Here is a 124636-nt window from a genome sequence, read left to right on the forward strand (position 1 = left end):
ATGTCACATACAAGGGAGCCTCAATAAGATTAAGTGCTGATTTCTCATCAGAAGATCTGGTGGCAAGAAGGCAGTGAAATGATATATTTAAAGTGCTAAAAGCAAAAATGTACTAACCAAGAATTTTATATCTGGCAACACTGTCTTTCAAAAATGAAGGCAAGATTAGGACATTCCCAGATAAACAAAAGCTGAGAAAGTTTGCCACCACTAGACGAGCTCTACAAGAAATGTAAAAGAGAGTTCTGCAGGTTGAAAGGAAAAGACAATAGACAATAAATCAAAGTCACATGAAGAAAAGATCTCTAGTAAGGGTAGTGACAGGGATAACTATAAATGCAGTAATATTGTATTTTTGGTTTATAACTCCACTTTTTACTTCCTACAGGATGTAAAAGGCAAATGCATCAAATGTAATGAGAGGGAAGTGGACATGGATGTGGATGTGGCTCAAGCAGTTGGGCACCCACCTAGTACATGGGAGATCCCAAGTTTGGTTCCCAGTGCCTCCTAAGAAGATGAGCAAGATAGCAAGCAGACATGATGAGCTGATGCAACAAGATGATGCAACAAGGAAACGCAATGAGAGACACAATAAACAGGGAGTAGAGGTGGCTCAAGCAATTGGGTGCTTCCCTCCCACATGGAAGATCCCAGGTTCAGTTTCTGGTGCCTTAATAAGAAGATGAGCAGACAATGAACAGAGAGCAGACAGTGAGCACAAACAACAAGGGGACAGGGAGAAATAAAAAAAATAAAATCTTTTTTAAAAAATGTAATGAGAAATCAGTGGTTTGGACTTATAATGTATAAATATGTAATTTGTGATAAGAACTACATAAAGGTAAGGAGGGGTATAGGAACATAGTCTATGTATACAGTTAAAGTTAAGTTATCAAAGCAAATAAGATTGTTATAGATTTAGGATATTAAATTTAAGCCCCATGGTAACAACAAAGAAAATACCAGAGAATATGCAAACCAATAGAGACAGAAATTAGAGTACAGGTTGCCAGAGCACAGGACAGGGTGAATGGGAAGTTAAATGGGTGTAAGTTTTCTGTTTGAGGAGATGTAAAAGTTTTAGTAATGTAAGGTAGTGAGGGTAGCACAATATTGTGGGTGTAATTAATGCTTGGGAGTGGTTGAGATGGATAGCTTGTGTTTTATATATATATATTCCCACACACAAAATAACAAACAACCCTGGAAGAGCAACTAAAAAGACAATGATGAGAAGTAGATGTGGCCCAAGTGATTGGTCCTCTCTCTACTATATGGGAGGACCTGGGTTCAATCCCTTGGGTCTCCTGGCAAAAAAGAAGAAGAGAAAGCATGCCTGTGTGGCAAGTCGAATGCCTATGTGGTGAGCCGAGTGCCTATGTGAGCGCCAATGTGGTGAGCAGTGCCCGCACAGCAAGCCAAGTGCCCGTGCAGTGAGCTAGTGCCCGTGCAAACGAGTCACACAGCAAGATGATGATGCAACAAAAGAGAGACAACAGGAAGAGTCAAAGTGAAGCGCAGCAGAGACCAGGAACTGAGGTGGCACATCAGAGGTCCCCAGGATCAAAGATCACACAGCGAATGGACACAGACAGCAAGGGGAGGCGTAGGGGGAGGAGTAGGGGGAGGGGAAGGAAAAAAATAAAAGGGGAAATGACAATGTCAATACATGATCCTGGACAGGATCTAACAAGGAAGAAGGGAAAGCTCAAAAGGACATTATTGGAACATACCAAAAAAATGGACTATAAACTGTAAGCTTTATATCAATGTTAAATTTCTTCAACTTGCTAAGTGCACTTAAGGTGGATACTTAAGTGAAAATCCATGTGTTTAGTTAATGTACATGGCAGTATTAAGTGTTCAAGAATCACAATATATAAACATACACTGACATGTTCAGAAAATGGATTCATAAATAGATAGATGACAGAAAAATGGATAAATAGATGGATTGATGGACAGAAGAATGCATGGTTAGATTGATAGGGCAAATGTGACAAAACGTTAAAATTGGTGGGTTTTGGTATCAGGGAGTACAGGTGTTTTGATCTTTGTATTTTTGTAAGTGTCCTCTAAGTGTGATAGTATTTAAAAATAAAAAGTTTTTTAAAAAAAGCTTAAAATAATAGAAGTCAAAGTTATAAAAGACGTGCAAGATCTTTGCACTAAGAACCATTGATGAGAAATTAGAGGCTAACAAAATGGATAGATTTGGTATGTCTGTGGACTAGAAAGTTCAATATTCTTATTTTATTTATTTATTTTATTTATTTCTCTCCCCTTCCCCCCCCTCACCCCCCCCCCCCCCCCCCCCGTTGTCTGCTCTGTGTCCATTCGCTGTGTGTTCTTCTGCATCCGTTTGTATTATCAGGCGGCACTGGGAAACTGTGTCTCTTTTCGTTGTGTCATCTTACTGTGTCAGCTCTCCTGGGCGGGCTGTGCTTTTTTCACATGGGGCGACTCTCCTTGAGGGGTGTACTCCTTGTGCATGGGGCTCCCCTAGGCGGGGAACACGCCTGCATGGCATGGCACTCCTTGCGTGTGGCAGCACTGCACGTGGGCCAGTTCATCACACAGGTCAGGAGGCCCGGGGTATAGAACCCTGGACCCTCCATGTGGTAGATGGACGCTCTATCAGTTGAGTCACATCCACTTTCCAAGAAAGTTCAATATTTTTAGATGTCAATTTTCCCCAAATTTTTCTATAGATTTAATGTAATCTCAGTCAACATTCCAACAGGCCATTCTTTCAGAAATTGTCAAGTTAATTTTAAAGTTCATATGCAAAACAAAGGACCTAGAATAGCCAAGACAACTTTGAGAAAAAGAAAAAAAAAACAAAGTTGGAGGACCACACTATCATATTATAAGACTTATTGTTAAGACAATGTGGTACTGGTCTTAAGATAGACAAATTGATCAGTAAAACAAAATAGAGGGTCAAGAATAAGACACATACATAAATGGTCATTTATTTTTCTAATAGGCATGAAGGCAAATCAATGGCGGAAAGCAAAATCTTTAAATGAAATAGGGGTGAAACAACTGAATACAAGTATGGAAATAATTGATTCATTTTATACTGCACACAAAAATTAATTTGATCAACAACAAAATCATAAACAACCCAATTTTAAAATGGGCAAAAGTCTTGAATTGACATTACCACCAAATAAGAAATACAAATGGCTAACAAGCACATGAAAAGATGTTCAACATTGAATTATGCCCTTAGATCTACACATTTCACTGTGTGTAAAATTTTACCTCACTAAAAAAAAGTAGGACATATTTCATATTTTCTTAGATTGCAATAGAGATAAACAGTCACAGATGAGATAGTGATATCTTTAAAGTAGGAACATATTGCTTCTGGAATGAAAGGAATAATATAAACACTAATTAGCCATTAGGGAAATACAAATTAAAACCACGATGAGATACCAATTCACAACCCCTCTAATGACTATTATTTAAAAAAATAAAAAATTGTAATAAATGTTGGAGAGGGTGTGGAGAAGTAGGAACGCTCATTCATTTTTAGTGGGAATGTAAATTGGTGCAGCCACTGTGGAAAACAGTTTGGTAGTTCCTCAGTAAGGTAACTATAGAGTTACCATATGGCTGGTAACCCCATTTCTAGATATATACCGAAAAGAATTGAAAGATATTTGTACACTGATGTGCATTGCATCATTATCACAATTGTCAAAAGACGGACAAACAAAATGTGGTATATACATAAATTGGAATACTATTCAATCAAAAAAGGAATGAAATTCTGATACATGTGACAACATGGATGAACCTTGAAAACATTCTATTGAGTGAAATAAGCCAGACATAAAAGGACAAATATTTTATGATCTCACTGATCTGAAATAATTAGATTAAGCAAACTCATAGAGTCAGAAAGTAGAATATAGGTTACCAGGGACTGGAGTGGGGGAAGGGAATGAGGAGTTAGTGCTTAATCCATACAGTTTCTGTTTGGGGTGATGGAAAAGTTTTGTAATGGATGGTGGTGATGGTAGCAAAACATTTTGAATGTAATTAACACCACCAAATTAAATATTTAAATGTGGTTAAAGGAGAAGTTTTAGGTTGTATATAAATATTACTAAATGAATTTTTAAAAACCTATAGGACTTTATATCATAAACAGCAGACCCTAGTGTAACCTATGGACTCTGGTTAATAGTATAATTACAGTAATATTGTAACATCAATTGTAACACGGTACCACACTAATGCACATTATTAATAATAGGAAAAATTATGAGTGTGAGGGGAGGTATATGGGAGCTGCATATTTTCTTCATGATTTTTCTGTAAACATAGAACTTCCTTAATAAAAAATTAAATAAAAATAATTGATTTGAGATTGATTATGGATTTCAACATAAAGCTAAAATTTAAGACTTCTAGAAGAAAATATAGGAGAATATCTGTGCAACCTTGAGGTTGTCAGACATTTCTTCAAGGAGATTTACAGATCACTAACCATAAAAGGGAAATTGCTTTCATCAAAAGTCAGAATTACTGGTCCTCAAAAGACATTGTTGAAAATGAAAAGGCAAACCACAGATTAGGAGAAAATATTTGCAATAATCATATCTGACACAGGACTTGTAACCAGAATATAAAAGTGACATGTAATACATAAATAGATATGCAATCTCATAAAAAATGGGTAAAACCTTTAACAGACATCTCATAAAAGAGGGTATATGAATGGCCCATAGGCACATGAAAAAGTACTTAAAATCATTAGTCATATGGGAAATGTAAATTAAAACCACAGTGAGATATTTTATACCCAACAGAATGGCTAAAATTAAAAAGATGGACAACATCAGATGTTGACAAGAATGTGGAACTAACAACTGTACTACATTGCTGCTGGGAATTTCAAATGCTACGTCCATTTTGGAAAACGCTCTGGCAATTTCTTATTGTGTTACGCATACTCCATCCTATGACCCAGTAATTCTAATTGTAAGGTTTTTATGCTAGAGAAATGTTAGCATATATCCACAAACAGAGGTGTATAAGAATATGCATAGCAGATTTATTTATAATAAACCCAAACTAAAAACAACACAATTGTTCATCAACCAAGAAGGGGTTAAACACACACACACAGCTTTGTATATGTTCATACTGCTGAATTCTACTGAGCAATGAAAAAGAATGAAATACTGATACATGTAACAAAATTAGGTAGAACTCTAAAACGTTATATTAACTGAAAGAAGTCAAACAAAAAAAGAGTATGCATTGCATTTTTCCATTTATATGACTTTCAAGAACAGGCAAAACTAATCTATGGTGATAAAAATCGGAACAGTGTTTCACTATAGGGATGCGGATGGGGAGCAGAGAAATTTTCTGTGGTGAATGGAAGCATTCTAAATCTTGATTGTGGCAGTTGTTATGCAGATATATTTATATGTCAAAACTCATTGAATTATACACTTAGACCTGTGCATTTCACTGTGTGTAAAATTTTACCTCATTAAAAAAAGTAAGACATATTTCATATTTTCTTAGAATTCAATAGATATAAACAGTCATGGACAAGATAGGTGATATCTTAAAGTAGGAACATACTGCTTCTGAAATGAAAGGCATAATATAAACACCAATCAGTCAACCTCAACAAATAGGTAGAGAAGGATCTCATAGAGCAGGTAACATTTGAGTTGGCTCTGGAAGGATGTGTAGGAGTTTGTCAGATGAATCGTGGGAGGTCATTTTATAAAAAGAGAATTCAATGTGCAAAGGCACATAAATTGTGTGGAACTGAAGATGGAAAGGAGGAGTTTGGGGGCCAGACTGTGATGGGCCTTTTGTGTTAAACTGAGGCTTTGGGCTTCCATGATACAAATCAGTAAATGTTGTTTTTTTTTTTTTTTTTTGGCAATGAAGTGATGTGATCAGTGTATATTTTAGCAGTATGGAGGATGGTAGCCTGGGGTAGGGAGAAATTGATACCAGGTGTTCTGAGCCCTTGGTACCTTTTGAATGAAACTGCCCTGACCATCCATAGCCCCTACTTGAGTATGTATGTTTATTTTCTATGGAGAGATGATCAGGGTTGTCCAATGAATCATCCTAGAAATTTTTTCTGGGTTGCCTGTCAATGAGCTACTTACAACTAGTGTTTCTCCATCGTGGTAGCAGCTGGACAGCTGGACACGCCCTCTTTTCCCACATGATATCTAAATGCTAACAGCACAGGAATGCAACTCCCCAAAGCAGCCAATACCCAAACCCAGACTGTCTCCCACTTACAAGTACACTCTCATGCTTGTTCTATAAAAGTAAAGAGCAATGTGGCGGAAGGGTTCCTCTTTCTGGACACAAAAATGGTGGTGTATCAGCTAACCCAGAGACAGCACGTGACAACAAGACCTTCTTAGTGTTTTCCAGAGCTTCCAAACTTCCCACAGCTAATTGGACCATGGGTGACTACCTAATCCCCAAATTCATAGTTTTCTACTAGCCTACAACTAAGCCTGGAGTAAAAGATGAGTTGCATTTAATTACATTCTTTCTTTTGGGGATTTAAACTTGGGAATACTAAAAGGCTTGGTCATTTAGCAGAAGGGGCAGTTGCTGGAAGAGTGTCACAAAGTGGAGTAAGGGCTTTGGCAAGCCAAAGCCATGTGTAACAGAAACTGAGGGGTAGCTGGAAAGAGGAGGGTGATGCTAATGTTCAGAAAAAAGTGAGACTGTATGAAAAGGAAAATAAGAGAGTAGCCAGGCCCTAGACCTATCTTAATTTGGATGGGGTGGGGAGAAGCCTTGGGGGGCGGGGGGGAGTTGGGGAGAGGGGCAGATGGGGTGTGGGGGGGTAAGGTGGGGTTCAAGTTAAGTTTCAGGTACCATTAATTCTATCATTCTTCCACTACCCCATTCCCTGGGCTTTTCCTTTTTTACTTTAAAGTTACTTGAGTTGATTTCTCTTCTTTGTTCTTTAGAAGGCTATGGTAGCTATTGTTTTGGATTTGTGGGAAGGTTTCCCCTGCCCTTACCCTCTAGTAACAGACTCAGACTCCTGGTCACAATGAAGGAAGGTGGACATGTCCACTCAGCGTTTGGAAATACAAGACTTAAATTAGTGTGAGAGGTTGGGCTGGGAAGTAAGATTTTACAGTCATTACCATATAGATAAAAACAAAAAAGCAAATAACATTTATAGGACACTTTGAATATTTTAAGACACTGTGTTGGGCACATTATATAATTTAAGATCAGTTAATTCTTTTTTTTTTTTTAATTCCCCTCCCCAGCCCTTGCCCTGCTGTTTTTGTTGTGTCCACTTATACTTGCTACGTGATCTTCTGTATCTATTTCTCCTTTTTTTTTTTTTCTTTCTTTCTTGTCTTTCTCCTCTAGGATTCACCAGGGTTTGATTCTGGGAACCCCTGATGTAGAGAGAGGTTTCCTATCACTTGTGCCACCTCAGTTCCTTGTCTCTACTGCACTTTGCCCTGACTTTCCCCTTCATCTATTTTTTGTTGTGTCACTGCGTTGGCACTGGATCCCGGTGCATGCCCACTTTCTCTTCCCCTCCTTCACCAGTAGGCCCCAGGGATCCAACCAGGTCCACCCATATGGTAGGCGAAGACCTTCTCACTTCAGTCACATCTGCTTTCCATTAATTATTAACTATCACAAATCTAAAGACTGTGATCTATACTGACCCTGAAGGCTTAAAGAACTTACGTGGCTTGGCCAACATCACACAGCAGGTAGGTGTCAGAGCTGGGATTCCATCCCAGGATAGTGGTCCATCTACAAAGCACACGTTCCTCCCACCACCCTGGATTGCCTCCTAGTACATGAGATCTATCTTCTAGGAAGATAATATTTAATGTGTGAGAGGGTCAAGGTTTGGAACTCTGGGGTACTCCAACACTTAGGAAGAAAAGGAGCTAATGATATGTTTTTAAAAAAGGAAGTCAGAGGAGTAGAAAGAAAACCCAACCATCACGGGGCTATAGAAGGCAGAGGGGGTGAGCAAAAGGGTGGCCAGCAATCAAATGATTCAAAACATCAGGAAGACAAGGAATGAACTGAATTTGGTAATTAGAAGCTCAAGCGTGACCTTGGTGAAAAACCGATTCCACTTCTGCTGAAAACAGAAGTCCGGTTTTATTGGGTAGACAAGTTAATAGGAGTTGACGGGGTGGAGAGTGTGGGTAGACTACTAAACAGGCACTGTAACCCGAAGAGAAGGCGCAAATGGGGAGGGTTTGAAAGGGTGATTTACGGAGGAGCTGGGAAAGGGTAGACAGGCGGAATGAATTTTGGACAGAGGAGGCCTCTTTTCCCTCAGAAACAGGCGCTAAGGAAGGACGGAGCCTGTGCATGTGTGGAGGTCGAGAAATTGAGGTGATTCATATATTTGAGAAGAGACAGTGACACCTGTAAAGGTAAAATTAAGATCAGTTGTAGCACAGGGTGGATAAGGAATGGTTAACTCTATGAAGATTTGAAATTCTGTTTAATGCTTTACGAGTTAAATTGTTCTCCCCATTTTACAGGTGGCGAACCCCAGTTTAAGTGTCTTGCTTAGAGTCAAACCTGGAGACCAACTCCAGACCCGGCAGTTCTAATCCCGGCCGCCCAGCGTGTGCGGCTGAGGTCACCAGGGCGAGCAGCCCCACGGCGCCCGGGGGCGGGCGGCCGCTGCCGGGTGGACTCGCGGCCAGGGAGAGGACGCCGGACTACACTTCCCAGTGTGCCAGACGGGGCGGGGCGCGGGCGCGGAGGGCGCAGCCTCCTTCCCAGAAGCAAAAGCGGAAACAAAAGAGTCTCGCCGGCGTCCCCGCCCGCACACTCGCGCACACTCGCGCTCGGGCGCACACCGCACAGGCACCGGCGCCCGGTGCGAGCCAGCGAACGGCGAGCCGGGGACTCACCGGCTGAACCAGGCGAGCAGCCGGCGAGCCGAGCCCGCGACGACCACACCTCCCGAGCCCCGCAGCCGCCGCGCGTCCGCCGCTGTCCCCGCCGCCCTCCCTGACCCATGGCGCTGAAGCGGATTCAGAAAGTGAGTGCCGGGGCCCGGCCGGGCCTGGGGCGGCGGAGCGGGCGTCGGCCCCCTGACGCGTCCACCCAGCCGAGGGTCCCGAGACGCGCGCCGGGAGGGCACTGCATGGGAGGATGGATGGTCGGGGGCCGGAGCGCGCAGGCCGGGCCAGCGGGCACCGGACAGGTGAGGTGGGAGCAGGGCAGGTCCCGGGTGGCCCGAGGTGTCCGGAGGCGGGGGGCCCGCTGCGCGCTCGCGGCGGAGCTGCATCTGGAACCCCCCAGCGCAGATCCTTCTTGGTCTCCAGACCTTCCCGAAATGTGCCTCAAGATCACAGCTAGGTTTTGCCGTACACGGACTAGTTTTGACTCCTGTCATGCTGTGTTTTCTCCACGCCGTTTCGTAAACCCGTCCTCATCTCTGTTTTTTCTTCTCCGGGCTCCCGGAGAGGGCAAGGACGGTGTGGTGGGCCTACAGTCTTTCTCTTCTGAGCTGTTGGATTTGTTCTCTCTCTCCTCTGAGGTTGGCTCTTCTCAGTTGCCCGAATGAGCTAGAAAAGCCCATTTGGGGGCCGAGAAGCCGGTCTCTTCCTTCTGCCCCTTCTATTTTGGTGCTTCTGCTGCTGCCACTTCAGGTCACATAGCTGTAGTGAAAACATAGTTGCTGATACACAACAAGATGACCTCCTGGCTGTGATTCATGGTGACTCAAGCCAAACAGGTTTTTTTTCCCCCATGATAAATTTATATGTAAAGTTGGAGACACAACCGAAACTGCCACAAATTAAATTGCTTGATGCTTTGACACATGGTAATAGAATGAGGAAGAAATGTGTATATTCATTCAACAAATATTTAGCCATCTTAAGTCGGCAAGAAATTGTTCTCTCTTGTATTTTATTTACTGTTCCCCATTTCAAGTGTGGACATCTTACTCAGTTGGGATTTGGGTCTTTTCTTTTCTGTTCACTTTTATTTCTCATTGGATTATTAGTTTGTTCACTGACCCAAGTTTTGGTTTAAAGTTGCAGTCCCTCTTGGGAATATAGAGAATTTATTTCTTAAATGGGGAGTGCATTCAGCAAGTTAAGCTAACAGTGGTCAGCATGTTTTGTAAAGTAATTTCAGAAGAAATTGCTGCCTACTCAAATTTTTTATCAACTGTTTCAACCATGGATCAATACAGCAGCTGTACACAAGCAGTGACAGGGATACATTGTATTCTGAGTCACCATTGGTGACACTTTCAGGTACAGAGGACAGCAACTTTTTAGACCCAGCCTTTTTTTTTCTTTTGGTCCAAGTACTAAATCTGTGTATTATTATTTGTTGTGCAATTTAAGGGTCATCTCACTATAAACATATCGCTTACAACCAGCATTTATTAACATCTTTTCTGATTTGAAGATGATAACAATTACAGATTTTTTTCATACTACATAACACTGATTTTAATGTTCCTGTCTTCATTTTTGCCATAGTTTGCATATTAATGATGATGTAATATTGGTTCATATTTGCCTAGAAACATAATTTTCAGGGAAGTTTTCGAACTCTATTCTTTCCTAGTTGTAGAAATTCCTCACATGACTTTGCATGTACAGTAACTTTTTTTTTTATGGTACCGGGTTAGGGGTTGAGCCCTGGATGTTGTACGTGGAAAAGTCGGTGCTCAACCACCAAGCCACATGGGAAACCCTGAGGTTTTTGTTTTTTTTTTTTTTTCATTTATTTGCTCATTGCTTATTTGTCCCTAGGAAGCACTGGGGACTGAACCCAGGACCTCCCATGTGGGGAGCAGGCACTCAACCTCTTGAGTCTCATTTGCTCCCTACAATAGCTTTTTAAATATGTGGTATTTGTCTGTAAGAAGTGAACAGAGAACTATGTATGCTATTTGTAAAGTACACTGGTGATCTTGTTAGTCACCATGCTGAACTAATGTACTTAGCTTATACTTGTATTTATAATATGACATATGCCCACATATTTATAGTAACTATTAGTTATTATTAGTTTGTTAGAATTGTCTAATACAAAAACATCATTTACATAAAGTTGGTATCAGTCTTGTGACAAATGGATGTTTTAGAGGAGAAACTGGGGATTATATAACATCACACCTCCCTGTGTCGGTCTTTGGGTTCCCTTTGCTTTTATCAGGCAAGTAGAATCACAGATATCTCCCATCCATTAATCATGTGTTCATACCTTACCCTCAAAGTCTGGCAGGGATTATTTTGGTTGATTCCCCTTCTCTGCCCACTCTTCCTCCCTCTTTGCCCATCTCCTTGATTGAAAGTTGACCGCAAGTTAAAGTCCGCTGTTTGCCATATGGATGGGTACAAAGCCCTTTTTGATACATCAGTATATAAATTGCTATTTGAATCTTTCATGTTCCAACAAATAAAGATATGCATTAATTCCAGACTTTTTAAACCTTTTCAAATAAAACCGTACGATAGCATTCGTGCCATTGGGCTGTAATTTTACTGTACCTAAAGTGACAGACTTTAGAGCTGAGCAGAACCTCAGAGAACCCTCCAGCAAAGTGATTCTCAGGAGGGTGGGGGAAAGGGGACAGCTTTTAGGGCAGTTCATCAGAATAACCCGTGGAACATTTTCATCCTGTCCCTCCTCTGTAAATGGAGAGATGTTGAATCCTTCAGATGTTCTGGGTTGGAAAAACTTTTGGGAACCCCTAATATTCTAGTCTACTTATTTTTCAAAGAAAGAATCTGAGGCCTGGAGTGGAAGAGTGCTTTGCTCAAGGTTAATCACTTCAGAAATAATTTGGCAAATTTGAGAACATTAAAAAAAAAATTCATTATTTCACATTTCTTCACTATGAAAAGGTTAAAGATGGTTGAATTAAAATGTTTGAATTAAAAGCATATGGATAGCATTGTCTAAAAATATTTTTATGGCACAATATGCTAAATGATACAGTTTTCTAGTGTAGAGTGCCAGTTTTGCATTTCAGCTCATAAATTTACACACTCATGCCCTAATTTTAGATGCAGTGAAAGATGTTATCACAGTCACCTCAATCACTAAAGAGAAAAAGTTTGACCAGAAACTTTTTGAAGAAAGACACCAAAACGCCTGAAGAAAGAGGGTAGTTTTTTAGCTAGGCATCTATTCTTTTCTAGAATTAGTTTGTAAGTGTTTTTTCTATCAATACTGTTTTCAATCTTTGATAAACTTTCTTTGGAAATCATTTTTAAAATTAAGAATTGTACATCGTACTACTGAATGTTTTGAAAACAGAAAAAAGAGGAACTCCTAATATAGTCATCGTGTTAATATAGTTTCTACTAGATTTTTTTTTAATTTGATAAAGAATTTGAGGAAATGATCATCATACTAGCATAATATGATAGGCTTATTGTCTTTTTTTGTCTGTCTTTTGAAAAGTGAAGTAAAAGTTTTGTTTTGCAAATATAGCAATTCAGATAACTGTTCCTTGGTTTTCAGTTCTGTTCCTAAAAGTGAACATTTGATTTTTTAAAATCAATTTAACTAAAATATATAAACAGATTAAAATACAACTTTATAGATATTTTGAGCTACTGAATGTTTTGATATATATGATTCCACTCTAAAATCTTTTTGTTAGTCTAGGAAATCTTAGAATACTTAAAAAAAAAATTAAAACCTCTGTAGATGGGGCCTCAAATGGGAGAAGAAAGTCTGGTTTCTATTCCTAGTTTCTTATCCATACAATGATGTTGATGCTGATACCAGCCAGTGTGTATGTAATGGATACTCTGTGCCAGATACTGTTCTCAGTGCTTAACATATATTAACTGATGTAATCCTTAGTAGGCCCAAGATATAAAAAATTATTATTGTCTTCATTTTACAGATGAGGAAACTGAGGTTTGGAGATATTGAGTAACTTATGATCATACGTCCAGTAAGTGGCAGAGCTAGGATTCCAAACCAGACAGTTGGCCCCAGATTCCTCATTCTTTACCACTTCACTAAATAGCTTTTCCTATCCAGACTGACTCATATCTCATAACTATTGCATTGAAGTGAAAGACATAGTCAAATGTGATCATGAATCTAAGTTGCTTTACAAAGTAGGATATTCTATACAGATGTAGTGACATTATAATTAAGACCTTGGCATATTTGGTTATTTTTACTGACTCATCCCTAAGTGTTGACAATGCATTGTTAAATCTCTTCTATGAAGTAATGTACACTGGGTCATTTAACATTATAAATGAGTAACATACAACTTTGTTCATCTTTGTTATATAACTTAAAATTTTTCTCCTCCAAAAGGATTTAGAAAAATTGGTTGTAGTTCATAAATGTTTTATCAAAAGTATCATTTCATTTTGGAGTTTTCATTTTAGAAGTCTTGTGAATTGATATAGTTGTTTAGTTCTTAGAGTGGCTTTGATGGTAGTCAGAGATTGTAAAGATATGTTAGAATGACTTTCAGATATGTTGGAATGACTTTCACAGATTCATTGGAATGATTTTCAGATTACAAGATTAAATCCCAGATTCTAGGTCTTTTAAGAAAGTATGTAACATTAAACAAATTTTTAAAAGAGAAGCACAATATTTAAGCTATTTGAAGATAAATGGTTTACCTTGAGATGAGAGGAAGAAAGTGTTCTTTCTCTAAAAAGTCAACGTGGATTTTTCTGCTTTTGAATCTTTGTAATTAAGCTGTTTTTCTTTTGCCCCTGATACCATGGATTTTTCTTTCTTCCTCACAAGAAAGGTGTAAAAGATGAGGTAAACTATTACAATTTAAAAGTTCTGAGGTTTCTTCTCTTTGAAAATAAATAGCATAGAACTATTTTAGGAAGCCAGGCTCATGTAAAAACCAAATCTATCAGGATGTGGGATTGCCTCCAGTAAAGCAGAGTAGCATCCTTACTTGCTGAAGTTCCCTGTAATACAAGCAGAAAACTTAAAGACTTTCATTTTCTTGTAATGTGTGCTACTAATCCAAATGATAAGCCTAGTATTAGTCATCAAACTGAATTAATGGTTGTCTATTAATGTGTTCCCCTCTCTCACCCCATTTAAGTGGATGAGCTGGTATTACATTTAATTAAAAACAAGTATTGTGATCCTTGTTCTCCCTCCTCCCACCTCTGTGAAATGCTGAAATAAAAGATACTGGAATATATCTTATGACCCAGATTCTCAGGGTTTGTGGACTGGAGAAGTACTCAGCCACCTCAGAACATCTGTCTGAAGGTCTATTTCTGGCCTGTCTTGGTTTTGATGACTTTGGAGAAGCCGGGGTATTTTCTGCATTTAATTTATTTCTGAGATGAACCTCTGAAGGTTCATTGCCCACATTAGATAGTAAGTAGAGGCTACTGTGATCCAGGAATTGTGCTTAGTATGGGAAAGAAGCTACCGCCTAGCTAGAAGCATACAAGCTGCCCATCCTGTTACTACCGTGCTCTGCAGCCTCCTATTTTGCCTCTTCATGTTTACCTCACTGTTCTCTATTCATATTACCCCAGTTGTATAGCTTATCTCCTTCAGTGATACCTCACTGCTTACCCTAGTCTGCTTGTGGACTTAAGTCTCTTCAACAGAGGTGAAGACCGGGGTGGGGGGTGCGGTGTGTGTGGGGGGGTGCGGTGTTGGTTCCTTCACCTTAAACTTCCTCTGTAGTAAAAATAATCTGATTGCTCTCTGATTGTTCTGGCCACCCTCTTATGCAGGCAGTTTGTGTGCATTGGTTGGCTTGCTCTGTAGGGAACCAAGCCCACCTGTTGACCTGAGCTCGTTGTTCTCCTCTAAGCCAGTAAAACTCTAGCCTATGTTTTAGCTGCCCCCAAATTTTCATATGTTGTGTTTTCATTTTCATTTAGCTAAAAAATACCTTCTAATTTCCCTTTTTATTTCTTTTTTGACCCACAGATTATTTAGAAGTGTTTTATTTATTTTCCAGATATTGGGGGATTTTACAGATTATCTTTCTGATGTTGATTTCTAAATTCATTCCGTTGTGAACAGAGAATGTGTGCCGTATTATTTGACATTTACACTCTTTAGACTTGGTTTGAGGCCCAAAATATATAGTCTTTGTTGTTGTTGTTGTTTTTTTGTATTGTTTTGTTATTTGTGTTTTTTTTACACAATTTAAAAACCCTTCAGGTGCTCAACACAGTTTTTCACATTTTCTTATTTTTATGTGTTTTAAGTAACTGGCCCCAGGGATTAAACCGAATGCCTCACATGTGGGAAGCAGGTGCTCAGCCACTCGAGCTCCTCATCACAGTTTTTGAGTGAAAAATGTCTGAAAATGACTTCAATTTGTCATTTTTCTAGTTGGTGTTTACTTAGCCTGGGTTATTTCTAAGGAATAAAAGCCAAAGTAAAGATTCATCCTGCCAATATGTTTATGATCTTTTATAATTTCCAGAACAGGGTTGACAAAATTCATCTATTGGATAACAATCAACACTTTTTAAAAATATTGGAATGAAAAAGAAAATGCTATTGCTTTGCATATAGTAAGGGTGTTTTATGAAACTTTTGTTTTAGTTATTTACGTGTGTCCCTGCATGTGTGCACACATGTGTATATATGCATATTCCCTAGGTCATTGATATAAAATGCTTTTATTATGAATTAATGAAAGGAAAGTTTAAAAATCTCTGTTCCATAGCATATGATCCTTAGGTAAAATCAATGTTGTGAAAAACACTTGGAAGTGGGGAGAGAGAGAGTATATATACACAAACACACACACACATACATACACATACAAAATATAAGTGTTCTAGCCATCAAAACGTTTCTATTTGATACAAATTTTCTTGAACTACTTTGTACAACTACAATATCAAGAATAGTGTTAGGTAATGTTAAGAGAGATTTATTTATTACACAGACATTTATTAAGTGCCTGCTCTGTGCCAGCCACCGGAGTTACAGCTGTAAGAAATAAGATTGAGGAACAAATATTTGATAGGTATGCTTGTGTTTTAAGTAGGTTTTAAGAAACAGGCAGCCAGGTGGGTTTTTTTTTTGTTTCTTTTGTTTTGTTTTTTGTTTTGTTTTGTTTCCCCTAAAGCACCATCTTTCTTGGTTACTCTGAAGTAACCTCTGGTAAAATAGCATTTAGAGTGTTCCATGTACCTTGCTTCATTATCTGTTAAAATTCTATTATTTATTTTTTTAAAAATTATTTCTCTTTAATTTCACACATGCTTTCTTTTTTCAATTTTTTAAATTTTAAAGAAGCTTTCGATTAAATAAATGTTACATAAAAAATATAGGGGATTCAGATGCCCCACTCCCTCCCCCTCCCACATTTTCCCCACATTAACAACATCCTTCATTAGTGTGGTACATTTGTTACAATTGATGAACATATATTGAAGCATTGCTACTAACTGTGGACTATAGTTTACATTGTATTTTATACTCTGTCCTGCACAATTTTGTAGGTTATGACAAAATGTATAATGGCCTGTATCCACCATTGCAGTGTCATGCAGGACAATTCCAGTGTCCCAAAAATGCCCCCATATTATACCTATTCTTCCCTCTTCCTCCCCCTAGAACCTCTGGTGCTATCATTTATTTTTGAAAGCTGTGTATATTTCCCTGTCATGTTTTTCTTGTCTCTCAGAGTATCTTTGAACACAAAGACTGTCATCAAAGCTTGTGAAGGATTGTTCATTTCTAACCTTTTATAAAATATAATGCTTCTGGGAAAAGATAAAAAGAATTCCTTTTCATTCCTTCACTCTTCACACTTTGATTTCTCTTGAGTATATGGCTGAGAATGTTCAAATGGCCTGAATTCAGTACTGGCACCTTGGTACCAGTTGTAAACAATATGCTCTAGTTGTTACAGTGAGGAGATGAGTTTTGAACTGTGGTGGGAAGTGTGCTGGAGTGTGGAAATCAGAAGCCCTTGTCCAAGCTTTGGCTTTGTGATCTTGGGCAAGAAACTCATTTTAGGAAACTTCATTGGTTGAGCTGGATAATTTCTAAGGCCCTTTCAGGTACATAATTTTAAATCAATAATAATATTTAGTATTTTGTTTTTCTTCAGTAAATAGCAAAAATGAGCATACAAGTAAATGTTGAGTTGTGGCACTGTGCTCTGCAGCTATTTGAACCTCAAGTTAAAATTTTATTTACTTTGACATGTCAAAATTGAAATAAATGTTGGCATCTTAATGTATAATATAAGGTTTGTGAGTCTCTAAAGTATATTGACTGATTAAAGAGCAATTATTTGTGGTGCAAATAAGACATGTTTCTATTAGATGCACTGATAACACTCTTTTCTAATTCCATTTAACCTCCATCTATTTAAAAAATTGTTTTAACCATAGTTATACAACTGCTTTACATATAGATTTTTTTAGATTCAAGTTAATTGCATATATGGAGCACATTCTGTCTTTAAGGTACATTCTAAGTGCAATAAGGAGATATGTAGAAAAGTAAGGTATAACCATCATTATCTAAGGAACTTTAATTGTTAAGGATTTAAAAAGTACCCAAATGACTAAGTAGACTTGTATCATAAGGAAAATACAAGATATTTGAGCAGGAAGGGAGTCAAAGTCAGGAGAGACCAAATTTTTCTGTGGTGGGGGAAGGGAGCAGACATCAGGAAAGATTCTGTGAGGAAGATGGAACTTGTTATAGGTTTGGAAGAATGGGTAGCTTTTTTTTGTGTTTTTTTTTTTTAAGGAGGTATTGGGGATTGAACCCAGGACCTCGTATGTGGGAAACAGGCACTCAACCACTTGAGCTACATCCATTCCCCTAGGTAGGATTTTGAAAAACTCAGGATCGCTGAGTTGGTAGGGGAAGCTTTAGAAGTGAGGCACAGAAATAGAATGTGTGTGCCTTGTTTTGGAAAGAACAGGTAATCTTGCTTTGGAGAAGCATTCAAGGAACAGTAGAAGTCTATGGAGGACTGGAAGGTCCATCCCGAGGAATGTGTACTTAATGCAGAAACTTGGTGAAGCTTATTCATGGTTTTTGAGTAAGGAAGTAACTTTATGTAATCATCTGCTAGGTATGTACCCTTGTCCTTAGAGAATTCAAGATTGTTTACTATTTGTAATTATAAATTTGATGACTGTCACGAAAAGGAAAGCACAGAGTACTTGGGGACTATAGCGGGAATTATCAACCCATTGACGGATTTAGGAAAAGCACCCTAGGGAAATGTTTAAGCTGAGACGTGAAGATAAAATAAAATAGGTAGAGTGAGTGTGTGGTAGGGTGGGGATGGTGGGAGGTGATAAACTTATAGCTAAAAGGAAGATAAGTTTGAAACTAGAGGCAAGACAGCACTTTGGGGAGCTGACAGTCATTATGGTTGTGCAGAGGGTACTGGGGGCAAGTGGCAGCAGATAGGAGGCTAAAGAGCAGGAGACAGATCCTGTTGCGTCTGGTAAGTCATTTTAAGGCTAATGGAAGACATTGAAAGGGTATGACATGATACTTTAAGATGATTTTGGCAGCATTGTGTAGGTAGAGAAATAGATGGTCCACAGGTCAATTAAGACACTGTTGGACTTGTTCAAGTGAGATCCAAGGAGGGTTTGAGCTAGGGTGAGGGCAGAGAAGACCGAAAGGTAAATGTGAGCAGAATTATCCGGCATCTATACCAGTAGGGCCCTTTTGAATTGGTCTAACCTGCCTATGCCTACCCCTGCTTGGCCCTTCAAGCCTCGAAGGTTCGACACTCTCTTCAGGTGCCTCCTTATATTGGCCAGTCTCTTCCCAGATAGTTTAATAATTTCTGCCTAGTTTGACCCCTTGGCTTCTTATCCTGAAGAGCTTCTCCTCTGGTCCTTCTCAGACTCTTCTCCCATCCTTTGGACCACAGCTGCCCTCTGTGGTGTCTTGCTTGACCTACTCCTGGAACCTTTTCATTAGGACAGATTTGGACAGAAGTAGAACTTGGAAAACTTGGTACTAATTCATACGAGGGGCTGGAGTGAAAAGTGAAGGTGAAGGGAAAAGGAATCATAATGATTCCAAGGTTCAGAGTTTGGGTTTCTGGAATGAAGAAATGCATTTTTACCGTAAGACATTTATAAAGTAGACTCAAGTAAAGCTTTTACAGGACTACCATGGATTTGTCTAAGATATATATTTTTTAGTATAATTCCCATGATGGCAATATTATGTGTAAAGCACTCAGGTGGATGAGGTCTTTAATCCTGACCTTAAAATTTTCTTCTAAATAGTATTTTTTGTAGTTTGTATTCAATAAATATTCTGATGTAGCAAAGTCAATAGCATCATTGCTTCCATCAGCTTCTTTTGTGTGGAATTTGGCTGCATTATTATTTTTTTTTTCTGATAAACAGCTTTTGCCAGAGATACCTGATCCAAGAGACAGCAAAGCAGCCAGGACCAGTTTGTTGAAGTGAGTTTGGTTCCCATCACTTAATTAATTGGACATTGTCAGCATTTCGGAGTCTTCCAGGAAGAAGCCGCATGGTTTAAAATGAAAATGTTTTTTAATTCAAAGGCTTAAAGAGGTTCCGTGTTTGGAGACATTTCTGACAATTGTTTGACATCTCTCTATTGAAATAGCCTTAGTCAACTGAATAAGTAGATCAGCTTCTGAACTGAAAGTCTATGAAATGTTTATTTACAGGCAAACCAAATATAGCTCATATGTCCCTTTAGAGACGTCAAAAATGCAATTCAGTAAAAACCACTGTCTTGTTTTAGAAGTTTTCAGCTAAAGATGGTTGTGCCACATTAATTAAATTGCCTGTTAAGCTAGGATTTTTGAAATAATTCTTTCATATGTTTTAGATTTAATAATTTAGGGTTTGAACTGTAAATCAGTAAATGCATTTACTGTAAAACAGTAAATGCACGGGCTATTTTATGTCCTTTACATATACACGGTAGACTATATCTATCTATAGCTATCTATCTACCTACCTAGCTATCTATCTATCTAGATAGATAGATAGATTATTGAGATTTAAATCTTCTGAATGCTGATCTAAAAAACAGCAAAGCCCTTTCTGTCTGATCAGCATAATTTTTTAAGGGAATATTTACTGCACAGCATCGTATTGAAATCAGATGGTAAATAAGGCTGTTCTGAGTTGTTAGCTTCCATTCCCCACTATTCAGATTAGGCTGCTGTCCTTCTGGGAGCTGTGAGATTAACTCAGGCCTCTTCTCTTATATTTCCTTCTTTGTTTCCTTTAATTTATTTACTTTTTTTGAATTAGGCTGCCTCATCTACTTTTAGATTTTAAGTCCCCTAGAGGCAGGGACTCTGTCTAGGTTGGTTTTTTTGGAGAACACTCAGCATATTGTGGAGATGTTATAAATATACCATCTGTGCCCATTTAAAATTCAGTTTCAAACCTTTAAGTACTTTTCTTTGTGTCTAGACAGTTATAGAAATTTGAGCTAAAATAGAGGTACTTAGCCATGTAAGGCTATATAAATTCCTAAGTATACAGTTTTGTGGCTTCTTAGTTAATTTTTTTTTTTTTTTTTTAGGAGGCACTGGGAACCAAACCTGGGACCTCTCATGTGGGAGGCAGGTGCCAAACTGCTTGAACCACATCCATTCCCCTTTTAGTGAATTTTTGTTCCAGTCATGATACTAAGGACAATATCTTATACTCTACTTTTTTTAATAATATAGCTTATATTTTTACTTTGAAACTTAGATACCCTTAGCAAGTTTCTTGATTTGAATGTTGATCACATTGGAATAGAAAATTGCCTCATTGACACAAACTACCTTTGTCTAGGGCATACTTTTATCAGTTTGATGATGTTAATTGCTTAGGTTTAGGTATATGGTCAGTTTGTTTTAAGCTTACCTTGTTTCAAAGGAGAGGAAGTAAGTCAGATCAACTGTTTATTTCAATTTTAGATTAAAAAGTCACTGGAAAGGAAATTGAAAGGTATATATACATATATATGTATACACACATGCAGAATGTGCTTACTGTAATGAGTTATTTTAATGCATGGTTATATAACTAGTCTCATTATTTGATAACTGTCTTTTTATATGAATTCTGTACATCTTTGCCTACTTTTTTTTGGTGCTATCTAAGATGGTATTATCTTTCTCTTTATTCCCACTGTAAAGCTTATCAGGTTGGTTACTTTTGTCCAGAGAAGAGTAAGAAGACTACATGCAGAAAAAAAGATTTGCAGAAATGCCCAACCTCTGTAAGGAAGCAAAACCCTTATTGCTTTAGTCGTTTGGCAAAATACATTTTAAAAGTTGTAATGTAAACTTTTTGTTGACATGTAATACATCTACAAAAAGACCTTAAGAATACAGCTTAAAGAATTTGCACAAAAGGAACACACCTGAGAAACCAGCAACAAACTAAAAAAATAGAACATTACCAGGACTTCAGATGCCTTCTCTTTCTCCCTTCCCATCTTTACCCCTTCCTCCAAAGTCAATTACTATTCTGAACTCTTATCACCATATGTTACTTTCACCTTTTTTTTTTTTTTTTTAACTTTAAAGAGACTCATACAGTACGTATCTTTTTGTCTCTGGCTTTTTTTGCTCAACATATTTGTGATATCAATATTTTTACATGGAGTTGTAGTTCATTCTCATTGCATGAATATGCTATACATTGACTCATTCTGCCGTTGATGAACTTCTGGGTTGTTTCTGATGTTACAAGTAGGCCTGCTATGATGAGCATATATTCACATTTCTTTTAAGTATGTACCCAGCAACAGAATTGCTGGATCTTAGTGTTTTCCTTTGTTCACCTTTAGTAGTTGCTATCAGTTTTCCTCTTCCACCAGCTGCATATGAGAATTCTTATTTGCTTCCCATCCTTGCCAAATTTTTGTCTTTTTCATTTTAGCCATTCTGTTGGATGTATAATGGCCTAGTATTGTGGGAGTTTTTTCTTTCATTTTTAAAAATTTCTCCCCACCTCCTTGTTGTTTTTTTCATTGCTGAGTCTGTTCATCTTCCTTGTTTCTTTAGGAGGCACCGGGAGCTGAATCTGGGACCTCTAATGTGGGAGGGAGATGACTAATTGCTTGAGCCACCTCCACTTGCTGATTTGTTGTGTCTCTGATTCTGTTTTTCTTCCCCGTGTCTCTTGTTGTATCATCTTGCTGTATCAGCTTGCCGTGCCACTGCCATTGTTTTCTTTGTGTTTTCAACACATTTATGAAATAACTAAAGTTAAGATAAGTACTCATCATCCCACTCATATGTCAAACACCATCTTTCTTGTTTCCATATCAAAAGTGCAATTTCTTTTTCCAAAACAGTGATGACATTCTAATTTGGATTTAAAGAATATATTGATTGTCTCGTATGTTCAACTTTCCATAATGAGACTATGCACAGCTCTAGGGGTTCCACACACATTGTAGTCTGTGAATGGGTCCCCTTGGAATTAGTGGTACGCAGCCTGTACAGCAAAATGCAGTACTCAGAGTACTACTTGTAAAAACTGACATTTAAATTTCTGTGCCTCCAACAATCTATCTTTAAGAAAATAAGGCTTATTTATATTTAAGTAGACTACCCAAGTGTCCCACAGGTTTAAAGGGGTGGAATAGAGGTGAATTCTGGGACAATCCATGTGACTTTTCAGCATTTACCAGATCTTATAAACTTTAAAAAAAAAAAAAACAAATCAATTTTACTAATACATAGTAATAAAAATGTAATTTATCCAGTGTGTACAATCAGTGGTATTTGCATAATCATATAGTTGTGCATTCATCACTTCAATCATTATTTTCATTATTTCCATAATAGTAATAAACAAAACAGAAAAACAAACAAGAAAATTCTTCACCTCTCAATCCCTTTATGCTTCCTCCACTGTCTGTAGCTGCTGTTTCTGGTATTATATCCAAATTGTATAATCAGTGGTTTCTAGTATAATCACAATGTTCTACATGCATCATCTCAAAAATTTTAGAACAATTTCATTACTCCAAAAAGAAAGCCTGCACACCCCTTAGCATTGCTTCCTAAGACCTATATAACCACTGATATCCTTTCATCTTTATAATTGGTTTATATTTACATTTTATATAAATGGAATCATGCAATATGTAGTACTGTGTGCCTTCATTTAGTATAATTTTTTTTGTCTGATATTAACATTTTGTACCATTGGCTTACATTTGTTCAGCTTCAAAGAAAAATGGTCTTATATATGCAATTCTACCCATATTCATATTTCATATAATATACTTATATTTCATATAATATGCTTAGTTCATAATAGTGCAATGAAACAGTATTTGTCCTTTTGTGCCTGGCTTGCTTTGCTCAGCATAATGTCCTCCAGGTTCATCCATATCGTCATGTTTCATGAGTTCATTTCTTCTTACTGCTGCATAATATTCCATCGTGTGTGTGCTCCACAATTGATGGATATCTGGGCTGTTTCCAATTTTTGGCTATTGTGTAAACGCCGCTATGAACATTGGTGTGCCGATACGTGTTTGTGTCACTGCTCTCAGTTCTTCTGGGTATGTACCTAGCAATGGTATTGCTGGGTCCCGTGGCAAGTCTATATTCAACTTCCTTAGGAAATGCCAAACAGTCCTCCACAGTGGTCATACCATTCTACCAACAGTGAATAAATAAGCTTTCCTTTCTCTCCACATCCTCACCAACATTTATGGTTTTCTGACTTTTTCATAGCAGCCAGTCTAATAGGTGTGAAATGGTATCTCATTGTAATTTTGATTTGCATTTCCCTAATCCCTAGTAATGCTGAACATTTTTTCATGTGTTTCTTTGCCATTTGTATTTCTTCCTTGTTGTTTTTTCAAGTCTTTTGCCCATTTTTTAATCAGGTACTTTGTCATTTTATTGTTGAGTTGTATGATCTTATATTTCATGGATATTAAACCCTTATTAGATATGTGATTACAAAATATTTTCTCCTGTTGAGTCGGCTGTCTTTTTACTCTTCTGACAAAGCCCTTGGAGGTGCAAAAGTGTTGACTTTTGAGGACATCCCATTTATCTATTTTTTTCTTTCGTTGCTCGGGCTTTGGGTATAAGATTTAAGAAACTACCCCCTACCATGAGAACTTGAAGATGTTTGCTACATTTTCTTCTAGGAGTTTTATGGTTGTTTTTAATATTTAAGCCCTTGATCCATTTTGAGTTAAATTTTGTTGTCTTTTTAATGTTTCATATATCAGTGTGTATTACTGATTTAGAGGTTAGTGTCAATGCAGTTATTTTATGCCACTTCCTTATTAGAGCATGTTTCTGTCCTTGAAGAATCTTTTATTTCTACAAAAATATATTTATCTAGGAAAGTGGCTGTGGCTCAAGCAATTGAGCTCCCTTTACCATATGGAGGTCCTGGGTTCAAACCCTGGGACCTCCTGGTAAAAAAAGAAAAGAAAGAAAAAAGCTGTCCCAGAGCTGCGCAGTGTGGAGGGGTGCAGGTCCCCCCTCCTGGCGCAGAGAGGTGCAGGCTCCCTGCCTTGCGAAGAGACAGTACCAAAAATACGATGACACAACCAGATAGGAAAAAAAACTATCTATCTAAAACTCCTCAGAGTGTTCTAAATTTTAATTAACATGTTCAGAAGGTAACTCTTGGAGATAGAACTACTGTAGCTGCTTTTAATCTAAAAATCCAGAGGACCTCTTTTCTATACCTTTTAAACTACATCTTGTGAAAATTTTTTTCCACAAATGAATAAGTTCTTGATTTTCAGTCCCCAGTTTAATCATCAACAAATGTGCCTGACAGTGACTTGTGAGAATTTTAATTAATATCATAATCTGATAGCATTACATGAAATCTTTAAACTTTAAAACTCTGAGAGAATGGAGTTGGGATGTATAAAAGCAGAATCATGCTGCCTTTTAGAAAGGGTAAAGAAGTACTTAAGAAATGTCTGCTGTAATTAGTCCAGCTGGTTAAATTGAACATGGGACAGATTAAAAACAAACTTTGTCCATGTCACAAACTGCAGTCCCGTCTAGGGTCAGCTCTGTCACCAGGCATTGCCACTGATTAGAATTCCTTTTTTTTTTTTTAAAGATTTATTTATTTATTTTATTTCTCTTCCCTCCCCTCCCCCCCCCAGTTATCTGTTCTCTGTGTCCATTTTGCTGCGTGTTCTTCTTTGTCCGCTTCTGTTGTCAGCGGCATGGAAATCTGTGTTTCTTTTTGTTGCATCATCTTGTTGTGTCAGCTCTCTGTGTGTGCGGTGCCATTCCTGGGCAGGCTGAACTTTCTTTCGCGCTGGGTGGCTCGTCTTACCGGACGCACTCCTTGCGTGTGGGGCTCCCCTACGTGGGGGACACCCCTGCGTGGCACAGCACTCCTTGTGTGCATCAGCACTGCATGTGGGCCAGCTCCACACGCCCAAATAAACAATAAGGACTGAATATTTAAGAGTTTTGAGGTCTTCTAAAGCAGGAAAAAAAAACTTCTAACAGAACTTTTATGTAGCTGTGGGCACTCTACTAGAATATTATACATTCTATAAATTGAAAATAGTTGTTACCCCCTCCCTCAAAATAGTTGTGATAGTGGCATGCGTTTTTAATATTTTAATATTTAATATTATTTTGAGATTCATTTTAGCTGTCATTATGTTATTTAAAAGGCTGTCACACATATATATTTATATATATATATATATATATATATATATATATATAATAAATATATAAAATTATTTTTTTTAGGCGGTACCAGAGATAGAACCCAGGACCTCATATATGAGAAGCAGGTGCTCAACCACCGAGCTACATCCACTACCCAAATGAGAGTTGTTTTTCTCATTTGTTTGTTTGTTTGTTTTATTAGGAGGTCCCAGGAATTGAACCCAGGACCTTGTACATGGGAAGATTTATTTTTTATTTCTCTCTCCTTCCCCCCCCCACTCTCTCTGTCCATTCACTGTATTTGTTTTTTCTTTTAAGATTTATTTTATTTCTCTCCCCTTCTCCTCTGTTGTCTGCCCTCTTGTGACCATTCGCTGTTTGTTCTTCTGCATCCACTTGCATTGTCAGGTGGTGCTGGGAAACTGCATCTCTTTTTTGCTTGTTACATCAGCTCTCCATGTATGTGGTGCCACTCCTGAGCAGCTGTGCTTTTTTCATGCAGGGCGGCTCTCCTTGTGGGGTGCACTTCTTGCACGTGGGGTACCCCTACACAGAGGCGCCTCTGCGTGGCATGGCACTCCTTGTGCACAGCAGCACTGCGCGTGGGCCAGTTTACCACATGGTTCAGGAGGCCCTGGGTTTGAACCCTGGACCCTCCATATGGTAGGCGGACGCTCTACCAGTTGAGCCACGTCCGCTTCCCATTCATTGAGTGTTGTTCTGTATCTGTTTGTATTCCTTGTCAGCAGCACTGGGAACCTGTGTCTCTTTTTGTTGCATCATCTTGCTGCGTCAGCTCTCCGTGTGTGCAGTGCCACTCCTGGACAGGCTGCACTTTTTTTGTGCAGGGTGGCTCTCCGTTCGCAGCACATTCCTTGCATATGGGGGACATCCCTGAATGGCCGGGCACTACTTGTGTGCATCAGCACTGTGCGTGGGCCAGCTTCACTGCACAGGTCAGGATGCCCTGGCTTTGAACCCTGGACCTCCCATGGGGTAGGCAAACGCTCTATCTGTTGAGCCAAATCTGCTTCCCACAGCCAAAGTATTTTTAAGTGGCCTGAACTATTCTCTCTTAATGTATGTTATTATATGTAATCTGCGTATCTACATAAGGAAATAGTTGATTTTTATTCCATCAACAAATCTAATCATATGCATTTCTAAAAGATTGAGTTGAGATAATTCTTATGATTATATTTAGCTTCTGCTGATCACATTCTTTCTTAAATTTTATTGCATGACTCAAAATAATACCAAATAGCTTATGAGAAAGGCATTGTTCTAACATTTTAGAGGAATACATGAATAAATGCTTAAAAGTCCTGGTTTCCAAAAACATATTTCTAATAAAAAAAGAAAAGGAGGAACAAATTAGTGTTTATTAAGCATCTTTTATACATGCCAGAGATTAAGCTAGGTGTTGTCATTTCATTCTCAAGACAATTCTTCAAGGTATCCAGTGATATCTCCATTTTACAAATGGAGTTCTTTGAGACCCAGAGAGGTTAGATAAATTGCCCGAGATCACACAACTAGCAAGGGTTAGTAGCAAGTCCAGAATTTGATCCAGGTCTGACTTTTAAACTTGTGTCATTGAGAAGGCCACTTTTTAAATTATTTTTATTTTATTAGAGAAGTTGTGAGCTTACAAAAACAATCATGTATAACATGCAGAACTTCTATACATCACCCCTTCACCAACACCTTGCATTGTTGTGGAACATTTGTTACAGATTATGAAAGAACATTATCAAAATATTACTACTAGCTATGGTCCATAGCAAGAAGGCCACTTTTAAGAAGGATGGTTAAAATTTGGGCAGGAAGAGATAGAGGGAAGCTTATTTCAGGAGAAGGGGACTTAGGAAATTCAGAACTTATATCCATGTACAGGGAGCATCAAGAAGTCAGGCTAGACTAATAGTTCTCAACCTTTTTCATTTCAAGATCCTTTATACTCTTAAAAATTGAAAACACCCAAAGAGCTTTTGTTTGTATGGGTTATATCTACTAATAGTTACCATATTAGAAAATAGAACAGAAAATTTAAAATATTTAATACAAATTTAAAATAATAAACCCATTACATATTAACATATTTTTATGAAAAATAACTATTTTCTAAAACACACAAAAAGTAGTGCACCATTGTTTTACATTTTTTCAAATGCCTTTTTTTGTGTGGTTTATAGATGACAGCTGGAGCCCCCTATGTGCTTATGCATTCAATCTGTTACAGTATCATGTGCTATTAAAGCTTCTGGAAAATACTACTGTATACTCACAAGATATGGAGAATGAAAAGGGCAAATAATATCTTAGTTTTACTATGAAATTAATTTTGACCTCATAAACAACCTGATAGTGTTTTTAGAAAACCCAAAGAGTTCTTTGAGAATCTCTAGGCAAGTTTGTGCAGGGGAACTCAATTGAGTGGTTAGTGTTGGGACTAGATCATGAAAAGACCTTTATTAGTTGAGTATGGCCTTTAATAAGCACTGGGGAGCCATTGAAAAATTTTAAGCAGAGGATTGAAATACAGAGCTGTGCTTTTAGAAATTATTATAGAAGTAATACATAGGGTTTAGGAAACAATTATAGTTGAACTGTAGTTGCTTGGGTTTTAGTAACTAATAGGCAATGTAAAGGTTATTGAGGTAGAATATATTGTATGTTTGACTATATAGATGAAAGTCAAGAAGAGAGATGTCAAAACAGTCCTGAGATATTTACCCAAGTGATTGGGAGGCTAATGTTCCATTAACAAATGTGAGGAATGGAATGGAGGAAGCATGGGAAAGAAGACAGTGAATTATTTTGGAACATTGATAAAGAGTATTAAAATGTTTTATTTTGAGATAATTTTAGTCCTTTAGAAAAGTTTCAAAAATAATGAGAGTTCACATATACCCTTCACCCAGCTTCCCCTAATAATTACAATGTACATTACCATAGCAGAGTTATTAAAAATGAGCAAAATAACATTAGGACAATGCTATTAACTGAACTACATACCTAATTCAGAGTTTACTAGATTCCACTGATGTTCTTTTCCTCTTGCAGCATCCAGTCTAGGACCCATGTTGCATTTAGCTGTGTCACCTTAGTATCCAATCTGTGACAGTTCCTCAATCTTCCCTTGTCTTACAAATATTTTTATAAAAAAAGAAGATGCTTATATATGGAGAGGGGGAAAATGCCATTTCATCTCTTTAAAAATGTATAAGATCCTGTATAAATATCTTTACTTTTTCTTTTAAAAAGTTACAAAAGTATTGTTAAAAGTTGAAACTATATAGAAGACACAAATAAAAGGTAATAGCACACTTCCAGAGGTAACTACTCAACAGTTTGTTGTATATTCTTTCATGATTTTTTTTCTGTGCATGTATGGTGAGTACATTTTTATATTATGGGATCATAATAATGTCTTGTTCTTCAACTTGTACTTTTCATTCAAACACCCTGTTATAGTCACTGAACATCCTGCCATGTCAGCATATACAGATCGTTCTCATTCTTTTTAATGGCTTCACAGTATTTCATAATATGGTTATATCATTTTATGAAACCTTTTCCTTATTGATAGACATTTAGGTTATTCTCAGTCTTTCATACCTATAAAAAATGCTACACTAAACATCTTTATATATGTATCTCTGACTATGTGGGCAATTATTTCTATAAGGTGAAAGTACCAGGTCAGATGCTATATGTGTTTTCTGCTCTTACATTTATTGCCAAATTGCCCTCCAAAAGGTCGTGCCAGCTTATACTTAATGAATGACATGCTTACTTCCTACCAAAGCGGTAGGTGGAAGTATTCGTTCAATAGGTTAACAACGGGTTGGTCTGGGTAATGGTCTTGTAGGGGTTTGACTATACATTGCTTTCTCTCATTATGTATGTGTTATTTTCCCACAAAGCACTGATTTGCCTTGTTTCATTTTTATAACACATATACACACATACACTACTAAAATGAATGCTTTTAAATGCTCCATCTTAGAAACCTTTTATTTTTATTTTTTTTTAATTCCCTACCCCCACTTCAGATGGCTTCAGTGTCTGTCTGTACATTGTCTGCTGTCTTCTTTAGGAGGCAACAGGAATTGAACCCAAAACCTCCCATATGGGAGGTGAGTGCCCAGTTGCTTGAGCCACTTCCACTCCCTGCTGTTAGCAGTGTCTGCTTGGTGGCAGTGTCTGCTTGGTTTCAGCGTCTGCTTGTCTTCTTTAGGAGGCACTTGGAACCAAGCCCAGGACCTCCCATGTGGGAGGCAGACACCCAGTTGTTTGAGCCACATCCACTCCCCAACCTTTTACTTTTAATTCAGCATGGGATAAAAACATGACCATGAAGAAGTCTAGGCAAAAGTCATGAAACAGTTATTGAGAGGTTACTTATAGGGTGCATCCTAGATTTCAGGGTAGTGGTAGAATAGGAAGAAGTGCTCAAGAAGTGGGAGTATGGGATCATTAATTAACAGTAAGCAATGTTGAGTTAAAATTTGAAGATCCTTTGGTATTGAGCAAGTTGTATAATCAGTAATCACTTATTATGGGGGAGGGAAGAGCAAGGAAGAGATTACTAATCCTAGCATATTCTTTTGAAATAATATGAGAATCACTAAATTATTTTTTAAACCCTCTATGTGGCTATGAGGCTAAAGGTTGATAAATAAGAATGCCAGTGATAACAGAGAAAGCATAAATCAGGGGTAAATAAGCAGTTTCAGTAAAACTTGGAGTAAACAAAATCAGAGGAAGAATTTAATGAATATAAGTGATCCTTGATTTCTTGTGTCTTATCTAAAAGTACACTGGGTGCTGACTAGACTTAAGAGCAAAAAGGGTGGGGTGTTGCTTGGTTTTAATTTTTGTTTTATATTTTCACCTCATTAGTATATCACAGAATTTTCTTAAATGTCTTAATTTTACTTTTTCTTTTCAAATCTAACATCTGTGTTTTGAGGGTGAGGGAGGGTATATATTGTTTCTTTTGTTTTCTGATAGCCATATGTGCTGTAGCATTAGTTACATACTTCCAAGCAATGTAAATGGACCATATTTCTACACACATGATTTGATAAAGAAGTTGAACATTAGAAATCAAAGTCCTCCTAAAAATCCTAGGGCAAGTGTTCTCACCAAAGCATTACCACAGTTTTTATTAGCAAGTAATTACCAGTGTGCACATTAAGGATGTTTGATGCACTGTGAGCTGCCTCTTTTCTACAGTGGGTAAGTTTTAAGTAGACAATTTCATAAATTTGCAGTTTGGTTGTTGGATTTCATCTCTCTTACTTAACTCTGCCTTCTCCTAGTAAAGGAGATAAAATCAGGATACACAGCAATAATAAACACAAGATAGCCTCTATTTTTATATAATATATATTTTTTAACTTTTAATTTTGAAATATTTTGGAACTTACAGGACAGCTGCAAAAATAATATAAAACCCATATAGAGAGCTCCAACGTACACCTCACCCATACATATATATATGTTTTTTTTTTTTAAAGGTACCAGGAATTGAACCCACGGCCTCAGACATGGGAAGTAGGCATTCAACCACTTGAGCTACATCTACTCCCTGTATTTTTTAAGTATTTGAAGAACACCCTGGCATTTGAAATTTGTCCATGGTTCAAGGATAGTCTAAGTAAAATATGTTTTTGTTGTGATTGTTAATAAAATAATTAATTTACAAGTATTTTGATATATGTGTAATTTATTTGCAAACACATTATCTCTATGTAAAATATACACATGATAAATTTTTTACTGCAATTAGAAACTGCCATTTTCTGATTAACTAGCTTTGTGGTTAAAATAAGGGCAGAGAAGTCCTATTTATCCTAATATTTAGAAAACGCAACATGAATATTTTCAGGCGCTATCTCATAAAAGCCTAAATTTGGCAACTATAAAATAAGCCACAATGTGGGAAACGGACTTGGCCCAGTGGTTAGGGCGTCCGTCTACCACATGGGAGGTCCGCGGTTCAAACCCCATGCCTCCTTGACCCAAGCGTGGAGCTGACCCAAGCGTGGAGCTGGCCCATGCGCAGTGCTGATGTGCGCAAGGAGTGCCCTGCCACGCAGGGGTGTACCCCGCGTACGGGAGCCCCACGCGCAAGGAGTGCACCCCGTAAGGAGAGCCGCCCAGCGCGAAAGAAAGAAAGTGCAGCCTGCCCAGAAATGGCGCCGCCCACACTTCCCCCACACTTCCCGTGCCACTGCGGACAACAGAAGCGGACAATGAAACAAGATGTAGCAAAGAGAAACAGAGAACAGACAACGGCGGGGGGGAGGGGGGGATTAAATAAATAAATAAATCTTTTTAAAAAATAAAAATAAGGCACAATCATTCTAAAATGGGGTGTGTTTGGTAACTGTGCCTTCCCCAATCTGTTAAACTATTTAAATAAATGTGTTTTGCTGTTAGAGATTTGGATGGTTGTCATGAATTCTATATTATCTTAATGTATTTATTTTTATGCCTAGTTTATGCCAAAGACTCCTGTGCACTGTACATGTATCATTTCACTTGATTAGCATAGAAACTGTGGATGAATGTAGTAATGCCATTTTATGTTAAAATAGAGGTTTGGAGCGAGAGAGAGAAGAGAGAGAGAGAGATCATGTGGCAAGTAAGTGGTAGCACCCAGACTTAAACTTCAGAACCTTGCTTTTACCCACTATAACAAAGTCAAAGACTAAAGTCCTCCTCTTTATCTCTTAACTATACATGAACCAAAAAAGCAGCTCACCCTGATAAGTGTTGTTAAATAGAGAAGCACAGCACCAGCTTCTAAAAACAGCAACAAAAACAAAACTGAAAGTACCAAGGTGCACTGGAAAAGAAGTTTGGACTTGGAAGGAGACCCAAGTATGCACTTTGCTCAATTACTTAGCTCACATATCACTTTCTTAGGAAAGCCTTTTCCTCCCTACTGCTGCTCTGCCTTGTTTGTCTCTGTCGCTGTAGGTATCATATTACAGTGATCCTAAAGTGCACATCTTTTTACATTCTTAACATTTCTAGACTCTGGATGCATCTTATAGTTGATGGTGTCTTAAAATTAATTGGCAACAGTTTTCCTTAATTAGTGGTACATAAAATAACAACGTGATTTATAGGTGATGACAGCTTAGATCTGATGAAAGGCAGTATTTGTTTACATGCGTTCCCATGAAAATGTTTTAAATACCAGGTATATAGAATGGTTTTTAGATTTCTAGTCTTTTTTTAGAACTAGTTTTTTTTCTTGGTTTCGCAGGGATCCAAATTAACCTGTCTTCTAAAGTTACCATCTCCGTAAATGGCATCTATATTTGTATATTTGTTGAAGCTAAAAAGTGAGAACTTCAACTACCCAGATTTGCATCCCAGTTCCCTTTACCTACTAGCATACAAGGAAGCATTTCCTGCTAGTTACATGAGCATGCAATGAAGTGCGTTATCTTCACTCTTCATTTGTAAAATGGGGAGCGTAACCCGTACTCATGAAGATTGTTAAATTAATTAAAACAATAAAACATGGAGTAAATCTTAGCTTTCACTAATTTTCATCATATGTATCCACAGCCTCTCTTTTTCACTCTGCACATGTAATTCTTCATCAAATCCTATGATAGGTCCTTCAAAATATCTCAGATTTATCCTCTTTTATCTCTTTGCCATTTTACCAATCCATGCCCCCATTTATTTTGCCTATAGCTTTTCGTTTTTCCCATCTCTAACCTACTCAGTACATATACCCGTTCAATACATATCTTTAAAATCAGATCATGCCATTTCTTAAAGCCCTTCCCCAACCCACTTGGTATAAAACTTCCAAATCCATAACATGGTATATATTATCCTAAAAGCCTCACTTCTGCCTACCTTTCCAACCTCATCTTATGCTACTGTCACTCATTTCCCCAAAACTAACTCCCACTCATACTGCAGATTTCAGCTTAAATATCACTTCCTCAGAGACATTCTCTGATATTTCAGACTAAATTAGGTTTCTCAGTTATAGTTCTTTATAATGAATATGTACCTTTAATATTGCCAGCTGAGATTAAGGAAGTTAAGTCATTTCCCCAAGGTTACAGAGCTAGTTATGGTAGAACTGCCATTCCAACCCAGGACTGCCCAAACTTTAAAGCTTTGTTCTTTTTCTCCCTTCCCCTCTTCCTCCCCCCGTCCCCCCTACACACTGCTGTTTTTGCTGTCTGTGACCATTTGCTGGGTGGTCTTCTGTATCTATTTCTCTTTTTTGTCTTCTTGTCTTTCTCCACTAGGATCCACCAAGATTTGATCCTGGGGACCTCGGTTGTAGAGAGAGGTTCCATGTCAATTGCACCACCTCAGTTCCTGGTCTCAGCTGTGCTTCACCTTGACTCTCCTTTTCATCTCTCTTTTGTTGCATCATCGTTTTGCTGTGTGACTCAACTTGCGCAGGTCCTGGCTCACCGCACGGGTACTTGGCTTGCTGCGTGGGCACTTGGCTCATCACACAGGCACTCGTGTGAGCACTTGGCTCACCCGCACAGGCGCCCACACAGGCACTTGGCTCACTGCGCAGGTACCCACACGGGCACGTGGCTTGCTATGCGGGCGCTCGCCTCACCATGCAGGCACTCAGCTCGCTGTGCAGGTACTTGGCTTGCCACACAGGCACTGGCTTGCCGCAGAGGCACGCGTTCTCTTCTTTTTCACTAGGAGGCCCCAGGAATCAATTCCTCCCACTTGGCCAGCAGAGGCCCCATCACTTGAGCTACATCCGTTTCCCTTTTGTCCTTTCCATGAGCCTTCCTTCATTGCCTTCAAAGCAAAAAAAAAAAAAAAAAATAGCATTTGAATCAATGTTGTAAGTTTCAAAACAGGATCCAACTGTTCTTTCTTTCCACTGAACCTTCAAGTTATTCCTTAAATAGCCATCTCTCTGTGAGCCTTCTTTCTTCCTCATTAGATTGTAAACTTGTTGGAAGTAGGACCTGTGTCTTATATATTGTTTTCCTAGTACTTATATAAGTTACTTTGCATAGAGTAGATACTCAGTAAATATTTTTGTCTAAGGGATGTTAAAAACAATATAGGGGAGTAGATGTGGCTCAAGCAGTTGAACCCTGGCTCCCCACATGGGAGGTCCCCGGTTCAGTTCCCGGTGCCTCCTAAAACAATAACAACAGCAACACCAACAAATGACAACAACAGCAACAAGAAGCAAAACAAATGAAAAAACCAACTCGGGAGACAATATGGCTCAGTGGTTGAGCACCGGCTTCCCATATGAGGTCCTGGGTTCAATCCCCAGCCCCCAGTACCTCAAAAGAAAAGAAAGAGAGAGAGAGAGAGAGAGAGACAGAGAGACAGAGAGACAGAGAGACAGAGAGAGACAGAGACACAATGTTTTAAACTATTTAATTTTTCCAAAGGTTGGCACTTTCTCATGAAGGAATTTAACACCTTATTTTCATATGCTTCCAGTAGTCAGTGACAGGGTAAATTTTGTGTTTTTTATATTTTGAATAGAACTGCCTAAAATGGGTTTTGAAGTGAAACTCCATTAGTATGTGGATTCTTACCGTTGTTTTACTGGAAAAAGAATTCACATTAAATATTTTTGCTTTGCTTCAGGAATTGAGTGATCTGCAACGTGATCCACCTGCTCACTGTTCAGCTGGACCTGTGGGAGATGACTGTAAGCTTTGCTCTATTGCTCGGATTTTGCTACCATTAATAATATAGGTTTGTACATTTGTAAATGACTCTGAAACTCCTTTGTTTGTTTCAGTGTTCCACTGGCAAGCAACTATTATGGGCCCTGTAAGTATGATTCATATATATGAAGTTAATATCCTTAGCTATACCTCATTCTTGCCATTTCACCTTTGATCAGATGTTTGTGGCTAAAGTTGAGTTTTCTTGTACTATAAATCACCTAGTAAGCATAATGTGATTAAGGATGTATGATGATTTTCTAGAGCTTTGGTGGCAACTACATGCTAGGAGTACTGTGATGTTTTCCATTGCCAAATCCTTGATTTCACATAACATTGAATCATCCCCAATTTTCAACCAGGCTGCCAGTTTATTTTGTTAATACAAAAAAGTCATTGTTCAGAACTAAGCATAATCATTCTCACATCAGTAGTTTTAATAAGTTAGAAATAAATCTCATTAATCCAATAATAAAATTCCTTTAAGAAATAAGTACTAATTTGCAAAGATAAGTTTCATCACTGTTCTTATTTGTGAGAGAGAACAGATAAAATTTTGCAATGGATATATTTTTGCAAAGTTATGAGTCTGTTGCTTTTAATTTTGTTACATTTTCCTGAATTCAAAATTACCAGTTGTTTTATGACTGGCTTCTCTTAATACTTATTATTCTTTGTTAAGATTATTTCTTTCTGCACCCAATAGACAATTATGACTTGAAACAGGCTTTTCTTTCTCCGAGCAAAAATGATCACCTAAGAATGGGCACTGACAGCTCAAATCTACTTTCTGGGTGAGAATACATTAGTAACATATTTCCGTGAACATCACTGTCTCTTCCCTGCCCTGAAAGAGCTTTATCTAATAAGCCATAGAATTTTTAATTTTATTGCCTCATGTTTAACTGTTAGAAAAAAACAAGTAATAATTTTCAGAGTAGGATTCCTAGACAAGTGTCTCAAATTACTAAATTATTATATTGTTATTTAAAATGCAATATATAATTTAAATAACAATCTTCAATAAGAATCTAGTTATTTCTGTTTGGGTTTCATTGCTTACTCAAAATTTGAAGGCTCACACTTACCATTTGAATTGTAGTCCTTTACAAGTATTGTTTAGGTGAATCACATGTAGCAAATTGGTTACAATTATATTGTTCATACCTCTCTTCAGTTTTATAAGCATGCCACTCTATAGTATTCTGTAGTATCATTTGAATTTCAAAGCAGATCATATCTGTCATTGTAATTTGTTTACATTTTCTATATTCTTTACAATCTTTGATGAACTAGAATTAAGCAAAACATAGAGTAAGAATAATTATACATTACAGTCCTTTAATGTATTTGCCTAAACTTAAGAAAGAAGTAATGATATTCTTGCCTTTATTACCAAACGTTAATATAATAGGGGTATTTTGCTACTTTTTTGCTTTTCTTTTTAATTATTTTTTCTTGTAATTTATAAGTATTTTCTAATTGCCATATTTAAACCTCCGCTTGTAAAGTTGTTTCCAAGTTTTATAATTCCATGAATACTGAAATTTATTTAACTCTAATTTGAAGTTTTTTTGCTTTTCATTGAATCTGGATGTAATTTAGTTTAAGATTTTAAATCATTCACCAAGATAAATGTAATTTGGAAAGAGTAGAGATGTTGACTCAATCATTAATAAAATTATAAGATATTTTCCACATTATTTTACTTGTAATAAATGAAGATTTGAGGTCCAAACAGTGTCATTTAGCCTTTTCTTTTCATAACTTTATCTCTTCATTTTGTCTTCATTTTGCCCCTTAAAACAAACTTAGTTTTATGAATAAGAACATAAATCCTAGCCCCAATCCTTTTTTTTCATACTAATTACTGCTGCAGAAAATTATTCTTTTCTCATAGCAGCCGTGTGTGTGTACTGATCTTTAATAAAATAGCAATCATAAACAGATTTGTTTGGGCAAGCCATACCACTGCGTGTATCCTATTTTTGTTTTGTTTTAAACTCTGTGATGTCAACGTGATTGGTTGGAAAATCTTTCTTCATATCTACAAAGGGAAACCTGTTTCAAGGTAAATGATATGAACTTATGGCAAAATGATGGCATCTTTGTCAACGTGATAATCTGTGGAGAAAATAATTATAAGTACTAAATAAATATAGTAAACACTGATGTAAATATTTGTAATTTCAGCCTGATAGTGCATATCAAGGTGGAGTCTTCTTTCTCACCGTACATTTTCCGACAGACTATCCTTTTAAACCACCAAAGGTATTTTTATTTTTATAATTAATGTGACTCTCATATCAGGGATTTTACTCTCTTCCCAGAGATATTTTCATGATATAAAAGATGTGGATATTTGTGTGTGTGTGTGTGTACGTGCATATCATAAAACTACTGAATCTAAAATATGCTTTCTTACTCAAATTTTGTATTATGTCTGTATAGCAAAAGGCAGGGCCTAATATATTATAAATATGGTTCATTTTCTTTTCCCTCCTTATTATATGTTCTTTGGGAAGTTTTTGTATTCAAGAATCAGACTTTTCCATTCAAGGGATTATCTTTCTGAAGTTGGCCCTTCTTACTCAGATTTTAAATATTCATCAAACATTTAGCACTTATTGTGTTATTAATATATTACATTTGGAAATATAAAAGTAAAAGGACACAGTCCATTTAGTATGGTGGGGGAGATGAAAACATGTTCTTATTAAATTTAAATTAGATTTAAAAAGAAAATAATGAGTATATCAAGGTTAAAATACCTGATTATCATTGTTTACATGAAATGATATGACAACAGCTCTTGTGAAAGATTAATATTCTTGGTAGATTTCTTAGGACATTAACTAAACAGAGACCCTTCAACTTACCACTGAAATGGGATCAGCACCCTATACTTAGATACAAGTATTACTTTGCAGATATCATTGATAATCAAATTAAGAAAAAGATCACTTTGAGGCATGATGAAAACCATGGTTAATTACTTCAGGTACCACTCAACTAACCATACCAGCTACTTTATAAAGCACTTATTATATTCTGAAATACTTCTAAATTTCTTGGGGAAGGGGGGGTGAAATTGACTTATTTGCTTCTCAGCTAGAACTACATGTAGCATGTAGCACAAAGTAGATGCTTATTCGGTTTGTGTTAAATACGTATCTCCTGTAAGATCACATAAAATTGAAGACAGTTTGCTGTAGAGCAGATCGGTTTTGTTTGTGCATGATTCATAGATCATCACATTTTTGTTTTATGTATAGATTGCTTTCACAACAAAAATTTACCATCCAAATATAAACAGTAATGGAAGTATTTGTCTTGATATCCTGAGGTCACAGTGGTCACCAGCTCTGACTGTATCAAAAGGTAATTTCATTTATCAGATTTATAACAGTTGATAACAGTATGACAAGAATAGTACAGCAGAAATAACTGGGGCGAAAATTTAAAAGAATCATTCTACTGTTTTCTCCTGTTTTGATTTGCTTGCTTTCATAGCTCCTATATTACTCTTTGGCTAGTAGCAGTTAGCTTGAGGGGGGAGGAGGCTTCATGCACAAATCTAAACATGATGAAATGAGAAGAAATTTGAAATGTGAGAGAGAGAAATTTGGAGCTAAGCCTGTTGACATTTTACACCTTTAGTTTGGGCTTCGTGTTTTTAAAATGTAGGAATAAAAGGAAATAAAAATAAAATTTTAAGACCAGTTGTCCCATTCATTAAATGGATTTATTGAGTAAAACTTTACATCTGATTTACATCACCAAGAAGGAAAATTATATGTGTCTGATAAAATAAATTATTTATGAAAGATATATTTTATACTTTGGAATAATGCCAATCAGTACATGTAGCATGTTAGTCTAAACTTTGAATAATCAATGACATCATTATAAATGACTGACGCATAATCTATGCTGATTCTTAACTTTCACAGATTTATAGCATTTTTTTTGCTCAGTTATTAGAGGCATATATAGGGCATTTGAAGTCATTTCATTAGCCGATTTTTTTTCTTATTCCTGCACTTTTAATTTGCATCTTGTTTTCCTAACAGAAGAGAACTTGACAGTTGGAAATATTGTTTGGGTTGGGAGCTTTTGCCCCTGAAGTAACTTGATAGTTTTCCCTTTCTGTAGAATTCAAGAAAATTGTTTCTATTGAAGGATTCATGGGAAGAATCCATGATCATTTAATTTTTTATAAATGCTACCTAAAGATGTAACTTTTTTTCATGGATAGGAAGCTGTATAGGAAGCAGAGTACACAGCTATAATTATTTCAAGTATTAGATAAATAATAGCCCTTCAGGTCTATTTATTTTGAATGACAGTTTTACTGCCCTAAAATGTTTATCTAAAATGGTCATGTAGATTCTAATGTACTTTTTAAAATTTTTCACACAGTGCAACTGCTATGTGCTAGGTATGAGAGAGATTTTGTGTCAAAGGGTTATTCAAATTAATACATTCATTCCTGGAATGGTGTCATAAAATGCTTGTCATTTGGCTTACAGCTCTGTACTTACAAAGACAAAAGAAATGGCAGATTGCCAGATGTCAAGCAGCACTTGTGTTCAGACATTGGTAGCTTTTATAAAAATAATTAGTATAGTTGGCTTCTGGAAGCTTTGTCCTTTAAGAATTCAAGCAACCTTAGTTTCCTCATGTAAAATGGGATTGTAATATTACTACCACATAAGATCATTATGTACCTGGCACATAGTAAATGCTCACATGAATATTTATTATTATTAATTTTTTTCTTATCTTTGGTCTGTTCATAGTAGTGAGATCAAGGCAAATGGCTCCAGGTGGCAGAAGTAGGGTGATGAGGAACCTCACTCTTGCTTATTTTATAATGGTAGCTTATACTTGGCTCATTTGTTTACATGTATCTTATTTTTCTCTATTTCCAAATTCTTAGTTTGCTTTTTTTTAAAAAAGATTTGTTTTTATTTTTTATTTCTCTCCCCTCCCCTCCCGCCCCAGTTCTCTGTGTCTGTTCGCTGTGTGTTCTTCTGTGTCCGCTTCTATTCTTGTTAGTGGCACCAGGAATCTGTGTCTCTCTTTGTTGTGTCATCTTGCTGTGTCAGCTCCCCGTGTGTGCAGCCGCTGCTCCTGGGCAAGCTGAACTTTCTTTTGCGCTGGGTGGCTCTCCTTAGGGGGTGCGCTCCTTGCGCATGGGGCTCCCCTATGTGGGGGACACCCCTGCGTGGCACGGCACTCCTTGTGCGCATCAGCGCTGTGCATGGGCCAGCTCCACAAGAGTCAAGAAGGCCCGGGGTTTGAACCGTGGACCTCCCATGTGGTAGGCGGACACTCTATCCGTTGAGACAAGTTCGCTTCCCTTAGTTTGCTTTTTAATCGTGAATGTAGTCAGGAAGTTTTTCAGAGGTGTATTCAATAGGATATCCCAGAAAACATATCCAGTTGGTTTAATATATAAGGCTTAAAATCTCAGTGGACTGAAGGGAAGAAAAGAATGTGAATAAAACAGGTTTTTCATAAGTTCTTAGCACACCCTTTCATTTAAGAGTCATTTAAGAGTCAACTCTACTTTATATATCTGACTTCAGATTTGAAGGGGCTGGAAAAGATAAAGGAGCATTAAAGAACAGAGTAGAGAAGGGAGGTAGTTCCTAAGATTCCATAAGTACCCCTTCAATACATATATATATGATGGCATGCAATTGAAACAAATGAGGAACCAGTGTCCTTGCTGCCTCTGATTTCTGATACTCAGGTCTCCCTTTTTTAAGTGTAGTTATGCATTAGTATTTTTAGGTAGTAAACAAGAAACGACTTTCAAATTTCATTATATTTTAAAATATACAAGTTAGGTCAAGATATCAGTTTACATGCTTTTTGAATGTATGTGATATAAATAAGTTATATGGGAAAAAAGGCTAATTGAACAGATCTTACACATTTTCCTTCTTGGCAGACAATCTGTAGCACTAAGTCAGAGTATGCACATGAGTCAAAAATGAATTGGACTGTTAACTGTAATTTGATTGCCCTACTTGAATTAATTAGAATACAGATTTTTTTGCATTAAATTAGGATTTTTAAAGTGGACAGTTTTGCATTCATTAGGATGCCATTCTGAAAGTTTTTTGATTATGTGCTGTTTTCGAGTATTGTTAATTATCTAAAAATATTTTTGTAGAGAACACTTGAGTTAAAGGTTGTTGTTAATAGCTACTTTAGAAGTTTACATGTTTTTAAGAAATAGAAATTCAAATAGAATGTAAAACTTCAAAAGGTATAATAACTTTGCATTTGTATACATTACATAGATGCTTTTATAATTTTAAAAATTAAGGATATTTGCTTCCAACCAAAATTAGTATAAAATTTAATGCTCTCATTTTATTTTGCTTTATTTATAAGTTCAATATGTATATTCAGTAAAATTATTTTTACATCTTTGTATAAAGTAGAAAGATCATTATCTAATATGATATTCTCTTTTAAATCTAGTTTTATTATCCATATGCTCTCTACTTTGTGATCCTAATCCAGATGACCCTTTAGTACCAGATATTGCACAAATCTATAAATCAGACAAAGAAAAGTAAGTGTTTACTTATATTAATTTCTGTTGGGGTGATTTCTATGGTGGTCTGCCAAAACCCGAGTATTATTAATATACTTAAATACATTTAATTATGCTTATTATGTTTGTGTTAAGTTTATCTTATGAAGTAAGCCTTTCTTTTAAAACTCAAGTCTTTTTGTAAAAAATCTTGTTCCTTCCCATTTTCTGTTTAATCCTTTATTAGTTGATAGTACATGTTCTGTGTTTGTACAGTAGCTCATGTTCTTTGATGGGAAAGAACCATATGTAATTCTACACAGTATATTAAAAATGAAAATATTTGATGATTGGAAAATATTGTATATTGTGTTCTTTATCTTCTCCCAGAAAGAGAAGTTATCTTTAGTAGCCTCCCACCACCACTACTACTGGCACTAAACTGTGACCTAATTTTCAAGCTACTTCATCTTGCTGGTATCATAGTTAATTTGCAATTTGTAGATAATGTCCATTTAGAGTTGTTTTTCATAGATTTCTATTAGAAATTGGGTTTTCCATTTTGTTGTTTATATTGTAGGTAGATTTTCATAGAGGTTTTAGAAGAATCCATGAGTTAAGAAGTGATTTATGTTTTCTGTTTTATTTCTGCATTAAGTCTCATTGATCTAATAATTGTTATATATATTATTGCAATTAAACATAAGGTAGAATAATTAGTTTTATGTAGATAGATGCTTCTAAAAGATTACATTTGTGGGTTTTTTTACTATATGCTTTTTGTATGCCTACAGATACAACAGACATGCAAGAGAATGGACTCAGAAATACGCAATGTAAATTTTTAAAAAATTCATATATACCAGAGTACTGTAAAATCTAGGGTTTTTTTTTTTTTTTGGTCAACATTAGCAGTAAATTGAGCACTGTTTACTGTTTCAGTGTACCATGAAATCCCTTGATTTTTACCCATTTTAAATGTGTTTCTAAAGCAAGACAAAACAAACTTCCAAAAATACCCTTAAGACTGTGATGAGAGCATCTATCATTTTGTATGCATTAAGAAAGACATTTATTATGGTTTTTAAGACACTTGGACATCTGCATCTTCAGCTTACAAGATCTACAGTGCAGCTGAAAGGCAACCAAATTATTTTTTTGCTGAAACTAGGTGTTTTTACATGAGAAATCCTGTGTGTGCTGTCTTAAGATGTCAGTTTTATAAATCTGTATTGAGATTTCATTCTTTGTTAGCTCACTTTATAATTTGTATTTTTTTACTGTATAGACTAAATATATTCTATTTACCATGTACATCAATTCATTATTTTTTTCCTGTGAACAGTATTGAAAAAAACCAACAACTGATTAAATGAATTAATTGTCTGTCTCCCTTGTCTTAGGATATTCTGTAGATAGATTGCAGATTTCTTAAACCTGAAATGATCTTTACACTGTAATTCTCAGTATACTGATTATGGAGAAACACTTGTTTTGATTTTGTTATACTTGACTTAACTATTGCAATGTGAATTAATTGCACTGCTAAGTAGGAAGATGTGTAACTTTTATTTGTTGCTATTCACATTTGAATTTTTTTCTGTATAGGCAATATTATATTGACACCTTTTACAGATCTTACTGTAGCCTTTTCCATATAAATAAAATGCTTTTTCTACTATTTGTCTTAATTACTTAAGATAAAAAATTTAAAAGTTATTTTATCTATAAGGATCAAAACTTGTATAAAGTTTTGCATGAAGATTAATTATGTAAATTTTTTTGTTTTAGGTTGGTATCTCTTCACTAAATTGTCAGTCTATAAGATGATATACAATGGACCCTTGTTATAGAGAAGAATTTATTATAGGGTGAAATAAATAATCACATCTAAAATGGATTATTTATGATTACTGAAATGAGCATAAGGCAGAGTCACCCACACTGAAGAAAGTCTTTATAAACCTAAAGAGTAGCTCAGTTAATTGATTAAAATGCCCCTCCAGATGTAACTGACATTGTATTTCTTTAACATTTTAAAATATGGAATTTCTAAAATAGAATTTTAATGTCATTGCAGCTTGAAAGACAGTGTTCATTTTTTACTGTAGAAATTACAAAGGAAATTCTAAGATGATGTATCCCTCCATTTTTATGAATTATCAGCTAAAAATGCTTTAAATAAGCAGGTCATCATGACAGCTTTTAAAGAAAGCAAGCAAGTTCTAATAACTTGGGAAAAATTAAATGTCTTTAATCTTTAGCATGCTTATCAAACTAGAATGAATGTCATTTTAAGGATAGTTGTAGCTCTTCTAATTTTGGAATGGCTATATAAATGTACAAAATTATGGATGAGTATAGTCATTAACATAGTATTTAAATCATGCGAGTGTTTTACCATGGTTCATTATTAAAGCACAAATAAATCTGTTGCTAGAAAATATGCCATGTGTTTTAATAGATGAATACAAAATAAGTAATGAATAGTGAAATGGAGGTTTAAGATAATGTGGGCTTAAAAATGTAACTGTTACAAGTGATGTCTTGGAACAGCCATATCGTGATAAACACTACTTTTTACTAACTATATTATTATAAACTACATTTTCCCTGCATTTGAACATTCAGCATCAATAGATTTAATACTTAGTCTATTTTGATAGTAAAGGATTTTGTTCCTGGAATATCTTATACTTTAAAAAACTTTTTCATTTGTGTGACATTTATTTTTGGAAGTGTCTTTTTTCTTTTATTAAAGTTTATGAAACTTGCTTAACTATTGTTTGCCTTTCTTTATATCTGAATTAGACAACCAGTCTACTAAGGAGTGAGTACGAGTTTTCATTAAAAATATTAAGAGCTCAATGATGGCATAATAGTCAAATCAGCATTTGGGTGCATTGTTTTTGCTTAATTTTAACAAAGAGATCATCAGTTACTATTTAAAACTAAATTCAAAGACCAAGGGTCTTCCTCATAGATAAAGTATTAATTTAAGAACATTCTTGGAGTAAGGAAACTGGCTAACCTTTTGTGGTGTTAGGATCTCATCTGTTGAAATCCTGGAGTCGTGGATGCTTCAAGGCATTGTTGAAAACCATATTCAAGATGGATTCTGAATACTCATTACCACCACATATTACTGAATACAGGTTGTGAGGGCAACTTCACCCCCATACCCCACCCCTCTATACTATCTCCAAAGCATATAATTCCTGAAGATCAGACTTTACACATATACCTATGTAAACTATATATAATAATTCGTTTTTGCTTTAAGTTATTTCTCCCCATGAACTATGGTAGTAAAAATTTAAATTTACTTTGTAAATCAACTACTTATCAATTATAAAGGATCCAAAAGTATTAGGTAATCTGTGTGCACACAAACACAGACTTGAGGGCATCCCAAAGGAGTTTTGTTTATAATGAATGAATGATAAAAATAATATTGCAGTTATATTTCTTTTGTTTTATCACAATGATCTATTAGCTTTAATCCATGGTTCAGTCACTGATGTTTAGTGTATATTTTTAAAATAGAAAGATTGGGAAAATTAATTTTTCTCTCAGATTAAAGGAAATTCTTGGTCATGTAGCGGTTTAGTTGTGTCTATTTTTTGGTAGTTAATCTGAACTGGACTCAAAGTCTAGTCCAACTGATTGTATTTTAAAATTTCAGCTCTGTGGTAGAATCATCAGTTCTAGTCTTCATTCTTGTTTGGACCAGCCATGGAAAATGTAGGTGATGATCAAATAAATAGAGCTTCAGTTGTATTCAAATTGTTGGATTTGGTCTATTAAGATACAACACAGCACTATTTGTCTCTTTGTTACTAATATAATAAAATAACATCTGAATTTGTAAAAAATCTCATTTCTATCTCTCAACTGTAAACTAGGACTTTTAAAACAGGTAATCTTGAAAGCAGAGGTTTAGTCACAATTTAATAACCCTAAAGTGTAATGCAGGTTATTTGTGAAAGTTTTCCTTTTTCTTTTACTATTTTGATAGTTATATTGCAAAAATTAGGCATCAGGTTAAAGGTTAATCTAATTTCCCTTTTAAAAGTTGCTATGTATAGATAACTGGTCATTTCTACATGTGTGTGTGTGTACTGAGTGATGTCTGCAAACTCTTCTTAGACTGATATGCTTTCACCAAGAGGTTATTCAGTAGTGGTGATAATGGAGAATTTATGTTTTGGGTTGTAGAAATAATTTGTGATGCAGTAGTGTCTTGGTGATGGTCTAATAGATGTTACATCACTTGTATTATGTCACATTTAAAGTTCACCCATATTTTAAGTATATAATTCAGTGGCAAAACTACATTCCCAATGTTATACAATCATCATTACCATCTATTACCAAAACTTTCTCATCACCCCAGAAACTCTGGGAATTTCTTTTATTATACTGGCACATATGGAAAGCATAGCTCACACTTTCTACATGTGCCAGTAAATAAAAGAAAATTTAACTGAAGATGTTTTTGTACCCTAAAACACTGTGAGTTGTATATAACAGATTTTTTTTTTCTGATCAACACAACAGTTTATTTGTAAGCATATTATATGTACAAATCATGACTTTTTTTATATTTCATTGTAAATATTAACATTGTACCAGAAAACAATCCACTGTAATCAGTTGCAGTTTGAGCACTTTAAAATCTTTATATACAAATATTTGAAGCACTGAACATAAAACATGAAACATGAATGGCAGAGGAAACAAAACAGTAAGTAAGAGAAATCAATGCTCCCCCTCCCCCCAACACAAATATAAAATCATGTGGTTATACATTTTTAAAGAATATATCCAGGAAATCAGATGAGTGTACTTTTTTAAAAAGTGGTACAATGTAGCATTTCTTTAGATAATATAAAAGGAAAACCATGCCGTACTAACATCCATGTCCTTCTTGATTTTTGTTCTTTCTTCTCTTGGTTTCTAAAGAATACATGCCATGGTTTAAGCTTTATTAAGAGGGAGATTTGGAGGGAAAGGGAGGACAACATAAAGCCAATGTAATTGCTTCAAACATTTGCAAAAATTTGTATACAAATTCCTTAATAAATCTTCTTTGGCAAATAATCAAGTCTATATTTTAGTTTTACATTTTTAAAATTAGTTCAACACTTTTAAAATGTAAGAGATGCATCTTTACGCTAGTTACTGGATAAATGAAACAAAGCCAATTCATAAAGGAAAGCATGGACAGCATCATCACACATTTTGCTAATAGCTTGTAAATTCAGTTTCTCTCTCAAGTATATGAGTGCTCTTTAGCTGGAAACCTGATGTTTGATCTTTCCACATTCACAAAAGAAAACAGAGTTTACCACTACATTATTAGTACTTTCCCTAAAATTCATCATCATTTTTATTTTGTGCTTTTTTCCTCTATTATCTATCAAAGGAAAAATAATAGCAATGCTCTCCCATATTTTAAGCTTTAAATTCACCTGCAATGGTGTTCACTGCCAACAGTCACAAGTATACAATTCTTTATTTGTGTAATTGTCTTTCCAGTAACCTTAGATTAATGCATGAATAAATAAAATATGTAAGTCAAAAAAGTGCATGAAAATGAAATTAAATAGTCTTGATAAAATGAAGTACTTTACAACTTTCATATGAAATACTTTAAAAGTGAACAGATTTTAATATAAACCCTGAATATACATATTGTGGAGAACATTTGTGACACCACTTGTGTCAGCACTTCTGATACCACTTGTTTTGGCAGTCCCACAACCACCCACACATACAGTGTGTCAATAGAAGGACTCATAGGACGCAGCATATGGTGGTACCCATGGCTAAGACTTATTACAGTGACATAGCAAGGATACACAGCCAGATCAGTGAGGAGGAAGGACACTCAGGCAAAGTCTGAAGGAATCCTTGAGCAGGCTTCTAGCTCTCCCCAGTAGGGCTGCACATAGTGTACTCTCCATCCAGCATCCTGCGTCATGTTTCTACCCAGGGAATCTCTATTTGAGATTCCTAAAGTTCAGTGTTTTTACTAGAGACTGGTGACAAAGGCATTCTTTTTCCACCAAAATTCCAGATTCCCAGAAAGAAAGCAGGTGTTGACCAAAAATCACACTTTTTAAAATGTTGACTCAGGCTGGGTAGTGTTCTTAACCTTAATACTTGTTACCACTTACCTCAAGACCCAAGTCCCCAGATGTCTGCCAAGGGCCAGCCTTGGAAGTAGGCCCTTCTAAAGATCTGGCCTGCGATGTGAACTCTTGCCTGAACACATATTGACTAATTTGTTTGTGATACATATCTATGTTACACTTGTGTAGTATTTAATGTCTTTTTTTTAAAAGATTTATTTTCTCTCCCTTCCCGCCCCCTCTCCCCCCGGTGTCTGCTCTCTGGGACCATTCGCTGTGTGTTCTTCTGTGTCCACTTGTATTATCATGTGGCACTGGGAAACTGCATCTCTTTTGTTGCTTTATCTTGCTGCGTCAGCTCTCCGTGTATGCGGCACCACTCCTGGGCAGGCTGCGCTTTCTTCATGCGGGGTGGCTCGTCTTGTGGGGTGCACTCCTTGTGCATGGGGCTCCCCTTGTGGGGGCACTCCTGCATGGCACTCCTTGCGCACAATAGCATTGCATGTGGGCCAACTCACCACACGGGTTAGGAGGCTCTGGGTATCAAACCCTGGGCCCTCCATATGGTGGGTAAATGCTTTGTCAGTTGAGCCACGTCCGCTTCCTATATTTGATGTCTTCTAATGCTAGTGCAAGATCTAAAGTATAACGAGCATTTTACTATCTGTTGAACATTTTAATCTATAGTGTTATCAAAAGCAAAAACCATTACACCACGCAAAGTACATGAAACTCTTCTGGTCACTAAATTACTGCACTAAGTGGGGCCATATACATGTTTAATTTGCTGAATGGAATTCTAGTGGCCCAGAAGAGTAGATAGCACCATTTTTTTTTTTTGGAAGTACCAGGGGTTGAATCCAGTACCTCATACATGGGAGGCAGGTGCTTAACCACTGAGCTACAGACACTCCCCCATAGAGCTTTTTGAGAAGTACTTAGAGTGCACCAGGGGAGTTAGCACCTTAAATACTGAAAAACATTACTGACCCAAATGATAATATGTCAAAAATAGTACTAAGGTTGAAAGAAAAAGTAAGAAATAGTTGAATTTGTTGGCAAACTTCTTTAAATAAAGTATTTTGGTTTTTTTTCAGCAGAATTCTTTAAAAATACAAAACTGCTTTTAAAAATAGTGACACATGTATTTAATGAGAAAATTCGAATAGTTCATTCTTTATTCCACTACATTCTGGCTTTTACCTTTCTACTGAAACTGCTCATATTAAAAATAAGCCCAGGGAAGCGGACTTGGCCCAGGGGTTAGGGCGTCCGCCTACCACATGGGAGGTCCATGGTTCAAACCCTGGGCCTCCTTGACCCGTGTGGAGCTGGCCCATGTGCAGTGCTGATGCGTGCAAGGAGTGCCGTGCCACTTAGGGGTGTCCCCTGCATAGGAAAGCCGCCCAGTGCAAAAGAAAGTGCAGCCTGCCCAAGAATGACACCGCACACATGGAGAGCTGACACAAGATGACACAACAAAAAGAAACACAGGTTCCCAGTGCTGCTGATAAGGATAGAAGTGGTCACAGAAGAACACACAGTGAATGGACACAGAGAGTAGACAACTGGGGGGGAGGGGAGAGAAAAAATTTTTTAAAAATAAAAATAAACCCAGGGAAAGCAGATATGGTTCAAGTGGTTGAGCACCTGCCTCCCACATACAAGGTCCTGGGTTCACTCCCAGTCCCCAGAACCTAAAACAAAGAGTAAACCCAGGGAGTGGATGGAGTAGGTGAAGCCTATGGAGCTCAGTGGTTGAGTGCCTACTTCCCATATATGCAGTGCTGGGTTCAATCTTTAGTACCTCCAAAAAAAAAAGTAAACCCCCATCAAAAGCATTGAGGATAACCTATTTTTTTAAATGTAATTTTTCTGTAATCTAAAACTTCTCTAAAAATAAAGTTTATTATTTTTTAAAAAGTAAATCACTAATTGGCAAATCCAGTAGACATTGCCAGCCTTATCCTTAATGCAATCTCCAAACATTTCCTCAAAATTATTTCCTTGGATATGGTAGCATCTAGGTTTCTTGGTTCCTATACTTTTTTGTACTTTTGTATTGATTGAGCTGTACTTCAATCAATCCTTAAGTATTACTCTTGGTTTTATCTTAGTCCACTGCTGCTTAGCATGTGCCTGGGACATAGTAAATTCTCAATAAACAGAATTAACCCTAATTGTGACCCCCTAATCTACAGCTACAACCCAGAATTCTTTCCCATGCTGTTCAACTGTGTCGCATATTGAGGTGACATCTCAAACTCAACCTGTCTGAAATGGAACTTATGGTTCATGTCTAAACTTGCTTCTCTTCTCGCATTATTTCCTGTGAAGCACCAACCAAGTTTTTCATATTTTCTAAGTTAGAAATCTTAAAGTTTTCTTTGACTTCCTTCTCTCCTTCACTCCTAAGTTCAATTAATCATGAGGTACAGTTAGGTATACCTCCTAAATATTTCTCAGCTGTTTATTACTGCCTTTTGACAATTTTTCATCTCCTTTGCTGTTAATTTATTTTTGACTAGACAATGCATGTCATGCAGTTTAAGTTTAAAAATATAAAAAAGATGCACAAAGTGAAAAGTTCTCCTTTCTACCTCTGTCTGTCAGCAACCCACATACCTCCCTGGAGACAAACAAGTTTGCCTGCTTTTTATGTATTCTGCCAGAAATTACTGTGTTATTGTACCATATCTTTTTTTTGTACATTTTTTTATTTTTAATTTTTAAAAAACGCTTTCAACTTTACAGGCCAATTACAAAAATAGTACAAACCCCATATAGAGAACTCCAACATACCCCTATCCCCCCAGATACCTAGATTAACCAATTTTAACATTTGCCATATTTACCCTTTCTTTCCTTCCTTCCTCCCTCCCTCACTTCCTTTCTTTTTCTTTTTCTCTCCACCCCGTCTCTCTCCCCCTGTCTCTCCTTCCTCATATGTTCCAATAATGTTTCTTTGAGCCTTTTCTCCTGTCTTGCTAGATCCCATCCAGGATCACGTATTACATTTAGTTGTCATTATCTCTTTAGTTGCTCTTTCTTTTCAATTTTTATTGTGGGGATATATATATAACGTAAATTTTCCCAACTCAACCACTCCCAAGTATACCCTGCAGTGAGATTAATCGCCTTCACAATATGGCAAAACCTTCATTACCTTCCATTACTAATAGTTTCCCTTCTCTAAACACAAACCCTACACCCATTAAGCATTAGCTCCCCATTACCGCTTCCTCCTGCCCCCTGCCCCAGGCAACCTATGCTCTAGTTTCTGATTCTATGAGCTTTCGTATTCTCTGATATTTTTCAGTTACCATAGGCTTAAAATTAGCATCCTAAATCTGTTAACAATCTCATTTGCTTTGATACCAACTTAAATTCAATGGTGTACACAAACTATGTTCCTATATCCCTCAGTTCCCCCAACTTTATGTAGTTCTCATCACAGATTACATGTTTATACATTGAGTCCAAAACCACTGGTTTGACATCACGTTTTATCCATCTGCTGTTTAGATCCTGAGGGAGCAAAGAGTGGAGTTACAAACCAAGCATACAATAGTATTGGCATTTATATTTGCCCATGTTATTACCCTCAGTGGAGCTCTTTATTTCTTCATGCCGCTTTGAACCATTGTCTATTGTCCTTCCCTACCAACACTTTCTTCAGTCTTTTACCTCCTATTGTGTTCTTTTCCTCTTGGTGGGTCTTTGTCTTCTCAGCTCTGTGAGACTGCAGGAAATTGCACTGTTTTTCATAATCTTAGTTTTTTAGCTTCCTGCCCAACATAGCTTAAGACATTAGAATATATCCTGAGTTGGAAACTAATTACATGTTAAGGCCATTTAAGTCTCTAGTTTTGTCACTCCAGCACTGTGCAATGACCAAAAGCTCTGCTAGGTATTCTGTCCCCTAGCAATGGTCCTCTGCCTGCACCAAGCTGAAATTCTGTGCCTCTAGACTGTACTCCAGGGGACAAATGGCTGCAGATACTCAGGTTACCTCTGAGATTCCCATGGCTTCTGCAACTCTCATACTCTACAATTATGATTTTTATATTTTATCCAGCTCTTCTAAGTCTCAGTGGGACCAACTGTCTAGAAACAGATATCCCTACCTCTTCATTTTTTGATGGGACTACTAATATAGCCTCTTTTCTTTTCCTTACTTCTAATCTTGTACCTACAAATCCATCATCGTACAGAAGTGACAAAGTATTCCACCTAACACCCAAGCATTGTCTTGTCCTTTCTCAGCTTTAAAAGGTTTAAATAGCTCCCCACAGCCTCAACAGTGGTTTTGCAGAAGGACCTGGGGAAAAGAAGGAAGATGCTAATGGATTAGTCCTTGAACTTCTGCTTCAAACTGTGCAGCTCATTTTTATCTGATTCATATATCAGGGTCCTGTGGATTCTCAGGTTCTTTATTCCCTCGGATTAAACCATCAATCAATAGAATGAAATACTAAATCCTTATGGTCCTCGTTTTCTGACTCTGGCTTACATCTCCTGTCATCTGCCACTCCCTGTCTCCCACAAAACTTCCCACATTCCCCAGTAGCTCCCAACTTCTCCCTACTTCCAGTATAGAGTGGTACTTCTCACTCTCAAACTTTGGTCAAATTGTCCATTCTGCCTTAAATGCCCTCTGCCCCTCATTCTTTAAAATCTCTAACCCCATGCCACTTCTTCCTTCCCTGTTGAGAAAATAAGTAGCACTCTTCAGTGCTGCCAGAATACCAGTGTGCATCTTTATAATGGTCCTTACTACTCTTAATATCTTGTGAGTTCCTTGATGTTTCTTTTCCATGTTTGACTTCATAGGATCTAATACAATATCTGGCACATAAATATTCAAATATTGAATCAATGAATTACCTGGACCTTGGAAGACTTATAGATATTAATTAATTTAAGTGAGGAGAGCATCAAATAGGAGAAGCCAAACAAAGATATAATAAAGTAGAAATAAGTGATGATGGCATTGATGGTTCTATGTGCAATTAATGAGAGAAAAGTTAAGTACTGAAAGCAGATCCACTGGCTGTGAAGCCTTCCTTTGGTAGCCTGTAAGAAGTCCATGTAAGTTTTTAAATGGTAGAGTGATACAAGGAAACGTTTATTTAAGAATGTTTACTTAGTAGGATACACAATTTGAATTGAAAAGGGGGTCATCCTACCCCACTAGAATCCTCACGGTCATTCTTGGTTTCTATATGCTTAACTGGCCAATGAAATCCTGTTACTATTACTTAGAAATGCCTTTGGAGTGAGCCATGGCACTATCTTAGTACAAAATCTCATCCCTTTTTCCTGGATTGTAGCAATAGTCTCCTGATTGCCTTCTTTACAGTCTCCTTACTCCTATCATTCATTGTCCATGCTACCTCCAAAGAGACTTTTCCGAAAAGTTTCATTACGCCACTAACCTGCCCAAAAAACAGTTTGGCTATCTTTTGCTAACAAAACAGCATATTATACATGGCCCTTCACAACTTAATTCTATCCTAACTCTTAAGATGTTTCCTACCACTCCTTTCGACATATAAGACTATTTGTTTTGTTAAGTGTACCATGCCCTCGTGTGTATCTGAATTATACATGCTGTTTCCTTTTTCTGGAACACATCTCCTTCCTTCTCCACTTGAAAAGACAGCTCAAATGTTACCTTCCCTGTGAAGCCTTCCTCTACTCTTCCAGGCAGATTCAAACAGATAGATCACGCCTTAGTTATTTTGTATTTTTAGAACTTATTGCAGAGTGTAATATAGTACTCTACTAGGTATTACATTAAAGAAAAATTTATAATAAAAGATGGATGTTACTGTTGTATTTGGGGGGAAATTTTAGATAATACAGATCTATATACAGTAGAAAGTGAGTACCACCCACTCACTCCTCCAACTCTCAGATAATCTCCATTAAACTCAGTTTTGTCTGTATTATTCTGCATATTTTTTATACATACACATCCATGCCTATGTATGTGTGTAATTTTTTTAATGTAAGCCTACTAAGTGTTTTCAATGAATGAATGAGCGATAAAGGAATTTAAGATGTTCTTTTAATAATCCACTCATCAGTCATGGAAGTCAAGAAAGAGGGTAGCATTTGTGAGGATAGAAAAGAAACAATGGAATTTGAGTAAGTGTTTAAAAACTCTGCACCTTCATGACTGATTTGCCTACATTGTGCTTACATCGAGTCAAATATAATTTCAAAGCTGCAAACTTTGGGGATCCAGAGATGGGACTTTTTTTTTTCAGCAAGATGCTAAGAAGGAATATAATCCTTCCTATATATACCTTTGTGAATACCAGTTATCATACTTCTACAATAGAAATAAATCCTTGTAGGATATATGAGAGGATTAGGGCTAATATATGTAAAATGCCTGGCACATAGTTGAATAATTACAATTTTTGTTTATAGAGTGTTTTACAGTAGTGTGAGGGCAAACACTTAAGTTATCCTAGTCTATTAAGAGCTTTATGCCAAAATTATAATCATTCTGGATTCCTTCCATTCTTAAGCCAGCTTTCAGGAATATTAATATGAATTGGAGTTTTTAAAATAAGTTTGCATAAAATTATAGCTGTCCTTTTTGCTGTCCTACTGCTTGATGTCTCATAGAAATGTTTCATAGAAATAGCTTTAAAATAGAAAAGCTCTGTTTATTTTGTGTAATGCTGAAGTAATGGTGAAAAACAATTCTGATATGCTCTTAATAAATAGGACTACATGCAGACTTTGTTCTAATTTGGAAATCATTCATAAACTAATTTGGGTAGTTGGGAAATATTAACTGCACTAAATAGGTCTTTCTAATTTCTCTATTTCTCTCTCTCTCATTTTGCAGTAGCCCTACCTCCTTTCCTTTGGTATACTGATTTTAATTATTTATTTATTTTTAAAATTAAATTAAATTTTATTTTATTTTTATTTTATTTTTTATGGTACTTGGGGTTGAACCCAGGACTCATGCATGGGAAGCAGGCCCTCAACTACTGAGCTACATCCACTCCCCATTGTATACTGATTTTAAAGGCAAACTCTGGTGAAGTGATATTAGATTTATATACCAAGCTATCTGTACTGTACTAGGTACTAAAGGGAATTTTTTTTAAAAAGTGTAAGACCTAAACTTGTCCTCAAATAGCTTACCACCTATTAAGGAAAAAATAAGTATACATAAAAAATATTATTAAAAACCAGAGGGGTATATGGTAAGTACCAAGTAAGTGATGATACAGACAGAATCATCTGTCTACAGATGAATCTACAAAAGAATCTAAAGACGATATTTTGACCTGGAAAGATTTAGTGCATTGACTGAGTCTGATGGTCAATATCATGGGAAAAGCACAGGACAATGAACTGGAAGACCGGGTTTTCACCTCTACAACCTATTTTTTTTTAAATTTCCATTAAATGGGTTTGCTTGAACAGTGGGAATTTATAAGCTTACAGTTTTGAGGCTGTGAAAATGTCCAAATCAAGGCATCATCACGATAATGCTTTCTTCCTGAAAACCAGCTACTAGTGAGCTTTGGCTCCTGTCACATGGCAGAGTCTGCTGATCTTTCCCTTCTCTTCCGGGTTCTTCTTGCTTCCGTTGCTTTCTCTCTCTCTCTCTGTATTCATTTTGTTTATGAAGGACTCCAGTAAAGGATTAAGACCCATCAAAAATGAGATGGGTCACACCTTACCTGAAGTAGCCTCCTCAAAAGGTCCTACTTACAATGGGTTTACATCCAGAGATGGATTATATTTAAGAACATGTTTTTACATAAAGCTTCAAACCACCACACATTGCAACCTTATGACTTGGGCTTTCTGAACTTCATTTATTCATTTGTAAATTGGGAACCATGATAATGAGAACTGTATTTGTGAATCATATCATAAGATAAAATTATGTAAAAATATTTTGAAAATATTAAAATGTGATTCAAGCCTAAGGGTAGGTTGTTTTATTTTTCATCACCTAGCAGAATTCACACTCAAAAACAACTAAGTTAAGAAATTTTTAAAAGTTCAATAGGAACAGAGGAGCAATATTGGTTATGTATGTTTGTTATTTAACAGGGAGAGCAGATGACAAAAAAGTAATGATAGGGCCATGTTACAAATCTTTTTGTCTGAAGAGATCTACACTACACCAGTAATTATTAAGATGCTAAAAAATTTATTAATAATATAAGGATATAATAGCAACCACCTACTGAGCTTTTACCATGTGCCAGGGACTCTGATAAGAACTTTATATACACATGTAATATATTTTTCACAGTCATAAAGGTTCAACCATTACTGTCCCCATTTTACAGAGGAAAAATTCTGGGTCAGTGAAATTGTTGTTTGTCAAGATCACAAAGCTAATAAAAAGCAAAAGCTGAATTTGAACATATACCTGTCTTAGTTTTAAGCCTATTTTCTAACCCAGTAATCCATAATGTTTACAAGTCAACACAAAAAGTAAGGGTACTAAGGGATGTGGAGTTTTTCATTCTGGAGTAATAAAATTGTTCTAAAATTTTTTGTGGTGATAAATGCACAATATTGTGATTATACTAAAAGCCATTGATTATACACTTTGGTTAGATCATATGGTATATGAATATATCTCAAAAAAACTGCTTAACAAATAAATAAATATATGTGCAAGAATAGCCAGAAATAACTTTGTACATCAGGGGAAGCATAGAGAGATTGAGAGGTGAAGACATTTCTTGTTCGTTTTTCTGTATATTTATTATTGTTATTGAAATAATGAAAATGTTTTAATAATGATTAAGGTGATGAATGTACAACTATATGATTATACTAAATACCATTGATTGTAGACTTTGGATGAATTGTATGCTTCAATTATATGTATCCATAAAATTTATTTGTTTAAAAAAAAGTACAAAATCAGAGCGAAATGAAGTGATTTGATGTATCTATTAAATAAGAAGTTATAAGTAAATAGAAAATTATTTCAAGAAAGGGTGAGGGAGTGGAGATGGCTTGAATGAGTAGGCACTTCCCTCTCACATCAAAGGTCCCAGATTCTGCTCCCAGTGCCTCCTAAAGAAACAAGGAAGGCAAGTGTAAAACAACAAGGGGATAGGGAGAAATAAATAAATAAATAAATAAATAAAATCTTAAAAAAAAAGGCTGAAGTGAGACATGAACTAGAGTAGAATTAGAAGGGCCAGTTCTTGTATGTCATAGATGATAATTTGGACTTGTTTCTCTGGATAATCAGGAGCCACTGAAGGTTTCAAGTACAGGAATATAATTGTCTCCTTGGCATAGAATTGGTACTCAATCCATACACCAAAAAACCAAATGAATGGCTTTGCCTTTTAGGAAGTTTTATCCAGGAATAATGTGGAACATAGTTGGGAAGGAAATAAGACTGGAAGTAGGGAAACTGCTATAAGAGTTCAAGAAAAAATAGTGGGGCCAGAACCAGTGGCATACAGGAGCAGGCCGTTACTGGCTTGGAGAACCAAATATGAACATCTTTTCCTAACTTCAGGATCAGTGACATGTTAGTAGCTTTCTTTTAGACAGTTTACCAGCACACCACTGACCTGAACTAAAGCATCAGCAACGGGGATGGAGAGGAGGGTGTGCATACAAGAGGGATCAGTCAGATAGAATCAGCAATACTCATCATCTGGTAAGACAGAGGAATGTCAATGGGAAGATTCTAAGATGATTTATCAAGTTATTTACTTGGTGACTCAGTAGGACATTGGTGCCTCTTACAGAGAGAATGAGTTCAAGATAAGGGAAAGATAATGACTTTTGTTCAGGGCCAGTTGAAACTAATGTGCCTGAGAGAGGCGATGGAAGATAGTAGGGAAGTCCCACAGACAGTTGTGGGTTTTATTTTGTTTTGTTTTGTTTTGTTTGGGGGAAATAGGAGCGAGGTATTGAACCCAAGATTTTGTATGCAGGAAGTGGGTGCTCAATCCCTGAGCCACATAGGTTCCCATGAGTTGGTTTTTTGTTTGCTTGTTGTCTATTTTTGTCTTTAGGAGGCACCAGGGACCGAATCCAGGACCTCCCATGTGGGAAGAAGGCACTCAACCACTTGAGCCACATCTCCCCAGACAGTTGTTTGATATGGATATTGAATTGAAAGGAAGGTTGGGATTCAATAGAATATGCAAATCATGAGTTATATTCAAGGGAGTAGATAAGTACTTAAAATGAAGGGAAAGGCTGTAGTAAATCTTCAAGTTTTATATAGTAAAAATAAGTGAAACCATATCTTTTTTTTAAGTTGGTGCTTTGCTTTTTTTAAAAACAAATCAATTTTATTGATATGTATTAATAAAGCATACAATTCATCCAAAGTGTACAATCAGTGGTTTTTGGTATAATCACATATTTGAGCATTCATCACCTCAATCATTGTTAGATCATTTTCATTATTTCAATAATAATAATAAACAAGAAAATTATTCATCTCTTGATCTCCCTATGCTTCCCCTGCTGTACATAGCTGCTACTTCTGTCTATTCTTGCAAAATTATGTATGTATTTATTAAGCAGTTGTACTGAGATATATTCATATACCATAGGATCTATCCATAGTGTATAATCAATGGCTTTTAGTATAATCATAATATCGTGCATTCATCACCACAAAAAATTTTAGAACAATTTCATTACATCAAAAAGAAAAATTTCAAACCGTTTAGCAGTCCTTCCCCAGCCCAATGGAACCATTTGTCTAACTTCATCTTTATAAATTGATTTATACTTATATTTTATATAAATGGAATCATAAAATAGATACTACTTTGTGTCTGGTTTCTTTCACTTAGCATGTTTTTTTTTTTGTCTGATATTAATATCTTGTAGTGTTAACATACGTTTGTTCAATTTCAAAGAAAAACAATCTTATATATGCAGTTTTACCCATATTCATATTTCACATGCGGTTTTGCTAATGCCATTCAGTTCCATGTTATATTTTTTAGCTTTCCTTTTAGCAATATACATGATCTTACAGTTTCCCTTTAAACCTCATGCATACCCACGTAACAGTACTGCCTGTTACAGACATTATGTTGGGCTTTCAACTTTTCTATTCATTTCCAAAGATTAACACACATCCATTTTACCAATTCTGCACAAGTTAACCCTCAGCTTTCCATTCTTTATCCTCATTCTATTTTCTGGTGACCCATATTCAAGTTATAAACTCCATGAGTTTATACTAAATTTATTTCATAGTAGCACAGTAATACAGTATTCATCCTTTTGTGTCTGGCTTGCTTTACTCAACATCATGTCCTCCAGGTTCATCCATGTTGTCATATGCTTCATGAATTCATTTCTTCTTACAGCTGCATAATAGTCCATTGTTTGAAGGCACCAAGTTTATTTATCAATTTATCAGTTGATAGGCACCTGGGTTCTTTTCAACTTTTAGTAATCGTGTATAATGCTGCTATAAACATCATTGTGCATATGTCTGTTCATGTCACTGCTCTCAGTTCTTCTAGGTATATACCCAGTTGTGGTATTGCCAAGTCATGTGGCAAACCTATATTTAATTTCTTTAGTAACTGCAAACAGTACTTCACAGTGGCTAAACCATTCTACATTCCCACTAACAGTGAATAAGTGTTTCCATTTCTCCACATCCTCTCCAACACTTGTAGTTCTCTGTTGTTTTAATAGTGGCTAATCTAATAGGCATGAAATGGTATCTCATTGTAGTTTTGATCTGCATTTCTCTTATTGCTAGTGACATTGAACATTTTTTCATGTACTTTTTTTTGTGCCATTTTTATTTCTTCTTTAGACAAATGTTTATTCAAGTCTTTTGCCCATTTTTAAATCAGTTCCTTTGTCTTTTTATTGTTGAGTTGTAGCGTCTCTGTTTATATCACAGATATTAAACTTTCACATGTCATTTCCAAATATTTTCTCCCATTGTGTTGGCTGCCTTTTCACCCTTTTGGCAAAGTTCTGTGAGGTTCAAAAGTGTTTTAAGTTTACGGAAGTCCCATTTATTTATTTTTTCTTTCATTGCACATACTTTGGGTGTAAGGTCCAAGAAACCACCAGCTACCACAAGGTCTTTAAGAGGTTTCCCTACATTTCCTCTAGTAGTTTTATGGTCCTGGTTTTTATATTTAGGTCTTTGATCCATTTTGAATGTATTGTCCTATAGGGAGTGAGATAAGGGTCCTCTTTCATTCTTTTGGTGATGGATATCCAATTCACCTAGCACTATTTGTTGAAGAGACTTTTTGCCCTGTTCACAAGGCTTTGGTAGTTTTGTAAAAAACCAGTTGGATGTAGACATAAGGGTTTATTTCTGGACTCTCAATTCTATTCACTGATCAAAGTGTCTATCTTTATGATAGTACCATGCCATTTTTACCACTGTAGCTTTGTAATATGTTTCAAATTCATCCCATTTTGCTCTTCTTTTTTAGATGCCTTTGGCTATTTGGGTGCACTTTCCCTACCAAATGAATTTGACAGTTGCCTTTCTATTTCTGTAAAGTAGGCTCTGACATTGTCATGATATTTAGTCTTCCAATCTGTGAACGCAGAATGTCTTTCCATTTGTTTAGGTCTTCATTGATTTCCTTTAGCATTGTTTCATATTTTCTGCATATAGGTCCTATACTTCTTTGATTAAATTGATTCCTAGGTATTTGAGTTTTTTGTTGCATTGTAAATGGAATTTTCCCTGGTTTCCTCCTCAGATTGTTCAATATTAGTGTACAGAAATATGACTGATCTTGGCATATTGATCTTTTATCCTGCCACTTTGCTGAACTCATTCATTAGCTCAAGTAGCTTTGTCATAGACATTTCAGAATTTCTAAGTATAGGATTGTGTTATCTGCAAAAGTGAGAGTTTTACTTCCTTGTTTCCTATTTGGATGCCTTTAGATTTTTTTCTTGTCTAATAGCTGTAGCTACAGCTTCTAGCACAATGTTGAATAACAATGGTGAGAGTAGGCATCCTTATCTTTTCCTGATCTTACATGAAAAGTTTTCAACCATTCCCTATTGAGTACAATATTGGATGTTGGTTTTTCATACATGCCTTTTATCATAGTGAGTAATTTTCTTTCTGTTCCTATCTTTCAATGTTTTTATCAAAAAAAGTGCTGGATTTGTTGAGTGCCTTTTCTGCATTGATTGAGATGAGCATGTGGTTTTTGTCCTTCAATTTGTTAATGTGGTGTATTATCTTTTTGAATTTCTTATGTTGAACCACCCTTGCATACCAGGAATAAATCCCACTTGGTTATGATGTACAAATCTTTTGATATGCTGTTGGATTTGATTTGCAAGTATTTTCTTAAGAATTTTTACATCTATGTTCACTAGAGACATTGGTCTGTAATTTTTTTTTTTTCCTGTAGTGTCTTTATCTGGCTTTGGTATTAGGTTGATGATGTGTCATAAAATGTGTTGGGTTGGAGAGCCAATGTAGCTCAGTGGTTTAGCACTAGCTTCCCACATATGTGGTCCCAGATTCAATCCCCAGCCTGATTCCTCAAAAAAAAAAAAAAAATGTGGAATTATGGGAAGATGTCATCAAACTAACTGGCAGAGCTCAATGCTCTCACAAAAACTATGGAGAAAGAGCCAAAAGCTGTCCAGGGAATCTGCTTTGGGGTTCAGCAGACCAGGACATTGCTACGTAACTCCCAGGAGTTTGACGGACAGAGAGAGGAAGAAGCCAAAATGTAAGTTACCCAGTCCCCATGAGAGTCGGGAAGGGATCCTCACCCTCACCCCCAAGATATTAAGCTTTGATAAAACACTTCGCTCACTGCAGCCTACTGAGAAGGAAACAGACATGTTCCTCCCTGTCAGCTCTTTCAAGAGAAATGGAAGGGGACATCAGGATGCTCTTTTTCAGTGTATTCTGCCAGCAGAGCCTGCTTTGAACCTCAGTTCTGGAGATTCAACCCAGGAACTGAAACATCTCCATGGAAAAGTGCACTGATGAGCACCATCTGTTGGCCTGTCTGGAAATTGCATGGATGGAAACTCAGTTCTCCTTGTATCCTACCCCTGGAAGAAAATCTGCACCCCACTAGTGATACCCTGGCCCAATTTGATAACTTAAGTTGGACAATTTTAAAGACCTAGAATAAGCTGAACCAAATATCAAAGAAGAGCTGTGGGGGAAGAAAATAACAGGCTGTAGAGAGAGAAACTGGCCATCAGTAAATTCACCAATATAGTCAGATGTCTAGACAACAACAAAAAATTCCATGGCCTACTAGGAAACAGGAAGGAATGGCCCAGCCAAAAGAAACTAACCAAATATCCTGAAGAGATACAGGATTTAATAAAATTCATCAGTGATAATCATACAACTCTCCTAAATCACTTCAAAGAATTCAAAGAAAATATGACTAAAGAGATGAAGGATATTAAAAAGACACTGAGTGAGCATAAAGAACAATTTGAAAGCCTGCAAAGAAAAGTAACAGACTTTATGGGAATGGAAGATATGAAGGATGAGATTAAAAATACACTAGAGGTACATACAGCAGATTTGAATTGCTTGAAAACAGAATTGGTGATTTTGAAGACAGAACATCCAAACTGGAAAGACAGGAGACCAGAAAGAGAAGAGATTGGAAAAAATGGAAGAGTCACGGGAATTGAATGATAATACGAAAGGCACAAACATTCACATTATCGGTGTCCCAGAAGGAGAAGAGAATGGAGAAGGGGCAGAAAGAATATTTGAGGAGATAATTACCAACAACTTCACAACACTTATGGATGACATGAATAACAATATCCAAGAAGGACAATGCACTACAAGATTGCTGCCAATGTCTGACAGGGTTCAGGCTTCCTGGGTTCCTTTCTTCCCAGGTCTTTTTCTCTCTGGGCTTAGGGTTCCTCTCTTCCCAGGGCTCCAGCTTCAGCATCAAACTCCAACATCAAAACTCCAGCATTAAGAACCCTCCAATTCTGTCTTTTGCCATGCCTTTTATCTGTGAATCCCCACCCAACAAGGGGTGGGGACTCAATGCCCTATTGGCACAAGAGGTTTATCTGATTACTTAATCAAGTAAACCTCTGAATCCAATATAATCTAATATGCCCAGAGGAAAAGATCAGTTTACAAACATAATCCAATATTTCTTTTTGGAAATCATCAATAATATCAAACTACTACAGATGGTTACCAAATATTTTCTCCCATTGAGTAGGCTGCCTTTTCACTTTCTTGACAAACTCCTTTGAGGTACCAAAGTTTTTAATTTTGAGAAGGTCCCATTTATCTATTTTTTCTTTCATTGCTCATGTGTTGGGTGTAAAATTCATGAAACCATTTCCTAATTCAAGATCCTGAAGAAGCTTCCCTACATTATCTTCCAAGATCGTTATGGTCTTGGCTCTTATATTAAGATCTTTGATCCATCTTGAGTTAATTTTTGTGCAATGTGTGAGATGGTGTTCCTTTCTCAATCTTTTGGATATAGATATCCAGTTCTCCAAGCACCATTTGTTGAAGAGGCCTTTCTCTCAGCTGAGTGGGCTTGGTGGCCTTGTTGAATATCAGTTGACCTTGTGAGGTCCTATATTAGAACTCTCAGTTCTGTTCCATTGGTCAGTATGTCTATCCTTGTGCTAATACCATGGTTTTGACCACTTTAGCTTTGTAGTTTAAAGTCAGGTATTGGAATTCCTCTGATTTCATTTTTCTTTTCCAATATGTCTTTGACAATTTGGGGACCCTTGCCCTTCCATATAAATTTCACAGTTAGCTCTTCAATTTGGTAAAAAAATGCTTTGGTAATTTTTATTGGGATTGTGTTATATTTGTAAATCAGCTTGGGTAGGATAGACATCTTGATGTTTATCTTCCCTGTCCATGAACAGGGAATATTCTTCCATTTACTTAGATCTTCTTCTATTTCCTTTAACAGTGTTGAGCAGTTTTTTGCACATAAGTCGTTTACATCTTTAAATTTATTCCTAGGTATTTGATTCTTGTAGTTGCTATTGTACATGGGATTTTTTTCTTGATTTCCTCCTCAGATTGCTCATTATTGGTGTACAGAAATGCTACTGATTTTTGCACATTAATCTCATAACATGCCATTTTGTTGAACTCATTTATAAGCTCTAGAAGCAGGGCTTTCTATGTATAAGATCATGTCATCTGCAAAGAGTGAAAGTTTTACTTGTTCCTTTTCTATTTGGATGACTTTTATATCTTTTCCTTGCCTAAGTGTTCAAGCAGGTACTTCTAATACAATGTTAAATAAGAGAAGTGGCAGTGGTCATCTTTGTATTGTTCCAGATCTGAGAGGGAAAGCTTTTAGGATTTCACCATTGAATATGATGTTAGCTGTGGGTCTTTATCATGTTGAGGAATTTTCCCTCTCTTCCTATCTTTTGAAGTGTTTTTATCAGGAAAGAATGCTGTATTTTGTTGAATGCTTTCTCTGCATCTACAGAGATGATCATGTGATTTTTTCTTTTCAATCTGTTTATGTGGTACATTACATTGATTTTCTTATGTTGCATACCAGGGATAAAACCCACTTGGCCATGCTGTATACTTCATTGGTGTGTTGTTAAGTACTATTAGCAAGTATTTTGTTGAGATTTCAGCATCTAGGTTCATTAGAGAAATTGGTTTACAGGATGCTAACAATAGAACTGCCACATGATCCAGCAATCCCACTGCTGGGTATATATCCAGAAGAATTGAAAGCAGGGACACAAACAGATATATGCACACCAATGTTCATAGCAGCATTAATCACTATTGCTAAAAGTTGGAAACAACCAAAATGTCCACCAACAGATGAATGGATAAACAAATTGGGGTATATACAATGGAATATTTTTCAGCTGTAAGAAGGAATGCAGTATTAACACACAGAATAACATGCATGAATCCTGAAGACCTTATGTTGAGTAAAGCAATCCAGGCACTGAAGGACAACTATTACATCATTTCACTGATATGAATTAAGCAAATTGAGCAGACTCACAGAGCTAGAGTCTGGAAGACAGGTTTACAGCAGACAGAAGAGAGAAGAAGGCTGTGAGCCAATGTCCACATAGGCAAAATCTACAATAAAATGGAAGGGTGTAGTTGTGCAGTGGATGGGCATGACAGTGGTGCAGTGATGCTATTGGGCTGGACGGTGCATGTCTATGAGGGGGTAGGGTGGGAGGGTGGGTTGGACTGTCCATGGAACTGGGGTGAGCATCGGGGGAGGGAGCAAGTGAACTCTGGGGATTTGTGGGTATGTGGCTGAAACTACAACACTGGGAATGTTCTTTTGGCAAATATGGCAAGGGAGGGTTACTGGTTTAGGGTGTTGGATGTGGGGGTTGTGCAGGATCGGACTCACCTGGGAAAGGCTTCTAGGGAGTGTGTGAATGTTCATCTTGTCATAGTGCGTTGTATTGGTGGGTGGAGACCCACATAATGAGCAGGAAGGTGATGGACTCTCATCCTGGGGAGTCCTGCAATATTCTCAAATAGAGGGGCAGGAGTATCTCGAGAGCATAAGCAGTGCCTGATAGGGAAGGACAGACCAGTATATGAGCCCGCCGTGTTGTTGCAAGTAACTACAATCTTGTTCTTCAAGGAGTAAAGCTTGGTGGTTGCCATGGGTCCTGAGGAGAAAGGGAGGCAGGAATAGAACAGATGGAACACAGGGCATTTTGGGGGCAATGGAATTGTTCTACATGATCTTTCAATGAGGGATACAGGCCATGGCACATTTCATCAAAATTTATAGAAGTGTGTGGTCCAAAATATAAACCATAATGTAAATCATTGACCATGGTTAACAACAAAGTTTTAATATTTGTACATCAATTGTAACAAATGTACCACCCAGATGTAAAATGTTATTAATAAGGGAAAGGGGAAAAGGGAGATGATGGTGGGTATATGGGAATTCTCTATATTCTGTATGAGTCTTTTCTGTAAACTAAAAGTTCTTTGAACACAAAATGAAAAAAATTAGACACTGGGGAAATAAACAGAAAAAAAAGTCACTATACACACAAGACAACAGATCTTACCGTGATGAAAGATATGTCAAAAGTATTTAAAATTTTTTAAAATTATATTATTTTTATTATTCCAAATTTTTAAATTTTTTGTATTTGTTACTTTTAAAACTATCATTACTATTTCATTTTCTTATTAATTGTACTTGGTTATTTTGTTGGCTTCATTTTTGAAGACGTTTTGGACCACAGAAGGGTTATAACTGTGGCAGGGGATGATCATTGGTGTGGGGGTCAGTGATGGGTTATGCATGGGAAGACCTTCACCTGGGCATGCACATAAGGCATATGAATGTGTTCAAGTGTTCATGGGGCATTGTCGTGGTGGGTGGAGAGTCACACCCTAACCAAAAGAATATTAAATTACCATCCTGAGGAGCTCTGCCACATTCTCTAAAGGGACAGCAAGAATCCCCAAAGTACAGGGTAGTGATTAGTGAAGGAGGATGGACCATTGACAGACCACATATATTGATGACTGTACTTATGAACCTTTTCTTTTGAAATTGAAACTTAGCCAAGTATTATAGGTTGCCTAAGATTTACCTCCTGAGAGCCTTCTTGTTGCTCAAATGTGACCTCTCTCTAAGCCAAAATAAGCCTATAAATGTATTATCTTTCCCCCAGTATGGAACATGACTCCCAGGGATGAACAGCCCTGGCACCAAGGGATTACTACCAAGGCCAACTAGCAATGCATCTGGAAAAAGACCTTGATCAAAAGGGGGAAAGGGTAAAGACAAATGAGTTCATGTGACTTAGAGACCTAAGAGTGAGTTGGGAGGTCATTCTAGAAGTTACACTTATGCAAGTCTCAACAGGATCTCATTGACTGCCATAGTAAATAGAGCCACAAATGGTAGAGCTCCTGAGGGCTCTAGAGACACCCAGACACTATAGACAGGGCAGACAGCTCAGGAGTTTGGCACCCTGCCAGTGGGCCCTACTTTGGAATTTATGCTCCCCAATGTGACAGAATTGGACTCAGTTGTGGTTGCGCTACACATGGCTCTACTGCCCCATCTATTTGAACCTATAGTTAGTACTGGAGTGACAGGTATATGCACAAGAGACTTAAATCCCTGGGTTGTCCATCTGCCAGTTGGGCCCTGAATCTTAACAGAGTTGTAACACCTACTCTCCAGTTCATTAGACTCACCCAGGAAAAATGACAAGGGGATGAATATGGACATTGACCATCCTAAAGAACAGAGAGAGTCTGCAATTGCAAGCAAGGTAGTCCCATCCACCTGCCCCATGGGATCTAAGCCCCCTTTCATTTGGAGGTGGAGTGGGCACCACCATCCCAGAATCCTCAGGACTGGGGAATAAATGATGGACTACAGTAGACTTACTGTTATTCTACTGTAGACTTACTGTGATTCTAGCAATGGAGGAATGTTTGCCATTGATATGGAGGCAGTGGCCACCAGAGGTTCTGAGTGAAGGGAGAGGGAAAAATAGGTGTAATACGGAGGCATTTTCAGGACTTGGGAATCGTCCTGAATGACAATGCAAAGACAGATAGAGGCCATTGTATATCTTGTCAAAATTTACAAAACTGTGCAGAAGAGAGTGTTAACTACAATGTAAACTATAATCCATGCTTAGTGTCAATGTGTTCATCAATTGTAACAAATGTACTACACTAATGAAGGATGTTGTTAATGTGGGAAAGTGTGGGAGGGGCAAGAAGCAGGGCATATGGGAATTCCCTGTATTTTTAATGTAACATTTACATAATCTAAGTATCTTAAGGGGAAAAAAGATGATTCTGAAAGCAGCAAGAGAAAAGCAAAGCATCACACACAAGGGAAATTCCATAAGGTTAAGTGCCAACCTCTCATCAGAAACCATGGTAGTGAGAAGAAAGTGGTATGATGTATTTAAAGTACTGAAAGAGAAAAACTGCCAGACAAGAATTCTGAATCTGGCAAAACTGTCCTTCAAAAATATGGGTGAATTCAAAGTCTTCACAGACAAACAAAAACTGATAGATTGTTACCAAAAGGCTAGAATTACAAGAGATATTAAAGGAAGTGCTGCAGTTTGAAAGGAAAAAAAACCCCATATGCTTAAAGCCTATCATTGCATTTGTAACTAGCACAGCAATTATTTGGGTATGACAGTGGGTGAAGGGGAAAGTCTAAGGAAAGCTAAAAACTGTAACATGGGTCTGCACAAGGCAGGTAGTAAAATCCTCATGTAAGACACAAATATGGGTTAAATGGCATATATGTCTGTTTTCACAAAATATAAATATACTAGAGGGAAGAAAAGGAATAGCAGCTATGTATGGCAGGTGATGCATAGAGAGATTGAGAGGTGACAAGTTTTATTATTATTATTGGAATAATGAAAGTGCTCTGGGAATGACTGGGGTGATGAATGTACAAATATGTGATTACAATGAATACAGTAGATTGTACTCTTTGGATGGATTTATGCTTTATTAATATATATCAATAAAAATAATGTTTTAAAAAACGCAGAAAACTGCAGTATCTGCGAGGATGTGGAGAGGTAGGAATGCTTATTCACTGCTGGTGGGAATGTAGAATGGTATAGCCACTGTCAAAAACTGTTTGGCAGTTCCTAAGGAAGTTAGATGTAGATTTACCATGTGACCTGGCATACCGCTCTAGGTATATACCCAAAAGAACTGAGAGTAGTGACATGAACAGACATCTGCACATTGATGTTCCTAGCAGCATTATTTATGATTACCAAAAGATGGAAACTACCCACGTGTCCATCAACTGATGAATGGATAAACAAATTTAGTGTATACACATGATGGAATATTTATCCAGCTGTCAGAAGAAATGATGTCCTGAAGCATATGACAACATGGATGAACCTAGAGGCCATTACGTTGAGAGGAGCAAGCCAAGCAAAAAAGGACAATTATTGTATGATTTCACTATTATGAATTAAATATAATGAGCAAACTCATGGGTTTAATAGCTAGAATATAAGTCACCAGAGAATAGACTGTGGTTAGAAAAGCTAGGTTTAATCTGTGTAGAATTGGTAAAAAGTTGTGAATGCTTGAAATGAAAAGAAATGGTGAAAGCACATCATAGGATTTGTAATTAGTAGGGCTAACATATGGGTATGATGGTGGTTTGTTTTATGTTTGTTTTTTCTCTTTTTTGGAGTAATGGAAATACTCTAATATTTATTGAAGTGATGATCAATCACTTAGTAGGTTGGTATAATCAACTCTGTGATTATACCAAATGCCACTGATTGTATATTCTAGATAAATCGTATGGTTTATGAAGAAAAAAATAGCAAAGTGGTTTGAGGGGAAAATACAGCAAATGTAAGATTTGGACTACAGTTCGTAGTAATACTTTGATGATGCTCTTTCATAATTTGTAACAAATGTTTCAAAACAATGCAAGGTATTAGTGGTGGATGAGGTATGGGAGCCCTGTATGATGTTATGCATGTTTGTTCTGAAAGTTGTTTTCACAGCTTTCACTATACACTTATTGTTTATGCATGTTCATGTATGAATGATATACTTTCATAAACTTTTTAATGGAAAAAAATGTGTTGGGTAATTTTCCCTCCTCTTCAGTTTTTTGGAAGAGTTCAAACAGGATTGGCATTAATTCTTATTGAAATACTTGATAGTATTCACCTGTGAAACTATCCAGTCCTGGACTTTTCTTTGTTGGGAGACTTTTTTTTTTTTTTTTTTAAAGATTTATTTTTATTTATTTAATTCCCCTCCCCTCCCCCGGTTGTCTGTTTTTTCTGTGTCTTTTTGCTGCGTCTTGTTTCTTTGTCCGCTTCTGTTGTCGTCAGCGGCCCGGGAAGTGTGGGCGGTGCCATTCCTCGGCAGGCTGCTCCCTCCTTCGTGCTGGGCGGCTCTCCCCACGGGTGCACTCCTTGCGCGTGGGGCTCCCCCACGCGGGGGACACCCCTGCGTAGCACTGCACTCCCTGCGCGCATCAGCACTGCGCATGGGCCAGCTCCACACGGGTCAAGGAGGCCCGGGGCTTGACCTCCCATGTGGCAGACGGACGCCCCAACCACTGGGCCAAAGTCCGTCTCCCATGTTGGGAGACTTTTGATGACTGATTCAATCTCTTTAAATGTGATTGGTTTGTTCTTATATTTCTTGTATTTTTTGTATCATTAGTGTAGGTTGTTTGCATATTTCTAGGAATTTGTCCATTTCATTTAGATTGTCTAATTTGTTGGCATACAGTTTCTCATAATATCCTTTTATGATTCTTTTTATTTCTGTGGGGTCAGTCATAACTTTCCCTCTTTCATTTCTGATTTTATTTGCATCTTCTCTATTTTTTTCCTTTGTTCATCTAGTTAGGGGTTTGTCAATTTTATTGATCTTCTCAAAGAACCAGTTTTTGGTATTGTTGATTTTCTCAATTTTGTTGTTATTGTTGTTCTCAATTTCATTTATTTCTGCTCTAATCTTTACTACTCCTTGCCTTCTGCTTGCTTTGGGAGTGGTTTGCTGTTTTTGTTTTTTCTAGTTTTTCAGGTGTTCAGTTAGATCTTTGGTTTTGGTGCTACCTTCCTTTTTAATATAGGTGTTATAAATTTCCCTCTCAGAACTGCCTTCTCTGTATCCCATAAGTTTTTGTAAGTTGTGTTCTCATTTTCATTCATCTCAATATATTTACTAATTTCACTGACAATTTCTTCTTTGTCCCACTGATTTAGGAGTGCTGCTCTCAGAATTTTCTTTTTATCTTTGATGTTTGACATTCTGAATAGTATGTGTCTTGGAGTAGGTCTGTTTGGATTTATTCTGATTGGGGTACACTGTGCTCTTTGAACATGTAAGTTCATTTCTTTCATGAGAGTTGGAATATTTTCAGCTATTCTTTCCTCATATATTCTTTCTGCTGCTTTTCCCTTCTCTCTTCCTTCTGGAACTCCCATGACATGTATGTTGTTGCATTTCATGTTATCATTCAACTCCCTAGCCCCTGCTCATTTTTTTCCATTCTTTCCTCTGCTCTTTTCTCTCTTCAATTTCAGTTAGTCTCTCTTTGGCATCACTTAATTCTTTTTTCTGTCTTTTTGAGTCTGTGTTACATGCTCTAAGGTATTTTTAAAATTCACCTATCATGACTTTCATTCCCATGAGCTCTGTTACTTTTCTATCCAGGTTTTCAAATTCTTCTCCGTGCTCACTCAATGTCTTCTTAATGTCCTTGATCTCTTTAGCCAAATTGTCTTTCAACTCATTAATTTGATTTTGTAAATTTATGTGCATCTTGTTGATTTGTTGTCTCAAATCCAGTGTTTCTTCTAGGGCTTTGATATATTCCTTTTCTTGAGTCATGCCTTCCTTTTTCTTAGTATGGTTCATAATTTTTTGTTAATGTTGAGGCATCTGATTAGGATGGTGAGTTTGCTCAGATGCTCAATTTCTCTTTCTTTTATAGGATTTAGTGGCAGAAGGCTGTGTGTTACACAGTTCTTTGATTCTTTATTCTACCTGGGTCTTTAGGATTGTCTGTGTTAGTTGCTTGAAACTGGGCTCTGGACCCAGTAATGGGTTGCAGACCCGCTTCCTAGGGCCTTGGAGAGAAAGACTATAAAGGTTGGAAAAAAGCCTCTCTTACTTAAAAAAAAAAAATTTATTCCACCCCCCCCCTTGTGGCTTGCTTGCTGTCTCCTCTGTGTCCATTCACTGTACGTTCTTCTATGTGACTGTATCTATTTTTATTTATTCCCCCTGTCCCCTTGCAGCTTTGCTTGTCGTCTGCTCTCTGTGTCCATTAGCTGTGTGCTCTTCTGTGTTTTCACTTGTTTCCCTTTTTTGTTGCATCACCTTGCTGAGCTGGCTCTCCGTGGCGCTTGCAGACGAGTCTGCCTTCACAAGAAGGCCCTGGGATGTGAGCCCAGGGCCTCCCATATGGTAGAGAGGAGCCCAACTGATTGAGCCACAGCTGCTTCCCTCTTAGTTACTTTTAATTTCCTCATATGCATTTTCTTGGGCTACCAGAAAATGCATGTGCTCTTTAGCAGCCCTCTCAGTTAAATGCCTGGTTTGAGTGTGTGTGCTGCAACAGAGAATGGATCTATGTGATAGATGATCCTGCCTGGAGGCTAAGAGCCTCCTATTTCAAACTTTCTCAGAGACAGTTCTACAATCTTTGCTGGTGGCCCCCTCCCTATAATTCCACTCTCCTCTGAGTCCTCAACAACCAGTCCTGGTTAGCAGAGAGGGAGATTAAGAGAGTTAGATCTCCCGTCCAAGTACTAACCAGGCATGACCCAGTTTAGCATCCAAGATCAGATGAGATCGGGCGCGTTCAGGGTGGTGTGGAAGAATGAAAGAAGTTGTTGATGTGGGAGGAGTGGGAGTGGGTGGGGAGTGGGGTATGTGGGAACCTCCTATATTTTTAAATGTAACATTTTGCATGATCTATGTTATCTTTTTTAAAAAAGATAATAAAAAAAAAGAAAAGGAAAAAACAAAGAGAGTCAGATCTCTTACGTTCTGCATCTCTATAGTCCCGAGTGAGTTTCCACAGCAAACAAGGGCACGGCCCTGTCCAGCCTAGAAGGGCTCATGGGACCAGCAGACCAAATCTGTGGGTCGAAAGCTGTGTCCTTCTCTCTCCCTTTTCCTGGAAAGGTGGATCCTTGCGGTCAATTTTGTTTGTAGCAGCCAGACCCAAAGGCCCGAGAATTCAAAAGTGTCTATAGTGTGTGGGAGGGTGCATTTTTAACTCAAAATTTTTCTGTTGCAATTCTTGTCCTTTGTCCTTTTCTCTTCTGGGAGTATCCAGCCTTCTCCAGGTGTATAAACTCTAGAAAAATTTTTTCCAGGCCGTCTTTGCTTGTCCTTTATCTATTTTTCTGGGAGAGAAGAGTCCTGTGTTTTTCTAGTTCACCATCTTCCCAAAGACCCCATATATCTTTTTTTTAATTTGAGATCCTGGGGCCTGGGAAGCCAGCGCTCAACCACTGAGCCACATTAGCTTCCCTGAGTTGGTTTTTTTGTTTGTTTTGCTTTTTGTTTGTTTGGTTTTTTATTTTAGGAGGCCCTGGGACTGAACAGGGACCTCCCACGTGAGAAGCAAGTGCTCAACTGCTTGAGCCACATCCACTATACCCCATATGTCTTTTTGATTAAAGACAGTGCGAGTAAGTAGACAGAATTATGTTTTATTTGCATATACTTCATTTAAAGTAAAATTATCATTGCAGTATAAATGAGTCTTAAGGAAGATTGATATCTGATAAAAACAGAAATGTCATAGATCAGATTTATAGGAGCTCTATTGCAAGTTTCATATAAAAGATACTTTAAAACAATGAAAATTTAAATACAAAAATATATATCCAAGAGAAGTTTTTAAAAAATCAAACATCTGGAAGAAAAAAGCCATTCTAGAAAATAAAAAGGGAAACAAATTATTTTAGAAATGAGCTAAAATATAATGATAAGGAACTCTGTCCCATACTTACCTCTATGTTGGCACTGTATTGTAGCGGTTTTCTTCTTTTTCTCTGCCACTAGACTTTATTCTCAGGGAGAGCAAGAGACAGAGAGACAGAGAGACACAGAGAGAAACTGAGGAAAAGTGCAAGCTCTGTCCATTCACTCTTCTTTGGGGATTTGTAAGTAGTATGCTCTCAGGAAAACAAAAACGAACAAGCAAAAAACAATCAAAAACTGTTTTTTCCATGACAGGATGAGAAGTTTAAACAGATGACCTGGAAGGTTCCTATTAACTATGAGATTTTATGAAAAGTAAAGTTGTGATAATTCCTTATCGTTTAAAAGAAAAAAGTAGGCTAAGTCCTTTGTGGCTCCAAGGGACAATGTTTCAAAATGACAGCAAGGCAACATACTCTCAGTCCCAATTTCACTGGTAAGAAATTTCTAACAATTACAGCTATCCAGCAGAGGTAAAGTCTGTCTCAGGAGGAAAGATATCTTTGAATTAATTTGAATTTAAAAGCTGGAAGTGAACTCAGATATCTTTAATTTGTCTTCCTAATCTTTTTCAGGTCATGGCCCATATAAAAATGCTATTTTTTCAGCACAATGCGGTAAATTAGGAGGGGATTTGGTGACTACATGGAGTTTGATGAAAAAGTGCAAAAAAAAAAAAAAAAAAAGGGGGCATAGACTGTCTTTATATTATATAAAAGTGAGAAAAAATACAAATTATTAAGAAAGTTATTAATTTGTCTGAAATAATTTTTCAATGGAAATAAATGCACATCAATCAGTATCTCAAGACATACTTGTCATGGCTTCTCAGGGATTGGTTTGGAAAACTCTACAGTCTGTGTTATTCAACATTCTCCAGAGAAAAAGTACCAATAGGATATATGGGTAAACGTATAGATATAAAACTATATATATAATAAGAGGTTTATTAAAAGGAATTGGCCCATGTGTTTGTGGCTCCTGGCATGTCCAAATCCTTATTGCAGGTTGGAGGCTGGAAATTCCCAGAAAGGTTCAGTCCGAATCTGTAGGGGAAGCCACAGAGGAAGGGAGATTGTAGTAGCAAGGCAGAATTCCTAGACATTCTTGATACCCTCAGGTCTAGCTTTTTTCTTTTTTTCAGGGGGTGGGGGTACCTGGCCAGGGATTGTACCTGGTACCTGGCAAGATCACTGAGCCGCACTGGCTCCCCTGAGTGGGTTTTTTGTTTGTTTGTTTGTAGTTTTTGTTTTTAGGAGGCACAGGGAACAGACCCCAGGACCTTTCATGTGGGAAGCAGGTGCTCAACTGCTTCAGCCGCATCCACTCACAGTTCTGGCTTTTAAGACCTCCAACTGATTGGATGGGCCCCACAAACATTTCTAAAGATGATCTCTTTTGAAGTCAACTAATGGTAGATGCTATTCCCATTTACCAAAAAAACCCCATAGTAACAACTAGGCCTGTATTTGAGCAAATCATTGGACACCATAATCTCGTCAGCTGATATAATATTAACCACATGGTCCAACACCCTCATCTGCAGGAGGTGCATGACCTATTTAATGTCAGTGCAGGAACCAGCACTCCAGTCTTCAGACAGCTAATAAAGTCTCCTTCACCCAAATAAGCAAGAGTGAATGTCAGACTTGAAGACTGTGCTGGGAATATTTGTAGTAGATGGGATGATAGTCTAAATCACTACAGCTTTAAATGTGGTCCCAAGACCGCTTGCATTAGAAATGGTTAAAAAAAAAGGATTTATGGGCCCCAAGCAGGCATACTGAATCAGGCTCTGGGTAAAGCCCGGAACTCTGCATATTCAGGTTTGAGAACTCGGGCCTGAAGCGCTCTCTCCTACGTGAGGGCTCCGGGGGAGCGCGCAGCAGCCGCTACATTAATCTCTGAGGACCGCTGTCAGCCATCCCGTGTCCTCGGCATAAAATAGTTACTGGCTGGCATCACGGCGGCCTCACCCCTGGCCAGCACCCACCTGGCCGGCTCCGCTGAACTATCGACTGTGGGGGCCCAAGGGGCAAGGTGGCTCTACAGCGCCCCCTCGGCACCAGGGCCCTTCAGAAAAAACCCAGGCCGCCCTTTACTTTCAGCTCCCGAAGCCGCTCCTCCTCTTCAGCAGTACCGCCCACCGGGGGACGCACGACGGCGCCTGCGCCAAGTCCCAGTCGTTGCCCGGCCACACCCCGTCGATCGACCGGATGTTAACTGCATCCCATAGTTCCTTGCGAGTGACGGGCTTGATAACAGTCGTGAGTGTCGCACGAGGTTCAGATTTCGTTGTTGGGGTTGTTGTTTTTTTTTTTGAGCCAGGAGACTCCACGAGATTGGAGCCCTGCCACTGCGCCTTCCGCAGGTGCGATGGCGCTTCTCCGGGGCGTGTGGGGCTTGCTGAGTTCCCTGGGAAAATCGGGAGCCCAGCTCTACTCCGGCTGTGGAAATCGCCTGCGCTTTTCCCTCAGGTAGGATGTCTCGCTGGCTCTCAGCAGGTGGCAGGGCTTAGGTTGCTCCGGGGCCAGAATGGCAACTCTTTCCTCCACTTCTCGCACCTCCTAGTAAGTCAGGGCCAGGGTGACCCATCGATTCTGATCTTGACCTTCCCAGAGGGATGGTGGCTTTGAGTCAAGACTTTACTCGACTAGTATCCGGTGCTTTGCCTCCCGCTTTCTCCCACCCCTCTCCTCCTGGCCCATTCCACCGGATAGCCGGCGAGCACCCTTCGGCGTCCTCTGTGAGGTCGCGCTAAGGCTCGCGCCAAACTTGAACGTTGAGTAGGCGGGGCCCAGGAGCTGGAGTCTAGATGCTTTCCTCCAGTCTGCCCTTCCTTGAAGGTAAGGGCTTTGAGATTTCAGTTTTGCAAGACTCTTCTCTTGGTTAGGACAGGAGTTGAAATAAATCTCTAGTTTCCTTGTTGAAGATGTTAAAAATATTGCACCTTAATGCCATCTTATTTGGAATTGGTGTTCATGTATAAATATTGGCAGTTAAATACCTGACATTTGGTTTTCTTTTTTATATATATATAGTTTTGTTTGTACACCGAGATGGTATTCATCTACCTTGGGTAGTTTTCCAAAGAAGCCTTTGAATTCATACGTTCGCTTTGCTAAAGAACAGCTACCCATAATTAAAGCTCAGAACCCAGGTAAGTAGTTTGGGGGCTTGTTACTCTGCTCTGATGTACAAATAAAAAGGGCACAAAGCAACGGCAAAGCCGATTTACACTGTCACAGAGGTCAGTGATTGCAAAAATACAAATATCTCAGTCGATCTTGATTGATTGTCTGTAAAATGGGAAACATTTTATATCAAACAAATGTCTTAAATATAAGTAATTTAAACTAGATATAAACATTTAAATTTAATATAATAGATACCATGTATAATTATGCACATTTTTACTCATATAAATATATAAATGAAAACCAATGAAAGTTGTTATTAAAATAGCAGCATGTAGAATGGAAAGCACCCAGGGAAAAGGATGAGAAAGTCTGAGTTTTGCACCTAATTGCCACTGGTCTGAAGGACCATTGACTAATAATTTCATCTCTGATTCCCTTTTTCTTCTGCAGGGAATTGTTAATGAAGTTGCAATGAAAGAATTTATGTGAAAATATACTGTAAACTATAGTTTTGTGTTTTGTGTGTGTGTGTTTTAGCCAAAATATGGAATCTTGTTTCAGTTTCTGAAAAAAGATTTCCAGTTAGGGTGTTTGTTGAATTCCTAGGAAGACTGTGGAGCCCTCATTTTGAATTGCAGTGTAAAGGTAATAACTAATAATAGCTAGCTTTTGTTTGTGAATTCTAAAGCCCTTTCACAAGCAGTACATGACAGTGCACTTGTGAAAATCAAATGATCCGTAATAAAAATACTGGATATTATAGATAAAGGATTAGTTTAAAGAAATGGGGAATAATGGGTGATTTTAGAATAATTTAGTATGTTTCTAAATGGTATTTCTGTAATTGAAATACAGGGTGGTGTGTATGGATCAAGATTACATTTTATTATTCAGTCAGATTTTATGAACTTAAAAATTCCAGAAAGACTTGAAAGAAATGCTTTGATTGAAATAGAATACAAAAAACTTGAAGCAGTTGGATTACCCAACTACTTAAGGTAGGAATCAATTCAGAGGACTATTTTAGATATATGATATATTCCTTCTTAATATTAGATAATGGACTTAAATATTGATAATCATATTTAAATTATTTGGTAAAGAAAAGTTAAGTCATTGCTTTAAGTTGCATGTTAGGTAGAAGTGTCTATGATATAACTTGCTTTGAGAGCTTGTGGATTATATGTTCCTGGAAGGTTTTTTGAAATTAATACTGAGACAGATAAAATTGAGAATTAATTTTTCATTTTATTCTAATCCATAGATGCAAAAAACACAGAACTAATTAAAAAAATTGCCCAGCTCTGGAGGGAACTTCCTGATTCACAGAAAAAAGTAAGCACGCAAGTTTTCAACATTACAGGCATTTTTTGCTGTTAGGGACAATTGTTATGTCCTTTAAAGGACCAGGTAACACACTTTTTTGAACATCCATTATCCTTTTTTTTTTTTTTCCCCCAGTGGTACTAGGGCTGGGGATTGAACCCAGAACCTCATATGTGGGAAGCCGGCACTCAGCCACTGAGCCACATTGGCTCCCCTTAGTTGGTCCCTTCCTTTGTTTGCTTGCTTGTTCTTTTTGTTTTTAGGAGATATCAGGCACCCAACCTGGGACCTCCCATGTGGGAAATAGGCATTTGACTGCTTGAGCCACATCTGCTCCCCGTCTATTATCTTTTTTTTTAAATCTCCCCCACCCCCCGCCTTGTGGCTTTTGCTTACTGTCTGCTCAGTCTGTCCATTCGCTGTGCGTTCTTCTGTGTTTGTATTTTATTTTCTTTTATTATTTGTTTCCCACCCCCTTGCAGCTTGCTTGTTGTCTGCTTTCTTATGTCCATGCACTGCGTGCTCTTCTGTGTTTTTTTTTTTTCTTGTCTCCCTTTTTTGTTGTGTCATCTTGCTGATTTGGCTCTCTGCGGTGCTTGTGGGCCAGCGGCTCTCCACAGTGTGCGGGCGAGCCTGCCTTTACAAGGAGTCCCTGGGACGAAAACCCAGGGCCTCCCATATGATAGATAGGAGCTCAACTGATTGAGCCACAGCCGCTTCCTCCCATCTATTATCTTTTGATCTATATAAATGATGAGAATATGGATATATGGGGATGGAAGTGAACGGTTAGCAGCATTTTGAAATTGGAGGCTTATTACTAGACTATGACCTTGCTTACTATATATAAGAAAAATATGTTTTTAACCAATATACCTGTGATCCCAGGGCATATTTTCCATCTGGAGGATTAGTCTGTCTTTATCTGAGATCCTGCCTTTGTCTTTCCCTAGGAAGTGTACTAATTTAAATTTCCCAGCAATAGTTTGACTTTTTAACATTTTATTTTTTATTTCTAGATATATGAAGATGCTTACAGGGTAGACTGGCAAGCATACAAAGAAGCGATAAACAGAATTCAAGAACATCTAACTCCAAGTCACATCCTATCTTTAGAAAAAGAAATGCAAAAACGTTTACCAAAGGAAGTATTAATTAAAAAGAGAGTAAGTGTTTTTGAAATTTTCTTTTTCTTTATTGAAGAACTGAAATTTACTTGAGTATATGTAGTGTTCCTTTATTTTGATGATATATGTGGCTATATGGCAGAGTGTCATCAGGAGTATTCCATTTAGACATAAATGGAATAGCTCTTTTTATACCATTAGGACCACATGTCATTTTGTCTGCCTTAGGTACTCTGTTGCTAATTTTGGCATATTTAGATATACAGTTAATAGGATTGGCATGAAAGCAAAAGCAGAGTTACAAAATAGCCAAACCGGGAATGGCAAGAATCTTTGCTTTTGCACCTTATGTAGAATAACCTACTGATTTGAATTGTATTGCAGTGGTGAGTTTAATTCTGAATATTGCTGAATAGACTGAATTCATTCATTAACAACATCAGGGAAAACTGCCTGTTCTATCTAATCAAAAAGTGCCTTTAGAGTAGAACTCTGTTCCTTAAATAAATAACCATTAAAAATGCTACCTGGCTCAAAATGTGTAGTTCCTAACTAACGGGAATCTGTGTCTGTTTTTGATGTGTCATCTTGCTGTGTCAGCTCTCCGTGTGTGTGGCACCACTCCTGGGCAGGCTGCGCTTTTTTTGTGCTAGGTAGCTCTCCTTACGGGGTGCACTCCTTGTGCATGGGGCTCCCCTACGCAGGGGACACCCTGCATGGCACAGCACTCCTTGCACATATCAGCACTGCATGTGGACCAACTCACCACATGGGGCAGGAGGTCCTGGGTTTGAACCCTGGACCTCCCATGTGGTAGGTGGATGCTTTATCCATTGAGCTAAATCTGCTTCCCACTGTTTATTTTCTTATTAACAGTATTAGATGCGAGGTAGTCAGTTTGCTAATCCAGTTCATGTTCTGTAGAAAATGATTGTCAGTGTTAATAGTCTTTCTCTGAAAGAGTAGATTCCAGCCTTTAATGTGATGTGCCAAGATATCTTTCCTGGACCTTAATGTCTCAAGCTATTCTAGCAGTAGGATTGAAGGCCAACCCAATGATGTGATCTAGGGCTGCTGTTCCAATTAGTAAAAGGGAGTCAGATACTAAAAGTGAGAAATAGAGTCTCTGTATAAGGATGGTATTTGGAGTGGTAAATACTAAAGTATTCTCCTTTTTTTTTTTAACTGTTCCCAGTCAGGGCCAAGAGTGGAGAGTATCAGAAATGAGGATTGGGCAGATTAGATGGTTGTCTCCTTTCATTGTCACTCTCTATTTGGACCCATTCCACTAAAGATTCCCCTTGCCAACTAATTCAAATGTCAGGTGAGAAGTATGGGGAACAGGAAGTTACAAGTCTGAGGAACTGGGGAGAGAATTCCTAGCAGTAGGTCTAGACCTATACGGGAAACAGTTAAGTTGTAAAGTGCCTGGAGTATATGGTTTTATTATTAATTGACTGAAATGTAGGATGAAGGAAGTGATTTCTAGGTGAAAACTAGAAGAGCCCTCCATATAAATAAGAATTGCACTTGTCATTGACAATAACCAAATTGCCATTAAAAGCCACCGAATTTTGTAAATTCACTATCCACATTCAGAAACTAAATAAGTTAGGAATTTAGTTCCTAACCTATCCCTTACTGTATGTACTCAGGAACTAAATATATTTAGATTGCAAGGAATACTTACATTCTTTTCCATATTTTCTTTTTCCTTTCTGGTACCTAGTAAAATAAATTGAATATAACTTGTTTTGAGGTTTAAAGATGTATAGGGAAGGGAATGAGATAATTAAAAAGATTAATAGACATCCAGTGTTCATGATTTGATGTCAGAGCATTACTTCATAATTTGGCCAGGGGGCTGGTTGTATCATGCAAGGATGGAACTGGAATTGTTTTATCTCTTATTTTTTAACTTTTTATTTTGACAGTTAAGAAATAATAAAAAATCCATATAGACAGATCCAACATCTCCCCCACCCAGATACCAAGATTCACCAACTTCCATGATTTTTTCTCTTTTTCCAAATCTTCGTTCATTCTATTATTTAACTCTCTATTTTCTAAACATTTGAGAGTAGGCTGTACACAATATGCTCCTTGAACACCGAATACTTCCATGTGTAAGGATATTCACTTATGTAATCACTTTATGTATGTTATCCAGTTCAAGAAATTTGACAGTGATATAATAACTATATTCCAATTTTTTCTTATTTCACAATAATGTTCTTTTGGAACTTTTCTCCATTATTAGATCCAGTCCAAGATCATGTGTTGCACTTGTCATCGTCTCTTTCTCTGTCTCGCTCTTTCTTGCATTTGTCATTGTCTCTCTCTCTTTTTTTTTAACCATATAATCCACCTTTCAGTGGCTTTTGATATAATCACAGAGTTGTGCATTCATACCATAGTCAATATTAGAGCATTTCCATCATTTGAAAAAGAAAAATCCTCTGCCCCTTAGCCATCACCTGTTAATCCCTCTGTCCTTCCCCTGCCATTTGTAGCAGCTAATCCAATTGTTTCTATAAATTTATTTATATTTACATTTTATTTAAATGGAGTCAAACAATATGTAATTCTTTTGTGTCTTAGCATAATTTTTTTTTATACTTGATTGAAAAATATTAATATATTGATATTCACTATAGCCCATAGTATCCTCTTAGGTGTATTTGTGATAAAGGCCACCCTATTATTAACATCTTATAATATTAACGTACTTTTTTTTTTTTAATAAAAACATACATTTCTCAATTAAATGTACTGGATACATATAAGTTTTCGTGGTTTTTTTTTTTTGTTTTTTTTTTAAAGATTTATTTATTTATTTAATTTCCCCCCCCTCCCCTGGTTGTCTGTTCTTGGTGTCTATTTGCTGCGTCTTGTTTCTTTTGTCCACTTCTGTTGTCGTCAGTGGCACGGGAAGTGTGGGCGGCGCCATTCCTGGGCAGGCTGCTCTTTCTTTTCACGCTGGGCGGCTCTCCTCACGGGCGCACTCCTTGCACGTGGGGCTCCCCCACACGGGGGACGCGTGGCACGGCACTCCTTGCGCGCATCAGCACTGCGCATGGCCAGCTCCACACGGGTCAAGGAGGCCCGGGGTTTGAACCGCGGACCTCCCATATGGTAGACGGACGCCCTAACCACTGGGCCAAAGTCCGTTTCCCTCGTGTTTTTTTTGAATCATACAATATGTTACACAATATGTTTGGCTCATAGTAATGGTAGCATACAGTATTTGTCCTTTTATGTCTGGCTTGCTTTGCTCAGCCTAATGTCCTCCAGGTTCATCCATATTGTCATATGTTTCAAGACTTCGTGTTTACCCTTCCAATGCATGAATGCAGTATGTCTTTCCATTTTTTTAGGTCTTTTAAAATTTATTTTAGCATTGTTTTATAGTTTCTGCATGTATGTCCTGTACTTCAACTTTGGTTAAATTAATCCCTAGGTATTCCAGTCTTTTTGTTGCTATTATAAATGGAATTTTCCCCCTGATTTCCTCCTCAGATTGTTCTGTTCTAGTATACAAAAACAGTACTGATTTTTGTGTATTTGTCTGATATTCTGTCACTTTACCGAACTCATTTTTTTTTAAGATTTATTTATTTCTCCCTCCTCCCTCTCCCGTTGTCTGCTCTCTGTGTCCACCCACCACACGCCCCCCTCTGTCCACTTGTATTCTCACCACACAGCTCTGGGAACTCATCCTGGGACCTTCCAGAGTGGGAAAGAGGTGATCATTCTCTTGCACCACCTCAGCTCCCTGATCTGCCATGTCTTCCATTGTCTCTTCTCTGTGTCTCCCTTTGCTGCATCATCCTATTGCACTAGCTCTCTTCATGGGCCAGCACTCCTGCACAGGGCAGCACTCCTGCGTGAGGCAGCACTTCACATGGGCCAGCTTGCCACACAGGCCTGCTCGCCTTCACCAGGAGGACCCGGACATCAGACCCTGGACCTCCCACATGGCAGACAGGAGCCAAACTGCTTGAGCCACATCCACCTCCCTGAACTCATTTGTTAGCTCATGTGGCTTTGTTGTGGATACTTCAAATTTTTCTAAATATAGGATCATGTCATCTTTTTCCTATTTAGAAGCCTTTAATTTTTTTTTTCTTGTCTAATTGCCCTAGCTAGAACTTCTAGTACAATGGTGACAGTGGGTATCCTTGTCTTGTTCCGGATCTTAGAGGGAAAGTTTTATCCTTTCCTCATTGAGTATCACGTTGGCTGTGGGTTTTTCATATATGCCTTTTTTCATATTGAGTAATTTTCCTTCTATTCCTATCTTTCAAAGTGTATTTATCAAAAAAAGATGCTGGATTTCATTGAATGCCTTTTCTGCATTGATTGAGATGATCATGTGGTTTTTTCCCTTCAGTTTGTTAATGTGGTGTATTACGTTGATTGATTTTCTTACCATGAACCAGTCTTGCATACCACTTAGTTGTGATGTATAAGTCTTTTGATATGCTATTGCATTCTGTTAATATTTCCAAATAATTTAGAATTTTTGCATCTGTGTTTGTTAGACTGGTCTGTAATTTTCTTTTCTTGTAATATCTTTATCTGGCTTTGGTATTAGGGTGATATTGGCTTCATAAATCTTTTGGAAATTTTCCCTCCTCTTCAGTTTTTTGGAAGAATTTGAGCAGGATTGATGATAACTCTTCTTGAAATAATTGGTAGAATTTACCTGTGAAGCACTCTGGTCCTGGTCTTTTCTTTGTTGGAAGATTTTTGATGACTAATTGAATCTCTTTAAATGTTTAGTTTGTTGAGGTCTTGTATTTTTTCAAGAGTCAACATAGGTTGTTCGTGTGTTTCTAGGAATTTGTCCGTTTCATTTGAGTTGTCTAAATTGTTTGCATTTTTCATAATCATCTCTTATGATCCTTTTTATTTGTGTTGTCAGTATTAATGTTTCCATTCGCAATTTTTATTTATTTGCATCATCTCTCTTATCTATCAGTGTAACTAAGTGTTTATCAATTTTATTGAATTTCTCAAAGAACCAGCTTTTGGTTTTGTTGGTTTTATTTTTTTCCTTTTTTTCCTCTCAGATTTCATTTATTTCTGCTCTATTCTTTCTTTTCCTTCTGCTTGCTTTGGGATTGGTTTGCTGTTCTTTTTGTATTTTCTCTAGGTGCTCAGGTAGAGCTATGATTTCTGCTCTTTCTTCCTTTTTAATGTAGGTGTTTAGTGCTATAAATTTCCCTCTTGGCACTGTATTTACTACATCGCATGAGTTTGGATATGTTTTATTCTCATTTTTATTCTTCTCAAGATATTTACTGATTTCTTTGCAGTTTCTTCTTAGACCCACTGATTGTTTGAGTTTGTTGTTTAACCTCCATATATTTTCAAATTTTTCCATTCTCTGCCTATTATTTTTTTAAATTTTATTAAGCAGTTTTATTGAGATATATTCACCTACCATACAATTGATCCATAGTGTATAATCATTGGCTTTTAGTATAATAGGAATGTTGTGCATTCATCACCACAGAAGATTTTAGAGTTTTATTACTCCAAAAAGAAAAACACCACACTCCTTAGCATTTTTCCCCTAGTCCTGCATAACCACTAGTCTAATTTCATCTTTATAAATTGATTTCTATTTGATTTTATATAAATGGGATCATATCATATATTACACAGTATATTTAGTTTATAATAGCACAGTCATACAGTATTTGTCTTTTGTTTCTGGCTTGTTTCACTCAACATAATGTCCTCCAGGTTCATCCATGTTGTCATATGCTTTATTACTTCATTTCTTCTTAACAGCTACATAATATTCCATTGTGTGAAGGCACCAAATTTGTTTATCCGTTCATTGGTTGAGGAACACCTGGGTTGTTTCTGACTTTTGGCATCCATGAATAAAGTTGCTGTGAACATTGGTGTGCAGATATCTGTTCATGTCCCTGCTCTCAGTTCATTTAGGTATATACCCAGTAGTGGTATTGCAGGGTCACATGGCAAGTCTATATTCAACTTCTTTAGGGAGTACCAAACAGTTCTCCAAAGTGACTGTACCATTCTGCATTCCCACCAACAGTGAATAAGTGTTCCTATCTCTCCACGTCCTCTTCAGCCCTTGTTATTATCTGTTTTTTTAATAGTGGCCATTCTGATAGATGTGAAATGATATCTCATTGTTTTAATTTGCATTTTACTAATCATTAGTGATAGTGAACATTTTTTCATATTGCTTTTTGCCATTTTTATTTCTTCTTCGGACAAATGTCTATTCAATTCTTTGCTTATTTAATCAGGTTGTTTGTCTTTTTATTGTTGAGTTTCAACATCTCTTTATATATATGGATATTAAACCCTTATCAGACATGTGATTTCCAAATATTTTCTCGCATTGAGTCAGCTACCTTTTCACCCTTTTGACAAAGTCCTGGGAGGTGCAAAAGTGTTTTAATTTTTAAAGCGGTCCCATTTATCTATTTTTTCTTTTGTTGCTCATGCTTTAAGTGTAAGGTCCAAGAAACCATCAGCTACCACAAGGTTTTTAAGATGTTTCCCTACATTTTCTTCTAGTAATTTTATGGTCCTGGTTTTTATATTTAAGTCTTTGATCCATTTTGAGTTGATTCTTGTCTGGGAGTGAGATAGGGGTCCTCTTTCATTCTTTTGGTTATAGATATCCAGTTTTCCTAGCACCATTTGTTGAAGAGACTGTTTTGTTCTGTTAACATGGACTTAGTAGGTTTTTCAAAAGACAGTTGGCCATAGAGGTGAGGGTTTATTTCTGGACTCTTGATTCTAAACCACTGATCAATGTGTCTGTACGACAGTACCATGCTCTATTAACCACTGTAGCTTTGTAACATGTTTCAAGGTCAGGAAGTGAAGTTCCTCTCATGCTACTCTTCTTTTTAGAATGCTTTTGGCTATTTGGGTGCACTTTCCCTTCCAAATGAATTTGGTAATTGCCTTTTTATTGGTATTGCATTGAATCTATAAATTAGTTTGGGTAGAGTTGATATCTTTATGATATTTAGTCTTCCAAATCTATGAATGGAATGTGTTAACATTTGCTTAGGTCTCCATTGATTTATTTTAGCATTATTTTGTAGTTTTCTGCATATCGGCCTTATACTTCTTTGGTTAAATTGATCCCTAGGTATTTGAGGGGTTTTTTTTGTTTGTTTTTAAAATTTTTATTAAAATACTTTTTTTGTTTATAGGGACAATCAAAGAAAAGTATATAATTTTACATGTGGTATGTTATATGAAATACAATAAAATTCACTTTGGAATGCAGAATAGATTAAAAATCTTCTAAAGCAAACTTTAAAAATATACCTTATTTGGTGTGGATGTGGCTTAAGCGATTGAGTGCCTTTCTCCTGCATGGGAAGTTCCCAGGTTCAGTTCCCAGGTTCAGTTCCCAGTGCCTCCTAAAAAACATCCAGTGTTTTTTTGGTTTGGCTCTAAAAAAGGGAATAACCTAAGTTTTAATTAAAAAAAAAATTCCTAAAAGTGAACTGTGCTTGGGATGGTAATAGTGAGTCTAAATTTAGTGAGGCTACTGGCTTCTCAAATGTTACAGTTTTGAACTGGAAAAATACTGGTTTTCAAAACCTGAAAAACACTCTAGAGCTGGAAATGGACTCTTCTGAGTGCCAGACCATAATGAATTTTTGCCCTTCTATCAATCCATTCATCAATCAGAAATATTAAACAAAATTTCAATATAAATGACCATTACATTGAGGGGTAATTTCTAAGGGGAAAAATGGAGGGAAGAAAAAGCATAATGTAGTTAAAATATAATGTAGCTGAATAACTCATCCCCTAAGGAAAGAAGAAATTATTAATTTAATAATTAAGACCTATCAAACCCCTTTTGTAGTTAAGCCAGTTTAAAATAAACAACTATAGTGGGTAAGAGTGGGCATCCTTGTCTTGTTCTGATCTTAGAAGGAAAGCTTTTAACCTTTCCCCATTGAGTACAATGTTGGCTGTGGGTTTTTCATATATACTTTTTATCATATTGAGGAATTTTCATTCTATTCTTATCTTAAAAGTGTTTTTATCAAGAAAGGATACTGAATTTTGTCAAATGGCTTTTCTGCATTGATGCAGTGATCATCTATCTGCTTTTTTCCCTTCAGTTATTTATATGGTGTATTACATTCATTGATTTTCTTATGTTGAACCACTCTTGCATACCAGGAACAAATCTCACTTGGTTGTGTTGTATAAGTCTTTTGATAAGCTGTTGGATTCTATTTGCAATTTTTGTTTTGTTTTGTTTTGATAATTTTTGCATGTATGTTCATTAGAGAGATTGGTCTGTAATTTTCTTTTCTTGTAGTGTCTTTATCTGGCTTTGGGATTAAGGAGATGTTGGCTTCATAAAATGTGTTGGGTAATTTTCCCTTCTCTTCAATTTTTGGAAGCATTTAAGCAGGATTGGTGTTAATTATTCTCAAAATGCTTGTAGAATTCACCTGTGAAGCCATTTGGTCCTGGACTTTTCTTTGTTGGGATGTTTTTGATGACAGATTCAGTCTCTTTAAATGTAATTGGTTTGTTCAGTTCTTGTATCTTTTGCAGTGTCTGTGTAGGTTGTACATTTCTAGGAATTTGAAAACTATTTCTAGGTTGTCTAGTTTATTGGCATACAGTTTCTCATAATATCCTATTGTGATCCTTTTTATTTCTGTGGGGTCAGTCATAACTTTCCCCTTTCATTTCTGATTGTATTTATTTGCATCTTTTCTCTTTTTTTCTTTGTTAATCTAGCTAGGGGTTTGTCAATTTTTTTTATTGATCTTCTCAAAGAACCAGCTTTTGGTTTTGTTGATTATCTCTGTTGTGTTTTGTTCTCAAATTCATTTATTTCTGCTTTAATCTTTATTATTTCTGTCCTTCTGCTTGCTTTGGGATTGGTTTGCTGTTCTTTTTCTAGTTTCTCCATTTGTTCAGTTAGATATTTGATTTTAGCTCTTCTTTTATAATAAGGCATTTGGGACTACTAATTTCCCTTTCAGAACTGCCATTGCTGTATCCTATAAGTTTTGATAAGTTGTGTTCTCATTTTCATTTATCTTAATATATTTACTGATTTCACTTATTTCTTCTTTGACCCACTGATTATTTAGGAGTTTGTTGTTCAGCCTCTGTACATTTGCAAATTTACCTCTTTCCTGTATATTATTGATTTCCAGTTTTTCCATTTTGATCTGAGAAAGTGCTTTGCATAATTTCAGTCTTTTTTACAGTTATCAAGACCTGCATTGTGATCTAACATGTGGTCTAGCCTGTAGAAAGATCTACTGCTCTTTGATTCTTGGATCAACCTGGATTGTTAGGATTGTCCCTGCTAGTTGCTCAGAACTGGGCTCTGGACCCTGTAATTGATTGGAGACCTGTTTCCTTGAGACCTGGGGAAGGGTGGTTGTAAAGGCTGGAAGAAAGGTCACTTTCTTACTTTTAAGTTTCTCACATATACTTCCTTGGCCTGCCAACAGATGGCGCTCTTTGGCAGCTATCAGTTCAGTGCCTGGTCACAGTGTATTTGTTGCAGCTAGAAAATTCTTCACCTCTTAATCTCTCTATGCTTCCCTTGCTGTACATAGCTGCTATTTCTGACTATTCTTGGAAAATTACGTGTTTATTTATTAGGCAGTTGTACTGAGATATATTCATATACCGTAGGATCTTTCCAACGTATATAACCAATGGCTTTTAGCATAATCACAATATTGTGCATTCATCACCACAAAAAGTTTTAGAACAATTTCATTACTCCAAAAAGAAAAACTCCATATCCCTTAGCAGTCCTTCCCTAACCCTCCATAAGCCCTGCATAACTATTAATCTCATTTAATCTTTATGAATTGATTTATTTATACATTTTATATAAATGGAATCATACAGTATGCAGTACTTTGTGTCTGAATTCTTTCATTTAGCATAATGTGGGTTTTTTTGTTTGATATTAATATAGTATAGTAACATATATTGGTTCAATTTCAAAGAAACAAGTCTTATATGTACAATTTTACCCATATTCATATTTCACATATGGTTTTAGTATGCTATACATTTTTTTGTTACATTTTTAGCTTTCCATTTAGTAATATACATGACCTCAGACTCTCCCTTGAAACCACTTTCATACACACATAAGAGAGCTGCTAGTTACAGAAATTATGTTGGGCTTTCACCTTTTCTGTTCATTTCCAAAGATTAACCATATCCTTTTTACCAATTCTGTTAACACTCAGCTGTCCACTGTCTAACCTCATTCTTTATTCTGGTGACTTATTTTAAAGTTATTAACTCCATGAGGTTACACAGTATGTTTAGTTTATAGTAGTACCTTCATATAGAACTGATCATTTTGTGTCTGAATTGTTTTACTCAGTGTCTTCCAGGTTCATCCATGTTGTCATATGCTTCACAAATTCATTTCTTCTTCTTTTTTTTTTTAAAGATTTATATATTTATTTCCCCCCTTCCCCTCCTCCCACCCTGCTGTTTTTGCTGTCTGTGTTGTCTTCTTATTTCCTCTCCTCTAGGATTCATCGGGATTTGATCCTGGAGACTCCTCATGTGAAGAAAGGTTCCCTGTCAATTGCGCCACCTCAGTTCCTGGTTTCTGCTGTGCTTCATCTTGACTCTCCTTTGTCTCTCTTTGGTGCGTCGTCATCTTGCTGATGACTCACCCCTGCAGGCACTGGCTCACCATGTGGGCACTTAGGATCACCACGCAGGCACTCGCGTGGGTACTGGCTCGTCACGCAGGCATACTCTCTCTTCTTCTTTTTCACTAGGAGGCTCCAGGGATCGAACTTGGGTCCTCCCACATGGTAGGCGGAAGCTCTATCACTTGAGCCACATCTGCTTCCCTAAATTCATTTCTTTTTACATACTCCATAATATTCCATCATGTGTATATACCACGATTTGTTTATCCATTCATTAGTTGATGGACACCTGGGTTTTCAACTTTTGGCAGTCATGAATAATGCCAATATGAACATTGGTGTGCACATGTCTGTTTGTGTTGCTGCTCTCAGTACTTTTGGGTGTATACCAAATAGTAGTATTGCTGGGTCACGTAACAAATCTATATTCACCTTCTTTAGGAACTGCCAAAAGTCCCCTACGGTGGCTGTACCATTCTACGTTCCAACCAAATAGTGAATAAGTGTCCCTATCTCTCTACATCCTCCCTGACACTTGTAGTTCTCTGCCTTTTTAATAGTGGCAATCCTAATAGGTGTGAAATGATATCTTATTGTAACTTTGATTTTCACTTCCCTAATCGCTAGTGACATTGAACATTTTTTCACTTCTTTTTTTTGCCGTTTTTATTTCTTCTTTGGACAAATGTCTTTTCAAGTCTTTTGCACATTTTAAAATCAGGTCCTTTGTCTTTTTATTGTTGAATTGTAGCATCTCTGTATATATTATTGATGTTAAACCCTTATGGATTAACAAATATTTTCTCTCAGTGAGTTTGCTGCCTTTTCACCCTTTTGACAAATTCCTTTGAGGTGCAGAAGCCTTTAATTTTGAGGATGTCCTATTTATCTAATTTTTCTTCTGTTGCTTGTGCTTTGGGTGTAAGGTTCAAGAAACTACCACCTACCACAAGTTCTTTAAGATGTTTCCCTTCGTTTTCTTTTTTTTAAAGATTTATTTTTTATTCCTCTCCCCCCCCCCCCCCCGGTTGTCTGTTCTCTGTGTCCATTTGCTGTGTGTTCTTCTGTGACCGCTTCTATCCTTATCAGCGGCGGCACTGGGAATCTGTGTTTCTTTTTGTTGCATCATCTTGCTGTGTCAGCTCTCCTTGTGTGCGGCGCCATTCTTCGGCAGGCTGCACTTTCTTTCGCGCTGGGCGGCTCTCCTTACGGGGCACACTCCTTGTGCGTGGGGCTCCCCTACGTGGGGGACACCCCTAGTTGGCACGGCACTCCTTGTGCGCATCAGGACTGCGCATCAGGACTGCGCATCAGGACTGCGCATGGGCCAGCTCCACACAGGTCAAGGAGGCTCAGGGTTTGAACCACAGACCTCCCATGTGGTAGGTGGATGCCCTATCCATTAGGCCAAGTCTGCTTCCCTTCATTTTCTTCTAGTAGTACTGTGGTCTTAGCTTTTATATTTAGGTCTTTGATATATTTTAAGTTGATTCTTTTATAGGGAGTGAGATAGGGGTACTCTTCCTTTTTTTTTTTTGTTATGGATATTCAGTTCCCCCAGCATCATTTGTTCAAAAGACTGTTTTGTCCCATTAACTTGGCTCTGGTGGGTTTGTCGAAAACCAGTTGGCCATAAAGAGAAAGGTTTATTTCTGGACTCTCAGTTTTGTTCCACTGATAGATGTGTCCGTCTTTATGCGAATACCATCTTTCCTAGAGATTTAGTGGCAAGAGGCTCTGTGTTACTGCTTTTCTTTGATTCTTGGTTCAACTTGTTCTATTTGTTTTATTCATTCATTCATTCTGGGCTCTCCAACCCGGCTTTTTTTTTTTTTTAATTGCCTTTTTTTTTTTAAAGATACATAGATCACAAAAAATGTTACATTAAAAAATATAAGAGGTTCCCACATACCCCATACCCCACACCCCCAACACACCCCCACTCCTCCCACATCAACAACCTCTTTCATCAGCGTGGCACATTCATTGCATTTGGTGAATACATTCGGAGCACTGCTGTTCCACATGGCTTATAGTTTACTTTGTAGTTTACACTCTCCCCCAGTACATTCAGTGGGTTATGGCAGGATATATAATGTCCAGCATCTGTCCCTGCAATATCATTTAGGACAACTCCAAGTCCTCAGCATTGTGGCAAGTATCTGTGAATCTGGTTTAAGCGGTGAAGATTGATTGTCACTGTGGGCCTTGAAGGGAGGGGGAGAGAAGAATAGAATAGATGGAAGCAGGGTAACTGGGGGGCAATGGAAGTGTTCCACAAGATTGTGCAATGATGGATATAGGGCATGTTAAATTACAGCAGAAATTTATAAAAGTCTATAGACTAAAATGTAAACCGTAATGTAAAACATAAGGTAACTAAAAATTTAGAAAATTGTACAGTCTAAAATGTAAACCATAATGTAAACCAAAATGGTACCATGTTTGATAGCTCTGTTTCAATATCTGTACATCAGCTGCAGCAAATATAACATGAATATGTAAGAAGATCATTGCTGGGGAAGGGGGAAGAGGGTTTGATGCTGGATATATGAGAGTGCCCTACATTGTATATGTGACTTTACTGTGATCTAAAACTTTTTTGAAGACAAAATTTAAAATTAGAAGGAAAAAAAAAGGATGTAGACTCATTTATCTTTAATTTCCTTGCCATCAACACATAGCACTCTTTGATAGCCCTCTCAGTTCAAAGCTTGGTCAGAGTATATGCCTCGACAGGGACCAGATCAGTGTAATCAAGGATCTTGCCTGGAGGCTAAGAGCTTTGGAATACAAACTTTTCAGAGGCAGTTCTCCAACTTGGCTGGAAGTCCACTCCCCACTGTGTCCCTATCAGTAGAGGGAGATTCAGAGGGCTGGATCTCCTTAGTCCAGGGGTTCTTAACCTCTTTTGTTCCACATACCCCTTTGCTAGTCAAGTGAGAACCATGGCCTGTCTCTCAGAATGTTGCAGCAGATAGTTTAATGACACTCACCTAGCATCAGGTCTAACAATACGGTAATTTCGAAGTATGGATGAGTACATAAGCAATTTTTTTTGAGATATGCAACAACACTAATGTGATATGAAAAGAATATTGCTATAATTTATTGCCTACACATAAGTGAAGGAAATGCTAGATTTCAGTTAGAGGTCAGAGAAAATAAAGATAATAAGTTGATCTTTTTTAATTCAAGCTCACCGACCCCTGAAATCTTTTCTTCTGGTTACAAATCTCTGCCTTACTCCCTCACCAGCTTCTAGGGAAACAAGGGCATGGCCCTCCATGCCTGGAAGGGCTCCTGGGACGCAGCAGACCAGACTTGTGAGTCAGCCTGAGGCTTGTTCCTCTCTCTTCCATGTCCTGGGGAGGCGGGTCCCTGGGGTGCGGTTTATCTGTAGCTATCGGCTGCTGAGGCCTGAGAATCCAAAAGTGTCTAAAGGCTGGGGGTGGATGCTGACAGCTGCGGCTTTTAACTCATGGTTTTCACAGTTTTGCCATCATGATTCTTTTCCTTTGCCCCTCTCTCTTCTGGGCACTGTCCATCCTTCTCCTGGTGTCCTAAACCCTAGATGATTTTTTTTCTAGCCCGTTTCTGCCTCTTCTCTAGCGATTTTTCTGGGATAGAAGAGATTCCCCTGTCTTTCTAGTCTGTCATCTTCCTGGAAGTCTAAAGCAGTTTATTGAGACATATTCACTATCATACAGTTCATCCCAAGTATACAATCACTGGCTTTTAATATAATCACAGTATTTTGTATTCATCACCACAAAAATTTTTAGAACAATTTTATCACTCCAGAAAGAAAAACCCTGCCCCCCTTAACAGGCACCTCACAATCCCTCTATCCTTACCTAGTCTTACATAACCTGTAATCTAACTCCATCTTCATAAATTGATATATATTTACATTTTATGTAAATAGAATCATAGAACACTTAGTACTTTGTGACTGGTTTCTTTCACTTAGCATAATGTGTTTTTATTTTTTTGTCTGGTTATTAACATTTTGTTATTTTATTTTTTTTAGTTTTTGAAACATTCATACAGTATAAGCTTTCTGTTCTCAATTGCTTTGAAGCATACCATTCAGTGGAATTAATCACATTCTCAATATTATACTACCCTCACCACCATCCATTACCAGAACTTTCTCATCACCCCAAACAGAAACCCTGCACCCATTATGTATTAATTCCCCATTCTCCCTTCCTCCTCATCTGCGGTTAACCTGAATTGTATATTCTAGCTATTTTATATAAGTGCAATCATACAATATCTGTCCTTTGTCTCTGACTTCTTTCATTCAACATGATGTTAGTTAAGGTTTGTCCATATAGTAGTGTGTATGAGAACTTCATTTTTAAGTATTGTTGCATACAGCACTGCTTTTTGTTTATCCATTCCTCTGTTGATGAACATTTGATTTGCTTCTACTTTTCAGCTATTGTGAATAATGCTGCTCTGATTGAGTTCCTAAATTCACTTATTTTGGGTATATACCTAGAACATGGACTGCCAGGTCAAATGGTAGTTCTATGTTTGACTTTTTTTGAACATCTTCCCAAGCTGTTTTCCATACCACCTGCATCAGTACATTCTCACCAGCAATGTCCTAAGGTTTCTAGTTCTCTGATCCTCACCAGCACTTGTACTTTCACATTTTTAATAGTAGCCATTCTAGTGGTTATGAGATGGTGTCTTATTGTGGATTTGATTTGTGTTTCCCTAATGGCTAATGATGTTGAACATTTTTTCATGTGCTCACTGACCATTTGTATATCTTGGAGAAATGTATATTCAACGTCCTGTGCCCATTTTTTTTTTTTTTAAAGATTTATTTTATTTAATTCCCCCCCGCCCCGGGTTGTCTGTTCTCTGTGTCTATTTGGTGCGTCTTGTTTCTTTGTCCGCTTCTGTTGTCGTCAGCGGCACGGGAAGTGTGGGTGGCGCCATTCCTGGGCAGGCTGCACTTTCTTTCACGCTGGGCGGCTCTCCTTATGGGTGCACTCCTTATGCGTTGGGCTCCCTTACGCGGGGGACACCCCTGCGTGGCAGGGCACTCCTTGCGCGCATCAGCACTGCGCATGCTGTGCTCATTTTTTAAATTGGATTGCTTGGTGTTTTTTTGTTGACTTGTAGGAGTTTTTTTATATAGTCTGAGGATTAAACCCTTATGAGATATATGGCTTCCAAATATTTTCTCCCATTCTGTAGATTGTGTTTTTACTTTCCTGATAATGTCCTTTGATGTACAAAATATTTCAACTTTGGTGAAGTCCCATTTGTCTTACTGTTTTTGGTTTTTTTTTTTCTGTCTTACTGTTTTGGTGTTGCTTATGCTTTTGTAAAATCTAAGAATCCATTGTGTTTTGTCTTTTGAAAAAGATTTTGTGAATATGTGCTTGGTTATTCAGTTCAAGGCAACCATGAAAATAAATATGTAAAGGAAATGTTCCATGGAAAATAACTCATCAAAGTTATTATAATTTTCAAAACTCAGTGCTATAAAAAAATCTATCCTCAAAAATATAATAATAACATGTAATACAAGACTCATAACATTCACTTTAAGAAACCTTTTGTAAGTCATAGTACTGAATAAATTTCTGTAATTACAATTGTCATGGAATTTAAAACCGTTATCTCTTATATTTTGTTATTTAGGTGCTAACAATGCTTGGTAAACCGAAAAAACCTCGATCAGCTTTTAACATTTTTGTGTCTGAATGCTTCCAAGAAGCCAAGGAACATTCACCACAGGTAATAGAACTGTATTTTTTTTTTCAATTTTTGTTTAGTTTTAAAAATATTTGACAGGAAGTTCCAAGGGTACCATGTCATTTAAGATGGTGAAGAAAAGTAGCAAGGTACAGAAACTAAACTTTCTATAGGGTCCTCTTTAATGGAAATCTTTTAAAGAAAGGTCCTTTTTATTTCATATGACATACAATTATTTTATATGCATTGTTGCCAGTACTACATACATTGTCAACTTTTCTAATTAAAAATCATGAAATTTTCTGATTCATAGGGATGGCAAAGTTCTTCTGGAGAGTTTTCTAATCCAGCAGTTTTTAATGGTTTTCCAGTCACTGAAACTGTGAGAGTAGAGGTGCAATGTTATATACTGGGAATTAAGGATCATCTATTGCTCCATATTGCTTCCTTTAATAAAATTTTGGTTAGGCCAGTTGGAATGTGTTATAAACATAAATATCCTCATACAAAAAGTGTCAAAGACTTAAAAAGCTTATAAATCATGGCTATGGCTTAGGCATTTCTTTTTTTAATTCTTAGAATGTCCAAATTATCATTGCATTTTTCCTTTTATGGTGTGGTAAAAGTGGAAGATCAGCACTCTAACCCTTGCCAATCAGAGATGAAGTTTTTTGGCACCCTGCCTTTTTGGGTTATTGGATCTGTAGTTCATTTCACAAAAACCTGTTTTATATACAATTTTTAAAATGTGTATATATGTGTATATATATATATATCATAATTTCCCTTTGCAGCATCCTTCTACTGATTTGCTCCCTTTGGGATTTTAAATTCAATTTCTGTGGCTTACATTACTGAAATGCATTTTTAAGTGGACAGTGCTCAGTTTTTATTAATTTGAATTCCTCTTATTGAAGCAAAAGGATTACCTATAAGAATGTGTTGTCCTACTATGTTATTAATTTAGTGTGGATTTAATTTTCTTGTCAATATAAAGATCATATGGTAGAAAATCCTAAAACAGTGGTTTGTAACTTTGGCTGTGCCTTAGAATGATCAAGAGAAGATAATGGTTAGGTTTAACCTTAGAAATTCAGATATAACTCAACTATATCATTTTTATTCATTGAAAAATGTTATATTAATACAAAATAATTTTTTAAACAAATCTGTTTTATTGATACATATTAATAAAGCATACAATTTGATTGAGGGGTGAGGAATTTTCTTGGTTTTTTTTGTTTATTATTGAAATAATGAAAATGCGCTAATAATTGAGGTGATGAATGCATAACTGTGATTATATCAGATACCATTGATGATTCTATCTGGATGAATTGTACAAAATAATTTTTAAGCCTTGTTGTAAAATGTAGCAGTTTTCACTGCCCTGCCTTGTCTCCTATTCCACAAGCAGACACATTCTAATGTTTTAGCTGATTCTTATTTCCATATCTTTAATAATGCCCTTACATTATTATTTTCTCTAAAATTCATTGTCTTGTATTTTGTTATTGTTTGTTCTTTTTTTCTTAGTAATTATCAATAATTTATCCTCAAACTCTTCAGTTTCATCGGCTTTGAATATATTTAAATGAATTTGATATTCATTAATTTCACTCGAACCTCTGATTTTTTTCCAGTCTTATATGCCTAGTTTACAGGATAACATTCTGGGATCTTCCTTCATTCTCTTCCTTGTACTTTTGCTTGTGTTGTTGTCTTCTTTCTTTGTTTACTCATTCTATAATAGAATAGCATCTCACCCAGTAAAGGTGCATGGGAGATTAACTATTTTGAGTCTTGCTTGTCTGAAAATGTCTTTATCTTCATATTTGATAGTTTCACTGGGCATAGAATCCTAGGATAGAAATCATGTTACTTTTAAAAAAAGTGTTGCTTCTTTCTCCTCTTAGTCTTCTGTATTGCTTTTGAAAAATACAAAGCCATTTTGATGATTGGTTCTATGAATGTGATGTGGTCACTATTTTCTCTCACTCCCTGGATGCTCTTAGGATTGTCCCTATGTTTCCTATGTTCCTTAGTGTATTTGGTGTGAGTGTATTTTCATCCGTTTGGTACTAGGTGAGCCTTTTAATCTGGAAACCCTTATCCTGCAGTTCCAGGAAAGTGTCCTCCAATTTTCTTGTCTTTTTTCTACTGTTTTCTATCTCTTATCCCTTTTACTTTTCATTATAGGATATTGAGTAAGTTTGTACTAATCTCCCAGTTTTTTTTAAAATAGGAGATGTACTGGTCAGCCAAAGGGGTGCTGATGCAAAATACCAGAAATTGGTTGGTTTTTATAAAGGGTATTTGTTTGGGGTAGGAGTTTACAGATACCAGGCCATAGAGCATAAGTTACCTCCCTCACCAAAGTCTATTTTCACATATTGGAGCAAGATGGCTGCCAACATCTGACAGGGTTTAGCTTCCTGGGTTCCCCTGGGCTCAGCTCCTCTGTTTTCTCCACAAGGTCAGCCGTAGACTATGAGGCTCTTTAGGCTTTGTCTCTCTCCACAAGGTCAGCTGTAGACTATCAGGCAAACGGTTCTGTCTTTCTCCCTGGGGCTCCGGTTTCAGCATCAAACTCCAACATTAAAAGCCCTCAACTCTGTCCTTTGCCATGCCAATCAAAGCCCTAATCATAACTTAGTCACGCCCAGGTACAGACCAGATCATTTTTGGAATTCATAACTATATCAAACTGCTACAGGGATTGAACCCAGGATGTCGTAGATGGGAAGCAAGTGCTTAACTACTGAGCTACACCCACTGCTAATCTCCCAATTTTTAACATGGTATCATTGCCCTCAAATTACCCTGTTTTAGAGTGACTTTGTTTTACTCTCTTCAATATAAACATCCTAGAAACTGCCATGGTGGGGATTTACCCTTTTTAAAAATAGATTTTTAACCATCTCCTGTTTTTAGCTGACTCTTCACCTCTGCTTATAGGTACTTGGGATTCTAATTCCTGAGTTATTTGGAAGTTCTGAATTATAAATTAAGTTTCTTTTTTTGTTTGCCCACTTTCAGCTTCGGAATTGGGTTTTGTGGATCAAAGTTACTACTTGATTTACTTTGTAGCTTCCAGGATTTTTTGTTGCCTATACCCTCTCCTCTTCTCTTTGTCAGTGTAGATTTATGCCTTTTAAAAAAATTAGTTCAATGCCGTTGTCATGGGGTTGTTGGTGAGAGCAAACACAGACTTTTTATCTCTTTAGAGATGAGGAATCAAGCTTAAGGGAGATAAAATGACGTTTTCCAGCTGGGGACTGGTGTTGTATTATTCCTATGACTACCTAAACATGTTGATGCAGATTTTTGAGTAATCAATCAAGCTACAACAAAGAAATAAAAACACTTAGTCATTGAAGTAGTCTAGGACAGAATGTAGAGTATAATAGGTATTAATACTTATGTATCTGAAAGATAAATACCTTCATTTGTTTCTGTAAATTTTAAGAGTTTAATAGTTTTTGTTTAAAGAGAGATGTTGTTAAGAATAATGAGGCTTTGCCTGTAATTATTTACATCTGAGTTTTTGTTTTTCAGACAATAGTAAAAACTTATTGGAAGCAAATGTAGCTCAGTTGTTTAATCGCCTGCTTCCCATATATAAGGTCCCAGGTTCAATTCCTGGTGCCACCTAAATAAAAAGTTCTCTCTTTAATCACAGAAGTCCCCATATCTGCTACTTAAACATAGGTTGTTTTACAGGCAAAGATGAAGACTATAAATCAAAACTGGAAAGATCTGCCTGATTCTCAAAAGCAAGTAAGTAGTATGGTTTTTAGTCACAGGGGGCTGGTGAGAATGTCTGTGAGAGAACGTATTAGGGCAAGGCTGGATTTGTTTGAAAACAACCTTATGTTACTAATAACACAGTTTTAAAGTATGTTAAAGTAATTTTTATATTCTTAGAACCAATTTGGCTTTTATCTCTTGGTAGTTTTTGACTGAAAATAAAATTGATATATAAACTAAATTATATAAGCTTAGATTGTCCACTTTATCCATCTCTTCTTTTAAGCCCTGAAATTATAACATCATTAATACTTATTTATTTCTTATTTTCCTTGCATCCAACTTTTAGTTGACAAAAACATTCCTTCTCCAATCCTGCTTTATGCAAATAGAGCAGTAATGTAAATTCCAGAATATACTGAGGCATTACAGAAATTAATTGCAAAGACACTTCTCTAAGGAATTCATCTTAACAATTGTGCTTTTTCTTAGGTATATGTTCAGCTTGCTAAAGATGATAAAATTCGTTATGATAATGAAATGAAATCATGGGAAGAGCAAATGATTGAAATAGGACGAAATGATCTTATACGTCGCAAAATGAAGAACCCACCAAAAGATGCCACTGAGAAGTGTTAAAATATAAGATTGAATTATGTTCATAATGGATAGGCTAAAGAAACCAATTAGGTCTCAGCACCTGAAACTGTTGTAAAATTAGAATGGGTAAAATTGGTAAACATTTTTTCTTTTTTTTTTTTTAACCTATGGACTTCTGCCAATTTAATACATTATGTATTAGTGTCTTGTTTTAGAAAAGTCAAGCAAATATAAGTTCATGTTAAGTTTGTTTTTGTGTTTAGGAACTACTGAAGATCAAAATAATGTGTGTAAATGTAGTAGTGAATTATTTTACCTTTTGATAAAGGTAAAGGAGACTGTGAACTTTTTTTTTAAAACCAGATGATGACTCTGAAAAGACTATCTTGTTTCCCTGTATTATGGAGGCAGGAGTTTGCTTTTCAAAATTATCCAAAATTTAGAAGCCAGTGTTCTATGATATAATTGTATCTTTTTTAAAAAGCAGCCAGAACTCATCTAGGTAAAATTCCAGTTCCTATGTATAATTCATAAAAGGGACTGAGAGATTTATAGATGTTTTCCTCATTGTCTTCTTTTTCTTAACATAAAACGTAAAAAATTATGTACCAAATCTATGCATTGCATTTTATATTGTACAGAATTTAAAAAAATCCATCTTTAATTTTATGTTTTTCCTAATTATGTATTTTAAGGTGAAACATTGGTTTTATAGTGTTTTTCTTTTTTTCATTTTTAAACTGGGGAATTTAAAAAAAAATTATTTTCTCTTTGGTAGATGAGTACATTTATCCAAAATAAAGAGACCTTGTCTATGTTTTAAAATGAGAGATGTAGGGAAGCAGATGTGGCTTAAGTGATTGGGCTCCTGTCTACCATATGAGAGGTTCCGGGTTCGGTTCCCAGTCAGGGTGAGCTGGCCCAAGCTGAAGGCTTGTGTAACAAGATGATGCAACAAAAAAGAAATAGAGGAAAGACACTGAGAGGCACAACAAAACCAGGAGCTGAGGTGGCTCAAAGTGATTGAGTGCCTCTCTCCCTCATTAGAAGGTCCCAGGATCAGTTCCCAGTGCCTCCTAAAGAGAAGACAAGAAAAGAAGACAAGTAGACATAGAAGAATGCACAGCGAATGGACAGAGAGCAGACAGAGAGCGCAAGTGGCAAGAGGGACGGGAATAAATAAATTAAATGTTTAAAAAAATAAAATGACAGATTTAAAAACAAAATTCTTTAGAATTGAACCATCTATTTCTAAATTTTCTACAGAGCATCTGAAGGCCTGTATAAGGAGAGTCAGCTACAGCCCATGTGCCAGATCTGATCTGTGGGCCAAATCCAGCTGGCTGCCAACTATGCGTGGCCTGAATTGTGTTTACATTTTTTAAAGGTTAAAAAAGAACATTTCATGACATAAAAATAATAGAAATTTAAATTTCAGTGTTTATAAATAAAGTTTTATTGGAATACTGTCATGCTAATTCTTTTCCTTATCATGTATGGATACTTTTATGCTACAACAATAGAGCTGAATAGTTGCTATAGAGTTTGTAGCCCAGAAGACTTAAAATGTTTATTATCTGGCTCTTTGCAAAAAGCATTTGCTAACCTATGTTCTATAGTATAGCATAGTGTGACTGGTATGCCAGTGTACTGACGTGTTAAATATTGTTGTCAGCTCTTTCCAATATTCTTTTTATAGAATCATCTCCCTTAAGACAAAAAAGGTCAAGTCATTAAATAAGCTGGACAAACTTGCTTCTTGGTATAGCAAAGAAAATAGCCCTTAGTCTCAAATTATGTTCCAAAATAATGAAAAAGATTCATATAGTGTGGAATGAGATTCTCTCATGTGGCTCAGTAAAATGTATCTTAAAAGGGTTTTCCAGGTAGCATTTATTAAAATCTTACTGTTGTCAGGAAAGGAGCCATCTTTCTTTACCATTTGTTTATCCTCACAAGACAGACAAGCAAAGATTTGCAAAATCCACATTACCTTTTTAAATAGAATAATTCGTTTTTCATAATCAGTTCACAGGTAGATTGTAGATCTCCATAAAGTTTTTGAAGATTTTTGTTATTTGATAAAACATCACAAAAAGATGACTTGTGACATACTGAGTTTTGTAAAGTAAGGACTGAAGAGAAAAATATGGCTTAAGAGGAAACAAAGTTTAAATATTTAAAGGTGGGTATTTTCAAATAACTTGGGGGTGTGGATACAGAGTAAAGCCTTCTGTTGGTAAAATAGATACCAGGAGTCTGATGTCAGAGTACTTTGAAGGGAGGGAGGAAGTGTACTGTGTCTACCAGTAGTCTTTCTCAACTGGTTTCCAGGAGAGAATTAATCCCTAATTTCCTATGGCATCCATTGCCTTTTTGTAATGAATTAACTTTTGTGCATGTAGAATGGTAATAATTACCTAAAATCCTTTGGGGAATGGAGAAATTGTCACACATCATTTACTGCATTCTGTCCTTCAAACGACCCCAGGGAGCCCATAGGAGTCAGTGTTTCTAATGACTTATAGAATGAGTGAGATAATGGATGAGTAATAATATCTTTCTTCGCAATTACCTTGCAGGGAAATTTCTCCCCTTTGAGCTCTTTTTGTATTTAATCACCTGCACCATTTTATAGGTAACAAATTCAAATTATATATAGTGAAGTTCATTAGTAGATTCTTAAGTGTTTACAACTTATGTTAATATAGGGAAAAACTATAAAACAGTGAAAAGGGCCAAAGCAAAATCATTTTATGATAATAGTAAATTTTACTTCATTTTGTTTCTAAAGGATTATTTTTAATATTTTAAATAGGATAATCCAATTACAAGCCTTTTGTTAATAACTGCTACATGTGGAAGAATAGCATGCCATTACCAAATGCAATCCAATTGTAACAATGTAAACAAATTTTCTGTTAGAATAAGAACTCAACCCCAATAACCAGTGGCCACTCATATAAAGCCTTACTAAGGGTTTTCTTAAATTAACCCAACAAAGCAGTTGATGTAGTCGCTTAAGAGAGTTAGGGGCAAAGATGCTGAAGAAAGAGAGTTTATGGTTTTGTGGTAAGTTCTGAGCAGTTACAATTTTTACATTTTTTTTTTCAAGTGCCAATATATATATTTTTTATTTTTTTAAAGATTTATTTTATTTGTTTCCCCTCCCCTCCCGCCCCCCGCCCGAGTTGTCTGTTCTTTGTGTCCATTTGCTGCATGTTCTTCTTTTGTCTGCTTCTGTTGTCAGCAGCATGGGAATCTGTGTCTCTTTTTGTTGCATCATCTTGTTGCGTCAGCTCTCCGTGTGTGCGGCGCCATTCTTGGACAGACTGAACTTTCTTTCCCGCTGGGTGGCTCTCCTTACGGGGTGCACGCCTTGGGAATGGGGCCCCCCTACATGGGGGCACCTCTGCATGGCACGGCATTCCTTGTGTGCATCAGCACTGCTCATGGGCCAGCTCCACATGGATCAACGAGGCCTGGGTTTGAATCACGGACCTCCCAAGTGGTAGACAGACTCCCTATCCACTGGGCCAAGTCCGCTTCCCTATATATTTTTTTAAATAATGGAGTAAAAGTAAAAAAAAAAATTACTTTCTGATGCTTACTTAAAGCATACGCTGTACAAATTAGCCTACTGTAATTATGTAACTTTGTGAGTGCTTTTGATTAAGTCCTTGTTTGAAGGTGTCATCTTTTACAAGGTATTAGAGAAACGGTGCTCACTGGAACACAGAGACTGATGATTGCAGGCAGCAAGATCTCTCAGTGGAGAAGCTCTTTCAATGGACGGGGTCTGAAGAATAGATTCAGCCTGCTCATGGAAGGTGGATATGACTTTATACAGTACATCAATAGGTGGGGAAATGTTAGTCTGCATGGAGGGGGTTAGAGTCCCAAGTACAGCCTGGGCCAATAAGGGACTGTAAAAGTGAATTCTTTTGTGTATGGCTAGGGGGTAGTAGACTAGGAAGTAGGATATTCTTGGAATGCAGGAGGGTGTGATGGCGCCTGGGTCCCGAATGGGTGAGGGTCCTTATCTGCTCCATTCTCACTGTGATATGGCTCCTTTGTTTGTTCTTGGGAGATGCACTGCCTTTCTGCATGTAGGCTGTAGCTTGCTTAATTGATTGGAATTGTGTCACAGCTTGATGATCTGTTAATCATTGCAAACCTTATAAGTGGGAACCTCGAACACAAGGTAAATGTTTTTTTTTCTTAATGTGTGTGTTTAGATTTCTAAGTTTTAGAATTGATATTGATGTACTACTGGAGAATTTAAAGTAACTAGAAAATTGTATTGATATTTCTGACACTATCTAAGAAACATCACTATCAGATTATGCTAAAACAAGAGAAATAAGTTTTATATAGTTAGGTGAAGATATCAATTAGTTTCCCTTGATTTTTCCAATACTTATAAAATATTCTCTTCCTTTCCTCCCCTCCTAGTCACCCTACTACCTTCTCTTCCTTGCACTAAGTGATCACAGACAAATTTAGAAATATTTTAAATACAGAAAGTGTTTGTGTTTTGAAATTTCGAATGACCTTCCTTTATAAATTGAAACTCTGTGGTGATTCTAAAGAAATTTATTTACACCTTTGAACTTTAAAATTTTCCAAACAGAAAGTAAACTATATAAAGCAAGTAGCATCAGTTTCTCATATAGTTCACAAAGTACTTGTGGTAATTAATTAAATCACAGATTATATTTAATGGAAAAATATAAAGTACAATAGCATTCTCTAGTACCTTTTAACTGCACCATTGGCGAAAGAGCTAAATACTTAAATTTGACCCCATTCAAGAATTTTAGGTAAAAGACATTTTAAGAAATCACCCTTACCTAATGGTTTCTGATTTAATTTGTGATATGCAAGAAAATATTTGAATGTATCCTTTTTTCCCTTACTGTTTCAGGCCAGGGTAGCCATAATGTCTGAGGCTCTCTTCTTTCACCCAACCCCCACTCATGGGGTGGAAGTTCCTACCTCAGGTACAGCAGGCCAAGAATACTGGGCACTGGTAGGGTGGAGGTCCCATGCTGGGAGAAACAAGCTGAGAAAACAAGGGACTACCAATCTCACCCAGTGGCCCACACATAGAATGGGGGTATCAGTGTAAGACAAGGGGTCTACTGTCTCTGCAGCTCCAGAGCAATGGCACATGACTCTGCCAAAGAGAAGAGGCAAGCATAAAAATAGCACTGTAATAATAGTTCTCTCTAAGAAGACTCACTTTATTTGGAAAAAATTATGGGTAAGTTTAGTAGGACTAAGGACTCTCTGTCGGAAATAATGGAGAAGGTCTTGGTGGTGTTCTAGTCTTCTAAATCTGCCAGTGCAAAATATAAAAAATGGGTTGGCTTTTATAAAGGGAATTTAATAGGGTAACAGCTTATAGCTCTCAGACTGCAAAAATGTCCAAATCAAGGCATCATCATACTTCCTCACCAAAGTTCGGCTACTGGTCAGATACTGGGCTCCTGCCATGTGCCAAGGCAAAATAGCGGCTCTGGCTTCTCCAGGTTGCATTCTCTTCAGGTTCAGCTGCGGGGAATCAAGCACATGGAAAGGCTCATCTCTTCAGTTCTGAGCTGCTCTGTGGGTCTAGCCTCTGAAGGCTTCTTTGTCTTTATGCGACTTCGGTGTTTCTCATGTGGCAGGGTCAAAAAGGCGGCTTCTGTTCTCTCTGTGTTTCTGTTTTCATTGCTCAGTTTATAAGTCTCAGAAGAGGGTGGAGGCTTAACCTGGGTCATGCCTCACTCAAGCAGGCTAATCAAAGGCCTTCACACCCACTGGAATGGATTAGTTTAAGAAAAAGTATCTTTTCTGGGAGTCAAACACACCCAAAAACCTTCAAACTGTCACTGCAGTTAAGAGACTGGTAGTTACATGATCACAATAAAGGAAAGGTACACCAGCTAGAAGTTTAATGGAAACAAGGGAAGAAAGAGGGAAAGAAAAGCTGTTTTGGGATTAGAACAAGTATTAAAAACTGCACTCGTGGGGTTAAGACTGCTACTGCAAAGGGACTTGTCTTCCATTGGATTGGACTGTGGAGCAATTTTAGCTCTAGAATGTCAACAATAGAGCAATAAGGTAACAATTAGTGAAGGCTGCTGCCTGTGATACCAGTAGAGGCAGATGAGTCACAAGCTTAGCAGGTTGATCAGGGAAAGAGATGAGCACAATCATCATGGGAAGAAGAGGAGTCAGGGTGACAGCATACCAAGATATCTCTCAAGAGGGTGGGATCAGGCTGCACATGGGGAAATTGACTTCACTGAACCAATTCAGCCTAAAATTGACAAAAAGCCCCAGTTAGGAAGCTCAGTATGCAGAGTTGCTACATTATATTATGTAAAATATTGGCTTAAAATCAAAGTGTGATCCATACTTGAGGCAAAAGCCACGCAATAAACTGCTTTGAGAGGACCCAGTTGTTGGACTTAGCACCAAAGACTTAACAGCAGCTACTATAAATATGCCCAAAGAACTAAATGAAATGATTAAAGTCTTAGAGGAAGATTTGAAAATGTCTCATCAAGAGAATATCAATAATGAAACAAATTACAAAGAACCATGTGGAAATTCTGGATTAAAAAAGTGCAATGAAAAATTAACTAGAGGGCTCAAAAGTAGGTTTTAATTGTCAGAAGAATATCAATGAACTTGAAGATAAATAGATGTTAGGCATTCTGAAGCCTAGAGAGGAAAAAATAAGGAAAATGAACAGAGCCTCAGAGAAATGCTGGACACCAATAAGCTCACCAACATAAATATAAAGCATGTACTATAAGGAAAGGAGAAAAAGGAAGTGGCAGGAAAAAATAGCCAAAGGAGGAATCATTAAAAACGTCCAGATTAATGGAAAAACATTAATCTGCACATTTAAGAAGCACAACAAATTCCACATAGGATAAATGACCAAGAGGTCCACACAGATATACATCATATTGAAAATGGTGTTGGACAATGAGATAATCTTATGGGCAGCAAGAGATTCATCATCAGATACAAGAGAACTCCAATAAGAAACAGAGTTCTCATCAGAAACAATGAAGGGCAGAAGGGATCAGGATGACAGGAACGGTGCACAAAGAAAAACTATCAACCAAAAACCTTATATCCAGCAAAACTTCAAAGATGAAGGCAAAATAAAGACATTTCAAGATAAAGATGGAGAGAATCATTGCTGGTAGACCCACCTTACATGAAATACTAAAGGAAGTTCTTCAAGTTTAGAGGAAGTGGTGCCATAAAATAATTTGAATCCATTTAAAGTGAAAACTCACCAAAGGAATTCCTCTAGAAAATATTTACTGTGTGCAGAAGAAAGCAGTAAAGGCAGAACAGAGGAGTGAGAAGGATGTGAGACATATGCAAAATGTAAAATGGAAGGTGTAAATATATCTGTATCAGTAACAGCATTAAATGTTAGTGCCAGTCAAAAGGCAGATTGTCATATTAGATTTAAAAAAAAATTCAATCATATGCTGGCTACAGGAGCTATACTTTAGACTCAAGATACAAAAAAGATTGAAAGTAAAATAATGGAAAGAGATATACCACATAAAGGGATTCTTAAAAGAGCTGGAGTAGCTATGTTGATATCAGATAAAAATGAATTTTAAAATAAAATATGAGAGATAAAGAGGGTCATTTTATAATGGTACAAAGGCCAATCTATCAGAAAGATATAACAATTATAAGTATATGCACTTAACAGATCACCAAATACATGAAGCAAAAAGTGGTAGAATTTAAGGAAGAAATATTTGCTCAGTAATAGCTAGAGATTTCAGTTCCCCATTTTCAGTAATGGATAGAACTCCAAAAGGCAGAAGACCAACAAAGCCTTGACCAACAGCATAAACCAATTAGACATAATAGATACCTAAAAAAATACTCTACCCAACAACAATAAAATATGTTTTCAAGAGCACGTGGAACATTCTCCAGGGTAGATCATGTGTTAGGTCAGAAAACATCTCAATAAATTTAAAAAGCTTGATAGCATACAAAATCACAATAAAATTAGAAATCAATAATAGAAGAGATGAAAATTTCCAAAAGATGTGGAAATAAAATTCACACTCCTAAATAGCCAGTGTATCAATAAAATCACAAAAGTTTAGAAAATGCATCAGAATAAACAAAAATGACACAACATACCACGCATGTGGGCTACAGCTAAAGCAGAGCTTAGAGACACATTTATAGTTCTTAACACCTACTCAAAAGAAAAAAAAAGTTATTGAAACAGTCTAAACTTCCACCTTAAAGCAGTGGAAAAAGAAGAGGACAATAAATACAAAGCAAGCATATGGTATAAAATATTGATTAGAGCATAAATTAGTGAAATTGATTAAAAATAATGAAAATCAATGAAATCAAAAGTTTTTTATTTGAAATTAACAAAAATTTAGTAGATTGACCAAGAATTAGACAAGACCCATAATACTAGAATGAAAACTGAAAGAAATAAAAAGTGTAGGGAGTACTGTGAACAAGGGTATACCTGCAACTTAGACAACCTGGACGAAATGAAAAAATTCCTAGAAAGACAAAAATGCCTGAAATAGTTTTAAGAAAATAGTGAAAATCCAAAAGGGTCTATAACAAATAAAGAGATTGAATTAGTGATGAAAAAACATCCCTCATAAGATCATAGGACGATGGTGGAGAAGTAAGCTCTAGGAATCAGTACGTCTACCAAAACAACTATTGACCTGGCAAGAACAGTCTGAATCAACTATTTTGAAATTCTGGCGTCTACAGAACACTGCAGCATCCATAGAAAAGCTGGAAGAAGAGGCTGGTGAAGTGCCAATACTAGATACTACTAAATACTAGTGAATTTCACCGCCCTGCCAGCAGCTACCACCGCTATCCCTGGGACTCCTAGAGTAGCTTGCTGGTACAAGGGTAGGCTAAAAGGATGTAGTCCTCCAAACTTCAAGGGTGTATGGTCTGATGGTTGACCACTGCTTTTGATCAGCTAATTTCTGATTGCTAGCGACCAGCACTGTGGCAGCCATTGTTCCAACCCTCCTCACGCAAAACTGGCAGGGGAATTGTAATGACAGTGCCCTTAAAACTATGGAGGAGAAAGGGAGAAAAAGGAGAGCACTAGGAATCACCACCACCGCCTCCAACAGCACAGCTGTGACGAAACAGAGGAGACCACAGGCCCCACTGCCAAGCCTCTTCTCCCTCCTTTGTCTGGCTGCCAATCTCCTCAGGACTTGTTTCAATAATCTGTTAAAATATGGTGGATTACTATGAAGTTCTAGATGGGCGCAGACATGCCTCATCTGGGGATATTAAAAAGGCATATCATAAATTGGTACTGAAGTGGCACCCTGATAAAAATCCTGAGACTAAAGAAAAAGCACAAAGAAAATTCAAACAAGTACCTGAGGCATATGAGGTGTTATCGGATGCTAAAAAATGGGACATCTATGACAAATATGGTTAAGAAGGATTAAATAGTGGTGGTGGAAGTGGAAGTCATTTTGACAATCCATTTGAGTTTGACTTTACATTCCAAAATCCAGATGATGTCTTCAGGGAATTTTTTGTTGGAAGGGACCCATTTTCCTCTGACTTCTCAAAGACCCATTTGAGGAGCTTTTTGGAAATCGAAGAGGACTCTGTGGAGCCAGAAGCAGTGGTATGGGATCATTTCTCTCTGCCTTTGGTGGGTTTCATCTTTTGGAGGTGGATTTTCTTCTTTTGATACAGGTTTACTTCATTTGTTTCACTGGGGCTCAGGGGTCTTACTTGATATTCTTCAACGTCTTTTGGTAGTAATAGGATGGGCAACTTCAAATCTGTGTCAACTTATACTAAAATAGTTAATGGCAGAAAAATCACAACAAAGAGAATTATTGAGAATGGTCGAGGAGGAAGAGAAGTTGAAAAAGATGGCCAGTTAAAGTCCTTACCAATAAATGGTAAGGAGCAGCTGCTACGTTCGGATAACAAGTAATTCAACACATGCATTTAACAGAAATGTTAAACTATAACAAGCAGGGGAACTTGTCTTGGGCTCACCCTCCCAGAATTTGTCCTGAAGATAGAGAAGGGCCTTGCAGACCATTGAGGCAGTATGAGAAACAAGGCTAAAGAGTCTGGGCAAAGGACTACCTGTGTTGTCACACACCAGAACACCCTGTTGGGGGTGAAAGTCTATTTCAAAGGGATTTGAGGGGGCATTCGAACTCCTGTAAACTGTAAATGAGGGATTTCCTAAGGCCATGAGCAGGCCCAGGCCCAGGAAATGAAACAGTGTCCATGGCTCCACATGGGATCAGAAATACAAGAAGATACTGCCCTTCACCTTTGCCTGGGGCTGATCTTTATAGGAGGGCTGACCTCTGAAGGGAACCACCAACCAAAGCAGAGGCAATTGCAAAGACTGTGAATGGTGCTTTTTTTTTTCCTTTTTTTTAAAAGAAGTTTTAGATTACATAAATGTTACATTGAAAATATAGGGGATTCCCATATACCCCACCCTCTCCCCCTTACACACTTTCCCCAATCAATGACATCTTTCACTAGTATATTTGTTACAATTGATGAACACATATTGAAGCATTGCTACTAACCATAGTCTATAGTTTGTATTATGGTTTACACTTAGCACAGCACAATTTTATATTTCTTTCTTTCTTTCTTTCTTTCTTCCCACTCCCCCCTCCCCCACTATCTGCTTTCTGTGTCGATTTGCTTTGTGTTCTTCTGTGTCTACTTGTATTCTCATTTAGGCAGCTCCAGGATCCGATCCCGGGACCTTCTGGAGTGGGAGAGAGGCAGTGATTCTCTTACATGACCATAGCTCCCTGATCTGCTATGTCTGTTATTGTCTCTCCTCTGTGTCACTTTTTGTTGCATCATCTTGCTGCACCAGCTCTCCACATGGGCCACCACTCCTGCCTGGGGCAGCACTCCCGTGCAGGGCAGCACTCCACATGGGCCAGCTTCCCTTAACCAGGAGGCCCTGGGCATCGAAACCTGGACTTTCTATATGGTAGATGGGAACCCAATTGCTTAAGCCACATCTGCTTCCCACAATTTTATAGATTATGACAAAATGTATAATGCCTTATATCCATCGATGCAGTATCATGCAGAAAATTTCCAGTGTCCCAGAAATGTCCCATATTAAACCTTGAATGGTGCTTTCTGCTTTGGATTGTTTTGGTTTGTTCCTGGCACTCAAGAAAATGTCATATTACTAGATGGATACAAAGGAACAGAGAGCTCAGGGACTAAATCTCAGAGTTACCCACTTAAAAATATTAAAATGCACAGTGTGCAGCAAAAGATTACAAGATAAACAAAGACATAGGAAATGACGTCCCATCTAAAGAAACAAGATAAAAAATCCACAAACCAACCAATGAAGAGGTCCAGATTTGGACATATCAGAAAAAGACTTAAAAAAAATCCTTAATATGCTCAAGGTGATAAAGGAAAATATGGAAAAAGAACACTACAGAACACTATGGAATCTTTTTGAGATTCTCAAAGGAACCAAAGATAAATAATGGAGATGAAGAACACAATCATGGGAATGAAAAATTCCCTAGGATTTCAACAGCAAATTGAAGCAGGACGAAGAAAGAATCAGTGGAATTTATGACAAGACACTTGAAATACGTCAAGCTGAGAAGAAAGAAAGAAAAAAAATTTTAAAAATGAGCAGGGAGCAGACATGGCTTAAGCAGTTGGGCACCCACTTCCCACACGGGAAGTCCCAGATTCAGTTCCCAGTGCCTCCTAAAGAAGCTAAGCAGATGCTGCGACCAGCAGACACTACAACCAGCAGATCCCACAACCAGCAGATGCTGCAACCAGCAGACACTGAAACTGCCACAACCAGCAGATGCCTCAACCAGCAAATGCCACAATGAGCGGATGCTGCAACTGTCACAACCAGCAGATGCTGCAACTAGCAGATGCCATAACCAGCAGACGACACAACCAACATATGCCACAACCAGCAGATGCTGTAACCAGCTGGGAGCAGAAGTGGCTCAAGTGATTGGGCAGCACTCACCTCCCATGTGGGAGATCCCAGATTCAGTTCCTGGTGCCTCCTAAAGAAGACAAGTGGACAATGAGCAGACAGAGAGGGAGCCATCTTGGGGAGGTGGGGGGAAGTTTGAAAAACTTTTAAAAAATTGAACAGAGCCCAAGAGACATGTGGGAAACCATCAAGCATATCAATATATGCTTATGACAATCCCAGAAGAAGAAGAAAAAGAGAATGGAGCAGAAGAATATTCAAAGAAATAGTGATAGAAATCTTTCTCCCTAATATGAACATGCACATTCAAAAAACCCAAGGAACCCCAAGCAGAATAAACACAAGGAGAACCATGCCAAGACACATTGTAATCAAACTCTCCAATGACAAAGACAAAGACAAAGGAGAGAATTCTAAAAGCTACAAGAGAAAATAAAGTGTTACATGCACGGGAATCTCAATAACATTGAATGGCAATATCTCATCAGAAACCATGGAGGCAAGAAGGCTAGTGGGTTGAAATATTTAAAGAGTTGTAGGAAAAAACTGCCAGCCAAGAATTTTATATCTGGCAAGATTCTCTTTCAAAAAGAAGGAAGAGATTAAGACAATCTCAGACAAACAAATGCTGTGGGAGCACATCACCACTAAACCTGCCCTACAAGCAATGCTAAAGGGAGTTCTTCAGACTGAAACGAAAGGACACTTGACAGTGGTTGAAAGCAGCATAAAGAAATAGAGACCTGTGGTAAAGGTAACAATTTAGGTAATTACAAATGCCAGTATTATTGGATTGGATTGTTTAGTATGAAACTCCACTAATTTCTTCCTACAGGTGTTAAAATGCAAATGCATAAAAACTAATGATAAATCTAGGTTTTTGGACATATAATGTACAAAGATATAAGTTGTAATAACTACAAAAAGTGCTGTGAGTCAGGGAGTATGGGAAAAGTACATGTGCATGCTATTGAAATTAAATTGATATGAAGCCAAATATTATTGTTATATATTTAAAATGTTAATTTTTAACCCAATGGTAAATACAAGGAAAACAGATTAAAACTATATCCAGATAGAAATGAGAAGGCACTCAATACCATATAACACAAAAAAGCAAGTAATTGTAAAAATATGCTTTAATGGAAATAAGGGAAAAGAGCTAGAATAAGACTTACAAAGGCTAAATAGCAAATTGGCAGAAGAAAGACCTGTATTATCAGTGGTGAGTTTAAATGTAAATAGATTAAACACTCTAGTCAAAAGGTAGAGATTGGCAGAATGGTAAAAAAAAGCATGACCCAACTATACTGTCTGCAAGAAACTCATGTTAAAATCAAAGACACAGGAGAGCAGATGTGGCTTAAGCAGTTGAGTGCCACCTCCCATATGGGAGGTCCTGGGTTCAGTTCCTGATGCCTCCTAAAGAAACAAACAGACAATGAGCAAAAAACAATGAGCAGATGAGTGCAAACAGCAAGGAAAACAATGAGCAAAAACAAGGAGCAAACAGATGAGGTAGCCATCACAGGGAGGGGAAAAAGTCAAAGTTACAAGTAGGTTGATAGTGAAAGAATGGAAAATAATATATACCATGCAAGTAGTAACCAAAAGAGAGCTGGGGTGGTTACATTAATATCAGATAAAATAAATGAATTCAGAAACAATTACAAGGGACAAAGTGGTCATTACATATTGATAAAGGGTACAATTCACCAGGAAGATGTAGCAATTATAAATATATATATATCTAACAACAGAGCCCCAAAATAGATGAAGTAAGTACTGACAGATTTGAAGGGTGAACTGGGCAGTTTTACACCAATAACCCACCACTCTCGATAACGCATAGAAAATCTAGTCAGAAGATCAATAAGGAACTATAGGACTTGAATAATATACTAAAGCCAACAAGACCTAACATATATAGAACACTGCACTCATTAAAAATAATACACATTTTTCTTGAGTGTATATGGATCATTCTCCTGGGTAGATCATATGTTTGTTCATAAAACAAGTCTCAATAAATATAAAAACATTAAAATCATATTATATATATTCTCTAACCACAAAAAAATGAAACTAGGAATCAATAACAGAGGGAGAAAGGGAAAATTCACAAATATGTGGAGTTAAATAACATACTTTTAAGCAATCAATGGGTTAAGGAGGAAATCAGAAGTGTAATTGGGAAATATGTTGAGAGGAATGCAAATGAAAGTACAATATACCAAAACTTATGGGATACAGTGAAGGTAGTACTGAGAGGGAAATTTATAGCTTTAATTGCTTACATTATAAAAAGAAGAAAGACTTCAGGCACCTAATCTCAAAACTGGAAGAACTAGATAAAGAAGAGCAAATTAAACCCAAAGCAATCTGAGGGAAGGAAATAAAGATTAGAGTGGAGATAAATGAAAAAAAACAAAACAAAAAACCATCCCACAACAATAGAATCAACAAAACCAAAATAGTTTCCTTGAAAAGACCAATAAAATCAACAAACCTTAAGCTATAATGACAAAGAAAAAGCATGAAAATACAAATAATATCAGTCAGAAATGAAAAGGGAAATATTACTGCTGACCTGACCTAAATAAAAAGGACTATAAGTGGATACTATGGGCAACTGCATGCCAATAAATTAGATAACCTAGATGAAATGGACAAATTCTTAGAAACACACAAACTACCTACAATGACTCAAGAAGAAATAGAAGAGCTCAAGAAACAAATTACTATTAAAGAGAATTAATCAGTAATCAAAATCTCCAGAAAGTAAAGCCCAGGACCAGATGGTTCATAGGGGACTTCTACCAAACATTCCAGGAAGATTTAACTCTAATTCTGCTCAATCTCTTCCAAAAAACTGAAGAGGAGGGAACACTCCCTAACTCATTCTATGAGGCCAACATCACCCTCATACCAAAGCCAGATAAAGATACAAGAAAAGATAACTACATACATATATCTCTTAATGAATATAGATGCAAAAATCCTCAATAAAATACTAGTAAACGGGGAAGCAGACTTGGCCCAGTAGTTAGGGCATCGTCTACCACATGGGAGGTCCGCGGTTCAAACCCCAGGCCTCCTTGACCCGTGTGGAGCTGGCCCACGCACAGTGCTGATGCATGCAAGGAGTGCCCTGCGGTCGCCCCTCGGGCTGAAGTGTGGTTTGCTGACTTGGCGGGGGGCGGCGGCCGTGGTAGGCCTATTCCAAACCGCTGCCCCTGTAATAGGGTGGTTGGTCGGGCCCACCGCCACCCCTGAAGGAAGCTCAGCATGGGCGCAGATTGCCCTCGGGTCTCCCCTTCTTGGCAGCCATGCTTCCGTGGCCGCCCCTCCTCCCAGATAGCGCCGCAGGATGCCTTCTTTCTCCCTGCGCAGGCGCAGGGCAGAAAATTCCAGTCTGCCCTCTTCCCTCCCCCCGACAGCAGCAACAGCCAGGCGTGGGTGGGAAACTCAAGTCTGCCCTCTACCCCAGCAACAGCAGCCACCAATCACTAAACCCTGCCACTTCCCCCAGCAACAGCAACAGCCAATCCCTAATCACCACCCCTCCCCCATCCAGTACCTCCCACTGACCTTTCTCCGGCAACCAATCAGAACAGGGCGTGGCTTCGACCAATCAGCTTTCCCCAGCCCCTATAAAACTGTTGCCTCTCCCTCAATAAAGTTGGACTTGCGTGTTTACATCATCTCCGCGGTAGTTCTTCTGCCGTGCGCCCTCCAGTCCTGAGAGCCCCCGACAAGGGCCTGGCCTCCCTTGTCCCCAGTTCATCACCTGATTCTCCGGGCGACCCCCTCATCGCCGGCTTCGCTGGGCGACCCTGTCAGCCGAACCGCACAACCCCTGTGAGACCGACCCCTCGTCCCAAGTGGGACCAACCCTCGTCCAAAGCTGGACCGACCCCTCGTCCGCAGCCAGACCCCACCTCTACCGACCGAGCAAGCCGCCACAGTGCCCTGCCCTGCAGGGATGTCCCCACATAGGGGAGCCCCATGTGCAAGGAGTGCGCCCCGTAAGGAGAGCTGCCCAGCGTGAAAGAAAGTGCAGCCTGAATAGGAGTGGCACTGCACACACAGAGAACTGACGCAACAAGATGACGCAACTAAAAGAGACACAGATTCCTGTGCCACTGACAACAACAGAAGCGGACAAAAAAGAACACGCAGCAAATGGACAGAGAACAGACAACTGAGGGAAAGGGGAGAGAAATAAATAAAAATAAATCTTAAAAAATATACTAGTAAACTGAATCCTGCAGCATATTAAAGGAATTATACTGGGGAAGGGTTGGAGGAAAGAGTAGGTGAACTCTGGGGATTTGCACATTGTGGTTAAGAACTATAATGGTGGGAATGTTCTTTTGAAATATATGGTACAGGGCGTTGGGGGATATGCAGGATAAAGTATACCTGGAGCATGCCTCCATGGCATATGAACGTGTTCATCTTGTCATAGTGTGTTATCTCAGTGGGTGGAGACCCACACAATAAACAAGAAAATATTAAACTCCCATCCTGGGGAGTCCTGCTATGTTCTCAGAGGGGGAAAGAATCTCTTGAGAACATAGGCAGTGCCTAATAAAAGAGAACAGACCAAAACATCAAGCCCTCAATATTGCATGTAACTATGAACCTTATTTTTAAAAAATTGAAACTTAGTGGTTACCATAGGTTCTGAGGGGAGGAGGATGGAAGAATAGAATAGATGGAACATAGGGCATTTTTAGGACATTGGAATTGTTCTGCATGATCTTGCAGTGATGGCTACAGGTCATTTTAAATTTTATCAAAATCTGTAAAAGTGTATAGTGCAAAATGTAAACCATTGGCCATGGTTAGTAGCAATGCTTCAATATTTGTACATTAATTGTAACAAATGTACCATCCACATGTAAAATGTTATTAATGGGGAGAGTGGGAGAGGTGGAGGGGGTTGGGTTTATGGGAATCCCCTATATTTCCTATGTGACTTTTCTGTAAGCAAAAGCTTCTTTGAAGATAAAGTGAAAAAAATAAGACACTGGGGAACATACAGAAGAAATTGTCACTGTACATAAAGATAACAGATCAAATGGAGATGAAAGACCCAATGAAAAGAATTTTAATTTTTAGTTTTTAATTTTTGTTAATTTTTAGTTTTTAATTTTTGTATTTTATTAGTTATTTTATTTTCTTATTTTTATTTGTTTATTATTTTGGCTTTGTGTTTGGGGAGTTTTGGATCACAGAAGGGTCACAACTATGGCAGGGGAGGATCCCTGGTGCAGGGTGTCAGTGATGGGGGGATGTGTGGGGCATGCTTCTATGGCATATGAACATGCTCAGTGGTCGTGGGGCATTTTCTTGGTGGACACCCATACAATAACTGAAAGAATGAATATTGAATTCCCATCCTGAGAAGTCCTCCTACATTTGCTAATAGAGCAGGAAAGAATCCTCTAAGCACATGGGCAATGTCTAGTGCAGGAGGACAGACATTATGCCAGGTCCTTGATACTGATGGTTGTACATATGAACCTTTTGTTTTGAAATTGCAACTTAGCCTAGTATTGTATATTACCTAAGTTTTATCTCCTGATAGCTTCCTTGTTGCTCAAATGTGGTCTTTCTCTAAGCCAAACTCAGCATATAAATGCACTACTATCCCCCCAGTAACTCCTGGGACTGAACCTCCCTGGCACTGAGGGATTATTACAAAGCCCTGACTAGTGCTGCATCTGGAAAAAGACCTTGAACAAAAGGAGGAAATATTAAATATAAATGAGTTTTTATGGCTAAGAGGTTTCAAAGTGAGTCAGAAAGTCATTCCAGAGTTTATGCTTATGCACATCTGCAGGAGATCTCATTGACTGCAACAGTAAATGATACCTCGAACATCAGGACCCCTGAGGACTTTAGAGACATCTAGACACTAAACGCAAAGCAGATAATCTCAGGAATTCAGCACCCTGTCAGTGGGCCTTACTTTGGAATATATGCTCCCCAATGTAACAACATTAGACTCATTTATAATTTCCATACATATGGCTCATCTGCCCCTTTTATTTGAACCTATAATTGGCATTATACTTGTTAAATACATGTCCCAGAGACTTAAATCCTCAGTTCTGTTCATATGCTGGTTGAGCCCTGAATCTCAGCAGAGTTGCAAAACCTACTGTCTAGTTCATAGGAATCACCCAGGACAACTAACAAAAGGATGATGATGGACAATGCCCATCCCAAAAAACTGCAAGCAAGACAGTTCCATCCATCTGCCCCATGGGATCTAAATCCCCCCTCAATCACAGAGTGTGCATCACTATCCCCAAATCCTCAAGTTTGAGGCATGAACAAACATAAGGGGGGGGGGAGGGGGGATGCAATATGAACTAAAGTAGACTTATTATTCTAGCAATTGTAGAACTTGTATCATGATATAAAGGCAGTGGCCATCAGATGTTCTGAGGGGAGGGAGAGGGAAGAATGGGTGTAACATGGAGGCATTTTGGGGATATTAGAATTGTCCTGCATGACATTGCAATGACAGATACAGGCCATTCTATATTTTGCCAAAACCTATAAAATAGTGTGTGGCAAAGTGTAAACAATAATGTCAACTATAGTCCATGGTTAGTAGCAATGCTTCAATATGTGTTCATCAGTTGTAACAAATGTACCACACTTATGAAAGATGTTAGTGTGGGAAAGTGTGGGAGGGGGAGGGAGTGGGGTATATGGGAATCCCCGTATATTTTTGATGTATCATTTATGTAATCTAAATCTCCTTTTAAAAAAAACAAACAAACCCTAAAAAGTTTTAAAAAATTATACTCCATGATCAAATGAGATTTATCCCTGGTATGCAAGGTTGGTTCAACATAAGAAAATTAATAATGTCATACACCAAATTAACAGAATGAAGCAAACAAAGCACATAATCATTTTAATCAATGCAGAGAAGGCATTTGACAAAAACAAAAACATTTAGACCACTAGGAATAGAAGGAAACTTTCTCACCATGATAAAGGGCATATAAGAAAAACCCACAGCTAACATCATACTTAGTGGTGAAAGACTGAAAGCTTTCTCTCTAAGATGGAACAAGACAGGATGCTCACTGTCACCACTGTTATTCCATATTGTACTGGAAGTTCTATTTATTTATTTATTTATTGTCTTTTTTTTTTTCTTTCTCTTTTTCTTTTTTTATTTCTATTTTTCCCTTTGCACTGGAAGTTCTTGCCAAAGCAATTAGGCAAGAAAAAGAAATAAAAAGCATCAAAATTTGAAAGGAAGAAGTAAAACTTTACCCATTTGTGTAGGTTATGATCCTGTGTATAGAAAATCCTGAAAAACTCACAGAAAACTATTAATACCAGAGCTAAAAAATGAATTCATTGAAGTGGCAGTGTACAAAATACATACCCAATAATCAGTAGTGTTTCTATACACAAGCAATGAAAAACTGGAAAGGAAATCAAGAAAACAATTCCATTCACAATAGCAACTAAAAGAATCCAATCTCTAGGAATAAATCTTACTAAGAATGGAAAGTATTTGTAGAAAGAAAACTAAAACATTTCTAAAAGAAAATAAAGAAGACTTAAATAAATGGATGATATTCCATGTTCATGGATTGGAATATCAAATATAATTTAAGATATCAATATTACCCAAACAATTTATAGATTTAGTACAATCCCAATCAAAATCCCAACAATCTTCATTGCAGAAATGGAAAAACCAGACATCAAATTTATAAGGAAGTACAAGGGGCCCTGAATAGCAAAATTAACCTTGAGAAAGAAGAATGAAGTTGGAGGACTCACTTCCCAATCGTAAAACTTACTACAAAGTCACAGTAATCAAAACAGGATGGTACTGGAACAAGGAAAAGACATACAAATTAATGAAATAGGAATTGAGATCTCAGACATCAACCTCCACACTTATGGTCAACTGGTTTTTCTTTTTTGATTTTAAAATCAAATTTATTGCTACATAGTAATAAAACATTCAGTGCATCAAAAGTGTACAATCAACAGTATTTGGTATAATCACATAGTTGTACATTCATCACTTGATCATTATTACAGCATGTTCATCATTCTAATAATAATAATAATAATAATAAAAATATATATATATAAACCCAAAGAGAGAGAGAAAAAAACAACTCTCTCTGTATTTCCCCTGCTGAACATAACTGCTATTCTGTTTCCCTCTCTGTAATTTATTTGTATGTACATTTTGTATAGATGGAGTCAAACAATATTTAGTACTTCTTGTCTTGTTTCTTTCACTTAGTATACTTTTTTTTAACCCTTAATGGAAGATTATTATTATATTACTATACACTACTGTCCATATTTTGCTTTGTTTGTATTTTTGCCTGATACTAACCCCTTTTATATTAACACACCTTTGTTCAGTTTCAAAGAAAAACAGCCTTATATATGCAATATATATTCTATATATATATATACCCATACTCATATTTCACCTGAGATTTCATGATGCTATATAGTCCCATGTTACATTTTTTAGCTTTCCTTCTACCAATATACTTGACCTTAGACTTTCCCTTTCAACCACTGTTGTACCCACATATTAGCACTGCTAGTTAAACACTGTGATGTGCTTTCAGCATTTCTATTCATTTCCAATGACTGATGAACAACCTTCTTACCAATTCTGCAAGCTTAACCATCAGCTTTCCATTTTCTACCCTCATTCTATTTTCTGGTGACCTATATGCTAATTATTAACAACATGAGTTTACACAATATATTTAGTTCAAAATAGCACAGTCATACAGTATTTGTCCTTTTGTGCCTGGCTTGCTTCACTAAACATAATGTCCTCCAGTTTCATCCATGCTGTCAAATGCTTCATGACTTCATTTCTTCTTACTGCTGCATAATATTCCATCGTGTGTATACATCACAATTTGTTTTTCCATTCATTGGTTGGTGGACACCTGGGTTGTTTCCATCTTTTGGCAATTGTGAATAACACCACTATGAACATCAGTTTGCAGATGTCTGTTTGTGTCACTGCTCTTAGTTCTTCTGGGTATATACCTAGTAATGGTATTGCCAGGTCACATGGCAAGTCTATATTCAACTCCCTTAGGAACTGAAAAACAATTCTCCACAGTAACGGTACCATTATACATTCCCACCAACAGTGAATGAGCATTCCTATTTCTCCATATCCTCTCTAACCCTTGTAGTTTTCCAGCTTTTCAATAGTGGTCATCCTAATAGGTGTGAAATGATATCATTGTAGTTTTGATTTGCATTTCCCTAATTTCTAGTGATATTGAACCTTTTTTCACTTTTTGTTTTTGTTTTTGCTTTTTTTGACATTTGAATTTCTTCTTTGGACAATTGTCTTTTCAACGTTTTGCCCACTTTTTAATTGGGTAGTTTTTCTTTTATTGTTGAGTTGTTGTATCTCTTTTTATATTTATGGATATTAAACCTTTATCAGATTTCCAAATATTTTCTCCCATTGACTTGGCTACCTTTTCACCGTTTTCACAAATGTTGTTTGAGAGGCAAAAGTGATTAATTTTGAGGAGTTCCATTTATCAATTTTTTGTTGTTGTTTGTGCTTGTGGTGTAAGTTTTTTAAGTTACTGCCTATCACAAGATGTTTTCCTACATTGTCTTCTAGGGGTTCTTTGGTTGTCACTGGTTTGTTTTTTCTTTCTTTCTTTGTCTTTTTTTTTTTAGGAGGTTCATGGGATTGAACATAGGGCCTTGTCATGGTAAGCAGGTACTCAACTACTAAGCTACATACACTCCCCCTGAGAGTATGTTTATTCATTTGTTTGTTTGCTTTTCTTTGTTGTTGTTTTTTTTAAGTAGGTATTGGAGATCAATCTGGGACCTTGTATGTGGGAAGCAAGCACTCACCAACTTGAGCTACATCTGCTTCCTGGTTGTCGCTTTTATATTCAGGTTCCTTGATCCATTTTGAGTTAATTATTGTATAAGGTGTGAAATAGGAGCCCTCTTTCTTTCTTTTGGATATGAATATCCAGTTCTGCTAACACCATTTGTTGGATATACACTGTTCTGGCCCAGCAGGGAGGGCTTGACAGCCTTGTCAAAAGTCTCTTGACTGTAGAGTCTATTTCTACAGACTCAGAGTCTATTTCTGAGTTCTCAGATTGGTTCCACTGGTCAATCTGTCTGTCTTTATTCCAGTGCCGTGCTGTTTTTACCACAGTAACTAAGTAATATGCTTTAAAGTCAGGAAGTGAGACTCCTCCAACTTTCTTCTCTTTTAAGACATTTTTGGCTATTTGGGGCCCCTTACTTTCCAAATAAATTTGATAATGGGCTTTTCCATTTCTGCAGAAAAGGCTGTTGGGATTTTTATTGGGGTTGTGTTGAATCTGTTCATCAGTTTGGGTAGAATTGACATCTTAAGTGATATTTAGTCTCCTGTCCCTGATTACAGAATGCCCTTCCATTTATTAAGTATTCTTTGGTTTCTTTGAACAATGTTTTGAGTTTTCTGAATACTGATCCTTTATTCTTGGTTAGGTTTATTCCTAAATATTTGATTCTTTTAGTCACTATTAATGGAGTATTTTTTTTCTGATTTCTTTCTCAGATTGCTCATCAGTAGTGTACAGAAAAGCTATTGATATTTTAAAATATTTAATTCTTTTATTTACTTTATTTTTCTTTATTTATCCCCCCTCCTCCCAGATGATTCATTCATCTGTCTCCTCACTGTTTACTCGCTTTCTTCAGGAGGAATCAGGACCCAAACCTGGGACCTCCCACCTGAGAGTGAGTGCTGAACAGACTGAGGCACATCCACTCTCCACGAGCTGTGGTGTCTGCTACCTTGTGGCCTCTGCTTGTTGTAGCAGGGGTGGAGTCTAGCTCTGTTGAGGTGGCATCTATCTCTTGTGGCAGGGATGGTGTCTGGTTCTGTTGAGGTGGGAAGCACTAGGACCTAAACCCGTGACCTTCCATGTGGTAAGTGGGCACCTAAGTGGTTAAGCCACATCTGCTTCCCAAAAAGTTATTGATTTTTACATATTAATCTTGTAATCTGCCACTGTGCTGAACTTGTCTATTAGTTCTAGTAATTGTGTTGTGGATTTTTCATGAGTTCTAGTTATAGGATCATATCATCAGCAAACAGTGTTTTATTTCTTCCTTTCCTATTTGGGTGCATTTTCTTTCTTTATCTAGCCTAATTGTTCTATCTAGAATGCCTAGCATAATATTGAAAAACAATGACAATGAGCATCCTTGTCTTGTTCCTGACATTTCAGTAGAGAAGATTGAAATCTTTCACCATTGAGCACAATGCTCACTGTAGGTTTTTCATATATACTCATTAGCATATCAAGAAAGCTTCCTTCTATTCCCATCATCAAGTGTTTTTATCAAGAAAGGATGTTGTATTTTGTCAAATGCCTTTTCTGCATCAATCAAGAGGATCATGTGATTTTGTCATATGTGGTTTATCACACTAATTGATATTCTTGTGTTGAACTATCTTTGCATAACTGGGATAAAACCCACTTGATTATGGTGTGTAATTCTTTTAGTGTGCTTTTGGATTCAGTTCGCTAGTGTTTTGCTGATGATTTTTTAATCTATCTTCATTAGAGATTTTGGTCTGTAATTTTCTTTTTCCATAGTATCTTTATCTGGTTTAGGTCTTAGGGTGATGTTGGCTTCATAGAATAAGTTTGATAGAGAACTCTCCAGTTCAATTTTCTTTCAATTTTTAGATCATCTTTGAATGATTGGTAGAATTCATCTGTGAAGCCATCTGGTCCTGAGCTTTTCATCTTTTGGAACTTTTTTTTTTCCCTATTTATTCTTTATTTTATTTTATTTTTTAAAATTTTTAAATTTTTATTATTTATTTATTTCTCTCCCCCCCCCCCCCGTTGTCTGCTTGCTGTGTCCATTTGCTGTGTGTTCTTCTGTGATCACTTCTATCCTTATTAGCGGCACCAGGAATCTGGGTTTCTTTTTGTTGCACCATCCTGTTGTGTCAGATCTCTGTGTGTGCGGTACCATTCTTGGGTAGGCTGCATTTTCTTTCACACTGGGAAGCTCTCCTCTCCTTATGGGGCATACTCCTTGTGCATGGGGCTCCCCTACGTGGGGAACACCCCTGCATGGCACGGCACTCCTTGCATGCATCAGCACCGTGCATGGGCCAGCTCCACACGGGTTGAGGAGGCCCAGAGTTTGAACTGCGGACCTCCCATGTGGTAGGCAGACACCTTATCCATTGGGCCAAGTCTGCTTCCCAACATTTGGTATTTTTTTTGTCTTTCTTTTTTTAATGTTACATTTAAAAAAAATGAGGTCCCATATACCCCCCACCCCCCTCACCCTGCTCCTCCACCCATAACAACAACCTCCTCCATCATCATGAGACATTCACTGCATTTGGCGAATACATCTCTGAGCACCGCTGCACCTCATGACAAATGGTTCACACGATAGCCCACACTCTCCCACAGTCCACCCAGTGGGCCAGGGGAGGACATACGATGTCTGGTAACTGTCCCTGCAGCACCACCCAGGACAACTCCAACTCCTGAAAATGCCCCCATATCACATCTCTTCCTCCCACTCCCTATCCCCAGCAGCCACCATGG

General features: G+C 37.3%; 2 protein-coding genes, 1 long non-coding RNA gene and 1 pseudogene across 4 annotated transcripts; 3 read left to right on the plus strand and 1 right to left on the minus strand.

Annotated features, from left to right (window-relative positions):
* The first annotated feature begins 8631 nt into the window (after positions 1-8631).
* Positions 8632-44720, plus strand: UBE2D1 (ubiquitin conjugating enzyme E2 D1). 2 transcript variants are annotated; one of them, XM_004473199.4, is made up of 7 exons: positions 8632-9070; positions 35303-35366; positions 35460-35491; positions 37579-37656; positions 38661-38766; positions 41887-41980; positions 42736-44720. In XM_004473199.4, exons 1-7 carry the CDS (start codon positions 9047-9049, stop codon positions 42779-42781), a joined length of 444 nt encoding a protein of 147 aa, XP_004473256.1. In that variant the 5' UTR covers positions 8632-9046; the 3' UTR covers positions 42782-44720. The 2 variants fall into 2 exon arrangements, with proteins under 2 accessions (XP_004473256.1, XP_058154861.1); XM_058298878.2 differs by lacking the exon at positions 8632-9070 and adding an exon at positions 33214-34123.
* A 29792-nt stretch (positions 44721-74512) lies between these two features.
* On the minus strand, positions 74513-75778 carry LOC131278736 (uncharacterized). The gene is made up of 2 exons (XR_009186152.1): positions 75573-75778; positions 74513-74625 (listed from the first exon to the last, which is right to left on the minus strand). It is a non-coding gene; the product is annotated as an uncharacterized lncRNA (long non-coding RNA).
* On the plus strand, positions 75730-104162 carry LOC101440703 (transcription factor A, mitochondrial). Its single transcript, XM_004473201.5, has 7 exons — positions 75730-76056; positions 76621-76739; positions 77984-78054; positions 79065-79211; positions 95534-95629; positions 99311-99367; positions 99830-104162. The coding sequence occupies exons 1-7, from the start codon at positions 75956-75958 to the stop codon at positions 99974-99976; spliced, it is 738 nt and encodes a 245-aa protein (XP_004473258.1). The 5' UTR covers positions 75730-75955; the 3' UTR covers positions 99977-104162.
* Positions 104163-106731: 2569 nt separating this feature from the next.
* LOC101441417 (dnaJ homolog subfamily B member 6-like) lies at positions 106732-116379 on the plus strand (annotated as a pseudogene).
* Positions 116380-124636: the final 8257 nt, after the last annotated feature.

The sequence above is a fragment of the Dasypus novemcinctus genome, chromosome 6 (assembly GCF_030445035.2).
Source record: "Dasypus novemcinctus isolate mDasNov1 chromosome 6, mDasNov1.1.hap2, whole genome shotgun sequence".
In the NCBI taxonomy this organism is placed as follows: domain Eukaryota; kingdom Metazoa; phylum Chordata; class Mammalia; order Cingulata; family Dasypodidae; genus Dasypus; species Dasypus novemcinctus.

Bases quoted from the DNA above. Each gene is read 5' to 3' on its own strand.
- UBE2D1 (XM_058298878.2), top strand. From the start codon at position 34,013: ATGTCAATTGCACCACCTCAGTTCCTGGTCTCAGCTGTGCTTCACCTT. The intron at 35,367-35,459 runs GTAAGCTTTGCT...TGTTTGTTTCAG, and splicing joins TGGACCTGTGGGAGATGACT to TGTTCCACTGGCAAGCAACT. The intron at 37,657-38,660 runs GTATTTTTATTT...TTTTATGTATAG, and splicing joins ATCCTTTTAAACCACCAAAG to ATTGCTTTCACAACAAAAAT.
- LOC101440703 (XM_004473201.5), top strand. From the start codon at position 75,956: ATGGCGCTTCTCCGGGGCGTGTGGGGCTTGCTGAGTTCCCTGGGAAAA. The intron at 78,055-79,064 runs GTAAGCACGCAA...TTTTATTTCTAG, and splicing joins TTCCTGATTCACAGAAAAAA to ATATATGAAGATGCTTACAG. The intron at 79,212-95,533 runs GTAAGTGTTTTT...TTTGTTATTTAG, and splicing joins AAGTATTAATTAAAAAGAGA to GTGCTAACAATGCTTGGTAA.